General features: G+C 42.2%; 2 protein-coding genes, 1 non-coding gene and 1 pseudogene across 6 annotated transcripts; 3 read left to right on the plus strand and 1 right to left on the minus strand.

The window, feature by feature from the left end:
- The first annotated feature begins 6,726 nt into the window (after nucleotides 1–6,726).
- LOC145417413 (RNA-binding protein 1-like) lies at nucleotides 6,727–59,673 on the plus strand. 4 transcript variants are annotated; one of them, XM_080286096.1, is made up of 7 exons: nucleotides 6,779–6,944; nucleotides 12,663–12,863; nucleotides 36,862–36,969; nucleotides 38,498–38,584; nucleotides 55,124–55,147; nucleotides 55,714–55,784; nucleotides 59,306–59,673. In XM_080286096.1, exons 1-6 carry the CDS (start codon nucleotides 6,937–6,939, stop codon nucleotides 55,778–55,780), a joined length of 495 nt encoding a protein of 164 aa, XP_080142222.1. In that variant the 5' UTR covers nucleotides 6,779–6,936; the 3' UTR covers nucleotides 55,781–55,784; nucleotides 59,306–59,673. The 4 variants fall into 4 exon arrangements, with proteins under 4 accessions (XP_080142221.1, XP_080142222.1, XP_080142223.1 ...); XM_080286097.1 differs by lacking the exon at nucleotides 55,714–55,784; XM_080286095.1 differs by lacking the exons at nucleotides 38,498–38,584; nucleotides 55,124–55,147; nucleotides 55,714–55,784; nucleotides 59,306–59,673 and adding an exon at nucleotides 37,304–38,480 and having other exon boundaries at nucleotides 6,727–6,808; nucleotides 36,862–37,017.
- On the plus strand, nucleotides 20,923–21,041 carry LOC145417682 (5S ribosomal RNA). Its single transcript, XR_013900546.1, has one exon. It is a non-coding gene; the product is annotated as a 5S ribosomal RNA (ribosomal RNA).
- Nucleotides 59,674–62,271: 2,598 nt separating the features above from the next.
- On the minus strand, nucleotides 62,272–113,873 carry LOC145417473 (lanC-like protein 3). The gene is made up of 7 exons (XM_080286180.1): nucleotides 113,698–113,873; nucleotides 104,103–104,346; nucleotides 95,008–95,168; nucleotides 90,731–90,897; nucleotides 75,522–75,694; nucleotides 70,583–70,699; nucleotides 62,272–64,197 (listed from the first exon to the last, which is right to left on the minus strand). The coding sequence occupies exons 1-7, from the start codon at nucleotides 113,836–113,838 to the stop codon at nucleotides 63,953–63,955; spliced, it is 1,248 nt and encodes a 415-aa protein (XP_080142306.1). The 5' UTR covers nucleotides 113,839–113,873; the 3' UTR covers nucleotides 62,272–63,952.
- Nucleotides 109,864–109,979, plus strand: LOC145417653 (5S ribosomal RNA; annotated as a pseudogene).
- Nucleotides 113,874–144,179: the final 30,306 nt, after the last annotated feature.

Consider the following 144,179-nt stretch of genomic DNA (forward strand, 5'->3'; position numbering starts at 1 on the left):
CGGTGTACACCCACGTCCGCATGTTGCACTACATCCATCCACGGTGTACATCCACGTCCGCATCTTGCATTGCATCCACACACGGTGTACACCCACGTCCGCATGTTGCACTACATCCACCCACGGTGTACACCCACGTCCGCATGTTGCACTACATCCACCCACAGTGTACACCCACGTCCGCATGTTGCACTGCATCCAAACAAGGTGTACACCCACGTCCGCATGTTGCACTGCATCCACACACGGTGTAAACCCACGTCCGCATGTTGCACTACATCCATCCACGGTGTACACCCACGTCCGCATGTTGCACTACATCCACCCACGGTGTACACCCACGTCCGCATGTTGCACTGCATCCACACAAGGTGTACACCCACGTCAGCATGTTGCACTGCATCCACACACGGTGTACACCCACGTCCGCATGTTGCACTACATCCATCCACGGTGTACACCCACGTCCGCATGTTGCACTACATCCACACACGGTGTACACCCACGTCCGCATGTTGCACTGCATCCACACACGTGTACACCCACGTCCGCATGTTGCACTACACCCACGTCCGCGTGTTGCACTATACTGTATCCACCCAGGGTGTACACCCACGTCCCCATGTTGCACTACATCCACCCACGGTGTACACTTACGTATGAATGTTGCACTACATCCACCCACAGTGTACACTAATATATGCACGTTTCACTACATCCACCCACGGTGTACATTTACGTACGCACGTTCCACTACATCCACCCACGGTGTACACTTACGTACGCATATTGCACTACATCCACCCACAGTGTACACGTACGTACGCATGTTGCACTACATCCACCCACAGTGTACAGTTACGTACACATGTTGCACTACATCCGCCCACAGTGTACACATACGTACTCATGTTGCACTGTAAAACATGCCTGCATTTACTTCAATGACATCATCGGTGGCCAATCAGCTGCCGCGAATCAAACACACCCCACTTGCCCTATACATCTCAGCTGCACAAGTCAGTCAAATAGGGTATGGAATATGACGCTAGCCATGAGACGTGCCGTATAAAGAATGTATACCCATAGCACTGTCTTTATATGCGTATGAGCTATGTGAAACTTAAGTTAGTGTGGGAGACCTATAATGAATCTCGACACGGAGTTGACGGCACGATAGAGAGAGAGAGAGAGAGAGAGAGAGAGCATACATCGTGGTACTGTACGACTCTGAGGTCTAATGTGCTGAATAATTCGCTAAGTAAAAGGTGTTACTAATACTCCATGTCACAAGTGGCATTACATTCAGAGAAACAAGCGTATTCCCTGTGTTTGCACGAAGACATAGTGGAAAAGTCGAACCAATTTGAGACACGCATTAGATACGCTAGGATTTTCGTTGTTTCGTCAGTTGTAAGTTTTCTTCAGACCCAGAGGCATTATAAAGATTTGCGAGGGGAAATCGGACTTATGCATTCTGTCCGGGTTGTGATGTTCGAATTTAAAAATTCACGTTACGGTCCCGGTGCTGGAGAGGGACGCCTTCACGTGGTGTCACCGATATAACTCAGCGGCTCCACTGTTTTGTTATTCAAATTTATCTCAGCTGCTTCCTTTGCCGCCAGAAGGAGGATAGTGGACAACAGGATGGTAACTTAAGCCTACAGTTCACCAGGTTCACATTCAAATAAGCCTAGGGATGGAACTACAACAGCGACGACGACAATAGCAACGACAAAAACAACAACTACAACTACTGTTATTACTACTACTACTGTTACTACCACTACTGTTACTACTAATACTGCTACTACTACTACTATTACTACTGCCACCTCCACTACAACTACTACTACTACTGAAGGCCAAAATCACATAGCAAGGTCAGTTTAAGCAGTTTTTACCCGATTTTGATCAAACTTTATGAAAGGATTAGGGTTAAGGACAGAGATACGGTTTTTGAGAACAATCAGCCAGAGGTCAAGGTCATAAGGAAAGGTCAAAGTTCAAGATAACTGGATAAAGTCAACTCAGAGTTTTGGAAAGATCTGAATGTGACTACGTTATAGGTCAGGCATGAAAGAAGAACTACGAATGAGAGAAATTAGTCATAAGAGGAGGCCACAGGGGAGACTCATATACTGTATTCGACACTGATCATGCAGCCAGTTGGTGGGCGTGGGTGTTACATTCCCTGTGCTCCTTAGAAAACCATAGCCTACTCATAGTTCTGAGCTGAAACTGATCATTACTACTTTCCAGGCATAGTCTCCATTTTTCTGTTGTGTATGTGCCTTTGTTTTACATTTTCATTTTACTTCTCAATACAAAACTCTTCTGCCATAATTGGATGATGAGAGAAACAACTTCTGTGAGTTGTTCGTAGAGACATAGGACCTATAAGCTTGAGGCATCATACGATACTGGGTAAACAAAAACCACAATTTTATTACGTTGACTGGGCAAATCTTACGGTTAGTTAGTGAAAATATTACTCTCCATTCTCCGTGAATATCCCAAATTTGGACCTAAGTTCTAGAAAGTACTATATATTCATTAGTGTACATGTATAGTTACACATACAAATAGTTACTTTTCTTCATTCTAGCCTACATTTATCGGCAGCATTCATTATATGTTACACAATTTCTCAATACTGTGAATATTTCGCTGTATATTTATATCATAGCCTCATAGCTACCTCCTCACAATCTAGCCATAGTCGCTAACGAAGTCCAAATAATAATTTCATGGATTCTGGTCGCTAACAAAATACTACTCAAGCCAATGTAAGAGAAAACACTAGTGTGTACAAATGAACGACATGTATAAAATAACTAAATAACTAAAAGTAGAGAGAGAGAGAGAGAGAGGTGGTGTGGTGTTGGTGGGTGTTTTGGCCATCACTCACCGACCCCATCTGACCCACTAATAGACGGTGCAATGTCATCATCTTAATCTGCGGCAAATGCTGAGATTTGTGCTTCTATACTGCTCTGGTACTACTTTTTTCTCCTGCATGTAATATGTCTTATAAATTCCTTTACATTTTATGGCATATATATATATATATACTATTTGCCAAAGGGCGTGTGGGTACACTACTGAGCTCTGTAGTATGGAGGGTCTATCGCCGCCGCGAGCATTTGACTTTGGCCTCCATATTCAAACACCCGCACTCGTCGCTTAAAATACAAAAACATATATGGATTATGATTTTTTATTTCTGCCTAGTTCAACGAATTATATGAATTACATTTAGCCAAGGTATAAAACAACGCCAAAGGTTGCTGCAGTGCAGAACTTACCCTTTATGGCACTAAGGCAAGAAAGGTAATGGCAGAAATGCACTACACCCGATGCCCGCATCTTGTGAAATCAGCCGATGAATTTAGAAAATATAGTGCCATGGCCCACTGCTCAGCTTATGTAAGTGTTATGCAGCGTATTTTGAGTCCCGACTTCTCGGGTTCAGGAACGGTGCGACTTTGGGTTCTTTGTTCACGACCGGGTCAGTCAAAGGCAAGGAAGGAAAGTCTAAACACGACTGGTCAAAGACACACTTATATATTAACAATAACCAAATACACACACAACCCATGATCAAAACTATGTGACGCAAAATAACAAGATGATCTCAGACGACTAGTTCTTACACTAAATGTTTCCACATAGTTTCAGCGAGTCTGACCAATACACAGTACTCTACCTATTCTCATTACAGGGCAATTCCCACACAGTGATACACTTATGACCTACAGGTGTGCTCTGTCCTCAAGTATATGGCAAATACAATCACATGTATCTCAGTATACCCAAACGCGTGACATAGACGGCAGTATATTCAGGCCCTTATAAATATGTTCGCGTAACATGAACGGCCTCCTATGCCAGTTAAATGCATCCACGTGAATATATGCTACGTGCGCGTGACATAAGACGGGGGAATATGACACTTACTGTCTATTCGCGTGACATGGGCCGGAAGCGGGGGAGAGGGAATACTATGGCGGTACAGATGTCTTACGAGGGCTGATTACTGAAAGTATACCTTATATACCACCTTCGGCTTACATTGACATGGACAGGTCCGAGGGGGTGGGAGGGAGAGGGTCGCGAAACTGGTGCTACGGGGGGGAGGGGGAAACGAGTCTGCTGTGTATAACACTAGGGGGGAAAGTTCACACTTGGGGACAGCCCGGGGCCTGGCGCCACACACTCCGCGCTTGAGTTCGTCTGTGGTGAGTTCACTAGTTCCACGCGGGGGAAGGTAACAAAAAGTGGAGGGCCAGAGGGGAACACTGGGGAAGAGAGGGGGGGGCTGGTACACGGGGGGTCGTGTCTTACAGTTACTAGGGAACAAACAACCTCAGAGTCTTTTACTCAGGGGGTAGGTGGAGAGAGGCGCTCGGGTATGTCGGGCAGGAGGCCCTTACTCTGGGAGCCGGAGGTGGCATCTGGGCGTCGGGGGCGGGCCGTCCAGAGTGAAGTCCAGAGGTAGGTCGCCTGTGAGGTCGCCACGGGTCCTGCAGAAGTTAGTGGGTGGCCCTCTTTCTACAGAGGCCCTGGGCGAGGTAGAGTCCTCTGGGCTTGGGCCAAATAGGGCCAGGAGGCGCGCAGCACCATGCTGGCCCTTAGTCATAGTCGGGGTCCTGGGGTCGAACCTGGGGAGACCCGGGCCGAGGGTCGGCTGCAGAGAGGGAGGTGCCCTGGCTGGGCCGTGATCAGGAGGGGACTGCTGCTGCCTGCGCTGGGGGAGGTCAGGTGGCTGCAGCAGGCATCAGGGGTGTCCCTCTGTCTCCGGGGACCGCGGCCTCGCCTGTGGGAGGAGGTGGATTGCAGTCTCTTGCTCTGGTGGAGTCCGGCAGCACCTGAGGGTGGTGAAGGAGGGGTTGCAGCAACAGGACACATGACCTCGGGGACGTCTCGCCCGGACTGGTCTCTGGCGGGGTACCTATGGGGGAGCAGATCCCACCCTCTCGAGAAGAGAGGCGGAGAGAGGGATGCCACACTCTGCCACAGGAAGGGCGGGCTGAGCAACAGGCACTGACCTCAGGAGGAGCTCCAGGAGGCACAGAGGGGGAGCGACCAGAGGCTTGCTCCCCAGCTTGGTGGGCCTGATGAACCCTGCTGAAACTCCGGTCCAGGGCACAAGAGGGAGGCCCGAGGGGCACTCCTTTGGCCAGGCAGTCCCGTTGGGCACTGCCTGAGCTCCTACTCAGGACAGGGGCAGAGGAGGAACCTGAGGGGACTCCTCTGGGTGCAGCAGAACCTGGTGATGGCGGGAAGAAGAGGCCCGGTGGGTTCTCTTGGAGAAAGCCGCAGCTCCAGTGGAGTCTGCTCTTCTGCCGTCGGGACCGGGGCGCCTGTCCCGGGAATGACCAGAGGGTGAGGCCCGGTGGGCACTCCTGGTCTAAGCCGCAGCTCCGGTGGAGTCTGTCCTCTGTTCATCGTGGTTGGGGCAGCCTGGGGGGACGACCGGTGGCCCGTCCCGAATGGTAGCCCCAGTGGAGCCTCCCTCCTGGGGAGTCCCGGTGAAGGTGGTCCGTGGGACGTGCTGACGTGCCGGCTCCCGAAGTTGGTTGACAGAGTATGGAGAACCGGTGGTCACTCCATACACAGTAGACCTGGTGGGCGCTACTGTGCCGCTACTCCCCTGGGGTGTAGCAAGTCTAGAGGCTCCTCCTGAGTCCTCTCCTTTTAAGGAGGCCGATCCGGTGGATACGGCGTCCGAGGGCTTGCTTGGGACTGCTCGTACGTAAGTCCCACCCCGATTATGGCGAGTGTTTCCTCTGCTGGAGTGTAGTGTACATTCACTGTACATTGCCCGGTGGTCTGGCTGCGAGGAAGTGGGGCGTCGGGTCACGGGGGAGATATGTCGTTCCTGCCTGGACGGCTCGTCAGGTAAAACGGCCTCCCCGTCATCTCGTGGGGTTAGTGTCACCCCTCTGTACTCTCCTCCTGGGGTGGTGGTGTCAGGCTCACCCCGCCGCGCAGGCATTTCGGTTAGCAACAGCGAAACAAAAACAGCAAGCTAAAACGGGTGTTTCAATGTGGCGGCCAAAGTCACACTTTCGCTGTGGAGATAGCCTCTTCAAACTATTGAGCTCGATGAGCAAGACCCAGCATAAACACCTTATCTATTATATTTTCTTGTTATTTTCTGGGGTGGTAAATGAACGTTTCACGTTAAATACCTCCACCCCCCCTTTTTTAAAGCCATGTTCCTTCCGAATGTAATGGCGGTTACGCTAACGTATGTCCCGGTCGGCTTTTAGTACCTCGTAAATTTACATTTTAACCTTACTTGATCCAACTTAGCAATTTAGCCTAACCAAACCTAGCAATATAACCTAACATAACCTAACTTAACCAAGATTCAATAAAATTTTAGCAAATCTGCCAGTAGAAACGTCGGTGAGGTATAAGGAACATGAATGATTGATTGACATTTATTAGTAACAAGGGTGGAAAATCAACATAAAACCACATGAAAATAATTATAATAAAAAAAAGATAAGGAAAACCTTTGAGGAAAATAAGCTAAAATGGTAAGGTCTTTCTGCTGCTTAAAGTAAAACGTGTACATTTACCTGATACTGATACCCTGTTTCATGAATTACCAGTGTTTATTGGAAATATGATTCATTTGTGAAGTGGTTTAACGTTAAGAGAGGCCTCATTAAAAAATATATAAAAAAAGAAAACTATCAGCTCGATTCCGAAGTGCAAGGACGCCGGAAGCTCCAAACCGAGACTAGAGACTGCCGAACCCAACCCAGCGGTCGTCAGGGGGTGTCCTTGTGAGGTGAGGCTTGGCGGCATTTACACACATTACAGGTTAAGGTGCGCTTGAAAATAACCTTGTATGTCGGGAGGTGATGTGTAGATGATCAGGAATTTAAAGAGCACGTATCTTGAGGGACAGAGACGAAAATGATGCGGTAAGTGCGAATTATTATCGAGTGGAAAACTTTGGCGTGGTATGGTTATCAGCGTTGGCTATTACGTGTTGTTTTTAAAGGCGTTAGTTTGTTACTGTAGATTTTGTAAGATCTGATTTTCATAACCTTAGCTACGCTGTTTGATTATACGAGTGCTTTGTGTGTGGAAAGATGGCTTGCTTTTATTGATGTCCTTGTGTTTTAATTGATTATTTGTTTCAGAACGGGGCACTAGTCATAAGTTACTGATGAAGCCAGTCGTTAACATGCTTAGTAGGAGAGGCTGAATGGATTGATTTGTGCTATAGAGACATTACTAATAAAGGAACTCAGTTTTCATGAACAAAGATGTATGTTTACTTCAGGAATGAGAAATTCATAAAAATAATGCTTTAAGCTGCAGAAATACCCAATACTTTGCTAATTGACTTCTTTTTCTGATTGTTTTCAGTGTTTCATAATTCATTTAATGTTTCAGGAGAACTTTGCATCTTTTTAACCTACTTTTGCCAATTCATTTTTTTCTCAAATTACAGTGGATATTGGACATGAATATTTTGTTACTCTTAAGTGAGGGATTAAATTATTTCGGTGGATATTGCTTAGCAATTTGATTTATGGGTGCCAGAGAGCGATGCTGATATTTATTAAGTTTCAGCCCCAAAATTTTTTGGCAATCTTTATGGAGACATAGGACCAGCTTATTTTGCAGTTTTCAGGTTTTTCCTTGCCTTAGCCCCTTCATGGGATCCTTTAAGTATTTTCTGATTGCATTTTCAAGTTTTAGTGTTTTTTGTTTGTTTTAAAAGTGGTGAAAGGTGTTTTAGAACGTGGTGTTTGTTTACAGACGAATGCCATCTTGTAGTATATGGAGACAGATGGATACCATCTTAGAATACCCTGTAAAAAAATGAAATTGCTCTTATTAGTATCGTTTTATCCAAATCTAACCTAAATTTTGAAACAACCCAACCTTATTTGTCCTAACCTAATCTATCTATCTATTGCCAGACGCCTCAATCCTGTTTGGGGTGGCCACGAACAAATTGCCTCCAAGTCACCCTGTCCCCCGCCATTTCACTGCCCTGCTCCCAACTCACACCCCCCTCTCTCATATACCTCTCCATCTCATCCTAGGCCTCCCCCTCCCTCTTCCCCCCTCCACATCACCCACATACACTCTCTTCGTCAGTCTTTCACCCCCCATCCTCTCCACATGGCCAAACCACCTCAGTGTGTTCCTCATAACGCTTCCTATCACATCCACACCACAACGCTCCTTTATATCCTCATTCGTCAGCCTGTCTCTCCATGTGACTCCACAGGCCCCTCTTAAATAACTCATTTCCACTGCTCTCACTCTTGACTTGTGTCCTTCCAACAACGTCCAAGCTTCACTTCCGTATGTTAGAGTTGGTATCACAATACTGTCATGTAGTAACTTTTTCACTTCCATGCTCACCTCCCTGTTTCTTATCACTGCTTTCAAAGAACCAGCAACCTTTCTTCCCTGCTGTACCCTTTCAAGCACTTCCAAACCTCCATCCTTACTCATCACACTACCCAAGTACTTAAACGAACTCACATTTTCCAATTCCTCACCATCCAACCTCGCTGTACATTCACTGACTTCACCTCTCTCAAAGACCATCACTTTACTCTTCCCTACATTCACCTTTAGATTCCGTTTCTTACACACTCTCTTAAACTCATCCACCAAGCCTTGCAGCTCCGCTTTGTCTTCACTCAACAACACAGTATCATCTGCAAACAAGAGTACAGGGAGTTTCCAAACACTATCCTCTCTCACCAGGGCCACTCCAACATCCACTACCCTACCTTGTACCTCTTTTATTACCTCATCCATGTACAGATTGAACAACCATGGAGACATGACACGTCCCTGTTTCAACCCAACTTTCAAAGAGAAAAATTCACTTAGTTCACCATCCACACGCACTGCAGCCTTCGCACCATCGTACATACTCTTCACAGCATTCAACAACTTCCCGTCTACTCCATATATTCTTAACACTTTCCACAATCCTTGTCTATCCAACCTGTCGAATGCTTTCTCCAAATCCATGAAAGCTGCATACAACTTCTTTTCCTTCTCTAGAAACTTTTCCACTGAAGATCTAAGAATGAATATCTGATCTACACAACCTCTTCCCTTCCTAAAGCCTCCTTGTTCTTCTCCAACTAATTTCTCTGTTCTTTCTCTAACTCTGTCAATAAGTATCCTACCATACACGTTTCCTATTATGCTCTGGAGGCACAGTTTCACTCATCCATGCCTTCTTACATATCTCCAACAAGCACTTCATTCCATTCTCTCCACTACATTTAAGCATCTCTGCATACACCTCATCAACCCCAGCTTCTTTCCCATTTTTCAGCCGCTTCACGGCACTCTTCACCTGTGCGAGTGTCACGTCTCCTGGCACTGCATTCCTTCTCTGCACACCCCCAAAATCAATCATGTTTACAGCTGCTCTTCTCTCTCTATCCCCATTCATCAGGCTTTCAAAATATTCTTTCCATCTGGTCCTTACTCCATCTCCATGGGTTAATAATCTACCACCTGCATCCTTCACACCATCCCATTTCTTACCGCTTTTGCTTCAACATTTCCGCTCTCTCTCTCTCTCTCTCTCTCTCTCTATATATATACTGTATATCCTTTTTAAGTTGGCCTTGTGTCTCCCTAAAGATTACCTTTTTTTTTTATTGTGGTAGGTGGTGGTGACCATCATCCACTCACATGATGTAGTGCTGCCTACTACTTTCGCCTTTATCATTCTTTTTCTGTGTCTGCCTTCTTCTCTTTCTGTTTCTTCCATCTTTCCTATCATTTTTTATTATAAACAAGCAAATGATATTTACTCTTAGTTAACCCCAACACACCCGCTCTTTCATTACAGGTGTATTTCCCCAAATAGCTTGTTTTCAGACCTTCATATCTGGGAGGGTATAGCAGATAGGGAAACAAATTAAAGACCATATTACTCACCAACTCTTCTTGTGAATGAAAGCATCCCCAGGTCTGTAGATGGTCGTGTCGATGAGTAAGGACGTGAAGATGATGAGTAACTTTGGCTCTTGTATGTGCACATGACTCTGACTTTGGCTTTGCTGTCAACATGATAACTCCTCCACTACTAGAGAAACTAGACACAGTGGTGTCGAAGGAATGCCCTATGGCATTATCAATGAGGCCTTTCCTAGTATCCTTGGAAAGAGGCTTGGCAGGGGTGGATGAGGTAAGGAGTCAGCATGAAGCAGGAACGAATTTGGATGAGAAGTTCAGAAATTATTGTTCTACACCTTGCAAAGTCACAGAAAAGACAGAGATATGCCTGTGTGAGGTGGCGGTACAGTAGTCTCTCCCTGCCCTCTGGTGCCAAGATCAAATGGCGGCTGGTTCAGATAATAGTGGGAATACATTATTGGCTCCTTCCATCACCTGATGGTCCCTGTCCACCCATTTTGCCACGACATATGTCTACCTTGGAAATGAGCAGCCTGGCCCGGCCTGAGCTGACCATCACGCTTAGCAGAAGCTAATATCTTTACTCCTGTGTGAAGTAGAGTTAAAATTCTTTCTGCGTGTGATACATTCTTTCAGTGAATTTTGTTATCAACTAAAAACTCACCCATAAAGGCATAGGAACTCCTTGGAATCTCAAGTTTTCCAAGGGAGTGTTCGGTTCGATCAGTGCGTGCCTTCTTCATTGCTATCCTTATTTCTTTCTAGTAACTAGCTCAGTTACTCATTTAGGAGCTGCCTAGCATGGGGTAACTGGCCTGCTTCAGTTATCATCTCTTCATTTGTTCTTATGTTCAATTATGACATCAAACTAAAAAAGATTATCCATCGTAACACTTGTTTTCTGGCATGAGACTTTACTTACCGGTACTAAATGAATAATTGGCTACTCACCACTGGTTTGTAAATAACAAGTAAGTGTCATGCTGTGGCATTGTGAAAGATAAATAATAATGATGAAGGCTGGAGTGAGTCATCTTTTAACTAGTTGGCATATAAATTCACCTCCCAGCTGCCACCCTCATCACTGTCTGAATCTGATCACTTACAGTAATAGTCACATTTCAGCCACTCGTACTTTTCACCTATCATACATTATATTCTTTCATTTCAGGTCTTGTCACCAAGCATAATTCTTATCTAATGTTGGACAGGGAAATTAGTTCATTCTTCTTTCATTCCCCCTTAAAGCAGTCGTTATCAGCATACTCAGTTAACACAACGGGTACAGCACATTGTATAATAAATTGTCATAAAAGAATCCATTCACAGAATACACATGGCTGGTACTTACACTCCAGACTACAGTTCTTACTGGATCCTTTCATTTCACTTTTTGTAAATGTTACATTGTCTGTAGCTGAATAATGTGTGATATGCAACACTGCTCCTCACCTGTTATTTTGGTAGTGGTTAGAGTATTATTATTCTTTTCAGGCCATGTATAATTGGGTTATTTGGGGGTGATCTGTAGTTAGATCTCACCTGTATAAACATCTTTTCATCTATGGCACTTTCATTGGAAATCAGCAATAAAGGATGTGTAGTCCTCATAAGTAATGTGTGGATTTAGCGTTGGTGGCCACCATCACACTCTCTGCTTTGTATGTGTTGATACCCTGTTGCTTGTGTGGATGGTGATGCCACTATGCAGAATTTTCAAATGTAGGCAGTCAGCAGGTCAGGTCTTGGCATATCATTTACAATAGCTAATCTGTGGCAAAGTCCTGATCTTATTTTCAGATTCAGTCTGTCATGTAGCAAGTTCTTTCTGATTCTGTCATTTTTCGGGAATCCTTGCAATATAATGAGGCTAGCAAATGCTTAGCTTAATGTTAGGTAAAGTTGCTTCATGGTTGGTTATTGCTTCAAATGGTAGATTGTTTATACAAAACATGTATTTCCACCTTTAAAAATCTGTTTGAGTGTGATTCATGTGACTTTTAGCTGCATATCCACAAAAAATGACAAGCTTTGTTCAGTTATTCCCACCCCAAAACCCTGATTTCCCACTGGACCCCCATTGCAGCAAGGAATTGGGGAAGTGGCATATCTAAAACTGGTCACATCCACCAAAAATAAATCTTAAAATCACACAAAGTGCATAAAAAATTAAGGGGGGAAAAACATAGATTTATTGCAAAATAAGATATGGCCTGAAATGAGTAGTGTGGTTAGATGGAGACTGAGATGTGTCCTTGACCTCCACAAGGTTGTATTCTTAACCACTTGAGACCTAGCTGATGCAACCTACATCATTAATGATACAGCCATCATAGTCTTTTTCAGATTTTGAACGATGAAATTTTGACACGTGAACCATGGGAGTGTAACAAGTCGATTCCAAATTTTTAGAATGTTAATGTGATTCATCGTAAGAGGATCCATCTTAACTTGAGGGTTTACTGTAATACTGGTGCTGTACTTACTTTTTTGTGTATGAAATCTGTTTAATTGGATCATAATTTATAAATTATATTTTAAACTATTTTATATTATCAGGAAAACTTTAGACATTATTTAATGCAATTGAATCTATTTCAGTTGGTCTAATATTCCAATATTTTACTGTACTGTACTCCTAAGAAACCAGAGTGTTGGAAGTGAACTTAAGCTTTCACATACCATATACGATTCTTACCTCTTGTTTTTTTTTCTTTGTTTTTCAGAAGAACCAAGATGAGGACAGACTGTAAAGTGTACGTGGGGAACCTAGGCAATACTGATGCCAAGCATGAGCTAGAATCTGCTTTCTCTAAGTATGGTCCACTGGTCAATGTTTGGGTGGCCCGCAACCCCCCAGGCTTTGCGTTTGTTGAATTTGAAGATCCCAGGGATGCTGAGGACTCAGTCAGGGCATTGGATGGCACGTAAGTGTTGGTTGAATGTTCTACATGGTTGGCACTTTATTAGCCATATTGGATAGGTACTGGGTGAATTTCTCTCTCTGAATGTTGGATTGAAACAGGGATATGTTATGTCTCCATGGTTGTTCAGTGTGTATATAGATGAGGTTATAAATGAGATACAAGGTGGGGCTGTGGATGCTGGAGCGGTCCTAACGAGAGAGGAAACTTCCTGTTCTGTTGTTTGCAGACTGTACTCTGTTGTTAAGTGCAGACAAAGGGAAACTGCAGTGCAAGGGTTGGTGAATGAGTTTGGGAGAGTATGTATGAAATAGAATCTGAAGGTGAATGTAGGGAAGAGTAAAGTTATGGTCTTTGAGGGAAATGAAGTCACTGAATGCACAGTGTGGCTGGATGGTGAGGAAATGGAAAATGTGAGTGCATTTAACTCCTCCTCTGCCAGAGCTGTTCATGAACGTCCATGCCCTTAGCTGCAGGCAGTGCCAGATTCGTTCCTAAATGGCCTAGGATTTTAAAAATTGGCAAAAATCAAAATATTGAGAGAGGCTGGAAATATTTACCAGGCCTTCAGTTCTGAATGTGGCGCATCACAGGACACCTCATAATTTACCATATGTGTGCGAAAGAGACACCATACTTATGTGGTTAGTGTGGAAATAGACGCCAGTGTGTGTACAGTCGTGGCCATAAATAATCACCTATCCTCCTGTACCCCGTGCCTCAGGCTGGCTCCCTTACGCGCAGCAAGTCACACTGGATTAAGGGGCAGAGAGAGAAGGGAAGGTGGGTGGGGGGATGAGCGAGGGTGCTTAGGTGGAGTGAGGGAGGGGAGGGGAGGGTAGGTAGGGGAGGGAGAATAAAATGCGAAGTTGTGGCCACGTAATTTGTCTATTTTCTTTCATTCAGGGCATCATATAAAAGAGTTACTATTCGGTAGATAAAACTGCATTATACCTTGTATAGCGGCGTCAGATAACAAGCTTTAGATATTTGGTGATGTCAAGGACTGGCTCGTAAGAGATCAAATATTAGTGCAGAGCCATCGAGATTTTTGTCGGGCCAGATTGTCAGTGTGTGGATAAGGCGACCAGAGTCCCGCCTTTAGGCGGGACAGTCCCGCTTTTTTAATTGTGCATAAATTCCTGCTTTTTGTGCAAATTATGTAAACTGTCCTGCGTTTAGAAAATTACCATTACATTAGATATAACATGACCTTTTTGAAATTATGATGACTTAGTAAAATTATGCATAATCCAAATACCAAATTGTTAATATACTGTAAAATTTGTAATACTAACTGGTAACTTTCGTCGGCTAATTCACTGTACCGTACTGTATATTGGTCATTGGGGTTCGTATGTGACGTTAATGTTTGATTATCAGCCCCAGGATGAGGTGTTGCGTAGCAACCGTCGCTGTCACTCGCATGTCACTGTATCTCTCACTCTCTGTCTGTCTGTCTGTCTGTCTCTCTCTCTCTCTCTCTCTCTCTCTCTGTCTGTCTCTCTCTCTCTCTCTCTCTCTGTCTGTCTGTCTGTCTGTCTGTCTGTCTCTCTCTCTCTATATATATATGTACACACACACACACACACACACACACACACACGAGACAATGTCCCGCTTTTAGCTCCAGTGAATCTGGTCACCTTACGCATGGAAGCCAGAGACGGAGAGGACACGGGCCCATCTCCTCCATCACACCAAAGACGAATGGGAGCTGTTCAGACAAAACCAGCAATCCATCAACAACATTGTTTCCCTGGTGCTGCAGCGCCACTGGACTACTTACTAAGGCGGTCCTGGTTGCTTTGGCTTGACCAGTGTTGGTATACACTGACATACTGTAGATATATTTTGGTTGGGTAGGATTTTGTTTCATTTTCCCTCTAACAGATTATGAGAGATACCATTACTATATCCACCCATGAGCACAGACATCAAATTTATTTACCTTTTATGCACAATTATTTTAAATAGCCTTTTCATATAGAGATTCCATTAAATAATTATTGATGTGATGGTGACTGTATAGAGGGAGTGTATAACGAGAGGGTGATCATATTTACTGTGGACACAGCCATGTCAAAGGTTGCATATAATGTTTAGTTCCAAAAATTAAGTACATGTGAGGGTAGAGGATATTTCTTACACAAACATTACGGAAGTCAAAGCCATCCTGATTCCATTCTGTATCTGAAGTCAAAATACACGGATAAACACAAATATCTGGCTCAGTACAGACAAATTATGTGGCCATAACTTTGCAGCTCATTCTCTCTCCCCTACCTACCCTCCCTCCCCTCCCTCACTCCACCCCAGCACCATCGCTTATCCCCCTACCCACCTTCCCTTCTCTCTCTGGCCCCTCCCTCTCAGCCCCTCTTACTCCAGTGTAACTTGCCGCACATAAAGGAGCCAATCTGAGGCATATCATACAGGATGATAGGTGATTATTTATGGCCACGGCTGTACATAGTCATCACTGAAAGACAGTGTTTATATAAGTCTAATGTAGCAAAAAAAGACACCTAAATAGTGCAGTTTGTGCAAAATAGATGCCTCCTAAATTACCAGGGTTGCAAAAGAGATGCCATGCATATTTAATAGACACCAGTGTGTGAACATAGTCAAAATTCAGTGAGTGTTACTGTATAAATGTGCTTGAGTGCGATAATAGGCGCAAATATTGTGTCCCATACGATAGAAAAGTGCCTCTTAATCTTGTGTCCGCATGTCACTTGCAGCCCTCGCATATCACTTTTCCCGAGAACAGTTCCCACATGCACCTAGGATGTGTTGGGAGCATCACCAGGGCATTTGCTTCAGTATACCATGGCCAAACACCAAAGAAAACCACCTGGTCAACAATGGAGTGAAAGAAGTCTACAGGGTTTACTCGGGTATTTCACTCAACAGGCATGGTCACAATGCGGGCCTAAAATTAACCTTCCTTGCTTCTGTAAGTATCAATTTGGATTTTTTTAGGAGTTTTACATCAGACTTACCTGTAACCTGTCTAGGCTATAGACAAAAAATAAAAAATCTGTCGGCACTGGGGGAGGTGCCAAAGTCGCCTGCAGAAGGGGATTAAGTACTGTACTTAGGTAGGGTAATGAGTAAGGATGGAAATTTAGAGGATGGAGTACTTGAAAGGGTACAGCAGTACAGCAGGGAAGAAAGGTTGCTGGTTCTGTGAAAGCATTGTTAAGATATAGGGAAGTGAGCATGGAAATAAAAAAGTCTGCGTGACAGTATTGTGATACCAACTCACACATATGGAAGCAAAGCTTGGACTAAGGACTCAAGTCAAGAGTGAGAGCATTGGATATGAGTTACTTGAGAAGAGCATGTGGAGCTAAATGGAGAGACAGACTGACAATTGAGGAAATGAAGGAACGATGTGGTGTGGATGTAGATGTGATAGAAAGCATTAGGAGAAATACATTGAGGTGGTTTGGCTGTGTGGAGAGGATGGAGAACGATAGACTAATGAGGGGAGTGTGTGTGAGTGAGATGGAGGGGGGAAGGCCGAGAATGAGATTGATAGATGGAGTGGAGCACAAACTATTGATTTGTGATATGGTGCTTAAAGAACAAGTGATGAAAAAGAGGACTTATGTACCTAGGAGGAAAATATGGAAGCTGAAAAACCAAGTAGTAAGGGATGCCTTCTATAGCAAGTTGAGGAGAGTGGTGGCTGAACAGGGAGCTGTAGACAGAGGCATTAATGAACAGTACAGTGCCCTCAAGAATAATTTCTTGAGAGTTACTGATGTAACATGCGGCTGGACAAGAGGACCACCAAGACATAAAGTAACTTGGTGGTGGGATGAGGGTGTAGAAGCTACAATTAAGGAGAAAAGAAGGCTTTTCCGGGAATGGAAGAGGGGTGGTAGCAAAGAGGAATATTTGGCTGCTAAGCGTAGGGCTAGAAGAGAGGTATACAGGGCAAAGTCTGAGTCACAAAGACAATTACTTGATAACCTGAATCATGGGGAAAGGAAAAATATATTTAGGGTGGCAGGTCAGGTGAAGAGGGATAATCGGGATATCATAGGTGAGCAGTGTGTGAAGAATGATGAAGGAAGGGTAGTGGTGAACAGTGAGGATATTAACCCCTACACCGCGGGCTTGTTTACCAATGACTTGCGTGTGCCGCGGGGTTATTTGGGCTCCGACAGACTCTCAAAAAACATTTGCCAAAAATCAGTTATTAGTCCTAGAATAATAAAATTACATATGCTTATGGCACATACCTTCAGCTTTGTCCTGGAATGATTGTTGAGCCTTCGTCAGTTACCGTAGGACTTGTGGAGACCTCTGAAGTAGGGTAACGAAGTCTCCACTTTACACTTCCCGACAACCCGTAATATGATTACCACAGCCAGATACAAACACTATAAACACTATTCTACAATTTTCAAGTAGTTTGGGATCCATACTCAAAAAAAAAACACTGTGAAAGCAATGGAAATTATGAGCGCGTCTGATCGTCGCACTGGCACTAGTTCGCTCTTAGTAGTCTGTCATTTATTATTCATAAAACCCCTCACACTTTATATTTCTATTACTATATAACACTTATATATATCTACAGTCTTTATTCATAAGTTTCCTTCAGTAGTATTAGTTTATTGTCACTGTAGGGATTCAATTTCTTTCAGTAAAATACGTAGCATTCACTTTCTCGTCCTGTATACTGGCATTGGGAGTGAATGTCACTTTCATCTTCACTCTCATAACTCATAGCATTCAGACATGCTAGAGTGAAACTCACTTTCATTACTCCTAGGGTATATACTCGTATTCTTATAATACTACTCATTTACATTTCTATTTACGTTCTCTATTTTATTTACGTTATTTACATTTCTATTTTATTTACACTGTGTTGTGCACTGTCACTTGAAATAACTTATAAAACTGTTTTCCATTGTTCATGTATATTTACATTCATTACTTTCACTTGCTGTTTACACATTATTTACAATTCCACTTGCACTGTTTTACTCAATAGAAAGATCGTAGTCACTCTTTTATCAATTGTCAGCCCTTTACCTCTTTCCACACGAGGTTTAGTAGGGGGTAAAGGTCACAGGGCCATTTGCATGGGGGTGAAAAAAGGCCTTGAAGTCAGCAAGAAGAAACATACGTACTCTCACTTCGGAAGTTGAGAGTAACCTGATAACGGAGGGCTAGCGTGGAGGCCTGCTAAGGGGTTATTGAGGGGTACCAATATTACTTCTTGAAACAGCTAAGTCTAGCACTGATATGATTGGCAGGAAATCTAGACAATACATTATAAATTAGGTAGTTCCAGGTGAATGTAAATATCACTTAGGCTTCTCCCTTCCCTCCTTACATGTATATTTATTACGAAAATAGATTATAGGACATATTTCAAGAGGAAAAAAAACAGCGAAAATTAGCGAACGAGTGCACGTGAGGTGTTGTCAGGTGATAATTAGCCAATTCCAGGTGTTTGGCACTCTCACTTACCTTATTTCTTTCTTGTATATATTATTTGGTATAAGAATAGGACATAGGGCTTATTTCAATGGATGAAATAAGTGAAAAATTCCAGGGAAGATTTACTTAGCGTAGCACGGCCGGGCAGGCGAGAGGATAGGGTAATAGAGGGGGGGTAGGGAGGGGAGTCAAGAATGGGGAGAAATGGCTAAATTGTCAACAATGGATGGGAGTACAGATGAGATTAGGAGTGCTGACTAGTGTTGGACATTGGCAGTACTGATAGATGATACAAGCCCCCACTTGGAAGCCTTGTGAATTCAAAATAACACAGAATCACAAAAGCGACGCCCCGCGGTATGATCCCTTGCTCCCAAGTGTCACGAAAGTGACGCCCCGCGGTTAAGGGGTTAAAGATGCATGGAGAGAGCATTATAACCGGTTGTTGAATGAGGAGTTTGACTGGGACAGGGAAGGTTTGGAGCCAGCAGATCCAGTGTCTGGCCCTTGGCCTTTGATTGATACTGCTACTGTGAGTGAGGCAATAGGCAGGATGAGGGTGGGGAAGGCAGCAGGTGTGTCTGGATTGACTGCCGAAATGTTGAAAGCCTTAGGCGATATAGGGGTGAGTTTAGTCACTGACCTGATAAATAGGATTATTTATGAGTGTGTTGTCCCAGATGATTGGCTGATGAGTGTAATTGTAAATCTGTATACAGGGAAGGGTGATGCCCTGGAAAGAGGAAATTATAGAGGTATAAAGCTTTTAGATCAGATAATGAAGGTAATGGAGAGAGTTTTAGAAGGTATGATTAGAGAAAGAGTGAATATTGATGAGATGCAGTTTGGGTTTATGCCAGGTAGTGGGACCACTGATGCCATATTCATTGTTCGACAGCTTCAGGAAAAGTATATTGTTATGAGAAGGGATCTTTATTTTGTTTTTGTTGATTTGGAAAAGGCCTTTGACAGAGTCCCTAGAGAGGTGGTGAAGTGGGCAATGAGAAAGCTTGGCTTGGAGGAGTGGCTGGTTAGGGTGGTTATGGCCATGTATGTGGGTGCTCACACCCAGGTGAGAGTGAATGGAGATTTGGGTGATGAGTTTTCCATGAATGTTGGTGTGCATCAGGGTCAGTCTTGAGTCCCATGTTGTTTATCATGGTACTTGAAGCCCTTTCACGTGACTTTAGAAACGGACTCCCGTGGGAGTTGTTGTATGCTGATGATTTGGTGTTGATTGCAGAGAATGAAAGGGAGGCAGAGGAAAGGTTTAGGAAGTGGAGAGATGGTATGGGGCAAAAGGGTTTAAGGGTAAATGCAAATAAAACAAAAGTAATGATATCTAGGGTTGGTGGCAGTACTGTCAAAGACAAGGGAGAGTGGCCATGTGCAGTTTGCCACAAGGGCGTGGGAAGTAATTCCATCTTGTGCGGTGTGTGTGTGATAAATGGGTGCATAAGAGATGTAGTGGTATCAGAGGTAGACTGCGAGATAATGCTGATTTTTTGTGTACGGCGTGCCATGGTGAGCAGGTGGAGATTGTCAGGTGTGAAAGGATTGAACTTGCTGGTGAATCTCTTGAGTGTGTGGAAGAGTTTTGTTATTTGGGAGACATGTTGTGTGCTGGAGGTGGGGCTGGAGTGAGAAGTGGTTGGAAGAAGTTCAGGGAGCTCTTGCCTCTCCTGACATTGATAGGGCTCTCCCTACATGCTAAGGGGTCTTTGTATGCAGCATGTGTTAGGAGTGTAATGCTGTATGGCAGTGAGACCTGGGCAGTGAAGGAGGAAGATATTCGCCGGCTCAGACGTACAGAAATGACAATGATTAGGTGGAAGTGCAGTGCGTCCCTGCATCCAAGGCCTGGAGGGGCTGGGTTTACAATGGAAGAGTTGAGAGGTAGGATGGGACTGGTGTGTATTGGTGTTGTGATGAGGAGAGGTAGATTGAGGTGGTTTGGACATGTGGAGAGGATGGGGGATGATAATTGGGTGAGGAAGGTGAGAAGTGTTAATATTGGGGGTGAGGTTATGAGGGGTAGACCGAGAAAGACATGGGACGAGGTCATTAAGTGTGACCTTAGGGTTAAGGGACTGAACAGGGAGGCTGCAATGGATCGTGCAGTGTGGAGAGCTGCCATTAGGTGACCAAGGCCGACACATGCAAGCATGTTGGAGCCTTTAAAAACGAAACAAAATGAATGGAGAGGTATATGAGAGAGGGGTGTGTGAAATGGGGTGGAGGTCAGCAAAATGGTGGGGGACAGGGCAGCATGAGGCAATTTGTTTGTGACCACTCCTTACAGGATTAAGGTGTCTGTCAACAGATAGGTAGAGAGGATAATGGACTGCCTTGCAGTTTCTTACATGGATGATGAAAGCAGATCAACTTATATGAACAAATACCATTAGAAGTTGGTGTTAATATTCTAAGAACAGTACCAGTACTCCTTCACTATTTGTATTTTTGGCTTGTGGAATCAGGTTCTACAAAGTAATAATAATTATGACTGTCTAATTTGAAGAACGAGTAATAATTTTCCCCCCTCTGTTGTGCTCTGCTGTAGGTTGATGTAACCCATAAATATTGTATTTTCATTAATGGCCATACCACGTTGAGTACACCGCTTCCCGTCCGATCAGCGAAGTTAAGCAACGTTGGGTCTGGTTAGTACTTGGATGGGTAACCACCTGGGAACACCAGATGCTGTTGGCATAACGTTCTCCCTACGTGTCAAGTGGGGTTGGTGGAGGATTAGTGCCCCTCCCTGTAAAACAATTAACTCTAAGCCCTTGGCCACCCCGTTTGGGATACATGGCGTCTGGCAATGAATGAATGAAATCTTGTTAATTATTTAAGATAGAAAAATATATATATATATATGATATTGTGTAAAAAAAAGCTGCAGAGATGATAATGATTAGATAGATATGCAGTGCTGGTACATCCTTGAATGACAGGTTTGGGGAGGGAGGGGTAGGACTGGAAATGAAGGGTTGAGAGGAAGAATGGGACTTGAATGTAACTGTACTGTGATGAGAAGGGGTAGATTGAGATGTTTTGGGCATTTGCAGTTGCTGGAAGATGACAGCTGGGTGTGGGGGGGTGAGAGGTGTAAATGTTGAGAGTATGGTTTCTAGAGGCAGAATGAAAAGACTTGGGACAAGCTCATAGTGTGAGCTCAGTGATAAGGGACTGAACAGAGAGGCTGCTAAAGATTGAATAGCATGGAGAGCCGCCATTAAGCTACCAAAGCTGATTCATTCAAGCGTGTTGGAAACTATGTACTAAAAATCCTTCCTTAATTATGTGAGAGACTGCAGTATAAACGTTACTGCATTTTTTTAAAATTCAAATTTGCATAGTGCTGTAGAAATTTATGAATTTGGCTTCTGATATTTCACCAAATTCAGCTGTTTTTACTGAAACAAAGTACCAGTAATTAAAATATTTCCAGCATTGACTTCAATTTGCCAATTTATTGATTGTATACCTAAACCGGTTAAGTCAAATAATTGAAACCTACAAAAAAAAAAGTGGATTTCTATCTATCTATCTATGTATCTATAGCCCGATGCCCTAATCCCGCAAAGGGTGACCGCAGACAAAATGCCTCCAAGTCGCTCTGTCACCCACCATTTGACTACCCTCCCCCCAACTCACCCCCCCCTCCCTCATATACCTCTCAACTCCATCCCTCCACCTCATCCTCGGTCCACCTCTCCCTCTCCCTCCCTCCACCTCACCTACATACACCCTCTTAGTCAGTCTTTCATTCTCCATTCTCTTCACATATCCAAACCACCTCAGTGTATTTCTCCTAATCTTCTCAACCACATCCACATCCACCCCACAGCGTTCCTTCACTTCTTCATTCGTCAACCTGTCCCTCCACGTCACTCCACATGCTCCTCTCAAGTAACTCATTTCCACTGCTCTCACTCTTGACTTGTTCCCCTCTTGCAAGGTCAATGCCTCGCATCCACACGTCAGGGTAGGGATCACAATACTATCATGCAGTGACTTCTTAACTTCCATACTCACCTCCCTTCTTAACTTCCATACTCACCTCCCTATTTCTCATCACTGCTTTCAGTGTACCAACAACCTTCCTTCCCTGCTGTACCCTTTCACGCACTTCATCCCCCAAAGTTCCATCCTTACTCATCACACTACCCAAGTACTTGATTGCACTCACATTCTCCATATCCTCACCATCCAATCTCACTGCACACTCTGTGACTTCATTCCTCTCAAACACCATAACTTTACTTTTGTTTACATTAACTTTCAGATTCCTCCTCCTACACACTGTCCCAAATTCATTCAGCAACACCGGAAGCTTCCAAATCTCACCCTCATTCATTAGAGCCACCCCCACATCCACTGCCCTACCTTGCACCTCCTTTACAACCCCATCCATGTATATATTAAACAGCCATGGAGACATCACACAACCCTGTTTCAGTCCCACATTGCGATCAAAGAACTCACTCAGCTCACCATCCACTCGCACGGTAACCCTAGCTCCCTCGTACATACTCTTCACAGCACTCAACAATTTCCCCTCCACTCCATATATTCTTAATACCTTCCACATACCTTGCCTATCTATTCTGTCATAAGCTTTCTCCAAGTCCATGAAGGCAGCATACACTTTCCTTCCCTTCTCTAGATACTTCTCCACTAAACATCTTAGAACAAATATCTGATCTACACACCCTTTTCCCTTCCTAAATCCCCCTTGTTCTTCTCCAACTAGCTCCTCTGTCATATGCCGAACCTTATCAATGAGTATTCTACCATATATTTTACCAGTCACACTAAGTAGGCAAATACCCTTATGGTTACCACGTACTTCTCTCTCTCCTTTTCCTTTGTATAAAGTAACAATTATACCTGGTTTCCAGTCCTCTGGAACCCTTCCCTCTTCCCAAGCCAATCTACACAACTTCCATATCCACTCCACAACAATCTCACCCCCATACCTAAGCATTTCATCACACACTCCATCAATTCCTGGGGCCTTTCCCAACTTAATATTCTTCATCGCTTCCACTACTTCCGCCCTACTGATCTCTTCCTCCCTCCTCTCATCTCTTCTTCTCCCAGCCATTCCCCAACCACTTATACTCGCACTACTCTCACTCTCCACATTCAACAAATCTTCAAAGTGCTCCTTCCATCTCCTCAGTTTCTCTCTCTTCTCCACCAACAATCTATTATTCCTATCTTTTACTCCCCTACTATTTCCCCTTTCACACTGCCTTACTTTCTTTACCTCCTTCCAAAACAATTTCATACTCTACCTCCATTTCACACTCAGATTCCTCCCAAACTCCTCATCCACTTTCTTTTACTCTCCTTCACCAGTCTCTTAACCTCCCTTCTCCTGCTCACATATACCTCTCTCTTCTCTCTCTCATCTTCTCCCCTACCTCTACTCGCTAACCATTCACTATATGTCTTCTTCTTTTGTTCCACAGCTCGTTTCACCTCATCATTCCACCATGCTGTCTCTTGCACACCCTTGCATCTCCTCCTCACTCTACAAACTGCTCACATGCTGCACCTATCTCTTCCGTGAATATCTTACATACATCTTCCACCCCTTCCATCTGCTCTATCTCATACCTTCCCAGTCTTTCTTCCACTATGCTCTTATACTCTGTCATTTTCTCACTATCTTGCAATTTCTCCACTCTTCTCACAGGAGTTGCTTCCTCCTGTCTTCCCCTTCGTCTCCTCAACCACTTTCTTTGCAGCTCTACCTTGGCCATCACTAAGTGATGGTCCGAGACTCAATTCCCCCACCCTCTCCACACTCTTGCATCTAACACTTGTCTTCTCATTCGCTCATCCACACACACGTAGTCTATCATTGCCTTTCGTTCAACAAGTTCACCATCCATCCTCCTCATTACTCTCCATGTATACCGGTGGATCATCTTATGCTGAAAGTAGGTGTTTACTATTGCCAACCCCTTACAAGCACAGATGTCCACCAAAGCACTTCCATTCCCATCTACGTCAGCTGGCACACCCCACTGACCAACCACTCCATCCACTCGTACATTCCCAACTTTGCCATTCATGTCTCCAATCAACAGCATTCTCTCGGTGCTCTCAGACTTGTCCATACACGCTTCTACACTCGCCCAAAACTCATCTTTCACTCTTGCCACTTGATCCTCTGTCGGGGCATACACACATACAATCGTCCACGCTTGTATACCTACTTTCATTCTCACCCATACAATCCTTGCACCCACTGTTCCATACTCTCGTATATTCTCCTTCCACTTCTTGCTTATTATCAGACATACTCCCTCTCTTGCCCTCTCATTTTCATTGACTCCCGCACATATACCTAAACCATATTCCCATTCTCTCACCCTTTCACCTTGCCATTTAGGTTCAGTCAATCCACATATATCCTCTTTTGCATCCTCAAGCACCTGAAAAATCTCTCTCTCTTTCACTTCATCATTCACTCCTCGAACGTTCCATGTTCCCACCCTAAGAATGTCCTTCGTCTGTTCCTTAGTCATCAACGTTTGGTGCGTCCGGGTCCGAGGCGCTTTGTTCGCTTTTTTAGTTCGTTCTTTTTATGGGGTGGGGCACTAACCCACCACCAACCCTTTTAGTCGCCTCGTACGACAAGCAGGGATACTGGGGGAGTATTCTTGAAGCCCCCCTACCCCCAGGGGGGGTTAAGCATCGTACACTGAAGACAGCCACATCACTGTGGCGACAATTTATAGTTTATTCATGCCACCTCCCAAATGAATGTACGGTGAGTCGTCAATATATGAAAGAGATAGGGACCAAAAAAAAAAAAAACTCGTAATCTGAAATTTCGTATATTGGAATGATTTCCCCGTTGCAATATACATAGAAATGGGGGGAAGTGTCCCAGGACCCCCTCGGCCCCCCCACCTAAACTTTACCCCTCCTATTTTGAAGTAAGTAATACCCATAGAAGTAATTACTACCTGTAGATGTAGAGAACGAGGTGGCCATTTTCTTGTACATCAACTTTTTCTTGGTCACAGTCCCAATGGTGGAAGCTGCAAGGCCTAAAGCACGCTCAATCTCCGAGACTCCCTGCCCTTCCTCGTGGGGTCTTATAATTTCCAATTTCCTCTCCTGAGTTAGAGATGGTGCTGCTGCGTTTTTGCAGCGGGCTCCCCCAGTGCTGGAGATGATGCAGGGCGCTTGGGAGACATGTCTAAACAGTACAAAAAGATGTAGAGCTGTGAAAATATCCTCAGATATAGCAAAGCTGCGAGGAGGGATGTGTACTTGGTTCCAGGGCAGTTGACTGTGAAGTCAATTTGCCATCAAAACATGGACAATTCCCCGTCAAGACAATTCGCACCCAAGACGATTCCCCGTCATTCTATAAATATACTTAATATTAATTGATTAATACTATAATAACTAATTTCATGGGGAACTATCAAGGTCTATGTTCATTCAACAGTGTAGGCTTTGGATATTATTTATAATTCGCACTTGTAGTCAATAATTAACTTGCTTCTGCCTTGCTATGGTTGACTTTGAATTATAATCTGGTGTCTCCCATAGCTGTGCTCAGTAATTTTTATTGTAATTTTTGGATGCAATTGGTTGAGATTGATTGATTAGCTAAGAATGTAGGCGTAATATGAAGATTATTCGTATAATTTTAGTGTACAGTATGTCGATCATTCACTTGAGTTTTTTTTAGGCATTTATATAAATGCCTATGTCTCATATGTAGCCTTATGTTAAACGATGGTGAAACATCGTATGTCACCTGATTCACGTTTCAATATACATATATATATATATATATGTATATATATATATATATATATATATATATATATATATATATATATAAAATAAATATATATAATATATATATATTTATATATATATATATATATATATATATACACATATATATATAAAGCCTCCCTGTTCTTCTCCAACTAATTTCTCTGTTCTTTCTCTAACTCTGTCAATAAGTATCCTACCATACACTTTTCCTATTATACTAAGAAGACAAATGCCCCTATGGTTACCACACACTTCTTTTTCCCCTTTTCACCTCTCTCTTCCTTTCTACATATAACTCTCTCTATAATATATATATATATATATATATATATATATATATATATATATATATATATATATATTATAGAGAGAGTTATATGTAGAAAGGAAGAGAGAGGTGAAAAGATTAGTAAGAGAGAGTAAGAAGAGAGTGGATGAGGAATTTGGAAGAAATTTGAGTGTAAAGTGGAGGGACTGTAAGAAAATGTTCTGGAGAGAGGTGAAAAGAGTAAGACAGGGTGGAAGTGAAGTTAGCAGGGGAGTGAAAGATAAAAATGGTAGATTACTAGTGGAGAAGGGAGAAAAAGTGAGCAGTCTTTCATTTATGCAACAGGTCAGCTCTGGAACTGTCTCCCTCTGTCTGTATTTCCTGCTGCCTATGATCTCCAGTCTTTCAAACGTAGTGTGTCCAGGCATCTCAAAATGATCGGATCTTGAATTTGGCTCTCTATTGTATTTTGTTTTTCTCTTGGAGGGAACTGTTACTGCGGGCTCATGGCCTTTGGTTCCTTCTTCCTCGCATTTAAAAAAAAAAAAAAAAAAAAAAAAAAAAAAAAAAAAAAAAAAGATGGAGAGAACACTTTAAGGAATTGTTGAACGTAGAGGATGGAAGTAATGCGAGTATAAGTGGCTGGGGAATGGCTGGGAGAAGGAGGGAGATGAGAAGACAGGAAGAAATCGGTAGGATAGAAGTTGTGGAAGCAATGAAGAAAGTTAAATCGGGGAAAGCCCCAGGAATTGATGGAGTGTGTGGTGAAATGCTGAAGCATGGGGGAGAGATAGTAGTAGAATGGATGTGGAAGATGTGCAGATTGGCCTGGGAGGAAGGTAGAGTCCCGGAGGATTGGAAGTCAGGTATAATTATTCCCTTGTACAAAGGAAAAGGGGAAAAAGAAGTGTGTGGTAACCATAGGGGCATTTGTCTTCTTAGTATAATAGGAAAAGTGTATGGTAGGATACTTATTGATAGAGTTAGAGAAAGAACAGAGAAATTAGTTGGAGAAGAACAGGGAGGCTTTAGGAAGGGAAGAGGTTGTGTAGATCAGATATTCATTCTCAGATCTTTAGTGGAAAAGTTTCTAGAGAAGGGAAAGAAGTTGTATGCGGCATTCATGGATTTGGAGAAAGCATATGACAGGGTGGATAGACAAGGATTGTGGAAAGTGTTAAGAATATATGGAGTAGATGGAAAGTTGTTGAATGCTGTGAAGAGTATGTACGATGGTGCGAAGGCTGCAGTGCGTGTGGATGGTGAACTGAGTGAATTTTTCTCTTTGAAGGTTGGGTTGAAACAGGGATGTGTCATGTCTCCATGGTTGTTCAAGCTGTACATGGATGGGGTAATAAAAGAGGTACAAGGTAGGGTAGTGGATGTTGGAGTGGCCCTGGTGAGAGAGGATAGTGTTTGGAAACTCCCTGTACTGTTGTTTGCAGATGATACTGTGTTGTTGAGTGAAGACGAAGGAGAGCTGCAAGGCTTGGTGGATGAGTTTGGGAGAGTGTGTAAGAAACGGAATCTAAAGGTGAATGTAGGGAAGAGTAAAGTGATGGTCTTTGAGAGAGGTGAAGTCAGTGAATGTACAGCGAGGTTGGATGGTGAGGAATTGGAAAATGTGAGTACGTTTAAGTACTTGGGTAGTGTGATGAGTAAGGATGGAGGTTTGGAGGGTGAAGTGCTTTAAAGGGTACAGCAGGGAAGAAAGGTTGCTGGTTCCTTGAAAGCAGTGATAAGAAACAGGGATGTGAGCATGGAAGTGAAAAAGTTACTACATGACAGTATTGTGATACCAACTCTAACATACGGAAGTGAAGCTTGAACGTTGTTGGAAGGACACAAGTCAAGAGTGAGAGCAGTGGAAATGAGTTATTTAAGAGGAGCCTGTGGAGTCACATGGAGAGACAGGCTGACGAATGAGGATATAAAGGAGCGTTGTGGTGTTGATGTGGATGTGATAGGAAGCATTATGAGGAACACACTGAGGTGGTTTGGCCATGTGGAGAGGATGGAGGGTGATAGACTGACGAAGAGAGTGTATGTGAGTGAGGTGGAGGGGGAAAGAGGGAGGAGGAGGCCGAGGATGAGATGGAGGGATGGGGTGGAGAGGTATATGAGAGAGGGGGGTGTGAGCTGGGAGCAGGGGAGTGAAATGGCGGGGGACAGGGTGACTTGGAGGCGATTTGTTTGTGGCCACCCCAAACGGGATTGAGGCGTCTGGCAATAGATAGATAGATATATATTATATATATATATATATATATATATATATATATATATTATATATTATATATCTATATCTATATCTATCTATCTATCTATCTATCTATATATATATGTGTGTGTGTGTGTGTGTGGTAGGTGGGGGCACTCACCATCCACTCACTTGATGTAGTGCTGCTCTCGGGTGTCTGCCCTTTCCTCTCCACCCTTCTTTCCTTCCGTTCTCTTCTGTCTTTCTTTCCTTGTCCTTCTGCCTACAGGTGACTTGACACTCCCTCTTTTGTCTTTCTTTCCTTCATTCTTTCCACTTCCTTCAGCCTGTGGGTGACTACACTGAGTGAGAAGCCAAATGGTTTCCTGTGCACCAGGAAACAGGAAACCATTTACTGCGCTGGGTGGTAACCATATAACCAAATTTTGGCGCCTGGTGGTTTAGTGGGTAATTATTGCGCTCCAATCGGATTGAGCCGGTGAAGGTTTATATCCAAGGGGTGGTTGGGATTGATTGCTCATGTAATGCCACTCGGGGATGAGTGAGGCTGGTCACTCTCATCTTAAGTGTCGGGACCAACTGCCTAGCCCCGGGCTCCTACGCTCCTCATGGGGCAATGTAGGATTGGATGATGGATGGATATATATATATATATATATATATATATATATATATATATATGTTCTGTATATATATATATATATATATATATATATATATATATATATATATATATATATATATATATATATATATATATGTACTGTATATATATATATATATATATTTCCAGTAATACCAATTACACTCGACCCTCGATTTGGTGGACCCCTTTTTCATGGATTTCGGATTTCCCAGACACGGGCTGAGGCCGGACTATATTATCAAATGCCAGACAAATGCCCGTACAAGTCCGGGATTCTCAACAAAAGTCCGGCCATTATTCTCACATATAAAACTATAAGCAGTCTGCTGCACAACACAGCATAATTTTTGCAAGGTTTTGACTCGATAAAGGCCATTTGTAATACACACAAGAAATTATTTTCATTCATGAAACGCATCTTGGCCACCAACCTGCTTGACGTCACCAGCTCCTAACTCATGGCAATAACCCATTTGCCGCTTGCCTTCTCAAATGCCACTATAAATAGTTTATTGCATAACACAGTAAAGTTTAAGGGAGACTTGGACAATAAAATTCATAGGTAATAAAAAAAAATATTTTCTTACAAATGAAGTCAATGGGATCCATTCCTACTCACTTAGCTCACCCTACTCAGTGTGACTAAATACTGAATCGGTACTTTTCACTGGAAAATATTTTAATCTTTTTTGCCTCAGTGGCTCATACACACTGAATTATCTGAAATCTACTTTAAAAATTTTGCTTAAAGTAACTTAATTTAAAAATTAGGTTTCAGAGCTAAAATGCACAAATGGTAGCAGATATTTTCCCCCTTCAGATCGTCAGTGTTTACATCTCGGTCAGGTGATGAGTGGTTGGCCAGTGTTTGCAGATATTTCCCCTTCAGATCGTCAGCACACCTTGACAGACTTCTGTTTTGCATAAATATTTATTTTGAGTACAAAAAAAAATGTATCTGCATTGTAGATCGATATTTATCCAAACCAAAAGCCCGTCAGGGTGAGTTGTTAGGCTAGAGGCAAAATACTTCTGCTAACTTTAAGAAATTTTCACTCTGAATCCTGATTTTTTATTAATGATTAAATTAAGCACAAATTTTTTATTGAATTTCAAATAATTAAGTGTGCAGACCTATATGGTGATAAAGATTAAATTATTTTCCAATGAAAATTGCCGATTCGGTCCAAGACTGCATGTTTGTATCTTGTTCAGCTGATAAGTGGTTGGCTGACTTTGTGGTGCTCCATTCCTTGCTCATTTTCCTTTTTTTCCTCAGCTTTCTGATCTTTGTCTATCGTACCCTCCACATTCTCATCAACAACTGTCTAAACAACCATTCATAGGGTTGTAGCTAGCAAAATACAGCTATTGTGACAGTTATTATTATTTGTATTGCGTCAGGGTTATTATTTTATATACAGTAATCACTCCAATATCCGGATCAATAGAGCCATCGGTAGGTTCGGATATTGGTTTTGTCCGGATATTGGGCCCCAGCTTATGGACTTGTACTTACGGACCCTAACACAGAGAAACACCTATACAACTCCCTCCGGACATGCATAGCACCTATTTAACACCCAAATCACACCAATAAGGCACATAAATGACTGAAATAAATGCAATAGACACATAAAATGTGGGTTTAGAAGTATGTTCATACATTAATAAACATTCTGGTACTTATGGACTCTAACCGAACCTAACCTAACCGAACCTAACCGAACTCTGAAAAACCCATTCCTACTGCACATGCATGAGGTAAGTTTAGTATGGAAAGAAGTACAGTATGACACTTTCTGGTAAGTATAGTATGGGAAAAAATACAATATGAAACATTCTGGTAAATATAGTATGGAAAATAGTACAACATGAAACATTTTGGCTACTTACAGCAAGTCCCTGGCCACCTCGATGAATAACCGCCTCCTCTCGGACTCTGACAGTAAGAACGATTTCCTGAAGCACTTGCACTACACTCTTCCTGAAGTCTTGCACTGAACTTAGTCACTAACACACAGAAGTCCGTTCTTTTCACAGTGTTCACTTTAGTCCAAATAATGTTCCATTAAATTTAAGTGTTGCACATTAACTTTTCCCAAGTTTTTTAAGTTTCCAAAGCCAAAACAAAGAAGGTTAGTTACGTTAAATTTCTTTTCTACTTAGTCTTTTCTCCCAACTTGAAAACCTTAACACAACACACCGTTTTTTTCACTGCACAACACTCAAAATTCCCGTGTGGTCTAGTGGAGAAGTTCTTGCTGTTTATTCACTGTCAGAGCCCGAGAGTATCACTGGCAGGCGTCCAAGGGGTGCATCGGTGGGTAGTGGTGATGGCGTACCGACTACAGAAGACTCTGAAGACAGCCGCAAACTCACGTCGAGCGGTGACTCCACTGTAGCTGATGTGCTGGGCTGTGGCTCGGAGCATGAGGGCCTGTCTTGGGGAGGCAACGGAGTGGAACCAGGGCTTGGCACAGCGGGGGTCACGGGCCTGAAAAAACTGTCAATCGTTGACTGACGCAAGGACCGACGATTCTGGCGATTGATGATGCGCTGCCGGAAAGCACGCACTTCCTCCACGAGTCCCAAGGGCCCCATCTCCCTGTCGCAGTCCGGGTGTTCCAGGTAGTCTAGGACGAACTCTAGATGTTCCCGGAGTGCGCTCAGCTTGGGGATGGCTGGAGTAGTGTCCTGCTGGGCGGAGTCTGCATCATCATCGCCTTCGTCGTCGGAATCTTCAAGTTCGGGACTGACACCAGCAACCGAAGACGCGATCTCGATATCAGACAACGTCTGATACCCAGGATCGCCCTCGTCGTCGTCCAACCACTCACGAACATCGTCCACATCAACATCGTCGCCGTGCGTACGTAGCCGTGCATGGAAGTCATCCACGTCAAACCCTAGGAAATCGTACTCCACATCTGTTCCGAGAAGCAGACGAGACCAACCATTTTCAAGAGTTTTCACAGGGACTTCCTTCCATGCACTAGCCCAGTTGTACAGCGCAGACTTGATGTTGTAGCGGCGAAGGTTTTCCAAAGTCCGCTTGCCTCGAGTGTCACGTCCTTCCCTGCGCTCGTCCTCGTCCTCGAGAACCACCATCACCTCGTCCAGGAACTTCCGACGGTACAGGCGCTTTGTTGCCACGATCACTCCTTGGTCCATTGGTTGAATGAGAGCAGTCGTATTAGGTGGCAGAAACATGCACCTAATACGGCCATTCTCAGCAACCAAGTCCTTGTCGCACGGGTGGGCAGGTGCATTGTCGAGGAGAAGGAGAGCCTTTACCTGGTCGCGAGGAATTCCCAGTGTCTTCGTCTGGTAATGTATGACCTCCTTGACGAAGTGATGGTGAAACCAGTCTTTGAAAATCACAGCTGTGAACCATGCTTTCAAAGAATGGTACCATACGACAGGAAGGACATCCATCACCCCACGAAGGCACCGAGGCTGCTTTGCACGGCCAACAATAACGGGCTTAAGCCGGTGCATGCCGTTAGCATTGGCACAACACAAAGCAGATATCCGTTCCTTAGAAAGCTTGCGGCCAGGTACACGCTTCTCCGTCTCATCGGCGAGAGTGTTCGTTGGCACCGAGCGATAGAATAGGCCAGTTTCGTCAGCGTTATAGACTTGACCGAGAGTGAGGCCCTCCCTGTCGATCAAGCCTTTCACCTTGTGCCGAAACTCGTCCACTCCATCCTCGTTAGCGTCCAATGCTTCGCCATGTGCTTTACGGTTAGTAAGGCCATGTCGCAACTTGAACGCGAAGAGCCAACCCTCGGATGCCTTGAAGTCTAGGGCGTCGTGAAGCCTTGCAAACTTCTCAGCAGCAGCCTTCAGCTCCGTTCCACGTACCATCACACCAGCTGCACGTTGCTGTCGATACCAAATCAACGTGGAGCGGTCGATCTCTGCATACTTGGGAGTAAACATAACCTTCCTCTCCACGTTGCGTTTGCTTCTCGACGAGAAGTCAGCCGTGTACTGCATGAGCTTGTCTCGGGAACGCTTGATATCAAACAAAGTCGACCGGGCCAGGTTGAACTCGCGGAGAATGCGAGAGGAAGACCAACCCGCATCAACCTTCTCCAATATCTCCCGTTTCTTCTCCAGAGTCAACACCACTCTCTTCCTTTTCTCAGGAGGCGGGGCCATCATCACACACACTAAGAGTAGGGCAGAGAGCAGCAGGAGGCCTTGCAGCAAGTACGGCACCACCACAAAAGCGAGCACGTGGGCAGCCATTACGAAGAGCGCAGGTCCAGTCGCGGTGAGAGACAGGCGGGAAGTGGGGAGGATGCAGCGGCGCTCTATCGGACGTCGGAGGAATGACGAACCAAAACAATGCTCTCACGCGGCGCGCGCGGCAAGTTCAAATTACGGACGGCAAAAAATCGGTTTTTTTTCCAATTTTTTTGGATTTTCGGACCATTTTGGGAATGTTTGATCCCAGGACGATAAGGTTCGGTTAGTGGGGATGTTCGGTTATTGGGCGTCCGGATATTAGAGTGATTACTGTACTATGTTAGTTACCGGGTATGTTGGTATAGGTAGCCTACATTCCAGAGTGCTCTAGATTATCGAAATAATTGCCGGACAATATTGGAGAATTCGGACAGAGTATGGTAATGGTCCGGGGAATGGTATGTGGGGCCGGACTTTTGCCATTCCCGGACTGGTCTACCCCTGTTTTAGTCCGGCAGATCAATGGTCGAGTGTATCTGATGCCATAATTTACATTTATTATAAAAAGAATAAACCTCCATCACCTTTATAACTCATAGAAATAGAAAACTAATATACTTGCTAAATAAACTGATATGTAAATAAATAACGGGGAATCGACCTGACGGCAAATTGTCCAGAAACCGTGGACTCAGCTGAGAAGTGTGTGAAAAACTGTTTACCAGATAGGGGTTAGTTTGTTTCTTCACCACAAGTGAGTGCCCATTTTGAATTTTTTCTATTTCCTTTCGTATCGCTTTTCGTACCGTTGAGACAGACACTTTCGTATTGTGGAATTTGTCCTATATTCATCGCTTTCATAACATGGAAAATTCGTACTTCTGGTTTTCTTTTATCAAGGACTCACAGTATTCAGGATCCCCCCCTCCCCCCCCGCCATGGAGAGAGCCCTGTCATTACAAGTTTTATCCAGCATTAAGTGAAGTCAAATGGTGGTGGACTGAATAAGATATAATACCATAGGTCATGGGATTGAAGGTATTAAGCACTGTAAAATGGCAAATGGAAGGATCTTTGAAAACAGATTACATGCTGTCCGCCTGCAGCACAGTTGATTATGCCAGGCCAAGTTAATCTTCTGCTACAGTAGAAATAAGTGGGAAAAAACATGAAGCACAAAGTAAAGGTCTTAGGACAATAATTGGATGGAATAAGATGACAGATATAAATAACTTTCACTAGGAAACCTAGTCAAGATGCATATGAACAAGAGGCAGAGTTCATTGCGTTAGTTAAAGATACATCCCATTATGTGTAGTTATTTATTACATCACTCCCATTATAATGAAGCAAAATTTCTTTGATCAGTACAGAATGTTATGAAAACTGGTCCAAACACTAAATTACACAAAAATATGCACCTGTACTTGCAGACACATGGCAACCACAGCCATAAAAAATCTCCAGCCAGTAGCATGAAAGAGTCACTTCCAGTTTCCAAGAGAGATGTAAATTAAAATTGCTGAGGTACAGTATGGCCATCCTCCATACTGGTACTGTGCACGGATAATGCAGTATAAACTGAAAGATAATTAACAATCCAATTTGCCCCTCACTGTAGTAATGCTGTATCTTGCACCACGACATATTTCTTCACCTCACGCACCTCTTTCACACAAGACAGTCCTTCATGATTAACTATGCAAAGGATGATAAAGGTCAGTGTTATCACCCATTTGACGTGGCTGGATACGTGCAGAGTATAGTACCAGGTTTATGTTTGTGTGAGCCTGCACATACGCGAAAAGCAACTTTCTTGTTAGTTTTATTTTTAACCTCTTTAACCCAGTGTTTGGAAACTCCCTGTACTGTTGTTTGCAGATGATGGTGTATTGTTAAGTGAAGACAAAGGGGTAAATGAGTTTGGGAGTGTGTGTAAGAATGGAATCTAAAGGTGAATGTAGGGAGGAGTAAAGTTGTGGTCTTCGAGATAAAATGAAGCCACTGAATATGCAGTGAGGCAGGATGAGGAGGAAATGGAAATTGTGAGTGCATTTAAGTACTTGGGTAGTGTGATGAATAAGGATGGAAGTTTAGGGAGTGAAGTGCTCAAAAGGGTACAACAGGGAAGAAAGGTTGCCGGTTCTCTGATAGCAGTGATAAGGAACTGGGAAGTGAGTATGGAAGTAAAAAAGTCACTGTATGTCAGTATTGTGATACCAACTCTAATGTATGGAAGTGAAGCTTGGACCTTGTTGGAAGAACACAAGTCAAGAGTGAGAGCAGTGGAAATGAGTTATTTGAGAGGAGCATGTTTTATTTATTATTATTTTATAATTTATTTTTTTTTAATGTGTCCTACTCTGGGCGAAGGCTTCAGGGCCTATTTCCTGGGGGCAGTGGCCTATCCCAAGGCCCAGTAGTGCTCCTACACCTCCACATGTCGCCCCTTCGGCGCTTATACCCACCGTCGATGTTGACTATATGCTAGGGCTGTCTCATACAGGACTGGTAGAGTTACGTGGAGAGACAGACTGACAAAAGAGGAAGTGAAGGAAAGTTGTGGTGTGGATTTGGATGTGACAGGAAGTGCTAGGAGAAACACATTGAGGTGGTTTGGCCATGTGGTGAGGATGTAGAGTGAGAGACTAACAAGGAGAGGGTATGCGAGTGTGGTGGAGGGGGAGACCAAGGACGAGATGGAGGGATGGAGTGGAGAGGTATACAAAGGTGGGGGTGTGAGCTGGAAACAGGGCAGTGAAATGGTGTTGGACAGGACGACATGGAAGTGATTTGTTTGTGGCCACCCCTTATGGGATCGAGGCATCTGGCAGTAGATATATGGATTGGTAGATATTCTTGCTATTTCCCCCCCAAAATTATTCCATCCATCTATCCATCATTCAGTCCTAAGTTGCCCCACGAGGAGCGTAGGAGCCCGGGGCCAGGCAAGTTGGTCCCGACACTTAAGATGAATGTGACCAGCCCCATTCATCCCTGATTGGCATTACATGAGCAATAAACCCCAACCATTCCTTGGATATAAACCTACATGGGTTGAATCCAATTGGAGTGCCTCAGTTACCCACTAAACCACCAGCAATGTAATTTGGTTATATGGTTACCACCCAGCGTAGTAAATGGTTTCTTGGTGTACTGGAAACCATTTGGCTTGTCACTCAGTGTAGAGTCACCCATAGGCAGAAAGAAGAGAAAAGAATTCTTTTTTTTTTTTATACTGAAGGGCCATGGGCTTTATTTACCTCCTCATTACAAGAAATGTCCCCAAAGCTGTATAAAATCCATTATTAAGCAGGAATAAGTCAGTATAAAATTTAACAGGATTGAAAGGTAAGCATTTCCATACCTTCAACAGTCGACTGTGTGGCGTGCGTGTGAAGGTGGAGATGTCAACCGGCCGCTCTCGCCGTGACCGCTACAACTCGCCGCCCAGGAGAGGCATGGGAGCTGGACGCAGATCCAGGTATTATCATCCATCTTGTGACAAGTTTGGTTGGAGGGTCATGGAGAAGTAAGCGGTACTCAGAAAACTTTTGAGCTATGCTTACTGAAAGTTGTCATGCTCTAAATATTGAATTCAAGATTTAATTATGCTTATGCAAGCCATGATGCCTTTGTTTTCTGAGAAGTATTTTTTCTTCATTAATTTACTAACTTCTGGGATACCTAATTAGCAAACTTTTTTTTTATTTTTCATTCTTTTCAAGTTGAAAATACTACTGCTAAGTGATAACTTAAATTCAAGGAAAACTGTGTTATGACAATTCCTGTTAATTATAGTGTGTGACCCATTACAGGAATATCACGCCCAAATTTCTTCTTGTTCCACCACCACCATCTACTCCTCCTACTGTTGCTCCCACACCACCACCATCACCACCACCACTACTACCACCAGCACCACCAACACCACCTCCATCACCACCATTAGCAGTAGCAGCAGCAGCTAGCTGAGTGTGGCCAGAAGATTGCCTCTGCTCCAACCAGACTGACTGACTTGGTGGTGCAACGATTCCTGCCTCACCCACTCAAACTCCCTTTATCACAGAGGAGGGAGGCTGTCTCTCTCCTCACTGGCGCTAATACGTAACCTAGTGGGAGACTCAAAATATTCGGAGACTGCAATCCCCTTACTTGACCCCGGGGAGGTTGGGTAGCGAGGCAGTCCCGGCCTTGTGACCCCCCTCCCTCCCCTCTCTCCAGCTTCCTCCAACCTTCAGCCACTGCGCGCCCAGCCCCCACACGCTGCCCCCGTCCGCTGCCGACTCTAGGGTTCTCATCACCCCTACGACACACTTGCAATTCTCGCGTACTTTGCTTCATGGCTCACCACTTCTGCCACTCTTGGTGTTGGTCTATCATGTCAGTCCTCAGAAAGGGGTCTGATTGACTGTCAAGAAGAGATCATTAAGAATTTCCTAAAACTAGCAGTAACATTTTTTGGGTAATTGTCTGAAGCAAATACAGCTCAGAGTTGTAAAGGTTCTTTTCTAGGTGGTTTGTTGGAGAGTACTGAACAGCTGCAGACACTTCATCTGTCCATTCTCTTGAACAAACCAAGTGTTGTACTGTAGTACATCTGATCTAATACAATTCCTGACATAACTTAGCTGTTGAATTTCATGTGTTATAGCAGTGTTTCCAGTTCCATGAGCAAGGCCCCTTTTTTTAAAAGTAGGGAGTTCTAGATTTGCCTTCCTAAATACAGAGAGGTGGTTTTGGGATTTCAGTTACATTGTTATGGTGTCAAGTAATTTAGTAAAGGTTAAATACTTTGAGTACTGTACAGTGATATAAAGCTGTACATACAACCATTACATTTTAGCAAAACTGCTGCAAGCCTGTTGGAGCCTCTGTAAACAATATGAAATGATACATAATACATTTCACTTGTCCATACTGTGTTGTGGCTACCTCACCTTTAAAAAAGGGGGACCTGAGATGAGGTGGTCTGTGTTATTTCTGTGTGCTAGAGTTTGTATGTTTTTCAGGTCACGCTCTCCTCGTCGTTATGGTGGTGGCAGCCGTGCTCGCTCACGCTCCTACTCTCCCCGACGCTCACGTTCACGCTCTCCCAGGTACAGTACCCAGGAACTGAACTGTTTGCCTCGTTGATTTTGATACTCTAATATACAGGACAGTACAGTAATCCCTCAGTTATCCGGACATGTTCCGTATCCGAATGTTAGGATTTGGCTCTATTATGTCAGTATCTGAGCATAAAATTTCTGACATGGTCAGTTGGGCAGCCGGCCAGACTCTCTGGCCACTTGCATGTAATAGACCCTAATCCATCACCTGAGCAGAAATGGCCATTTGTCTCCTCATTGAACAGTCGTTGCCTGGCCAGCTGGCCAGCCTCTTGGGCTGTGCACAGGTTATAGACCCCAACCCACCAGCTGAGCAAAAATGGCCATCTGCTTCCCTACCGAATGGTCAAAGTCACCTGGCCAGCACATAGAGACATGACAATGCTGTCTTCAGTGGCTGGTACCGCATGTCCCCTCTCACTGCCCAGATCTAGCAGGTGAAGGAGGAGGAGTTTTCCTACATTTGTTAAACGATTACGTTAGCCACTAGACCACATGGGATTACTGTACATCATCTGCTGTACAGGCTGGCAGGATATGATGCTTGTCTGCTGTTCACTGGGTGATAAGTTCAGTACAATAATAGAAAAATACGGGTCATGGTAGATAGTATTTATTCTCAGTTTCATTCCATAAATGCTGGCATACCTCAGGGATCAGTTTTGGCACCAACCCTCTTTCTCATTCGTATAAATGACCTCCTATCTGTCACGCACAACCCAATACACTCTTAAGCTGATGACTCGACCCTTCATAGTTCTTTCACATTTAGTACCTCCTTTACACAATTTGATATTATAAATTCCCAAATAAACACAGCTATTTCTCTGAACCAGGACCTTTCTAAAATTAATCAGTGGGGACAAACAAATCTGGTCTCATTTAATGCTCAGAAAACTAAATACATTAATTTCTCCAACAGAAAGAATCCCTCAGACTCTCACATAATTTTAAATGATGTCAATATTCTCATATCCACTACAGTTAATATCCTAGGTGTTTACTCTAAACCTCAACCTAAGCTAGACAGCTTATGTTAAATCCCGTGCTAAAACTGCTTCCGAAAAATTGGGACTTATGTACAGAGTTCATGAGTTCTTCACTGACGAGCAGATGGCCACAATATATAAAAGTCATGTGCGTTCTAAGATCAAATACTGTTCACCACTGTGGAGTGGATGTGGAGCTTTTGCATTGAGGCAGTTGGACAAAATTCAAAATAAAGCCATTAAATTAATCAATAATCCTGCCATCACGCAAGACCTTGGTCCATTATCAGTACATAGAGATGTTGCTTCTTTAGCATTATTTTATAGATATTTTTACCGTAAGTGTTCAGACGAACTGGCTTCAATTGTTCCTCCCCTTCACATTTTCCCTCGAAATACTCGGGCAGCTGGGAGCGCCCATGAATTCACACTATCTCCCCCACAATGCAGAACCTCTGCTTATCAAAATTCATTTATCCCCAGAACTACTACTCTCTGGAATTCGCTTCCTGGGAGTTGTTTCCCGCAGATATTTGATCCACTTCAGTTCAAGTCCAGTTGTTATGGGTATTTTATGAATGGAGGATGCCTTTAGGCACATGGACTTTTTTCTTTTTCCCCTTTGTTTTTCCTTCCTACATTCATTATCTATTAAAAAAAAAAAAATCTTTTTACAACCTTTGTCTTCATTTAATTTTTTATGGATTTTCGTATTTTATGCTCTATTTTTTTAGTGTCTAGCATTATATCAGATAATCCCATGTGTGTTTTGATGTTAAATAACTGAAAGACTGAGGAACACTGCCAAAACTAGTAGTAATACTATACATATAGGTAGGGACTGAATGGTATGATATTGTTCCGTATCCAGACATTGTCTGTATCCAAATGTATGGATGGCTCTATTACGTTAGATAATTGAAGGATTACTGTACAAGGAGTACTCAGTGTAATGGTATTTTGTCTAGGATTTCTTGAAATATTATATGCTTGTCAAAAGGTAATGGTACTGTTGTGACTGATACACAGTCAAACCTACCCTAATGCAAGCTTCTCCAATGCAGAGCTCGTATACATGATTGTCTGTTTGCGACTGAGTTCACTCTCCGGTGCAGTAGATACGTTGTGAATGTTGTGTTCGTCAAGGATCATGTTTGAAAAAGCATGTGTCTGATGGGAAAATTGGAGTTATATTCCCAAGCCTTTTAGAAAGGGATGTTCAAGGTACAGAAAATAAAAATTTGAAGGCTAAGTATGTAACTAATGGCACATTTATTCTCAGAAATATATATCTCTGTTTGTGCACATAACTTAAACTTTTATTGTTGTTGATATTATCATTATTATTGATTGTAAATGTTAATAACTTGTAAGTAAAGAAACAAGTTTATTTTTTAGGTTTACTCAGAACATAATCATGTAGCAAGGCTACATGTGTTAACTTTCCCAAACAGCTGACTGCTATACAGTATTCTTGCTGAAATTATGATGAAAATCTTGTAGTATTACACTCCATCCAGGAAGTCAGTACAGCACTAGCAGTAACAGTTGATTATGGGTGGGATAGGGGGATGGGGCCTTGGATTGCCTGACCAGGGGTCATAGCCTAATTATTAACTCATACATTGAGATTGTTTTCAGTCAGATTAGTGTTAATGACAATGATAAAAACAGACAACAAAATTATCTATAAGAGTTAAATGTTACGGAACCTTGTTTATTCTCTAAATTTGTAATGATTCTTTATAAATAGCCTGCTTTCACAGTCTCCTCAAAACCTCTCTAGGTGCACTGTATGTATTGTACTTTACACTCGTTCGAGATGTCAAGTTGGATGTTAGTAAAGGAGGCTATTTAAATTATTTATTATTTTTTTTTTCCATTTGAACGGTAAGTTGCAACAAAAGGACATAATGCTAGAATTACTTAGAGACAGATTTAGCTAAAATAATAAAAAATTTTCATATAATTATGTGAAATTCATATTCAAGAGGATGAACTCGGATGGTTGGGAATGTTAATTCACTAGTTAAAAGGAATTTGAGAAAAAAAGGACCTAACTAAACAAATGAAAGTGGCTATCATCATTGTAAACAAGTGGCCCTACACCCTGCCATGAAATTGGCTGGGTGATTTTCTTATTTCCCTGCTCAGGTGATTCAGACTGTGGATAGGTAAAAAATAACTTTGGAGTGTATAAAATAATCACGAATGCCTCCACATATTTGCTTGTGTTGGAGGAGGTTTGTCAATTTTATAAACCCCAGGGTGATTTTATGCATATCAGCAATATGAATCACCCTTGCTGGGGGGGGGGGGGAATTCACCCAACTACAAGGCTGGATGTGACCAGCTGCAAGGGTGGATGTGACACTGTTGTGCAGTTATCTCTGTATCAGAGGGAATGATCCAGATGACCGTTTTTCTCATCATCCTCATAATTGGTGTAGTATTGACATTTCTAACCCTTTTTTTCTGTCCTTGTGAATATGAAATGCCCCATTATTCCAGCAAAATTTACTCCAAACTTCGAGCAATGTATCCCTGTATTCTGACTCTCGGCAGTTGAATAAAAAGCCCATCTCTTTGGTTACATGTCAGGGCATTTCACAAGAGTACAAGAAGCATGATTGGTTGTTTGCACTGAGATGTCTTGTCACCATAACAGCAAAGGTCATTGCCCCCTAACAGCAAGAATAAAAACAGAATAAGGATATTAAGCCTCAGGTAGTTGTGATAAGACTGGTGCTGCATTTATGAAGAATTGTAACAAATTTACAGGATGAACAACTCTCCTAACAGTTAAGCATTATTACTTTTTGTTCCACTTGATTATTAACAGTAATTTGTTTGTGAATTACCCTGTACTTCAGTTTAGGAGAGTTTAGAACGGCGGTCCCAGGTTGTGGTAAGTCAAGGCACCTCTGACTTTCATTTAGCTGTTAGTGCTGTTTACAGTTCTTGAAGGGGTTTAATGCACAGTATTTGTTGCAGTTTATCATCAGCAAGAATACTGTATAACACTCAGTTGTTTAACCTTCCTCAGGTAGAGGTCGGTCCGTGTTGCATAGAAGGTAGACGTGGGTCTCTTGGACCCACAAATATAAAAATTTGGGGAAAAGGTTTGTTTCGTTTATTCCGATACTGAAAGCAGAGTAGCATATTAATGTTTCTGCAATACAAACATGTAAAAAAAATGAACTGCTTTCTTTTTATATTTTTAACAAATTTTTGGAAAAAAAAAAAAATAAAAAAATAAAAAAAAAAATAAATGGCTGCTTGAGTGGTTCCATAGCATGGTATGGGATGGTGCGTCTTGGTGTGAAGAGGGGATGCCAGACTCTGCAATGTTATCTGCAGTGAGGGAGAACAAAAACCCCACACACCTCAGGTAGACATGGGTCTCACAGACCTATAACATATAAACCACCCTCATACTGGGGAAACAGAGTGAGAGCTTGAAGTAACTCCCTCACCCCTTGCATGGAGACACAAAGTTAGGAAGCTACTGAGAAGAACAGGGCTCCTGGGTATGTAGAAGTTCGTGAAGTAGGCAATGGGATGAGGGGTGGTGGGTCTCAGCCCCACCTCTGCCTGAGCAGGGTTAACCCCTCCGTTGCCGAAGGCCCGGAATTTTCCGTGCATGCCAGGCCGATACCGGGGCCATTTTTGATTTTTTTTTTTTTTTTTTTTTTTTTTTTTTTTTTTTTTTGCCATATTGAAGAGAAAATTCAGATGCACCTAACAGTGCAAATCCCAGCTTCCTAGACACATTTTATTGCTTGCAGTGGAGCGCGGAAGTTGCAGAAATATCGGCAACTGATATCCGCTGCCCAGGGGCATGCCGCAATGCATCTGGGCAGGTGTTATTATTATTATTATTATTATTTTTTTTTTTACCTCCCAAAACAATACGAATGGTGCTGAAATGTTGTGCATATATGAGATATGATGATATCGAATGATTTCAATACATAATCTGTTAGGAATGGCTGGAAAGAAAAATATTATGAATACTTTTGCACCTTTTTGATATAAAATATGTTTATGGTAGTTTCGAGTTATTTTTTACGTTATCGTTGTGCCCATGCTTGGAAAAGGGAGCGAAAGAGTTGAATTTTCGGTCCTAAATGAGAAAACTGCACATCCTCCACGGTTAGACTCTGCCACAGGAGAATAAAGTGGAGGGTCAGATCCCATTAGCAATGTGGAGGTTGAATCACAACTTTGAGCTCCCACACCACGAGCATGTCTAAAACTAGAATTGTAATGCAGTTTCAGAAATCTAATTACTGTATTACGAATACAGATACAAAGCAGAAATAAATAAGTTTACAGACGGGGTAAAGCATATTTTTTCCGTAATAACATGTTCATCTTTCTCTATCATTTTACGTTCATCTTTATCATTTTACCTTGTTATTTTCGCAGTATATATTGCTGTCTCGTAAACAGGGTGGTTGTATGTGTTTTGCAAGGGAGGAAAAAGATTGTGTTTTCTGTCTGGGTTGAGATAATGGGTGTAACTATGTGTTTTTAGCTATGGCCATGAGCGAAAAAATCGTACATCCACTCGTCATGACAGCAGGTGGTGAACTGACAGATGATATGTGAGAGGGTGAAGTCAAGGTCAGTCTCATGTCCCAGATTTTCGTTCACTTCCCGACGGTTTTCACAGTTTTCTACAAGTTGCATTGCATCAAATGATCCAAACCATTACAACAAACCTGAGCAAATAGGTAAAGATACCAAGACATAAATGTATTTTTCACTTATTATCATGTCTTTTTTGTATGTGCCAGTATTAATTCATAATCGTAAGCAGGTGGTTGTGTGTGATTTTCAAGAGAGGACAAAGATGATATGTTCTGCCTGGGTCGAGATAATGGGTGTAGTTGTGCTTGTTTAGGCATGGCTAGGAGCGAAAAAATCGAAAATCCACTCATCACAGCAGCAGACTTTGAACTGCTTGATGAGGTGTATGAGAGTGTAGTGTAGGTCAGTGTGAAGACGTTCAGAACGTTCGTTCACTTCCCAAAAAATTTTGCAGTTTTTTATACGCTGTGCTCAAACAACGCCTGCGGCCATTGATTGGCTAAACGTCATTCGACGCCGGCAGCCACGGAGGGGTTAACCCCTTAACCGCGGGGCGTCACTTTCATGACGCTTGGGAGCAAGGGATCATACCGCGGGGCGTCGCTTTTGTGATTCTGTGTTATTTTGAATTCACCCGGGCTTTCAAGTGGGGGCTTGTATCATCTATCAGTACTGACAATGTCCAACACTAGTCAGCACTCCTAATCTCATCTGTACTCCCATCCATTGTTGACAATTTAGCCATTTCTCCCCGTTCTTGACTCCCCTCCCTACCCCCCCTCCATTACCCTATCCTCTCGCCTGCCTGGCCATGCTACGCTAAGTAAATCTTCCCTGGAATTTTTCACTGATTTCATCCATTGAAATAAGCCCTATGTCGTATTCTTATACCAAATAATATATACAAGAAAGAAATCAGGTAAGTGAGAGTGCCATACACCTGGAATTGGCTAATTATCACCTGACAACACCTCACGTGCACTCGTTCGCTAATTTTCGCTGTTTTTTTCCCCTTGAAATATGCCGTATAATCTATTTTCGTAATAAATATACATGTAAGGAGGGAAGGGAGAAGCCTAAGTGATATTTACATTCACCTGGAACTACCTAATTTATAATGTATTGTCTAGATTTCCTGCCAATCATGTCAGTGCTACACAAAGCTGTTTCAAGATTTAACATTGGTAGCTCTGATTATATATCTCTTAAGTAGGCCTCTAATCTATTTTCGTAATAAATATACATGTAAGGAGGGAAGGGAGAAGCCTAAATGATATTTACATTCACCTGGAACTACCAAATTTATAATGTATTGTCTAGATTTCCTGCCAATCATATCATTGCTAGACTTAGCTGTTTCAAGAAGTAATATTGGTAACTCTGAATAACCCTTAAAGCAGGCCTCTAGGCTGGCTGGCCTGGCCCCTGCGTTATCAGTGTACTCTCATCTTCTGAAGTGAGAGGACGTATGTTTCATCTTGCTGACTTCAAGGCCTTTTTTCACCCCCGTGCAAATGGCTCTGTGACCTTTACCCCCTACTAAACCTCGTGTGGAAAGAGGTAAAGGGCTGACAATTGATAAAAGAGTGACTACGATCTTTCTATTGAGTAAAACAGTGCAAGTGGAATTGTAAATAATGTGTAAATAATGTGTAAACAGCAAGTGAAAGTAATGAATGTAAATATACGTGAACAATGGAAAATAGTTTTATAAGTTATTTCAAGTGACAGTGCACAACACAGTGTAAATAAAATAGAAATGTAAATAACGTAAATAAAATAGAGAACGTAAATAGAAATGTAAATGAGTAGTATTATAAGAATACGAGTATATACCCTAGGAGTAATGAAAGTGAAAGTTTCACTCTAGCATGTCTGAATGCTATGAGTTATGAGAGTGAAGATGAAAGTGACATTCACTCTCAATGCCAGTATACAGGACGAGAAAGTGAATGCTACGTATTTTACTGAAAGAAATTGAATCCCTACAGTGACAATAAACTAATACTACTGAAGGAAACTTATGGATAAAGACTGTAGATATATATAAGTGTTATATAGTAATAGAAATATAAAGTGTGAGGGGTTTTATGAATAATAAATGACAGACTACCATGAGCGAACTAGTGCCAGTGCGACGATCAGACGCGCTCGTAATTTCCATTGCTTTCACAGTGTTTTTTTTTTTTGAGTATGGATCCCAAACTACTTGAAAATTGTAGAATAGTGTTTATAGTGTTTGTATCTGGCTGTGGTAATCATATTACGGGTTGTCGGGAAGTGTAAAGTAGAGACTTCGTTACCCTACTTCAGAGGTCTCCACAAGTCCTACGGTAACCGACGAAGGCTCAACACTCATTCCAGGAGAAAGCTGAAGGTATGTGCCATAAGCATATGTAATTTTATTATTCTAGGACTAATAACTGATTTTTGGCAAATATTTTTTGAGAGTCTGTCGGAGCCCAAATAACCCCGCGGCACACGCAAGTCATTGGTAAACAAGCCCGCGGTGTAGGGGTTAAGGAAGTTAGGGTACTGGTAAATATTGTGTCGAATATTCAGTGGTGGGCAGCGCAAACTAAAAAGGATCTTGCACAAGTGCAATGCGCAATCCACAGTTCACTACCTAGCGCAAGCGCAAGTGCGCAATCTGACAAATATTTAGCCTGCGCAGTGTCGCAAAGCGCAAGTGCAAACCATGTGCATATATTTGTGGAAATTTCCCTAAAATATTGAGATATTTAAATAAATTAGCATACTTTTATTTATTATTATTCTATCTACAGTAATCCCTCCAATATCCGACGTAATAGAGCCATAGGCAGGTCCGGATAGTGGTCCTGTCCGGATATTGGGCCCCAGCTTATGGACTTGTACTTATAGACCCTAACTCAGAGAAACACCTATACAACTCCCTCTGGACATGCATAGCACCTATTTAAGACCCAAATCACACCAATAAGGCACATTAAAGACTGAAGTAAATGCAAAAGAAGCATAAAATGAGGGTTTTGAGGTAGGTTCATACAATATTCAACATTCTGGGTACTTACAAGTGCCTGGCTCCTGGACTGGTACTTATGGACCCTAACCTAGCCTAACTCAGAAAAACACCTTCCTACTGCATATGATAGCTCCTAACACCCTATTCACACCAATAAAGGACATTAAAGAGTGAAATGAGGTGTTTGAGGTAAGTATAGTATGGAAAAAAGTACAGTATGAAACATTCTGCCTACTTACAGCAAGTCCATGGCCATCTCGACGAGTAACCGCCTCCTCTCGGACTCTGACAGTAAGAAGCACTTGCAGTACAGTGTTCATGAAGTCTTGCACTTAACTTAGTCAGTCGCACTCAGGAGTCCGTTCTCTTCACAGTGCGTACTCTTGTCTAACTTATGCTCCATTGTAACTTACTAAGTGTTGCATTCTGCACTTTAACTTTTCCCACTCTTCTAACCATTTTCTAAAGCAAAAACAAACAAGTCTATTTACGTTAAATGCTGTTCCAAAATTGTATTCTCACTCACAACTGTAAATCCTTAACACAACACACTGTTTTTTTCACTGCACAACACTGTAAATTCCCGTGTGGTCTAGTGGAGAAGTTTTTGCTGTTTAATCACTGTCAGAGTCCGAGAGTATCACTGGCAGGTGACCTAGGGGTGCGTCGCTGTGTCGTGGTGATGGCGTACCCACTGCAGACGACTCTGAAGACAGATGCAAACTCAAGTCGAGCGGTGACTCCACCGTGGCTGATGTGCTGGGCTGTGGCTCGGAGCATGAGAGCCTGTCTTGGGGAGGCAACGGAGTGGAGCCAGGGCTGGGCACAGCAGGGTCATGGGCCTGAAAAAACTGTCAATTGTTGATTGACGCAAGGACCGACGATTGATGATGCGCTGCCTGAAAGCACGCACTTCCTCCACAAGTCCCAAAGGCCCCATCTCCCTGTTGCAGTCCGGGTGTTCCAGGTAGTCGAGAACGAACTCTAGGTGTTCCCGGAGTGTGCTCAGCTTGGGGATGGCTGGAGTAGTGTCATGCTGAGAGGAGTCCGCATCATCGTCACCATCCTTGTCGGAATCTTCAAGCTGGGTACTGACACCTGCAACTGAAGATGCGATCTCGATATCAGACAATGTCTGATACCCAGGATCACCCTGGTCGTCATCCAACCACTCACGCACATCGTCCACATCAACATCGTTACCATGCGTACGTAGCTGTGCATGGAAGTCAAAACCTAGAAAATCGTACTCCACATCCGTTCCGAGAAGCAGACGAGACCAACCATTTTCTAGAGTCTTGACAGGGACTTCCTTCCATGCATTGGCCCAGTTGTAGATTGCAGACTTGATGTTGTAGCGGCGAAGGTTTTGCAAAGTCCGCTGGCCTCGCGTGTCCCGTCCCTCCCTGCGCTCGTCCTCATCCTCGAGAGCAACCATCACCTCATCCAGGAATTTCCTTCAGTATAGGCGCTTTGTTACCACGATCACTCCTTGGTCCATTGGTTGGATGAGAGCAGTGGTATTAGGTGGCAGAAACATGCACCTAATCCGGCCATTCTCAGCCACCAAGTCCTTGTCGCACGGGTGGGCAAGTGCATTGTCGAGGAGAAGGAGGGCCTTTACCTGGTCGCGCGGGATTCCCAGTGTCTTCGTCTGGTAATTGATGACCTCCTTGACGAAGTGGTGGTGGAACCAGTCTTTGAAGATCTGGGCTGTAAACCATGCCTTCAAAGAATGGTACCAGACGACAGGAAGGACATCCATCACCCCACGAAGACACCGAGGCTGCTTTGCACGGCCAACAATAACGGTCTTAAGCCGAAGCATGCCGTTAGTATTGGCACAACACATAGCAGATATCCGTTGCTTGGAGAGCTTGCGGCCAGGTACACGCTTTGCCGTCTCCACGGCTAGAGTGTTCGTTGGCAAAGAGCGATAGAATAAACCAGTTTCATCAACATTGTAGACTTGACCGAGTGAGGCCCTCCCTGTCGATCAAGCCCTTCACCTTGTACCGAAACTCGTCAACTCCATCCTCATTAGCGTCCAAAGCTTCGCCATGAGCTTTACGGTTGGTAAGGCCATGTTGTAACTTGAACGCGAAGAGCCAACCCTTGGATGCTTTGGAGTCTAGGGCGTCGTGAAGCCTGGTGAACTCAGCAGCAACCTTCAGCTTCGTTCCACGTACCATCACACCAGCAGCACGTTGCTGTCGATACCAAATCAACGTGGAGCGGTCAGTTTCAGCAAACTTGGGAGTAAACATCACCTTCCTCTCCACGTTGCGTTTGCTTCTCGACGAGAAGTCAGCCGTGTACTGCATGAGTTTGTCTCGGGATCTCTTGATATTGAACAAAGTAGATCGGGCCAGGTTGAACTCGCGGAGGATGTAGGAAAAAGACCACCCCGCATCTACTTTCTCCAATATCTCCCATTTTTTCTCCAGAGTCAACAGCACTCTCTTCCTCTTCTCAGGCGGCGGGGCCATCATCACACACACTAATAAGAGACCCGAGAGCAGCAGGAGTGCATGCAGCAGGTAAGGAACCACCACAAAAGTGAGCACGTGGGCAGCCATGACGACGAGCGTGCACTCGTGACGAGAGACAGGCGGAAAGTGGGGAGGATGCAGCGGCGCTCTATCGGACGTCGGAGGAATGACGCGCCACAACAAAGCTGTCCCGCGCCGCGCACGCCAAGTTCAAATTACGGGTGGGACCCCCCCCCCCCCCGGGACGATTATGTCCGGTTAATGGGGGGGGGGGGGGGATGTTCGGATATTAGAGGGATTACTGCATATATCTATTGCCAGACGCCTAAATCACGTAAGGGGTGGCCACTGGCCACAAACAAGCAACAGATTGCTTCCACGTCGCCATGTCCCCCGCCATTTCACTGCCCTGCTCCCAGCTCCCACTCCTCTCTCTCTCATATACTTCTCCACTCTATCCCTCCATCTCATCCTTGGCCTCCCCCCTCCCTCTCCCCCCCTCCACCTCACTCACATACACTCTCCTCGTTAGTCTCTCTCCATCCTCTCCATATGACCAAACCACCTCAGTGTGTTTCTCCTAATGCTTCGTATCACATCCACATCCACACCACAACACTCCTTCACTTCCTCATTTGTCAGTCTCTCTCTCCATGTAACCCCACAGGCTCCTTTCAAATAACTCATTTCCACTGCTCTCACTCTTGACATCTGACCCTCCAACAAGCTCCAAGCTTCACTCCCATACGTTAGAGTTGGTATCACAATACTGTCACGTAGTCACTTTTTCACTTGTGGAAGCTCAAACAGAGGAGTGAGTGGGCTGCAAAGCGGAGGGGCAGGGAAACAAAGGCTGTGATGTTGCCAGTTTTACTTTTATCTGCATGTGTAATTCCTTACAGAAATCATAAAAACATTTTATTTAAATTAAATATCCACAGCCTAATAAATTATTAGGCTGTGGGTATTTGATATAAATAATGTTTTAATGATTTTTGTAAGGAATTGCATATGCTACTCTTAATAAATAATGTATTTTTAATTTATTATTATTTACTAATAATAATAATTTAAAAAATATTAAAATACATTATCTCTGTTGAAGCATTTTAAGAAATGCTACTACCCTCCCTCCCTCCCACCTCCCCCCAGCAGAACTCTCGTGTCCCAACCGAGCCTCCCCCATCCCTTGTCCAGACATACGGGAAGCTCCCAAGGTCACGTTTCCCTTGGATTGCGCAGTGCGCTATCCACAGGACAGGTGCGCAAGTGCAAATTTAGTTGTGCAAGCGCAACTCAAATTGCACTTGTGCACCTGCCTTTTCATGTGCGCATGCACAGTATTGCGCATGGTCTCATGCAGTGCGCAATACGCAAACGATATTCACTGGAGCGCAACGGTGCGCTTTGCGCAAGTGTTTGCGTACCTGCCCAGCACTGCGAATATATAGCTGTCAAAATTAAGTTTTTATGACCCATGGACCTCCCCCCCCCCCTCCATTCCACAGTACTTGCGAGCACAAGCCCAGATTTTTTGTTAGATACGTGATCCGTCCTCAACGTGCCACCTTTAGGAAGGTATCCACTGCTTTGGAGATGGATCAGCTGTATATTGTAGCCTATATTATCTTTGGTATTGTGTGAATGATATGGTTGGATGATGCTGTGCTAAGAGAATAACTGTAATGGATGTTGGCTGAAAGATATGTTAGGAAAGGAAGTTGTCCATTGGTAACTTGAGAGAGAGAGAGAGAGACTCATATGTACCTGTAAAAATATAGATGTTTTAATTTGCTAGTGTGTATGTATGGGAAATTAAGAGAAGTGTGAAGAAATATTATCACAAAAATTAAGTTTAGATGAAAGAGAATTGATGACATAGTGAATTGAGAGCATGGTCATAGATTATTTACGGAATGTAGTCACAAACCTATGGTTAGGAATGTGAGAGTTGGGAAGTGAGAGGAACAGAATGATGAAATGTGGAGGAAGAAAGTGCAGAGGTCAGATGGAGTTGCGGTTAAAGAATAGGGGAAAATCTGTGTAGAGGAATGTTCACAGGCTGGTAAATAGAAAGAAAAGAAAGGGGCAGAGGAAGGACTGGAGGGAAAAGTTATGCAGACTTCTTGGATAGTTTGAGCCTGTTGTAAAAAGGGGTGGATTTGATTAAGTATTAAATGTTTCGGTCAAACTTTTTTTTTATTTTTTATAATAATAAGCAGCAGTGGTTAGCTTGTTTGGGTTTGATGGTACACAGAAAGGAAGGAAGATAGTGCCTTAGAATGTGTCTGTAGCATAAGTGAAGAGGTCTGTGAAAATGTTGAGGAATGGGAAGCCAGCATGTATCGAGGTGTATGCTGAAATGAGAAAATGCAATGACGAGAACTGTTTCGTTTCCTTTTTAACTCCTATAGACCTATGCCTGCCAAACAACAGTTTTGGAAAATGTAGCATAAAGTCCTATGTTTGTTGATGGTACAGAGCCTACCAAAAGCTGGCAGTAGGTAGCACCGCCTCTTTTATAATGTATGTGGGACCAAGCCAATGGGAACTAGAGTATCAGGTGGGGTATGGTCGGATTGGCCTTCTGGGGGGGGGGGAGACCCCCATCTCTCTGCCTACATCTACCCCACTGGGCCCTCTCCTTATTATGGCCTCCCAACCACCCATATCCCCAGATACCCCCTGGATACCGTTGCTGGTGTGCGTAGCAAGCATACTTCCTCCCTTCGTCCACTCCTCCTCACCCGCAACACCTCCTTTCCTCCCTTCATCCACCACCACACTCCCTCCACCTTCATCCTTTCCCTTTGTTTCCAGGCTTGTGGGGTTTTCGTTTATTGTGCACCACCGTAAACTATATTTTCATTTAATGATCTTTATTTCACATTATTTTATGCCAACGAATATATATTGTTTACAGTTATGTGTGTATGGTAGCTAACCATTATCTGACAGATTCAGGGGTAGACTTTTTATTATATTTGACGGTCGTTAGTATGGTAACCATTGGACATGAGCGTGAGATTTACATATTCATGTAGGTAAATTCAAGCTCTTGAAAATTGTAAGAAAAAATTTACAATCGGAGAAAGTATAAAAATCGAACCCCAATTGCAGTTCTGGGGATAGATGCTCTGAGAAATCTGCAGTTCTTAGCGGTTAAAGGCTCCAACATGCTTGCATGAGTTGGCCTTGGTCACCTAATGGCAGCTTTCTATGCTGTTTGATCTCTGGCAGCGTAACTGTTCAGTCCCTTATCCCTGAGTTAATGCTTAGTGACTTTATCCCAGCTCTTGTTCGGTTTACCTCTTGCATCCCTACCCCTAACGTTAACACTTATCACTTTCTGCGCCAGTTACCATCCCCCATCCTCTCCAGATACCCAGATCATCTCAATCTACCTTTCCTCTTCACAACACCAATACACTCCAATCCCATCCTACCTCTCAACTCTTTCATTGTAAACCTAGCCCCCCAAGGCCTTGCACTCAGGGATGCACTGCATTGCGCATCCAGCTAAGCATTGTCATTTCTGTACATTGAGCCCGCAAATATCCTTCTCCTTTTCTGCCCAGGTCTCACTACCATACAGCATTACACTCATCGCATGCCGCATACAAAGATCTCTTAGCACGGAGGGAGAGCCCTCTCAACATCAGGAGAGGCAACAGCTCCCTGCGTTTCTACCAACCTTTCCTCACTCAAGCCACAGAGCTAGCTCCAACCCCAGGTCCAGCACATAACATGTCTTCCAAATAACAGAACTCTTCCACACGAGAGACTCACCAGCAACACCAATCTCCTCATGCTCTCCCCGACACACTGCACACATGAAATCAGCATTATCTTGCAGTCTACCTCTAATAACACTACCTCTCTGATGCACCCATTTATCTCAAACACTACAGAAGATGGAACTACTTCCCACATCCCTGTGGCATATCACATATGGCCACTCTCCCTCTGTCACCAGCCTTAGATACTATCACTTTTGTTTTATCTGCATTTACTCTTAAGCCCTTGTGCTCCATACCATCTCTCAGCTTCCCAGGTTATTCCTCTGCCTCCCTTTCATTCTCTGCAATCAGCACCAAATCATCGACATACAACACTTTCCACTGTAGTCCATTTCTGAAGTCACGTCAGGGGGCTTCAGGTACTATGGTGAACAGTAAGGGGCTCAAGACTGACCCCTGATGCACACCAACATTCATGGAAAACTTCACTCAAATCTCCATCCACCTGCACTTGCATGCAAGCACCCTCATACTTAACCGTAACCACCCTAACCAGCCACTGCTCGATCCCAAGCTTTCTCATCGCCCACTTCACCACCTATCTAGAGACTCTGTCAAAGGCCTTCTCCAAACCAACAAAAACAAAGTATGGTTCCCTTTCCTGTATATTTTTCCTGAAGCTGTCAAACAATGAATATGGTATCAGTGGTCCCTTTGCCTGGCATAAAGCAAAACTGTATCTCATCAATATTCATTCTTTCTCTGATCATTCCTTCTAGAACTCTCTCCATTACCTTCATTATCTAGTCCAAAACCTTCATGCCTCTATAAAAAGTGTACACAATTGTTTATGGAAATGTGGAATGGACAAGTCTGATATTACACTTGTAGAAAGATGAGCAGTGGGCGCAAAAAAATGTAATTAGTTTGCATTATGTTGATGGTAAGGTACTCTATACGAAAGAATATTGATAAGATTAGAGAAGGCACACGATATCAAAATGTCTGGCGTGGGATGAAGAGGGTAGAGTCGCGAGTAGTAGGAGGTTTGTGATGTATTTGCTGTGAGACGGATACTGTAGAGGGCATTTGAGGACTGAGAGATGGGATTTAGTTTATGAATGTAGCATATGGAAGAGTTTAGATGTCTGTGTGGTGTAGATTAAACTGGCAGAATAATGAAATGACTATGAATGTTGTGCATCTAAGGGAAGACATATGTTTAAGCAAGGTTCAGTATCTCATGGTGTCTGTGATGGGTGAGGGCAGTCACCGTCCACTCACATGACATACAATAGTGCTACCAGATGCTGTTGCTGACAAGCCAGATACTATCCTACTCTCAAGGAAATAATTTAATATGCAAGGTGATAATCTTTAACCAGTCCCAGGGGTAAGGATTAAAGAATATTGTCCCGTGATCCCTGCATGCGTAACTGGTGAAAAGGAAGAGGGTGAGGCAGATTAAGATTACCCCACCCTCGATTCTTCCCCAAGCATACCTCCAGAAGGTCTTGAATCAGAGTCCGGTGCCTCCCTACTTCACCCAGAGCACAGGGAAAACTAGCTTGTTCATATGGCTGTGTGGAGTGTGAAAGGTGTGAATGATGAATGTAAGAGTGAAAGTAGGTAATGTGTTCAGTGATGCAAGATATGATAGTCATGAATATGTAACTTACCATGGCCTGTTCTTTTTCTTCTTTCAGGCCTGCCCGTCGCGGCTCCCCAAGGTGAGTACATCGTACCAGTGTTGCTGGAACTTTAATTCATTGTGAAAACCCTCACATTCCTTTCATATGCCAGTACATTACTGTTGTAGATTTTATCTTCCCTTACATGTGCTGGTCTTAACTATTCAGAAACTGCCATTGTTCTTCATAATTATGTATTGTGGGTGTAGGTTGAAAATGTGAAAAAGTGTGCAAATGAGTATTTGTGAAAAATGGTATCATGCAGACAGGAGTGTTAGGCAGTAAAGCCTTGATTTTTTTTTTTTTTTTTTTTTTTTTTTTTTTTTTTTTTTTAAACGGAGAGCATGAAGGTGTAAACAAGCTTTTAATTTCCTATGGTCATATGATCAAAAGCCTATAATTGTTAGGTGTGATCATCTTGTGTCCCACATTATTGAGTTTAGTTAGTGATGATACAGAAAGATTAAATGTGTTCTGACTTCATCATATGCTTCATAAATTTAGTAACAAACTGGGAGCATGTCTGTACCTTGGTGCTCTCAGTTTTAATTGGCCCATAGAATATAAAGGTTACGAGCTTGTGACCTAAGTGCATGGAGTTGCAGGTATGACGACTACCGCCGCCACAGTGAGTCGCCCCCAGCCAAGAGACGTTCCCGCTCCAGGTCATAAACAGGTGAGGAGAGTATGACCTGGCTATTTGCCACACACCAGCCAGGTAATGAGGGAGGAAAAAATCATGAAAAGGGCCAGTAAGGGAAAGACCAGTAGAACAGAACATGTGAGACTCAGAACTTGAAAGGATTACACTTGCTGGATGCACTGCATCTTAATGTCTGGTATCTGTCTCTCCACAAATGGACTTATTTTACATTACCCTCAGTCTCATTAAAAGACCCCCCCCCCCTTCCATCTCTCACTCACTCCACACTATGCATTCTTTGAAAATATCCTTGACTTACTTATCCTATCAGTAGTCTCATGTTTCATTGCATTAGCCCTTGTTTGCACAGTGCTTTAATGGGATGAGACACTTGTATGAGACAAATTACATGATGTAAATTGCTATGACCATCCAGAAAACTTCTTGCTTCATAGAGTGAGGCATCAGAAGGGTTGTGTGTATACTGGATAACAGTTGTATTGTTATTTCAAAATATATTTCCACATGCATTGGGGATGAAAGAGGGTAAAGTTAAAGTCATATTATCGTGTTTACAACAACTTACTCAAAGTCAGGTGGCCACCTCTTGCAGGATTATGGTGTTTGGCTATAGTTAGACAGACCTGTCAGACATTACAGGTATCCTTACTTGTTCATTGTATCCTCGTGCTATGGGTTTTTCATTGCAGTTTTATCTTTGATCCAGAATATGCAGAGTATGCAGATAATGCTGTGATACTTGTTAATAGTTGGTGTAGTTTGGTAATGTCTGAGAGTCTTGCTTTAATAGTCAATACAGATGGTGCAGAGTGATGTTGAGAAGGGGACTCATAGTATGTGATGGTAAATGGAGAGACATTTTGATGAGAGAGAGTAATTGGGTGCAATGATTTGAGAAGTAAATGTCCAATGTTAGTAGGAAGTAATGTAGCACAGGGAAGGAGAGTGGTTGGTGCCAAGAGGACCTTTATACAAAACAGGTCTGACTGGTGGCTGCAAGAGGACTGCATGAAGGAATATTAGTGCACACATTAGCATGTAGGTATTAGACTTTGGTGCGGTTTGAAGATTGTAAGAGTAGGCACAATGGAAGCGGGGTTATTGAGGAATGTGTGCAGCGAGTGGAAAGGATAGGGAATAATATGATTTGTTAAGATTGTGGAGTGAGGTAATCTGTGAACACTAGAATTTAGGACAGTGTGGGTAAATGATGTGGTCATATGGAAAAGAATTGTAGGAAACAGGCAGATGAAAAGGATATACTGTAGGAGTGATTTTTGAAGATGGGAGGCATGATAGGCTAAGAAGATGAATACAGTAATCTCTCAATTATCCGTCATTGTAACATCCAGTGCTGAAACTGGATGCAATCGGTGGTCCAATGCATTTTTCCGTCGACAAGGCATAATCATCCGGCTAAGATGCAGGACTCAGTCGGCTTGCGGGAAGACCTCACAGTGCCTTGTGGGAGTGGCCTACCCGGCACGCCAAGCCTACTGTCACTCTCTCCTTCTTTCCTGTGGATGCCGTATAGTGAGGACACATCTGTGCGCCCTGCTCCTGTGACCCATGTGGTGGCTAAACCCTAGTGCTGTGACTTAGTCTGTGGCCATCCATGCTTTGCTCATTGCTGTATAGTGCTAACCTTGTGGCCCCTCAGTGCTTTGTGTCCTTGTGATCTGACTACTGTAAAGTGAGGACATACACCGGTATATGCGTTGTGATTCTGTGACTTAGTGGTATTCTACCCTCCATTGTTGCCAACACTTAGTGAGTACAGGATGATTACAATAATATTATGCACTGTACTGCTGTACTACATGTACTGTACCAATACTTCATCGTATTTTATGCTTCATTTTAATCTTTTACTCATGGGTAATACTGTAGGAAAGCTTTTAGGATTATAGTAGGTGGTGGTGACCACCCTTTCATTGTAACGCTGTCTTCTTCTTTAACCTTTATCATTATTTTCACTGTCTGCCCTCCTCTCTTCCTATTTCTCCCATCATTCCTGTCACTTTTTATTATTCTTGTTTCCTTGTCAGGTTGCGTTAAATTGAGTGGCAAGCCTAATGGGTTTCTGTAAGTGAAACCATTTTCATTGCTGAGTGGTAACTATATAACCAACTCATACGTTTTCTCTATGTATCAGCAAGTGGGTCAGCGGAGGGTTAGTGCCCATCCCCTTAAAACAACTAACTCATAGTGCCCATCCCCTTAAAACAACTAACTCAGAGTCAAACGGTCACCCCATACGGGATTGTGGTGTCTTGGTGTAGATAGATAGATAGATATGGTTTTTTGGGCAGATGGTCAAGACTGATGTGACACCACATTCGGCTTGACACCAAATGGATAACCAGTTGAGGGTACCTGTGCAATATCCAGGGTGGGTGTTGGCTGAATTATGCAGGATAATTGAGAGTTTACTGTAGGTACGATGATTGTGTATATGAGAAAGTGAGGTATGGCAGTTGATGAAGTTAGGGAATTGATGTGGGATGGAGTTTATTGGAAGAATTTTGTAGCAAGGAGTGTATGACAAGGGTTTAGCACCCCCATATTTATCTGGTGACTGGATATTTGTTGGATTGACTGCCTGCTAGGTAATGTTGTTCAACCTTGTTCTGTCTGATTGAGCAAGACCCGTTGACTGATGGTAAGCAACCACACCTGGCATTGTCCCAAAGGTTCTTTACATCGTTGATGTTATGTTGGTGTCTTAGTATGGTATGTGCCATGCAGTGCTTCATTTTTTATTTGATGGTGATGATGTGTGGGCCTATTCTACACTTGGGATGTCATGTGTGATTCTACCTAACCTAGATCCAAACTGCACACAAGTGTGGAAAGTTATGCCCCTTTGGTGGGTCAGGATTCCTGGGGCATAAGTGGTGACCATGTGTGACATTTTTCAGGCATGCTCTTAGTTAGGTATCCCCTTTGGGTTATTTCTTGTTCTCTGGACCCTGCTTCACCTCATCCTTAGATGGGAGGGGGGGGGGGGAATAGGATGATGATGATGATGATGGTTTATTATTATACGTTCAGTCTGTTGGAGCTGAAAATCCATAAGTAGTTTCAGAATATTAGTAGTTTCAGGAGTTGACATGTCAGAGGTAGACAACTGCCTTGGTGTGTCAGAACAACAGTCCTTCCCAGTTTTTTTTATATAACATTGTGCTGTAATCTGTTAGTTACTTCATTAAGTATGAGTATCGAGTGAAAGTTTTATCTAGCAAGCATTATTAAATTTCAAGTATAGCTCCTGGTGGTTTAGTGGGTAATTAAGGTGTTCCAGTCTGATTGAACCTGGGCAGGTTTATATCCAAGGAGTGGTTGGGGTTTATTGCTTACGAAATGCCACTCGGATGAGTGAGGCTGGTTGCTGTTATCTTAAATATCAGGATCAACCTGCCTAGCCCTGGGCTCCTATGCCCCTCATGGGGCAACACAGGATTGGATGATGAGTGAATGAATAAAAAAATAAACTGTTGCCAGGCTAACTAATTACTTTTGTTTCTTTCCAGCTATAAGGACCCAACATGCTGAGGATCAAGTCCCCCACCTGAACAAGCTTAGGATGGTAACATACCACAAGAGAAGACTCTCACATCAGCAGATTCCCAATTATAAAATCCTCAAAGTACTGTATTAGTAGCAATTGTCTAGTTTCAGCAGTGTACAACTGATGTCCTCTTTTTTTTTTCATTTAGCAATACATCATTATCCTTTCTAAAGTTGAGAAAATCTCCATATAATGTTGTATTGAATCTCCAGTCTGATGACAGTTTTTTTAGAACAATGTTTTCATAATTGTATTTGAATGGAAGTTTTACTTTTCTTTACCATAGTGTTTGTAATGAAAGATTACACATTAGTAAATTTCCATAATTAATGAAGTTTTTCTATCAACACCGTACTTTAGTAGAGGTATATGGGAAGTAAGCTTGAAATGGGTCTTTAGCAAGAAACACTGATCAAAAAGAAAAAAAAACACAGTATGGTATATGACTGGAATACAGTAAAAGTCCTGTAATCCAAATGGCAGGGGACTGAGGGTCTTTTGGTCTATTGGGAGGGACCTCTGAAAATGTTAGAAATATGTACACACGATCACTGATTTCTGCCCAGGGGTGCCCCCTTTCCTACCCCAGTATACCCAGGGACAAGGGGAGGGGGGGACAAAACAAGCTCCACCCACCTCTACCCCAGCTCCCAACCCTTCCCCATATCCCTACCCAACCCCCTCCCACCAGTCATTCTCAACTGGCAGTTACATCTCAAGCTGATTTCATGCTTTACACTCTTGGGCCCACTACTAATACAAACAGTGAACACTATACCCTATATGATTGACCTGTGCAGCTGAGATGTATCGGGCGAGTAGGGTATGTTTGAATTGTGGCAGCTGATTACCTGCCAATGATATAAATCTACACATCTTATTTTAACACATATATATTTATTTTTTTTTAACTGCCTTCAATACAAGCAGCCAGATTAAATATGGAATAATTTCTGAAGCCGAAGAGGTCAAAATTAGCTTTAAAAGTTTACTGTTATCAAAGAAAACTGAACCTAATTATAAAGTTTTATAGAATGATGAGTGATGTTTGAAGCAAATTATCCACCCATGGCATACACCCATGTTCGCATGTTGCACTACATCCACCCGCAGTGTACCTGTACGTCCACATGTTGCACTATAATATGCACTCCCAGTGTACACCTATGTCTGCATGTTGCACAACAATACATGAATGCATTTACTTCAATGACATCATCGGCGGCCAGTCAGCAGCCGCGAAACAAACACACCCTACTTGCCTCATACATCTCAAGTGCACAGGTCAATCAAATAGACTATAAGATATGTTAAAAGTATATAATACTATCAACATGCTGCAGCAAGAAATTAATGCATTGTGACGTTGACAGTAAAATAAAAATGTAAACAACGGCCACTTCAGGCCTCATGTGTTGGGTGCACTGCTTTGTGCGTGTGCACGCACACACACATGCACATTTACACACACATGGTGGACTGGCTACATATGCTGTGTCCTGGACAACATTTGTACAAAATTTAATATTCATAACTTCGTGTGTATGGTAGAAATCCAAAAATTAAGTTGCGGTCTTTCAAGATCCCACATGGCATTTTGGGGTAACCTTTTTTCACCTGGCATACAAAGGGTTAAAGATGGGTGTGGTATGTTGAAAAGTTTGATAGAATTGGTGGAGGAATGTGATAAAGTGATACATAAGTTGAGGGTAGGGAGTAAAGTACAGGTATGTATGGAGATCCACATGACTACAATTTGACATCTTTTTATACAGTGTATATTTGATGGACTGACTGTGGTAGGCATATAAACCATACCTATATTATGTGCAGTTGGTACGGTTGTGAGCCACGATTTTGGGGAGTTGAAATATGACTGGGCACACTGTTGGTTTTCCCACTTTTATACTTTCTCCTTCCTTGTTTAAGAAACCTCCTTCACCCAGACTTAAAAAAGGTCAGGATGTTGATGATGTACTGCAGCATATTAACTATGCTCACAGAGATGTACATCTCGTTATAATACATCTCTTGCAGCCTGCTTCCTGCTGGGAGCAAGGCAAGAGAGATGTTTTCCTCCTTCAACGATATACCAATCTCAACCTTACCCTCCAAGGGATTCTTTGGTACTCCTCTAATGCTCAGTTATTATAACTGGATCTGTCCATTCATCATTGTCACTTCCCACTCTTACTGTCCTCTCATCCATTTCAATATTCTCATAGCTTTTGCTATCTATACTACTCATACCTGCAGCTCTTAAATAATTTCTAGAGCTTATAGTTCTTTATCATCAATGACCCATAACTCATGCCCTTACTGAAAGCTTTTTCTGAATTCATGAACATAATGTACAGCTTCTTTGTTCATTGCAATCTAATTCTCACCTCAGCTCCTACAGTAATTGTGGACATCTGTTCTATGACATTTCTACTCTTAACCCTATCTTATCACTTGTGCTCTGGTATGTTCTGCATCCTCTCTAGGACCATTATCATACACCTTCCCTGGTGAATGGATATATCACCATTTCATTTATACCTTCCCTGGTGAAGATCTATCACCATGATGCTTGACACTATTAGGAACTTGTAATTACGTGTATTCATTTTTCTATTTCTGAATACTAATCACCACAACTATTAATGGGAAACTGGTTTAGGAAGGTGATGGTACAGTATTTGGAAACAAAATGGTCCTAGTAAAAATCCTCTTGCCTTAACTGCAAAGTTTACATGGTACTTAGAAAGAACATAAACAATGGTGATTAAATCTGTTTTGGAAGTAGGATTGCACTAGTAAAACTGGTTAGGAAGTTATAAAGTGCAGGAATATACCAGGGACTGTGGGTCACTAGTAAAGCCTTTTTTTCTTTCTTTCTTTTAATAAACATTACATCAATATAATGTGAAACATGCACACAAAATTATGTAGTAGGGACTGGGGTTTAATTTGATTCCATCTGTATTTTACAATGCAGAATGAAGTCTCTGGTCCTTCAGATATTTTCTCAAATGTTTACTGGTGGACAATTTGCTGTGGTTGGTTATGTACCAGTTGTGAAATTACAACAATGAACTCCTTCACTCAGGGCCTTTTTTTTATTTTTTTTATTATTTTCATCTAAAGATTTCATTTTAGATTCAAGAGACCTCTTAGTAAAGAGTTTTGATAGAGTCCACTGATGAAGACTAACCTCTACTTGCAGAGCTAATTCACAACTCCCAGGGTTGCATTTTACAAATCTGTGGGAAGGGGGAGGGAAGCCACCTTTTAGAGATCTGAACCAATGTGCACAAGATACACGACCATAATTTACACTGGTTTAAAGCACCAGATGGCATGGTGAGTCATTTGCCTCAAATTAAATCTGCAGCAGTTGGAGGTTATCTATCGATGTACCGTACTGCCAGCTGGGGTGTAGGCTGGCATCTATCGCTGAATGTTATGGATTGAGGCAGCCTAGCCCTGGACCCGTAAACCTCCCCCCCCGTTTTTTTTTTTATTTGCCAGAGAATATAAAAAGATAATTGAAGGAGATAGCACCTGTCACATGGCTTTTTTTAAACTGGCTAATACCAGAGTTTTATTTAGCTCTAGACCTCTCTCCAAACAATTCATTTCACTAGTCTGAATCTCACAGTAAGGTTAAACAGACCATCTTTTGTCTCGTGGATATTCCCTTGACTTGCGTATGTCAATGACAATCAGATAAAAGTTGGATATACTGTACTGGGTCTGTTTTTGACTTCCTGGTAGCAAATAATTTTTCTATCAGTTTTGTTACTCTCCTCTCATGAATTTGCATTTGGCATGGATTTTTGGGTACCTACTATGCAAAATTTAGAACACTGCACTTCACTGCTACTTTCAGAACAAATGTAAAATAAAAAAAGCAAGATTTTGCAAACTGAAAAGTTCAGTTTTCCTCAGTTAAGTCACAGAAGCACTTAGGAAAAGGGCAATTCTCTGCACTGACACTGCACATGATATGTTCAAATACTGCCATCCTTGTAAATTTCTTGAGAGGCTCCACAGTTTTTATTGCTGTACCGTACTAGCAACAAAGACTGAACGGAATTCAGACCAAGCCCATATTCTCTTCAAATCTGTCTGTCTTCCACCTTTGTGCTGCTGCATTTATTCTGTATATACCAGTATATTACAAATGGTGAGGGAACTGTTGGGAGAAAATGTCTAGTGGCATTACAACTTCCATCAGCTCAACTTACAGTTGTCAAAGCAATCTCATCCTCACTGCACTTAAATGAGGTGACAGGGTATTGAGGTTTGGTCTCATCCTTAAGAGTGCTGACAATTATCTATCCAAAAAAAAAAAAAAAAAAAAAAAAAAAAAAAAAAATAAAAACAAAGTACAGTCCATAAACAAGTACATTACTTGTAACATGAACTTACTGTACTGTACTGTCATGTCTTAATATTAAATGAGACACAGTAAAAAATGATGCAGAGGAAATGAATGAGAAAAACTCAAAAGCTTATGGTTTTGAGGAAATGACAATAAAATTAGCAGCACTTGAACATTCCTCAGATAAGCTGTGAGAGAAGGTACAATCCGTTATAAGATGATGAAGTATGGCAAAAAACATTAAAAAATGTTGAACAAAGGAAAAGCAGATTTTTCTGCATTCATCAGATCTGCAATAAAACATGCAGTCCCAGCCCATCCTTCAAACAGGCTGTAAGGTGAGTCAGGTGTACGAGCCTGTCTGAACTGTGGGGTGTGGAGGAAAGCAGAGAACTGGAGCGCACGATGGAGGTACTTAACATCCCCAGTAAGTCGATACAACGTAAGGAAAGCATAACCAGAACCAGCAACACCATGGCATATCCCTGAAAAATAGATATCATGTTTTGTTAATGTGCTTACTACCATTCTACAGCTACAGTATCTGAAGGTTCATGAAGGGTGATATCCACATCTGTATGTTTCTAGGAAAGGAATAATGATAATATAACTCATCATATCATCATCCATACCTCTTTTCCCACCTGAGAGAGAGAGAGAGAGAGGAATTTTTCAACTCCCCTCCCCCAGTTCCTGATCACTTGCTGTAGTGTGTGGGGGGGGGGTGGCTTTGGGGTTAGAGGGTGGGTTGTGACATCCTCTTGAAGTGTCCATATTTCCCTGTTGCTGGCCTGACTAATCAGTTCGTCTTTTTTTTTTTTTTTTTTTTTTTTTTTTTTTTTTTAAAAACCCTGTGAACAGTTAATGGTACCTTTTTTACAAATCCCACAGCAGTTCCTTCGCATGTCCTGTTCATGTTGGTTGAATTTGCATCCCTGTCACCTAGTCTAATCAATGTGGGCATGCTTTTGATACCTGGATCACCTGGCATTGATTTTAGCTCATCCACTGTCTCTACCTCAGCTCCAATGTCTCTCTCCCTTCCACCACTGGTGGTAGTGGTGGTGATCTTCCCCTTGCTTCATCACATGTAGGATCTTCTTTGATTACTACACTTGCACCATACTAACCTCTTGCTTCCCAATGTGTGTCCTCATCTCTTATCTATTGCCACCAGTTTCCTCATCTGTCTCCACTGTTCCTAAGCTTCCGCATCATTGCCCTGTTTCTACCACCCCTCACATCTCTGTTCCCTTTACAGCCTCAGTATCTTCAGCTTTCCATCCTTGTTGCTATACTATTGTTTTCTGTGACTTCAGCTTACTTGCTTGGACCAAATTTTTCAACGTGCCTCCCTCTGCCCCTAATGCAAATGATGACCTGAAATTTCATCTCCAGTTCCTATACCATGTTGGCCCAGACATCTTTTTCTGGTCCTGATTTGATAACTCGTGTAGTTACTGCCCAGAACAGAACTCATGCCTCTCACACGGCCAATCTTAATGATTCTCTTGGTGTTAATATCCCTGCTGAGAAGGATGTGCCCATGAACTCCAGCTGCAGTATTATTATTTTGATTTCATCTGATGTCAAATTTGGTGGTCATCCATTACCAGACTGAGATGCTGACATTAACAGTACTGAGTCATCTGATCTTTCTTCTGATGATTTAATTAATGTATATACCTGTACAGTATATAACAGTGTTCGCAGATCTGTTTCTGATCATCATTGTGTTAAGTTGACGTACATATAGGTAGTGGGAGGTGGTAGCAACCATCATCCACTCACTTGATGCAGTGCTGCCTGCCTACTTCTCCCTTCACCTTTATCATTCTGTCTCTGTGTCTGCCCTCTCTCTCCCTACTTTATGTTTCCCCCTTCAATTTTCATCTTTCTTGTTTCCACCTCAGGTAACACTGAGTGACATGTCTAATGGTTTCCTGCAACCCAGAAAACAATTTACATTGCTGGATGGTATCCATATAACCAAACCATGGGGTGAAGTGGAGCATATTATGGTGCCCCTGTTAACTGGGTGAAGCAAATGCGGCATCCACCCATGATTCAAACCTCCACACTTATTCCTGTGCCTGGTGAGGCGCTGTCAACCACAAGAGTACACTGGTTCACTGAATGGGATGGCCCTGCAGGGGCAGTTGTTTGCCTGTGATTGATGGGTCTGCCCAGCCAGACTGCAGTTCATCAACCACAACATCTTAGGTGCAGTAATACTGTATAATAAAACATAATGAACATACTGTACAGTATATAAATTAACTGTAAATAAAACTGTGATAAATGTATCAGTTTTTGCATAATCAAATACTGGACTATTTTTCCTATGCTTGGAATTTGTTGAGGCCCCTTATGGAAAGAAGAAAAGAAATTGCACATGACGTCAGCTGACAGTTAACTTTCCCTATAACTCCTAAAATATTCATGTTCAGGTAACCATGCTCACATTAAAAAGTATAAACTGAGTCAAGGACAGCAGCTCCCAGATGCCTGGGTGGGACATCTGACAGGTAACTCCTTGGCTACAGCACTCATGACTCTAAGTAACTCAGTGTTGTGGAGCTAAAAAAAAATAATAATAATAATAATAATTGAGAGTAAGCGATAGGATATTGGTAGTGAAAATTCTGTTGGGAAGAAAGATAGCTGCGATTATATCGGCATATGCTCCACATGCAGGATTGGATGAATCAGAGAAAGATAGATTTTGGGATGATTTAATACGTGTCATGGGTGGTATGCGGGATGATGAGATAGTGATTTTGGGAGGGGACTTAAATGGTCATGTAGGTGAAGCAACACAAGGTTATGAAATAGTGCATGGGGGATGTGCGTATGGTCTAAGGAATGCAGAAGGGGAAAGGATACTCGAGTTTGGGGAGGCAATGGACATGATTGTGTGCAACACATATTTTAGGAAAAGAGACAGTAGGTTAATTACGTATGAGTCTGGGGGAAATAGCAGTCAGATAGATTATTTTCTGGTTAGGAGGGCCGATAGGAGGTTAGTGAGGGATGTTAAAGTTATAGGAAGTGAGGAGTGTGTGCAGCAGCACAAACTATTGATTTGTGATATGGTGCTTAAAGAACAAGTGATGAAAAAGAGGACTTATGTACCTAGGAGGAAAATATGGAAGCTGAAACACCAAGTAGTAAGGGATGCCTTCTATAGCGAGTTGAGGAGAGTGGTGGCTGAACAGGGAGCTGTAGACAGAGGTGTTAATGAACAGTACAGAGCCCTCAAGAACAATTACTTGAGAGTTACTGATGTAACATGTGGCTGGACAAGAGGACCACCAAGACATAAAGTAACTTGGTGGTGGGATGAGGGTGTAGAAGCTGCAATTAAGGAGAAAAGAAGGCTTTTCCGGGAATGGAAGAAGGGTGGTAGCAAAGAGGAATATTTGGCTGCCAAGCGTAGGGCTAGAAGAGAGGTATACAGGGCAAAGTCTGAGTCACAGAGACAATTACTTGATAACCTAAATCATGGGGAAAGGAAAAATATATTTAGGGTGGCAGGTCAGGTGAAGAGGGATAATCGGGATATCATAGGTGAGCAGTGTGTGAAGAATGATGAAGGAAGGGTAGTGGTGAACAGTGAGGATATTAAAGATGCATGGAGAGAGCATTATAACCAGTTGTTGAATGAGGAGTTTGACTGGGACAGGGAAGGCTTGGAGCCAGCAGATCCAGTGTCTGGCCCTTGGCCTTTGATTGATACTGCTACTGTGAGTGAGGCAATAGGTAGGAAGAGGGTGGGGAAGGCAGCAGGTGTGTCTGGGTTGACTGCCGAAATGTTGAAGGCCTCAGGCGATATAGGGGTGAGTTTAGTCACTGACCTGATAAATAGGATTATTTATGAGTGTGTTGTCCCAGATGATTGGCTGAAGAGTGTAATTGTAAATGTGTATAAAGGGAAGGGTGATACCCTGGAAAGAGGAAATTATAGAGGTATAACGCTTTTAGATCAGATAATGAAGGTAATGGAGAAAGTTTTAGAAGGTATGATTAGAGAAAGAGTGAATATTGATGAGATGCAGTTTGGGTTTATGCCAGGTAGGGGGACCACCGATGCCATATTCATTGTTCGACAGCTTCAGGAAAAATATATTGGTAGGAGAAGGGATCTTTATTTTGTTTTTGTTGATTTGGAAAAGGCCTTTGACAGAGTCCCTAGAGAGGTGGTGAACTGGGCAATGAGAAAGCTTGGCTTGGAGGAGTGGCTGGTTAGGGTGGTTATGGCCATGTATGTGGGTGCTCACACCCAGGTGAGAGTGAATGGAGATTTGAGTGATGAGTTTTCCGTGAATGTTGGTATGCATCAGGGGTCAGTCTTGAGTCCCATGTTGTTTATCATGGTACTTGAAGCCCTTTCACGTGACTTTAGAAACGGACTCCCGTGGGAGTTGTTGTATACTGATGATTTGGTGTCGATTGCAGAGAATGAAAGGGAGGCGGAGGAAAGGTTTAGGAAGTGGAGAGATGGTATGGGGCAAAAGGGTTTAAGGGTAAACGAAGATAAAACAAAAGTGATGATATCTAGGGTTGGTGGCGGTACTGTCAAAGATGAGGGAGAGTGGCCATGTGCAGTTTGCCACAAGGGCGTGGGAAGTAATTTCATCTTGTGCGGTGTGTGTGATAAATGGGTGCATAAGAGATGTAGTGGTATCAGAGGTAGACTGCGAGATAATGCTGATTTTATGTGTACGGCATGCCGGGGTGAGCAGGTGGAGATTGTCAGACGTGAAAGGATTGAACTTGCTGGTGTATCTCTTGAGTGTGTGGAAGAGTTTTGTTATTTGGGAGACATGTTGTGTGCTGGAGGTGGGGCTGGAGCTAGCTCTGTGGCTAGGGTGAGAAGTGGTTGGAAGAAGTTCAGGGAGCTCTTGCCTCTCCTGACATTGAGAGGGCTCTCCCTATGTGCTAAGGGGTCTTTGTATGCAGCATGTGTTAGGAGTGTAATGCTGTATGGCAGTGAGACCAGGGCAGTGAAGGAGGAAGATATTCGCCGGCTAAGACGTACAGAAATGACAACGATTAGGTGGATGTGCAGTGCGTCCCTGCGTTCAAGGCCTGGAGGGGCTGGGTTTACAATGGAAGAGTTAAGAGGTAGGATGGGACTGGAGTGTATTGGTGTTGTGATGAGGAGAGGTAGATTGAGGTGGTTTGGACATGTGGAGAGGATGGGGGATGATAATTGGGTGAGGAAGGTGAGAAGTGTTAATACTGGGGGTGGGGTTATGAGGGGTAGACCGAGAAAGACATGGGATGAGGTCATTAAGTGTGACCTTAGGGTTAAGGGACTGAACAGGGAGGCTGCAATGGATCGTGCAGCGTGGAGAGCCGCCATTAGGTGACCAAGGTCGACACATTCAAGCATGTTGGAGCTTTTAAAAACAAAACGAATATAAAAAAAAAATAAAACACTTTGTTGGTCTGTCCTTCTAAAAGTCATATTGTAGTTAAGCAGTTAAGGTGCTTACACACCCTCCTAACAAGCAAAAATTGGGATTCTAGCTGAGTAAAGGCCTAGAATTTCATCCCTAAGGTCAGTGCTGGCATCTACAGATGGTAATCAATGATTGGGGAGTGCTGAGCACTCTGTGTTATTCTGTGTGTTTGCCCCTAAAACAGCAACCTCCTTTAACTTCTTCACTATGATTACATCTTTATAATTTACTTCTTTTGCCACCAGACAACTATATTCAGCTTAGGGCGGCCCTTTCAGGTGAAAGGATTATGGGGCCAAAAATTAAAGGATTATGGGGCCAAAAATTAAAGGATTATGGGGCCAAAAATTACTGTAAGAAACAAAAATATGCTGACAACTAGCGAAAGACAATTTCTCATTTGTGTGAGGTCTGTTCAGAAAGTATCTGACCTTAGGCTCTAAAAAAAAAAATAAATAAATAAAATATGTAGCTAACCTGCTGAACTAGGATACTAATCCTTCTCAAAGTAGGCCCCATCTGACATGACACACATAGCCCAGCATTCATTCCACTGCCTGAAACATTTTTCAAAGTCAGTTTTCTGTATCTCCTACAGGTGCTTCATCGCATTAGTTAAGACCTCTTCTCTTGGATAAATGATGCTCAAGACAAGCTGGAGTGTGCAAATCGCAATTCAGACTTTGTGATGACTATTATCATTGGAGATGAGACTTGGGTGTAAGTGTATGACCCAGAAACCAAAGCACAGTCATCCCAGTGGAAGCAAGCAGGTTGCCTCAGCCAAAAAAGGCACGACATGTCTACAGTAAGGTGAAGTGCATGTTGAAGTTTTTCTTCAACTACTGTGGTGTTGTGCATCACCAATACACACCAGAGGGTCAGACAGTCAAAAAACATTACTACAGTACTTTGATGTCAACCGTCGTCTTTGTGACGTAGTTCGGCAGAAGAAACCAGACCTTTGGAAAGTGGCGAGTTGGATGCTGCACCATAACAATGCCCCCACCCATTTTTCTCAACTGATTCAGGAATTTTTTGCCAAGAACAACATCCCGCAGGTTTGGCAGGCTCCCTACTCACAAGACATGGCTCCGTGCAACTTTTGGTTATTTCCCAAACTCAAAACTCCGCTGAAGGGTTCCTGATTTGAGACAAGAAGAGATCATGACGAATGTGATGAAGCACCTGTTGGAGATACTGAAAACCAACTTTGAAAAAATGTTTCAGGCAGTGGAAAGAATGCTGGGCTATGTGTGTAAAGTTAGATGGGGCCTATTTTGCAGGGGATTAGTGCCACAGCTCAACAGATCAGATTTTTTTTTTTTTTTAAGAGCCTGAGGCCAGATACTTTCTGAACAGACCTTGTAAATAAATAATTTTACAAAACTCTGATCCATACCTGGTCCTTTCTTCAAGAGTCCTTTTTGCCAAGTGATGTTGCCACACAGGATACAGGCATCCAGATATTTTTTGTCTTGGAATACCATGTATGCCTTCGCCATCAGGTACACAGTTCCTGCCAGATATTACAACTTCTGAGCAATGTATGCATTTGACATATTATACACCAAGCACTGCCATACTCCTATGTGCCTCTTTCCTATGTTGGTTGCTGGATATACCATACTGACCATCAGGTGACAGTAACAATGTTGATGATGATACCAATGATATGCACTATGCTGTTTACTACTGGACTAATACTGTAGTTCAAATAATGGCTTCAAAATATGATAGTGGCTATCTCACAAACTGTGTGAATATGTATCACATATCTTGAGATAAAAATTCTTAACAAAGAAAGCATTAGGCTATATAAATTTTAATATCAAAATGTAATTTAAGTTTAAATCCATATGTTACACGTACAGTACTCTGAAGTAGTTATTGAAATAATGAAAACCCTTAATTATTTGGCAATAGGTTAACTTATGTGTCTCTTATGAGATAATAGTGCATTATCAGGCTGGCAAAATATTGTTTTCAAACTACAAGAATAATTCAGCCACTTAACAGATATTTGGGTGTCTGCTCTTTCCTCTCTTCCATCCCTCCTCTTCTGTCTTTCTTTCCTTCATTCTTCTCTCTTCTTTCTGCCTATGGGTGACTTTACACTCCCTCTTCTGTCTTTCATTCCTTCATTCTTTCCTCTTCCTTCTGCCTATGGGTGACTCTACTCTGAGTGACAAGCCAAATGGTTTCCTGTACACCAGGAAACCATCTACTATGCTGGGTGGTAACCATATAACCAAATTGTGGCCCCTGGTGGTTTAGTGGATAATTAAGGCGCTTCAATCAGATTGAGACCATGTAGGTTTATATCCAAGGGGTATTTGGGATTTATTGCTCATGTAATGCCACTCACATATGAGTAAGGCTGGTCACTCTCATCTTAAATGTCAGGACCAACTGCCTAGCCCCGGGCTCCTACGCTCCCCATGGGGCAACGTAGGATTGGATGATGGATGGATGGAATTTACTTAAACGTTATAATTTAGTACTGCATGATCGCTTTTGCCGAGTGGAGGGTGATATATTAAACTGTCAATATCATTTTCTTGCCTAGTAAATATTAGATCTAGCACTGAAGGTACATCAAGTCCTCTTTTTCTGGTGGTTTCCCTCACAAGTTGCGTTAGGAAGAACTCTTGTACGAGATCCAGGAGCTTTTGGTCCCAACAGCTTTCTTGGCTAATTATATCTAGAGTATTCCAATTTATATTTGTATTGAAATCCCCAGTTAGTATAATTCTTTCTGATTTCTCTTCCATTTTATGTAGTAATGAACTTAAACTCTGAATTGTACTCTCTGCCAGGTCCTCATATTCATCTCTTTCCCATGTGTTTGATCTGGGTGGCATGTACAAATTGGCTACAATTATTTTACCTTCAGATGTGTTGATCTCTACTGCAATCAGTTCTACTTGTGATGGTATATCTAGTTTTATTTCACTGACTTTTAGATTTTTCTTAGTTAATATTATAATTCCTCCTCCTTTTTTTAAATTTCTGTCTCTTCTCCATATATTGTATTCCTCTAAGTTTAGTATGTCATTGGATATCCTTGGTGTTAATTTTGTTTCAGTTAGGCATATTATTTGTGGTTCATTATCTCTGACATAATCATTCATCTCTAGTAATTTAGATACCATTCCATCCACATTTAAGTACATCAACTTTATCATCTTGTTTATATACTTGTCATGACATGGTTCTACTACCTTCCTCCTTTTTATTCCATCCTGTTTGTGTACCACTTTCGTACATGCAATCCTATTACTTTGTAAAAAAATTTCTTCTTCTCCTCTTCTGGTCTTCCCTCATTTTTTGTTTTTGCTTCCTCCCTTTTCTCTTTCAGTAATTCCAGTTCCTCTTGTGTTAGGCATCTTTTTATCCATACATTTTTGAACTCCTCTTTTTCCATAAGAATCTTTGCATTTTTTAGTATCTCTTCCACAGTGTTTACACTCTGGAAAGTCACTTTTAGAGGTCTTGTCTTGCTTTTCTCATATTTCCCTAACCTTTTGTGTTCCTCTATGTCTTTACTACAGATTTCCTCTGATACTTCCTTCAGTAAGCTCATTACATTTGCCATCTCCTTTTTGTCTCTTGTGATCTTGTTTTTTAATTCTTCCTCTTCTATACCAGTGATTACTATAGATTTGTTTACATCTACTGAATCTCTGACTAACTTTGGATTGTTTTGGATTATTCATTTCACTTTCTTTTTAATGCTTTTTTCCTCCACCCTTGTTTCTAAGTCTTTCTTTACTTTCACCATTTCAGCATACGTGGTTTCGACATCATTTTTGTAGCTTTGCACAGCTTCATTCACCTGTGTTATCTTCTCCTCAATATCACTGCTCTGGTTTATAAGACTGCTTACTTGCCTAATTGTCTCTGTGTCATTTTTGAACTCTTCCATAACACTCTCGTGATTGACTACTGTACTTGCCATTTCACTCATTTTCTTCCTAACTGTACTCAATTCCACTGTTAGTTCACTGATGGTTGTGTCTTTCTTATTGGCCTCTCTTCCTAGTTTTTCTATGTCTTCCTTTTGCAAGTGCATCTGCTTCTTTATTTCATCAATTTCATTTTTGAAAGCCATTTCTAGTTTGTTTACACGTTCAACCAGTCTATTGTGAGTCTCCACTTCAACCAGTTCTTGGTAGAAATCATCATTTTGCTTTTTACCTTTATCCCTTTTCTTTTCCAAATTTGCTTTACTAAGGTATGTATCCATTTTGCAATACTAAAAGTTCAAAGTGTGTACTTACAATCCCCATGTTGTTGTAGTCTAAACAAACCTCAGATGACTCAGCATATTCTTTCGTTTTGTTTCTCTTTCCTGTTTGAACAAGTCTTGTTTAAACTTATTATTTTTTTTCCTTTTAATAATGAAAAATCATTTAGTCTAACCTAGTACAGAGCTTGACTCATCCAAAGATACTAATTTAGGTAATGCCACTAGTCGTGTTGGTTCGGTACGGAGCGCCGATGTCGCACGTCCGTCTCGGTTGAATCCCTCTACGTGTGTGTGTGTGTGTGTGTGTGTGCCCGCACGTGCGCGTGTGCATGAGTGTCCCACATATGGCAATATCTAGCCCACCAATATCTGATGCATTTTGCTCAGCTCTATTAAAATAATATCCAGCGAAATTTGGCAATATCTGGCTCAGAAATGGGAAGAAATCGATGGTACAGTAAACCTTTGAAATACCAAACCCTGTTTTAACGAATTTCGGTTTTAACAACCACCTTGGGTTGGCCGAACGTTGTGTTCAGTTAATGAATTTTGACTGGTAAAAAAATGGATGCATGGGAAACACTGACCAGCGTGGCATGACGAACGGTGCATAGATTTATCCAAGGCCTACTTGCAGTCTTTATCTGCAGTGCAATTACTTCCTGAAAGGTACGAATAAACACATACGTTAGTAAATAGAGTATTTATTGAGAAAACAAGCCATTTAGATCTAGCTGTATGTTACGGACTGCATGAGTGTACAGCTGAATGACCCTCTGTATCTGATAACCTTTGTTTGGTAAAAGCCAAGATGCCCGAGAAATTACCAAACACCATGGTGTTCGGTTTTAATGTTAAAGGTCTGATACCAATTAGTCCGTTATATCGAGGGTTTACTGTATGTACTATGCATTTTTCGGAAAGTGATGTGTATCATCCGGCTCAGACATGGGACCCACTTAGCACATGGGCAGAACCCACAACACGCCAGCCAATCACAATGCGTTGTGGGCGCAGCCCACCTGACACGCCAAGCCTATCGTCATGCGTCTCTCTTCCACAGACGCCACATAGTGAGGACGTATCTGTGTGTTGTGCATTTGTGACTCATGTGGTGGCTACCCCCTAGAACTGTGAATTAACTTGTGGCCCCCCCATGCTGGAGTAATCTTTGTGAAATCCATTCGCCACTGGACCACATGAGATTAAGTGCCCTGTACTGTATGGTGTACTACCCTCCATCGATGTCATCAACAGGTGAATACAATATGATTATGATTATATCATGTACTGTAATACTGTACTATATGTACTCTATCAATACTGTACTGAATTTTAATTTTAATCTTTTACTCATGGGTAATATTATAGGAAAGTTTTTAGAATAGAGGGCTGAGACGGATAGCTTAGGGTAGTGACACATATCCGGCTCAACGCCAAATGGATGGCCAACTGGGGATACTGATGCAATATCCGGCATCTTGCATTATCTGGAGGGGGGGATGACCACATTAAGCAAGATAACTGAAAGATTACTGTATTGCAGAATGTCCTTGTTACCTGTAACCTTTCTTGATGTTCTCTTTTTGCTAGTAAGTCCACACTAATCTACAGAAAAATTGCCTATTAAAGTTCCATGGCTACTTTTCAAGTTACCGTAATTTTTTAGTTTCCCCCAATTTACAGTACCAATTGGAAAAAACAAAAAAGAACAACCTATCCCTGACATAATGAGGACTACCTGTACGTAAATAACTGTGGGCCGTGAGAGACTTTCTAACGTGTCACCCTCAGTTATACATTTAGCATAATATACCGAAAATCTTTTGTATATTATTTATACTCTGGTAACATTGGCTAAGTTTCAAATAATAACACACAAGAGGACACTAAGCTGTAACACGCAAAATAAATCATTGAGGAAGAGGTCCATCAATGGCACAGAAGAGATTATGGAATTGTAATGAACAAAATAGCAAATATAAATAACAAAGGAAAAGTGTTACAAAATTACCAGAGCCACTTACAATGTGGCTCTATAATCAGAACATCTCATCTTCTACCTGACACCCATCACACACGAACCAACCTGGAGCACCATGGCACCAGTGTACCAACTCATCTTCTGGTGGTCGCTGCCCTCCTAGTTCATCCATAGCACAGGGGAAGTTACCAGATGGTGTCTGTAGTGAAAGCAGCACATCCACTGACCTCTGTACCAAATCTCTCACTTGGGCTCGTACTGACAGCCACTTGGGGAAGCTGAAAATAAAGGGCAGTCTATTTAACCACTTCAGTCCAATGATTTTTTTTCTTAAATCAAGTACTGATATTCTGCATGTGCTTCATTTACAGTATAGCTGAGTGTGTGTGTGTGTGTGTGTGTGTGTGTGTGTGTGTGTGTGTGTGTGTGTGTATGTGTGTACAGTAACCCCTCCAATATCCGGATCAATAGAGCCATAGGCAGGTCCGGATAGTGGTCCTGTCCGGATATTGGGCCCCAGCTTATGGACTAGTACTTACGGACCCTAACTCTGAAAAACACCTATACAACTCCCTCTGGACATGCATAGCACCTATTTAAGACCCAAATCACACCAATAAGGGACATAAAAGACTGAAATAAATGCAAAAGAACCATAAAATGAGGTTTTAGAGGTGAGTTTATACAATATTAAACATTCTGGGTACTTACAAGTCCCTTGGTCTTGGACTGGTTTGAACCGCCAGTTTGCAGTCCACAGTTAATCCTCTGCACTCTAAATTCTAATTTCTTAACACTGCACAACACTGTAAATTCCTGTGTGTTCTAGTGGCAAGGTATTGCAGTTTATTCACTGTTTATTCACAAAAAACAAGCACCTGTGGCTTGCACTGTTATGAGTATCTGCTCTCCATCGGAGTTAAGCTGTGACTGTTGATGTTGGTGGGGTAACAGAGTTGCCAGATCGCAACAGCCACATTACCAATCTCCTCAACTTTCATTGTCAAATATAACTTTTCATTACCAAATTCGTAAAGCTAGCATATATTCTTCACTAATTATATATACAAGTGGAAATACATGTAATCACTCTCCTTATAACTAACACCATGTTGATTATTTTCACACTATGTAGGGTAGCAGATTAATCAGAGAGAGCAAACAATCCACCATCTCCATCCTGTGTATCCTCATACATGTGAAAAATCCATTTGGTAATGCATTATTCTAATGCATTACCAAACGAATTTTTCATTACCAAATTGGCCCACACTTGGTAATGAAAAATACCAAATGGCAACCTGACAGGGGAGGGGGGAGGGGGAGGAAGGAAGGGGTGAAGGGACCATGGTGTAACAGCTGTTTGGCCCAGGCGGGAATTTCAAATTATGGGAGGGAAAAAAAGTCAGATTTTTTTCGAATTTTTTGCAGTTTTTGGCCCATTTTGGGAATATTGGATCCCAGGAGGATTATGTCCGGTTAGTGGGGATGTTCGGATATTGGGCGTTCGGATATTAGAGGGATTACTGTATTTACCTAATTGTAGTATACAGGAAATGAGCTACACTTGTGGGGTCCTGTCTCTGTTTCTCAGTGAGTCAAATTTTGCTTTAAACTTGTTTAAGCTTTTAGACTGGACGATCTCTTTGTCCAGGCTATTCCACAGGTCTATGCCTCTATAAGGAAAACTATATTTCTTGATATCCTTCAAGCATTCAGTTTCATTCCGTGTCCTCTTGTTACTCTCTTATCCCATGCAAACAAGTCTTCTCTGTCAATTTTATCAACTCCCATCATGGTCCTGAACACTGCAATCATGTCGGCACTCTCTCTCCTTTCCTCTAAGGAAGGCAAATCCAGCTTTTCCAGTCTCTCTCTGTATGACAGATCTGCCAGACTGGGGACCATCTTGGTTGCTGTTCACTGAATTCTCTCAATCTTGTTTATATCTTTCTTTTTTGTGTAGGGACCACACTACTGCTGCATATTCTAACCTGGGGCGGATCATGGCCACTATCAATTTTTTTATCATTTCCTCATCCATGTAATGAAATGCTACTCTTATGTTAGTTATGAGTTTATACGTCACTCTAACTGTCTTGTTAATACATTTTTCAGGTGACAAACTATCCTGGACCAGCACTCCCAAATCTTTCTCTTCTCTTGCTTTTGTGACTGGTTCAATACCCGTCAGGTAATTTAGTGATGGCCTCTTGGTACTTTTACCCCCTTCCAATATTTTACATTTCTTGGGTTTGAATTTCATTTCCCACATCCGGCTCCAATCATGTATCCTACCAAGATCCTCCTGCACCATTTTACAGTCCTCCTCAGCCTCTACCTTTCTTAAGATCTTTGCATCATCAGCAAACAGACTTGCATAACTGTTCACTCCATCTACCATATCATTTACGTAAATCACAAACATTACTAGCGCCAACACTGAGCCCTGTAGGACTCCACTTGTTAACTCCCTCCATCCAGACATCCTGTCCTTAATTACAGTCCTCATTTGTCTGTTTCTCAAAGAGTCTCTCATCCATTCCAGGTGAATTACCTTCAGTCCTCCTATATGCTCTAGTTTCCACATTAGTCTCTTATGAGGTACCCTGTTGAAGGCCTTCTCCAAATCTAAATACACACAATCCACCCAACCATCTCTCTCCTGTAGCACGTCAATCGCTCGAGTAAAAGCTCAACAAGTTGGAAACACATGACCTTTCACTTCTGAATCCAAACTGCCTTTCAGCCAAAATATTAATCTCATCCAGATATTTTATCCATCTATCTTTCAGGACTCTCTCGCACAATTTTTCGACCATGCTGGCTAGGGACACTGGTCCGTAATTCAGGGGTTTTTCCTTGTTTCTTCCCTTATAAATTGGTACCACATTTGCCCTCTTCCATTCTTGAGGCACTTTCCCCTCTTCCAGAGAACACACAATTAAACTGTGAATCTTATCTGCCAGATGTTCTCTGCAATCCTTCAGTACCCAATTAGAGATTCCATCTGGTCCTGGGGCTTTCCTTACATCTTGAGTTTCCAGTAATTTATACACTTTCTGTACTTCCACTTATATATCTTTTATTGCTACATTTCTAGTCACTCCCTACCTTTCCACAAACTCCTTTTCATAACTGAAAACTGATTGGAAACATTTGTTCATGATTTCAGCTTGCATTGCTGCATCTTTATAGACCTTTCTTCTACTTTCAGTTTGGTGATTCTTTCCTTTGCCACTGAAAAATCTATAAAACAGTTTGGGTTCATCCTTATATTTGTCTATTAGACCTTTTTTAAAGTTCCTTTCTTCCTCTCTACGTATTCTTGTATATTCATTTCTAGTTCTTTTATAATCTTCCTTTGTTCTGTTATTACCTCTCTTTCTCCAATTGTTCCAAGCCATGTCCCTCTCTTTTTTTGCTATCATACACCTTCTATTAAACCATTCCTTCTTCCTGATATCTTTCCCCCTTACTCTTGGCATATTTTTTTCCACTCCCAAATTGTAGAGGTCTAGAAAGATATCCCACTTCCTCTGTATCTCTCTTGTTTCTCTGAATTTTCTCCAATCCACATTTTTGAAAAATTTCCCCAATCCTGTAAAGTGTGTGTGTGTGTGTGTGTTCTTACCTAATTGTATCTTTACAGGAATGAGTCAAGCTTGTACTGTCTCGTGTCTTAAACCATATTTATCGTCCATATCCTTAAATCTGTGAATTGTTTTGGCACACACTATTTCATTCGGTAGTGCATTCCATTGATCAATTGCTCTGTTTGGGAAACCGAATTTCCTTACATCTTTATCACCTCTCTTCTTATGCAGTTTTTTGCAGTGTCCTCTTGCTGATGCTTCTCCATATGTTAAGTATTCATTTATGTCTATTTTCTCCTTCCCTGATATGCACTTATATAGCATCATCATGTCACCTCTTTTCCTTCTCTCCTGTAGTGTTGGTAGATTCAGTTTATTTAGTCTTTCTTCGTAGCTTAGGTCCCTTAAGCTTGGTATCCATCTTGTAGCGGCCCTTTGAACTTTCAATCTTGTCTATGTGCTTTTTGAGATGAGGACTCCAGACTACTGATGCATATTCCAGGGTTGGTCTAATGAATGATGTTATTATCCTTCTTAGCATGTCTTCATTTATGTATGTGAATGCTATTCTCATACCTGCAAGCAGTGTATACATGTTCCGTACCTTCTCGCTGACATGGTCAGCCGGAGATAGTCTGCTATTGATAATCACACCTAGGTCTTTCTCTCTTTCTGATGTGTATAGGGTTTTATTTCCTAACTTATAATCCCAATCAGGTCTTTTTCCACTTTTACCAAACTTGACTACATGACACTTGTCCACATTGAATTCCATTTGCCATGTACTACTCCATTCATGAAGTTTATTTAATTCTTCTTGTAGCTCTTTACAAGAGTCTGTGTTAATAATTCTCCTTTGTATTTTTGCATCATCTGCAAACATATTCAGACAGCTCTCATTTCCAGTGTTACTGTTTATATCATTTATATACACTAAAAACATGATTGGTGCCAACACTGAACCCTGTGGTACTCCACTAGTCACTTCTTTCCATGATGAGTAGTTTCCTCTTAGTACTGTTCTCATTTCTCTTTTTATGAGAAAGTCTTGCATCCAACAAAACAGTTTGCCTCGAATTCCTCCTTGATGGTACAGTTTCCATAAAAGTCTTTGGTGTGGTACTGTGTCAAAAGCTTTCTTCAAATCTAAAGAGATACTGTCCACCCAACCTTCCCTTTCCTGTATTGTGTTTGTTACTCTGTCATAGTAGCTCAACAGATTAGTAACACATGATTTTCCTTTTCTGAAACCAAACTGTCTTTCTGTTATCATACTGTGTTCTTCTAGATGATTTACCCAAGCTTTTCTTATAAGCTTTTCTAATACCTTGCTTACAACACTGGTAAGTGATACTAGTCGGTAGTTGAGTGGATTTTGTCTATTCCCTTTCTTGAATAAGGGGACAATATTTGCTTTTTTCCAAATATCAGGTAGTTTACCTTGACTCAAGGATTTCTTGAAAATTAAAAATAATGGTTTACTTAACTCCTTTGCACATTCTCGTAGTACCCAACATGCAATTTCATCAGGACCACTTGCTTTTCCTCTGTCTAATCTACTTAACTCCTCCTGTATTACTTTTTCTGCTATTTGTATATCTGGTAGTATGTGTGGACATGCATGCTCCACATAGTCCCTCTCAAAATTTTTTTCTTCTGTAAAAACTAATTGGAAATTCTTATTTAGTGCTTCACAAATATCTTTCTCTTGTGTATAAGTGATTCCCTCGTCCGTAATGGATTGTATTATATCTTTTACTTTGGTTTTGCTTCTGATATAGCTGTAAAACAGCTTTGGTTGATCACTACTTTTATTTATTATATCCTCCTCAAACTGTTTTTAGGCTTCCCTCCTTATTCTTGTATAATCGTTTCTTGCCTGTTTGTAATTATTATACGCCCTTTCACTATTGTGTCATCTGTATCTATTCCACAACAAATCTCTTCTTTCTTTTGATTTTTTACATTCTGTATTGAACCATTTCTGTATTTTCTTATCTGCTTCTTTGTGCTGTGGGATGTACTTCTGGACTCTTATTTCATAAAATTCACAAAAATTTTTATATACAGCATTTAAATCTTGTCCTCTAAGCTCATTTTCCCAATCAACTTCTAAGAAGTACTTCTATAGGTCTTGATAATTTCCCTTTTTATAGTTTAGGCTCTTTTTGTAACTATCATTGCTGTTTACTATGTCATATGCTATCCTGAAGTTATAATTTAGTACTGCATGATCACTTTTGCCGAGTGGAGGGTGATATATTAAACTGTCTGTATCATTTTCTTGCCTAGTAAATATTAGATCTAGCACTGAAGGTACATCAAGTCCTCTTTTTCTGGTGGTTTCCCTCACATGTTGCGTTAGGAAAAACTCTTGCTCGAGATCCAGGTCTGTCTGTGTGTGTGTGTGTGTGTGTGTGTGTGTGTGTGTGTGTGTGTGTGTGTGTGTGTGTTTATCTAGCTGCAGTATAAAGGATTTGAGCTAAGCTCATGTTGTCCTGCCTGACTGTCTCCATATCTTAAATTATTCAATTTGCTTTTACACACACAGATGTCTTTTGCTTGCACCACCACCTCTTCCAAACTGTTCCAAATGTCTATACTTTTATTTGGAAGACTTTTTTTTTTTTTTTTTTTCCAAGTCACTGAAGCATCTACAGTATTCTTCTTCAAATTATATTCATGTCCTTTTGTCCTTGCATTACCATCTACAAATGGGTGTTCTCTATTCACATTTTCCAGTATTCCAACATGAATGGTAAAGTTGGGATATGAATGGTAAAGTTGGGAATGTGAAGGTGGATGGAATAGTTGGTGAGTGGGGTGTGCCTGCTGAGATAGATGAGACTGGGAGTGCGTTAGTGGACATTTGTGCTGGGAGGAGGTTGGTGATAGCCAATACCCTCTTCAGGCATAAAATGATCCACAGGTATACATGGCGAGTGATGAGAAGGGTGGGTGGTGAACTGAATGAAAGGAAGGCAATGATTGATAATGTGTGTGTGGATGAAAGGATGCGAAGATGTGTAAAGGATGCAAGAGTGTATAGAGGTTGGGGGAGTGGACTTTCTGACCACTACTTGGTGGTGGCCAGAATTAGAATTCAAGCAAGATGGAGGAATAGAAGAAGGGAAAGACGAGAGGAAGGAGTAGTTGCAAGGAGAGTGAAAAGGTTACAAGAGGATGAGAAAAAGGCAGAGTATAAGAGAGAGGTGGGGGAACGATTGGGCAAATATGAATTGGAGCAGATGGGAGACGTGGAAGGTGTGTGTAGCATATTTACAGAAGAAATATGTGCAGCATGTGATGTGGTGTGTGGAAGGAAGAAAAGATGGAGGGGGGTGCAAGGAACAGCGTGGTGGACTGAAGAGGTGAAACAGGCTGTGGCACAAAAGAAGAAAACATAAAATGAATGGATGAGAAATAGGGGCATGGAAGAAGATGAGAGGCGGAAGAGAGAGTTATATGTAGAAAGAAAGAGAGAGGTGAAAAGATTAGTAAGAGAGAGTAAGAAGAGAGTGGATGAGGAATTTGGAAGGAATTTGAGTGTAAAGTGGAGGGACTGTAAGAAAATGTTCTGGAGAGAGGTGAAAAGAGTAAGACAGGGTGGAAGTGAAGTTAGCAGGGGAGTGAAAGATAAAAATGGTAGATTACTAGTGGAGAAGGGAGAAAAAGTGAGCAGATGGAGAGAACACTTTAAGGAATTGTTGAACGTAGAGGATGGAAGTAATGCGAGAGTAAGTGGCTGGGGAATGGCTGGGAGAAGGAGGGAGGTGAGAAGACAGGAAGAAATCAGTAGGATAGAAGTTGTGGAAGCAATGAAGAAAGTTAAATCGGGGAAAGCCCCAGGAATTGATGGAGTGTGTGGTGAAATGCTGAAGCATGGGGGAGAGATAGTAGTAGAATGGATGTGGAAGATGTGCAGATTGGCCTGGGAGGAAGGTAGAGTCCCTGAGGATTGGAAGTCAGGTATAATTATTCCCTTGTACATAGGAAAAGGGGAAAAAGAAGTGTGTGGTAATCACAGGGGCATTTGTCTTCTTAGTATAATAGGAAAAGTGTATGGTAGGATACTTATTGACAGAGTTAGAGAAGGAACAGAGAAATTAGTTGGAGAAGAACAGGGAGGCTTTAGGAAGGGAAGAGGTTGTGTAGATCAGATATTCATTCTTAGATCTTTAGTGGAAAAGTTTCTAGAGAAGGGAAGAAGTTGTATGCGGCTTTCATGGATTTGGAGAAAGCATATGACAGGGTGGATAGACAAGGATTGTGGAAAGTGTTAAGAATATATGGAGTAGATGGGAAGTTGTTGAATGCTGTGAAGAGTATGTACGATGGTGCGAAGGCTGCAGTGCGTGTGGATGGTGAACTAAGTGAATTTTTCTCTTTGAAAGTTGGTTTGAAACAGGGATGTGTCATGTCACCATGGTTGTTCAATCTGTACATGGATGGAGTAATAAAAGAGGTACAAGGTAGGGTAGTGGATGTTGGAGTGGCCCTGGTGAGAGAGGATAGTGTTTGGAAACTCCCTGTACTGTTGTTTGCAGATGATACTGTGTTGTTGAGTGAAGACAAAGGGGAGCTGCAAGGCTTGGTGGATGAGTTTGAGAGAGTGTGTAGGAAACGGAATCTAAAGGTGAATGTAGGGAAGAGTAAAGTGATGGTCTTTGAGAGAGGTGAAGTCAGTGAATGTACAGCGAGGTTGGATGGTGAGGAATTGGAAAATGTGAGTACGTTTAAGTACTTGGGTAGTGTGATGAGTAAGGATGGAGGTTTGGAGGGTGAAGTGCTTGAAAGGGTACAGCAGGGAAGAAAGGTTGCTGGTTCTTTGAAAGCAGTGATAAGAAACAGGGAAGTGAGCATGGAAGTGAAAAAGTTACTACATGACAGTATTGTGATACCAACTCTAACGTACGGAAGTGAAGCTTGAACGCTGTTGGAAGGACACAAGTCAAGAGTGAGAGCAGTGGAAATGAGTTATTTATGAGGAGGCTGTGGAGTCACATGGAGAGACAGGCTGACGAATGAGGATATAAAGGAGCATTGTGGTGTTGATGTGGATGTGATAGGAAGCGTTATGAGGAACACAATGAGGTGGTTTGGCCATGTGGAGAGGATGGAGGGTGAAAGACCAACGAAGAGAGTGTATGTAAGTGAGGTGGAGAGGGGAAGAGGGAGGGGGAGGCCGAGGATGAGATGGAGGGATGGGGTGGAGAGGTATATGAGAGAGGGGGGTGTGAGTTGGGAGCAGGGCAGTGAAATGGCGGGGGACAGGGCGACTTGGCGATTTGTTTGTGGCCACCCCAAACGGGATTGAGGCGTCTGGCAATAGATAGATAGATAGAAATCTCCTCTCTCTTCTCTCACTAAGCATTGGTAACCTCAGCTTCTTCAGTCTCACTTCATAAGACAATTCGCTCAAACTTGGCAGCATCCTAGCCATCATCCTCTGTACCTCTTCTAATTTTCTTACATGCTTCTTCAAATGTGGTGACCATATCACTGCTACATATTCTAATTTTGGTCTTATCCTGGACACAATTTTCTCTCTCAACATTCCCTCATCCAGATAGCTGAAAGCCACTCTCATATTGGCCACATATCTACATGCCCCTCCAATGATCTTATTTATATGTTTCTCGGCGGAGAGGTTATCCAGTATGGCCACTCTTAGATCTTTCTCTTCTTTTGCTTTGCTGATCCTCTCTCTTACCATTTTATATTCATAAATAGCCTTATTCCCATTTATAGGAACTGGCATTTTTTTTTAAATTAAACATCATTTTCCAAGTCTAGCTCCAAGTTTATAACTTATCCAAATCATTTTGCAACTCCTCACAACAGTCACCATTATGGATTCCCTTCATAAATTTTGCATCATGTGCAAAACATATTCATACAACTGCTTAAGCCTTCTGGCATATTATTTACACATATAAAAGAATATGGTACGAGCCAAAAGCGAACCTTATGGCACTCCACTATCACACTCCTCCACTGAGAATACTTGTCTCTTACAATTGTTCTCATTAATTTTGTCCATTTTAGCAAATTCCCATTCGCTCCTCCAATAGGTTTTAATTTCCATAGTAATCTTGTGCGGCATCCTATCAAAAGGGGTGGTGGAGTCGGAGTTGGAGCTGTGGAGTCATCTGTTTTTGGCTGGGATTGGAATCAGAGTTGGTATAATTCCCACAACTCCGACTCCAAGCTTTCTGATTCTGAAATAGTATCAACCATATCTTTTCAATATTTCATTCAGTTTATTTTACAACCATGTATTACCGTTTATTTGTTATTATGCAAGCATTATAGGAAGAAAATTTAAAATAATGACGTAAGAACTGCATCGATCAAAAATCATTAATATTATTCATTTACCTGCATTACGTCCATGTGTCATATTATTAGTACAGTATATACTGAAGTTGGAGTTGGAGTCGAAGTCGGACTTGTAAAATTTCTGGAGTCGGAGTAATAGTTGGAGTTAGAGTCGAAGTTGGACTTGTAAAATTTCTGGAGTCGGAGTAATAGTTGGAGTTGGGAAATAATATCACCAACTCCACAACCCTACTATTAAATGCCATCTTCAAATCCAGGCCGACACAATCTACCCAGCCATCTCTTTCCTGCATGATATCCACCACTTTGCTGTAAAAACTCAGCATGTTTGTGACACATAATGAGTCTTCACAGTATTCAAACTGTTTTGCTGTTATCACTTCATTTTCTTCTAGGAACTTAATCCATCTTTTTCTGATAATATTTTCACACAGTTCACAAACAACGCTGGTATGGGATACCAGTCTATAATAAAGTGGGTCTTCTCTATTGCCTCCTTTATAAACTGGCCCAACATCTGTTCTTTTCCAGTGAATTGGCAACTCTCCTGTGTTCAGTGAACATTAATAATATCATAAACTGGATGCGCCGGTTGATTTGGACATTCTTTTAATATCCATCCTGCAAAGCTATCTGCCCCACAGTCTTTTTCACATCTAATTCCCTTATCAATTGTAACATTTGATTTCTATCAACTACTATTTCAGCTAACTGCTAAGCCCTCCCTTCTTCACCTGATCCCATAAATTCAACTTCAATTACAAATACTGAGAGCAACCTATTGTTCATTATACCACTCATATCCTCATCCTTATCATATATGACTTCCCCATCTCTCAGTCTCATTAAGGTATCCCTTACTTTGATTTTGCCATTTTGTGCAAAAGAAATGGAAAGTAGAGTGACACAAGGAAGGAAAGTAGCTGGTGCTATGAAAGATTTGATAAGAAAGAGAGGCTTGAGTGTTGCAGCAGCACGAAGCTTAGATGAAGGAGTGTTAAAGCCAACTTTAACATACAGATGTGAGACTATGATGTGGCATGAAAATGAAAAGTCAGGAGTAAGAGCTGAGGAGATGGGACTGCTGAGGAATGTATGTGGAGTACGGAGAGTGGATAGGATACGGAAAAATGTGAAGCTATGGAACATGGTGAATGTTTTGGTGTATCCGATTGAGCCAGGATTCCGGGGGCCTGAATGATGAGTGAATGGAAGTGGGTTGGGCTGGGCAAATTTGGGCTGTCTGGACACTGCTACTCCTCACCCTGCCCTAGTTTGGGAAAGGAGGTCCGGATGATGATGAAAGATGCGGAATGAGGAAGTCTGTGGACACCAGAATTGAAGAGAGTGTACAGAGATGGTATGGCCATGTGGAGAGAAAGGATGACAACAGAGTGGTGAAAAAGTTATATCTGAGCAAATCTAAATGAGGGAGGAGGAGAGGTAGGCCAAGAAGAAGGTGGAGCGATATGGAGGAGGAGTGTCTGAGGAAGAGAGGTATGGAAATTGGTGATGCTAAGGGACTGACAAGAGATCGTGCGGCTGGATGAATTTTGTGTGGAAAGTGCATAACCAGGGATGTGGCACCCCTTTTAACGTGACAGTGTTCGGATTGGCTCTATCTGATAGGTATACAATATGTGATGCTACAGAATGTGGTGAATTTTTTTTGTGGCCTATCTGATGGACCCAGGATTTCGAATGCTTGAATGATGAGTGAATTGAGGCATGGCCCACTTAACTGGGCAAACTTTGGCTGTCTGGACGTTGCTACTCCTCACCCTGCCTTTGGGTGGGAAAGGATGTCTGGATGATGATGATGATGATGATGATGATGATGATGATGATGAATGATGATGATGATGACAAATTTGTAAAACAATTTTGGTTCCTTTTAAATTTTAGTAGTGGTAGGTGGGAGTGCTCACCATCCACTCACTTAATGTAGTGCTGCTTTGGGTGTCTGCCCTTTCCTCTCTTCCATCCTTCCTTTTCTGTCTTTCCTTCCTTCACTCTTTCCTCTCTTCCATCCTTCCTCTTCTGTCTTTCCTTCCTTCACTCTTTCCTCTTTCTTCTGCCTACAGGTGACTTTACACTCCCTTTTCTGTCTTTCTTTCCTTCATTCTTTCCTCTTCCTTCTGCCTATGGGCGGCTCTACACTGAGTGACTGGCCAAGTGGTTTCCTATACACCAGGAAACCATTTACTACACTGGGTGGTAACCACATAACCAAATTATGGTGCCTGGTGGTTGGTGGGTAATTAAGGCACTCTAGAAGAACTAAGCCTGTGTAAGTTTACATTGAGGGGGTGGTTGAGGTTTGTTGCTAGGGTGGTGCCACTCAGGGATGAGTGTGGCTGGTAACTCTCATCTTAAAAATCAGGACCAACTTGCCAAGCCCCGGGTTCCTACGCTCCTCATGAGGTTACACAGAATTGGACGATGGATGGATGGATTTAATTTTAGTCAATAAATCCTTCTCATATTTCATCTCCTCTTCTCTTCATACTTTTACATTTAAATATCTTGCCTCTGTGTATTTATTCTCTCTATGTCTTCTTTGTAATCTATTCCACACTATTTTTTTTTCCTGCACCTTCCTACATCTATAATTAAACTATTCTTTTTCCTTTCCATCTGGATTGCAAATTTTGGGACTTGTGTACTGATACCCTCTTCATATAAATATCTATCATAATTCCAAATTTCTCATGGATAGTTTCCATCATCATTATTTTGCTCTAATCAGCATTACCAAAATAATGTCGTAGGGAGTCAAAGCCTACCTTTCCATAGGGTCGTTGATCCTGTTTATGTGTTTCTTCTCTCACTCCTGTATCTTTCGTCAACACCTGCATTTCAATTACCAAATTTTCACTTTTTCCCAGGGGAGAGCATATCTTAAACACATCATTGTGATCTTTTGTAAATATTTTCGACAAGGTTGTGTGATGTTCCCATGGTTGTTCACTATATATATAGATGGGGTGATGAGAGAAGTAAAAATATGAGTAATGGAGAGAGGGATGGCACTGGTAATGAATGGTGATTGATGGAATATCTCAAATTTGCTGTATGCTGATAATGCAGTGCTACTTGCATATACCGGACAAGAGCTTGGTAGACTAGCGCAGAGTTTTGTAGATGTCAGTGAGTGTTGTGCCTTGAGAGTAAATGTAGAAATGAGTAAAGTGATGGTTACTGAGGGAGATGGTGACTCTCAGTGTGATATTACAGTGAATGGAGAGATTGAATGGAGAGAGACTGGAATTGGTGAGAGAGTTCAAAAACCTGGGTACAATGATACTAAAGAGAGGAAAATGTGCAACAGAAGTGGAACGCAGAGTGACACAAGGAAGGAAAGTAGTGGGTGCTATGAAAGCCTAGATGGAAAAAAAAAAAAAAAGGCTTGAGTGTTGCAGCTGCACGAGGCTTACATGAAAGAGTGTCGGTGCCAACTTTAACATACGGATGTGAGACTATGGTGTGGCACGAAAATGAAATGTCAAGAGTAAGAGCAGTGGAGATGGGACTGCTGAGGAATGTATGTGGAGTACAGAGAGTGGATAGGATACGGAATAACGTGATTTGTGAGAGATACGGAGTGAGGAAGTCTGTGGACACCAGAATCGAAGAGAATGTACTGAGATTGTTTGGTCATGTGGATAAAATGGATGACAACAGACTGGTAAAAAAGGTATATCTGTGCAAATCTGAAGAAGGGAGGAGGCGAGATAGGCCAAGAAGGTGGAGGGATATCGTGGATGAGTGTGTGAGGAAGAGAGGTATGGAAGTTGGTGAGGCTAAAGGACTGACAAGAGACCAAGCTGGCTGGATGAATTTTTCACAGGGAAGTGCATAACCAGGGATCTGTCACCCCTTTTAACATGACATTGTTCGGCTTGACTCTATCAGATAGGTATATGTCAAGCTACAGAATGTAGTGAAATTTTTTTGGCCTATTTGATGGAGCCATGATTCTGTGGGCTTCAATGATGAGTGAATGGAAGAGCAGCCCATTGAACTGGGCAAACATAGGCTGTCTTGAGGTTGCCACTCTTCACCTTGCCCTAGGGTGGGAAAGGAGGTCAAGATGATGAAGATGATGATGATTCTGTGATACGCTAAGCAATCTCTGGGTTACCATGCATCACTGGTGCTCTGCCTAGTGTGTGTCAACAAAACTGCGTGAAAACGTAAGCACAGAAACTATAGGATTTATTCTAATTGGTAATGAACCACATGTGAGTCAGGGACTGCTGCTGCCGGAGACTATTAATTCTGGCCGTGTCCATCCCTTCACCAAGTGAGCCGCCAACCATGATTGGATTGCCACACATTCACGCAGTTTAGACATACAGTAGTACATACTAACTTAAGCCATAGTGGAATCAAGGTTGGTATTACTGTAGTTTTTCATTGATTCACTACCAAACATGTAACACCATTTCGTATTTTCTATTAAAAAGTCTTTCATAGGTTTCTTGTTATTTTTCCTAGATTACAATAGCTACATTGTGGTAGGTGGTGGTGGCCATCATCCACACCTTGATGTTGTGCTGTCTACTTCTTCTTTCACCTTTATCAATCTTTTTCTGTGTCCGCCTTTCTCACTTCCTATTTCTCTCATCTTTCCTGTCATTTTTTATTACCTGTACTATTATTTCCTTTTCATGCAGCTTTACATTCCCGTATTCCAGGAAGCCATTTACAATGCTGGGTGGTAGCCATATAACCAACCCACACGTTCCCAACATGTCAATAAGTGGGTTGGCAAAGGTTAGTGTTCCTCCCCAAGAAACAAATAACTCAAGGACAAATGACTACCCCTTGTTGGATTATGGTGTTTGGCTATAGACAGACAGATAGATAGGTACTGGACACCACCCTTGTAAACCCAAATTTTCTCTTTTGCAACAATGCAGACGTACTAAACATATACATACTGTTATGGCAAGTATCAGAAATACACATATGCATGGTTAGGTTAACAGAAAAATATGAAAAGGGCACAATGAGGAAGGAACACATCCCATATACACACCCCAGATGGGCTTGAGGTAAGGGTTCTGAGGACAGGGGGTGGAGTATTGGTGGTCTCCAACACCTGGGACTGACTCCTTCAGTAGGGCCTCATCTCTAAGTACCGTACCTCAAAGCCATCAGAAACCACTGACTTTGTACCATCATTGTCAGCAGAAACCAGCTCAGGTGCAAAATAAAGTTTTTTTGCCCCAAAATGTGCAATAATGGCAGGAGTGCATATTTCCATCTAGGAGTGATAACAAAAACCACTATAACCAAGGGATCAATATGTAACACATATACAGTACTGTATAAACATTCAAACACAAAAAAATACCAATTGTTTCTCACCTGAGCAACATTAGCAATATACCAGCAAGCCCATGTGCAGCTCCTAGATATTCTGTTTTGTAATACTGGTACATCAAAGGGAAGGGGCTCTTGTGTTCAGAGGAATACTTTACACCAGACTCTATCATGACATCCAGTATAGCATTTACTTGGCCATCATCCAAGACCTGAAGTTAAAAAAATATCAGACAGTATTCTATTGTGATAAATCAAAACATTTTTACTGCTGTAAGAATTGAAATATCTTTTAATAATTGTAAATATGTAGTGATTTAATAAATCAGACACTTGGCTCTCAACATCTGCAGGGGTTATATTACAAACTTTGCCAGAAATGTTAAAAATCTGCAAATATTTGATGCCTATCAGTTCTCTGCAACTCCAGGCTCACCTCACTATGAACTTGGGGAACTGCAGGAAATTGGTGACTTTGATCGGTCACTCGCAAAGGTCTTTTGTTGAGCTTATGGTAAAAACGGTGTTGTGTATGTGTGGTGCATAAGGTCAGCAAATGAGATCTGGTGTGGGGACTGCATTGCTATCTATCTATCTATTGCCAGACGCCTCAATCCCGTTTGGGGTGGCCACAAACAAATCGCCTCCAAGTTGCCCTGTCCCCCGCCATTTAACTACCCTGCTCCCAACTCATACCCCCCCTCTCTCATATACCTCTCCACCCCATCCCTCCATCTCATCCTCGGCCTCCCCCTCCCTCTTCCCCCCTCCACCTCACTCACATACACTCTCTTCGTCAGTCTTTCACCCTCCATCCTCTCCACATGGCCAAACCACCTCAGTGTGTTCCTCATAACGCTTCCTATCACATCCACATCAACACCACAATGCTCCTTTATATCCGCATTCGTCAGCCTGTCTCTCCATGTGACTCCACAGGCTCCTCTTAAATAACTCATTTCCACTGCTCTCACTATTGACTTGTGTCCTTCCAACAACGTCCAAGCTTCACTTCCGTACGTTAGAGTTGGTATCACAATACTGTCATGTAGTAACTTTTTCACTTCCATGCTCACTTCCCTGTTTCTTATCACTGCTTTCAAAGAACCAGCAACCTTTCTTCCCTGCTGTACCCTTTCAAACACTTCACCCTCCAAACCTCCATCCTTACTCATCACACTACCCAAGTACTTAAACGTACTCACATTTTCCAATACCTCACCATCCAACCTCACTATACATTCACTGACTTCACCTCTCTCAAAGACCATCACTTTACTCTTCCCTATATTCACCTTTAGACTGCATTGCAATGTGGACAAAAAAACAATTGTTTGCGAGTTGTATTTGGAGTCAAGATTGTAGCAGGGAAAGGTGGTATCCACATCACAGTCTGGCTATGTGTACAGTACTCATGTCTCTCTGGACAGGAAAGTTTCCAAGAGGTGTATGTTTGGTGGTGGTTGCTGAAGAATGATGCTTGGTTGGAGGTTTTGGATGGCTGTGGTGGATATGAGTTATGCAGTGTTTGTGAATTGCAGCATTGTTATGGAGGGAGAAGTTGCTAAGATAGTCTGTGTAGTGTTGGGTAAGGAGCAACTGTTTGTTTCTTTGTGGCAGGGGTGATGTACATGAAGTTTTAACAGTGGGATGGGTCTTAACCTGAGGGAATGAGCTGTGTGCCTCTCATGTTCATATGATCTTTGTTTTAAAGTATCTTTGTTTCTGGATGCATGTGACTGATATTCGTGCTTTTGGTGCATCCTGTTCTTATTCTTATGGTTTTATTTTTGTTCTTCTGAGGCTTATTCATGTCTCCTGGTTAAGCTTGGGTTAGCATCTACTTAGTAAGCACTAACATACTTAATCACATATTAGTGACAAACAATATTTTTTTTAACATACTTAAGACTGTTGACGATGCATCAGAGGTGAAGGTGTCTCACTATAGGTATAGTCTGGGCTGAACTGACTGGTCTGAATATTTTCACTGTGATTTGCTTTCTCATATCATTATTTCTAGGTTTGCTACTGTGAATGTTGAGGACTGAAGGATGGCCGACTGAAAACCTTGACAAAACCTGACACCTTGAAACACCAAACTTACTCTTACATTCAATACAATGGGTTTAAGTTAATCTGATACCAGGTCTGGCTGCACTCTCATATCATTCAGAGGGGGTAAACCTACAAAAACAATGGTAAAAATCCACTGGGCTAAATGCACTAAGGGATGAATTAACTGAATACAAACACTGCCACTGCCAGCCTCATTAACACCATTATTTGATGCAGCTGCTTTCAGGCTGAAAAAATTTTGCAAACAAGCAATTATTATTACTGAAAGGCACAGTGATTCCAATTCCCTCATTTTGGGAACGTTTCTATTAATTTCTCCAGTTGTTAAGAACGTGGATCCACTACTAGCTGGCACACTGTCCTCTCTCTTTGGGCACAGGAGGTTAAATATAATAGGTAAGGAGGGGATAACTGTGCACCTGTTAGGACTAAATAATTACTAACAACTTCCCTAACAATGATTTTTGGTGCAACAAACCTATATATATCTACATTAATTTCATGAAACCCTTCCACACTGAGAGAGAGAGAGAGAGAGAGAGAGAGAGAGAGAGAGAGAGAGAGAGAGAGGGGAGGGGGGAAGCCAGGATTCCTGGGACTTGAACAGTGAGTGAATGTGTGTTTGCCCCATTTCACTCGATATATTGATAATTTCACTTGCGTTCTCTTTGTTTTCAGAACATTACCTTACCACATCCTCAGGCTAGAAGACTAGGACAGGATGATGATGATGATGATGAATTGCATACTTAACGGCAGATGACAGCATACACAGTCCACTCATAATGTACCGTAATGATACCTACTTGTAGATAACTCTCCAATTCCTGTAGTCCAGGAAACTATCTACAGTACAGTACTATGTTGAGTGGTATGGTAATCTTACTGTATAACCAAATAAGTTAATGCCCAGTGGTCTTGTGGTTATGGTGTTCCAACCAGATATGACCAATATTGATTTACATGCAAGTAGTGGTTGGGGTTTATTGTTCACCTAACAATGTCACTCATGGGCTGGCAAGTGGTCACTCTCACTTTAATGTCTGGACTATATATCCTAGCCCAAGACCCCTATACTCTTGACTGGACAATAAAGGACTGAATGAGACACAGAGAATACGCATATTTTCGGTTGCCCAAGTAGAGTACATTCTTGTAGTACACATATTTACAGTGCATGATACACCTAAAACTGTAAACAGCGAGGGAGGGGGGTAAAGAGTTTCTGTCTAACCTTGAGTACAAGGAATCTATATATAAAACACATTCTGACAGTTGAAGGTGGATAAATCTGGTGCTTTGGTCATGTACAGTTGCAAGTAGATGACTCGAGGCCACCTAGTCCACCAACATGGAGTTTCATCTGGTAACAGTGGTGGGTATGAACTTGACTGAGATTTAGTTGGCAAAGACAAGACTCTAATACTGCTACAAATTAAAAACACATTTCAAATTTCTTTATCCCTAGTTTCCAGCAAGTGTTGGAAAGTAATCAGCTGGTTTGGGCACCTGTTTTAGCTTCCAGTCCACAGAATCCATCAGCTGTACCATGGCCTACCTCAGTAAGGGGATTCTTTATGGGAATGCACAGTGTCATTTAATTAACTGATTGAGTTATGTCAACTGACATTCCTGAAGGGTTTAATCATATTAAAGTACACAATAAAAACTCATCCAGTGGGAAAGCCCGGTCTCGTCCACGGCCTTCCTAAGGGACTCGGGGCTATTCGGTCAGACTGCCTAGGGAACAACTACTACTACTCATCCTATCAGTGAAAAAAGCTACAAAGACTGGAAAAAACACATAGGCCTATTTACTAGTTTGGGAGTACGGTGTTTTATGTACAATATTAAGATTTTTACTTTTGCCTTAATAGTGAGTGTTTTTCTTGGATTCTTAGTACTTTCACTGCAAGGTGGAGCAACAGATGAGTGCTTATATATCATTGTCCTTTTCACTATTGTCAAAAATGTCCATTAAAAAAAAAAATAATCAAGGGATGTGCCACCTGCTGGAGTAATAACGCATGTAACATGATTTGTTGCACACATATTTTGCAGTATACAATGCCCCTTGCCACCAAATTACCATGTACTGCATTACTATGATGTACTGTGTTCCTTATCACTCTAAAACCTTCCATCCCTTACTCAATACATTACATACTCCTAGACTATGACAGATAACTGTATGTATACAATTTACAGTAGATGCAAACATGTAATGGTAGAGAGTTACTTACTTCGCATCCAGTCTCTGCTCGCAGCCACAAGAGACCAGCAAGGTACCCAGCTCTCCCTACCAGAAACTCATCTCCCCCACATGAGAGCCAGTTCAATGGAGTTACAGTGGCTGCCAGCTGACCATACTGTTTCAGGTAACTCTTGCATTCGTCCATTTTTCCTTCAATGAGAAACAAAATTATTGCCAACTATATTATCATCATAGTTCCATGACCTTTTCCATATTTTTACATAAATGACAAGATCTACCTTATGACAGTTCCATGCAGCATAATTTCAAGAACTCCCTAACAAAATCCTTCGCCATACAGTGTCTCCTTTGACACATCATCCTGTACATTCACAGTACTGACTTACATTCTTGTTTCACTAACATTCAGCATTCATACATTCTGTACCCCTCTTTAAGAGATACCCTTCCCCTAATCTCTTCACACCTGAACCACTTCAGCCTATCCCTAAGCCAGACCTTACCGAGTCTTTCTAGAACTAGCTTACAGTATCTATCAACTCTGCATTTGGCAACATATTCTTAAATGGCACATTACATTCACACCTGCTGTATTTCCATTTCTCTGCATTCATACCTCTATCCATTCTCCCTTTTTAGTATCTGTGTTTCTCAATTGTACACCACACTTCTTGGGCTGCATTCACATTAAATTCTTGCTGGCATGGGAAGCTGCAGGAGGGTCACTGTAACTCATATAATTTCTTGCCCAAACCCACCCACATCCAGTGAGGAAACTTGTATGGGTTACAATGATGCAAAACTCCCATCCAAACCAGTCCACACCAACAGGAATTTGGTGTGGATAAAATATGGCTTTGCACAAGGTCTATAGCTTGTACAGTGGAAAGGTCCACTAGACACTTAAAAAAAATAAAACAAAATAAAATAATAATAATAATAATAATCCAAACCACTTTTCCCACCTAAGGAGAGGGTGTGGTAGGGTCCAGAGGGCAAGAAAATGCTTGATACAAGGAGAAACTAACTAAAAGTGTGCCCAAAATAATATATAACAATCTGAAACTCTTATTCACTTACCATTCAAGCCCCTGAAATCCTGACTTCACCTCACAGGCATACACATCCACACTTACATGTTTGATAACACCTATCAGTAGGTCAACCCAACATCTACCACTTCATCAAGAACGAAGTGAGGTGCCAAACCCATGTCAAATAATCTTCTGTACGAAATTCTTCCAACGAGCTTGGTCCACCATTAGTTTCCTATCCTCATCTCTCTCCATACCCTGCTTTCTCATACATTTGTTTACCATATCTATCCACTTTTTTCCTGGACTGCCACACCTCCTCCTGCCTTCAAACTGATATATGCTATTAAGCAATGAATTCACATCTATTCTATCTATATGTTCCAACCATCTAAGCACACTCTCTTCGACTCTGGTTTCCACAGACTTCCTTACTCCTTACTCCACATCCTTCACCTTATTCCTTATCCTAGCCACCTTCTGCATTCCACGAATCTTTCTCATCAATCCAATTTCCACTGCTCTTACTCGTGACTTTTCTCCACCCCACAAACACCTCTCATCAACTGAATTTCGCTGCTCTTACTCACGAATTTTCATTTTCATGCCACACCAGTCTCACACCCATATGTTAATGTAGGCATTAAAACTCCATGCAAGCCTCTTTCAACCACCACATTTTGACCTCTGTTTCTTACTAACGCCTTCATAGCACCAGACAATTTCCTTCCCTGTGCCACTCTAGATTCTACTTCCTCTGCATATTTACCTCTCTTGTCTATCACTGCACCTGAGTACTTAAACTCTTTCACCAATTCAAGTTTCTCTATTCACTGTTAAATAACATCGGGAGTCACCATCTCTCTCAACAACCATTGTTTTATTTTTATCTACATTTACTTTCAAGGCACAATGATCATAAACATCCACAAAGCTATTCACCAATTTACCAAACTCATTTTCGCTATTTGCCGACAACACTGTATCATCTGCATAGACCCCTCACCATTCATTAACAATGCTCTCTCTCTCCAAGACTTGACTGGGGACATTAAACAACCTCATCTCACTCCAGCACCAAACTTAAACCACACACTTCTATGCCCATCTGCCCTTATGCAAGTTTCAAAAACTCTTGATGGCATTCAACAGTTTACTAACCACATCTGCTCCTTTTGGTCATTTCCTTGTCTATTCTCTTCACCTTAGTCTCCCCATCTCCTTAAGCCTGGGGCATATATTTTGTTTTAGTTTTAGGAATGGTTTCACTACTTTTTCTTCCAAGTTAGGCTAGGTCTTATGGATGGACCTAATCAAGGATCGTGGCTGCCAGCAGGGGCAGGCATTGTCAGACGAGAACCTAAGTTCTCTTAGGCAGAGTTGTAAGCTGAACTAAAGTTTAGAGGATGAAGCACATAAAGGGTATAGTGGGCAGCAGGTTCACTGAAAGCTGTGATACGGAATAAGAAGTGAGCATACAACAACATAGTGATCCCCTCCCTAACATATAGAAGTGAAGCCTGAACTCTCTTGGAAAAACAGAAGTCAATAGCAAGGTGAATGGAAATAAGATGCAGTATTTGACAGCATGTGAAGTTCTGTGGAGATGAAGAAAACAAATTGTGAATGAAGGAGTATTGTGGTGTTGAAGTGGATGTGCTGCACAGCATAAGTACGGCTCCCTGAGATGGTTTGGACCATGGGGAGAAAATGGAAAATGTGAAATTGACTGGGAGAGTGTATGTGAGTGCATTGGAGGAGGAGAGAGGGATGGGGAGACTGATGATGAGGGATGGGGTGGAGAGGTACAGTATATGAGAGGGGAGTATGTTAGGCTGGAGAGAGGGCAGCCTGATGGCATAGGACACAATGACACAGAGGCCTTTTGTTTGTGGACACTTCTTCTATGACTTAGGCATATGGTTACAGATAGACAGATAAATACTTCTTTCCCTTTAAAATGCCATTCTCATACACTTCTAGAATCAAGCTCTTCTGTTGACTACCAAGGCAAAACAAGGGGTGCCATGCTAAAGGGGAAACACTCATTTACCATATCCATCGATCCATTTGTTCCACCACACCTCCTCTCACCTTCAAACTTACTCACAAATACCATTTTCACCACTCTATTCATATCCACTCACTCCATAACCATACTATTAAGTACAATACAAAGCACTTGCCTATAACATCACATGTTGATCCCCACTAGGCATAACAATACAGAACCAAAGCCTATGGAAAAAAAGGAATTTGGTCCCAGCTCCTCTGTAACCCCTTATAACTCCCAAGGCTGTCCTAACCTCCCCAAACTGGTCTTTAAAATTACCAAATAGTCATATGGAAGTCTAATAACACACTGATAATGACATCTCTAAACACATCCATCGTATCACACTTCAGCTACACTTAAATGAACTAAATTCTGATGTTATGGTCTTCTAGAGAAATGAAACCACTGAATGGACAGTGAGGCTGGATGAGGAGGAAATAGAAAATGTGAGATCATTAAGTACTTGGGTAGTGTGATGAGAAAGGATGGAAGCTTAGAGGGTGAAGTGCTTGAAAGGGTACAACAGGGAGGAAAGGTTGCTGGTTCTTTGAAAACAGTGATACAGAAAAGGGAAGTGATCATGAAAGTAAAAATAACATTGCTACATGACAGTACTGTGATACCACCTCTCTTGTACTGGTATGGAAGTGAAGCTTGGACCTTGTAGAAGGACACAAGTTAAGAATGAGAGCAGCAGAAATGAGTTATTTGAGAGGAGCATGTGGAGTTACGCGGAGAGACAGAATGACACATGATGAAGTGAAGGAGCATTGTGGTGTGGATATGGATGTGATACAAAATGTTAGGAGAAATACATTGAGGTGGTTTGGCCATGTGGAGAGGGTGGAGAGTGAGAGACTAAAGAGGAGAGTGAGAGACTAAAGAGGAGAGTGTATGCGAGTGAGGTGGAGGGGGGAAGAGGGAGGGGGAGGCTGAGAGTGAGATGGAGGGATGGAGTGGAGAGGTATGAGAGAGGAAAGTGTGAGCTGGGAGCAAGGCAGTGAAATGGCATTGGACAGGGCGACATGGAGGCTACTTGTTTGTGGCCACCTCTTACAGGGTTGAGGTCTATCTATCTATCTATTGCCAGACGCCTCAATCCCGTTTGGGGTGGCCACAAACAAATCGCCTCCAAGTCGCCCTGTCCCCCGCCATTTCACTGCCCTGCTCCCAACTCACACCCCCCTCTCTCATATACCTCTCCACCCCATCCCTCCATCTCATCCTCGGCCTCCCCCTCCCTCTTCCCCCCTCCACCTCACTCACATACACTCTCCTCGTCAGTCTTTCACCCTCCATCCTCTCCACATGACCAAACCACTTCAGTGTGTTCCTCATAACGCTTCCTATCACATCCACATCCACACCACAACGCTCCTTTATATCCTCATTCGTCAGCCTGTCTCTCTATGTGACTCCAAGGGCTCCTCTTAACCCTTTAACCGCGGGGCGTCACTTTCATGACGCTTGGGAGCCAGGGATCATACCGCGGGGTGTCACTTTTGTGATTCTGTGTTATTTTGAATTCACCCGGGCTATCAAGTGGTGGCTTGTATCATCTATCAGTACTGCCAATGTCCAACACTAGTCAGCACTCCTAATCTCATCTGTACTCCCATCCATTGTTGACAATTTAGCCATTTCTCCCCGTTCTTGACTCCCCTCCCTACCCACCCTCCATTACCCTAACCTCTCGCCTGCCCGGCCGTGCTACGCTAAGTAAATCTTCCCTGGAATTTTTCACTGAATTCATCCATTGAAATAACCCCTATGCCCTATTCTTATACCAAATAATATATACAAGAAAGAAATAAGGTAGGTGAGAGTGCTATACACCTAGAATTGGCTAATTATCACCTGACAACACCTCACGTGCACTCGTTCGCTAATTTTCGCTGTTTATTTCCCCTTGAAATATGCTGTATAATCTATTTTCGTAATAAAAATATATATAAGAAAGGAAGGGAGAAGCCTAAGTGATAATTACATTCACCTGGAACTACCTAATTATTGCAGGCCACCACACTGTATTCTACGCTAAGTAAATCTTCCCTGGATTTTCCACTGATTTCATCCATTGAAATAAGCCCTATGCCCTATTCTTATACCAAATAATATATACAAAAAAGAAATAAGGTAAGTGATAGTGCCATACACCTGGAACTGGCTAATTATCACCTGACAACACCTCACGTGCACTCGTTCGCTAATTTTCGCTGTTTTTTTTCCCTTGAAATATGCCGTATGATCTATTTTCGTAATAAATATACATATAAAGAGGGAAGGGAGAAGCCAAAGTGATATTTACATTCACCTGGAACTACCTAATTTATAATGTATTGTCTAGATTTCCCGCCAATCACTTCACTGCTATATATTAGCTGCTGTCAAGAGGCTGACGTTGGCAGTAATGCATTTCCCTAGGTAGGCCACCCCAGCCCACCCTTATCAGTTCACTGTCATCTTCCAATGTGAAGGTACGTCTGTTTGCTCCTGCTAACTTCAGCCACTTTTCACCTCCATGCAAAGGGCCCTGTGACCTTTACCCCCTACTAAACCTCGTGTGGAAAGAGGTAAAGGGCTGACAATTGATAAAAGAATGACTACGATCTTTCTGTTGAGTAAAACAGTGCAAGTGGAAATGTAAATAATGTGTAAATAATGTGTAAACAGCAAGTGAAAGTAATGAATGTAAATATACGTAAACACTGGAAAATAGTTTTATAAGTTACTTCATGTGACAGTGCATAACACAGTGTAAATACAATAGAAATGTAAATAACATAAATAAAATAGAGAACGTAAACAGAAATGTAAATGAGTAGTATTATAAGAATACGAGTATATACCCTAGGAGTAATGAAAGTGAAAGTTTCACTCTAGCATGTATGAATACTATAAGTTATGAGAGTGAAGGTGAAAGTGACATTCACTCTCAATGCTAGTATACAGGACGAGAAAGTGAATGCTACATATTTTACTGAAAGAAACTGAATCCCTACAGTGACAATAAACTACTATTACTGAAGGAAACTTATGGATAAAGACTGTAGATATATATAAGTGTTATATAGTAACAGAAATATAAACTGTGAGTGATTTTGTGAATAACAGACAACACTAGTGGCGAACGATCGGAAGTGGGATGGTCATACGCCCTCGTAATTTTCATTGCTTTCACAGTGTTTTTTTTGGGGAGTATGGATTCCAAACTATTTGAGAATCATAGATTAGTGTTTCTAGTGATAATATCAGGCTGTGGTAATCATATTACGAGATGTCGGGAAGTGTAAAGTGAAGACTTCGTTACCCAACTTCAGAGGTCTCCAAAAGTCCTACGGTACTCGACGAAGGCTTAACAAACACCCAACGAGAAAGCTGAAGGTATGTGCCATAAGTATATGTGAATTTAATATTCTAGGACTAATAACTGATTTTTGGCAAATATTTTTAGAGAGTCTGTCGGAGCGCGAATATGCACGCGGGAGCCGCAAGTCAAAGCAAAACAACCCCGCAGTGTAAGGGTTAAATAACTCATTTCCACTGCTCTCACTCTTGACTTGTGTCCTTCCAACAACGTCCAAGCTTCACTTCCATACAGAGTTGGTATCACAATACTGTCATGTAGTAACTTTTTCACTTCCATGCTCACTTCCCTGTTTCTTATCACTGCTTTCAAAGAACCAGCAATCTTTCTTCCCTGTTGTACCCTTTCAAGCACTTCACCCTCCAAACCTCCATCCTTACTCATCACACTACCCAAGTACTTAAACGTACTCACATTTTCCAATTCCTCACCATCCAACCTCGCTGCACATTCACTGACTTCACCTCTCTCAAAGACCATCACTTTACTCTTCCCTACATTCACCTTTAGATTCAGTTTCTTACACACTCTCCCAAACTCATCCACCAAGCCTTGCAGCTCCCTTTTGTCTTCACTCAACAACACTGTATCATCTGCAAACAACAGTACAGGGAGTTTCCAAACACTATCCTCTCTCACCAGGGCCACTCCAACATCCACTACCCTACCTTGTACCTCTTTTATTACCCCATCCATGTACAGACTGAACAACCATGGAGACATGACACATCCCTGTTTCAACCCAACTTTCAAAGAGAAAAATTCACTTAGTTCACCATCCACACGCACTGCAGCCTTCGCACCATCATACATACTCTTCACAGTATTCATCAACTTCCCATCTACTCCATATATTCTTAACACTTTCCACAATCCTTGTCTATCCACCCTGTCATATGCTTTCTCCAAATCCATGAAAGCCGCATACAACTTCTTTCCCTTCTCTAGAAACTTTTCGACTAAAGATCTAAGAATGAATATCTGATCTACACAACCTCTTCCCTTCCTAAAGCCTCCCTGTTCTTCTCCAACTAATTTCTCTGTTCTTTCTCTAACTCTGTCAATAAGTATCCTACCATACACTTTTCCTAATATACTAAGAAGACAAATGCCCCTATGATTACCACATACTTCTTTTTCCCCTTTTCCTTTGTACAAGGGAATAATTATACCTGAGTTCCAATCCTCCAGGACTCTACCTTCCTCCCAGGCCAATCTGCACATCTTCCACATCCATTCTACTACTATCTCTCCCCCATGCTTCAGCATTTCACCACACACTCCATCAATTCCTGGGGCTTTCCCCAATTTAACTTTCTTCATTGCTTCCACAACGTCTATCCTACTGATTTCTTCCTGTCTTCTCACCTCCCTCCTTCTCCCAGCCATTCCCCAGCCACTTATACTCGCATTACTTCCATCCTCTATGTTCAACAATTCCTTAAAGTGTTCTCTCCATCTGCTCACTTTTTCTCCCTTCTCCACTAGTAATCTACCATTTTTATCTTTTACTCCCTGGCTAACTTCACTTCCACCCTGTCTTACTCTTTTCACCTCCTTCCAGAACATTTTCTTACAGTCCCTCCACTTTACACTCAAATTCCTTCCAAATTCCTCATCCACTCTCTTCTTACTCTCTCTTACTAATCTTTTCACCTCTCTCTTTCTTTTTACATATAACTCTCTCTTCCGCCTCTCAACTTCTTCCACGCCCCTATTTCTCATCCATTCATTGTATGCTGTCTTCTTTTGTGCCACAGCCTGTCTCACCTCTTCAGTTCACCATGCTGTTCCTTGCACCCCCCTCCATCTTCTCTTCCTTCCACACAACACATCACATGCTGCACATATTTCTTCTGTAAATATCCTACACACACCTTCCACATCTCCCATCTGCTCCAATTCATATTTGCCCAATCGTTCCTCCACTTCTCTCTTATACTCTGCCTTTTTCTCATCCTCTTGTAACCATTTCACTCTCCTTGCAACTACTCCTTCCTCTCGTCTTTCCCTTCTTCTATTCCTGCATCTTACTTGAATCCTAATTCTGGCCACCACCAAGTAGTGGTCAGAAAGTCCACTCCCCCAACTTCTATAAGCTCTTGCATCCATTACACATCTTCGCATCCTTTCATCCACACACACATAATCAATCATTGCTTTCCTTTCATTCAGTTCACCACCCACCCTTCTCATCACTCGCCATGTATACCTGTGGATAATTTTATGCCTGAAGAGGGTATTGGCTATCACCAACCCCCTCCCAGCACAAACGTCCACTAATGCACTCCCATTCTCATCTATCTCAGCAGGCACACCCCACTCACCAACTATTCCATCCACCTTCACATTCCCAACTTTACCATTCATATCACCGATCAAAAACACGCTCTCATTCCTTCCAAACTTTTCCATGCACACTTCTACATTTGTCCAGAACTCTTCTCTCACTCTTCTGGCACGATCTTGTGTTGGCGCATACACACACACAATCGCCCACATTTTGAACTCACCCACAGGGTTGAGGTGTCTGGCAATAAATAGATAGAACTCTACATGGTAGATGGGCTTAGTGTCCATGAAGGAGGAATGATTTCTGGAGAATGACTCCAGATGAACTGATACAGTTTAAGATGACTTTTAGAGCTGGAGAGGTTTGAACTCACCCAGTTCTTTGCTAAGCACAGCTGCCACAGCATACACTCCCCCGTTGCCCAAAATAAATGCTGCCACGTCCACTTTCCTGCCACCTTGCCTGGTCTGTTCAGCAAACTCCAGTGCTGGCTTGAGGTAATCAGTGGCTTGCTGCAGTAGCCAGGATCGCTCACTTCCAAATTCAGGTCTCTTGGCCAAGTATACAAACATGTAGACAGCCCCAGGTAGACCCACATACAGTCCCCCATCACAATTCTGGGGGTGTAGTGTACAGTACCATTAACAAGTATATAACCCCTTCAGAATGATGAAGTCTTTGATTAAAATATTCTGGGTATGGCGAGCTTAGGAGAGAACTCTCATACAGTACTGATAAGGTAAGTAATTTCTCCAGTAACCCCTTCATTACAGTAACATACTGTACGTTATGACTACCAGTACCACTGCATGACTACTCTGCTTACAAGAGATTTTTCGTAGAGAAGGGCTCAACCCCTGCCAGGATAATTCTTTGTAAGCCGGTTTACCTCCCCTGAGTCACTGTTTTATAACCACTGTAAACTGTGTATACCACATAGGCTATATATGAAGCTTGAAGCTTGACCCATGCAGACCTTCACTGGGCCTTTCATGAGGTCTGAAGATTGGCAAGGGTTAACAATCAACAGGATAATACAAGTGTCTACTATATAATAAATTCCTACAGAAAAGGGTTTGCCATCCATGAGCCAAAGCAATTATAAATACTATACTCAAGTTAATTATACTATAATCTACTCTAAGTCAATGGTGCACCATACAACAAATGAACACTGAATATCCACCATATCTGAGAAATCAAGACAGCTGCCTGCAAAAGTTCCATTCTTCTTCCTTCCCCTGCACAGCTCAGAACATTATATTAGTTTTACAAGTTAAAAGTAATTAGCTACCATACCATACTTAACTAACCAAATGGATTATATGTAACTTTACCCAGACAATTGGGAGGTTACAGTATGGGTTAGCTACTGAAGGCCAGGAGGAGGAATTGAACTTTTAAATAGGACTACACCTTAAATAGAAAAAGTATTGGGATCCTGAGGTAGGATAAGATATGAAATGCTTCATCTCTGGTTCAGTCAGTAATGCTGGCATGCCTATTTAATTCACAATTTATCTATTGCCAGATGCTGTAATCCCATAAGGGGTGCCCACAAACAAATCACCTCCATGTCGCCCTGTCCCCCGCCATTTCACTACCTTGCTCCCAGCTCACACACCTCCTCTCTCATACACCTCTCCACTCCATCCCTCCATCTCATCCTTGGCCTCCCCCTCCCTCTCCCCCCTCTCCACCTCACTCACATAGCTACACTCTCTTCGTCAGTCTCTCACTTTCCATCCTCTCCACATGGCCAAACCACCTCAGTGTGTTTCTTCTAACACTTCCTACCACATCCACATCCACACCACAATGCTCCTTCACATCCTCATTTGTCAGTCTATCTCTCCATATGACTCCACATGCTCTTCTCAAATAACTCATTTCCACTGCTCACACTCCTGTCCCTCCAAGAAGGTCCAAGTTTCACTTCCATACATTAGAGATGGTATCACAATAGTGTCATGTAGTAACTTTTTCACTTCCATGCTCACTTCCCTGTTTCTTATCACTGCTTTCAAGGAAACAGCAACCTTTCTTCCTTCTTGTTCCCTTTCATGCACTTCACCCTCTAAACTTCCATCCTTACTCATCATCCCAAGGTGCTTCCCCTAAACAGTATTCCTGAGATTTAGTCATGGTTCGGGTTGGGTTGAATTGGTAGGCTAATACCATAAATGGCGTTGATGTTTAAAAAACCATAAAACTGGTTTCCTATGGAATAATAATGTGAATTAATTACTGTAACTGGAAATGAGTTATTTAAGAGGAGCATGTGGAGTCACATGGAGAGACAGACTGACAAATAAGGAAGGAGTGTTGTCATGTGGATGTGATAGGATGTTAGGAGAAACACATTGAAGTGGTTTGGCCATGTTGAGAGGATGAAGAGCGAGAGACTGATGAGGAGAGTGTACCGTATGTGAGTGAGGTGGAAGGGGGGGAGGGAGAGGGAGGCCAAGGATGAGATGGCGGGATGGAGTGGAGAAGTACCGGTACTGTATATGACAGAGGGTGATGTACGCTGGAAGCCATTCCATTGCCAGACGCCATGTATCCCAAACGGGGTGGTCAAGGGCTTAGAGTTAACTGTTTTACAGGGAGGGGCACTAATCCTCCACCAACCCCACTTGACACGTAGGCAGGGCAGTGAAATGGCGGGGGACAGGGCGACATGGAGGTGATATGTTCATGGCCACCCCTTACAGGATTAATGCATCTGGCAATAGACAGACAGACAGAATTCATTGCACAGTTCAACATCAAGTTTCTTCTGCAAATCAAGAATAAGCAAGATAATGAGGGTCTTTAATGTGGTGTTAAGGCTCTGTAAACGCTACCCACAACCTTGGTTTTTCAGTGAAAATAGACAGAAACAAATGAATTTCAAGCCACTTTAGGCATTAACCAACCCAAACACCACTTAACCTAACCTACAGTAGATCCATGTCATTCGAGTTTAACTGAGACCAGTTTCCAATCTTACCTATGTCAATGGCATTGTCCATCACGATTAATTTTTGATCTGAAAACTCATGAAAGACTCACTTCCAGCCCTCTGACTGGCTGAATCAGAACCACAATGCACCCGCAAAAACAAAAGCATACTGTACCAACTATGACCATAATGAAACAGAAACAAAAACATATCGCTGTTAACGGACGAAACGTATGCAAACCACCAGCACAGGCACACATTACAGACCCCACAGTATCTTGCTTATATTTTATTTGTGGAGGAAATGTCATGGAAGAAACTTGCCTTCTAACTGTGCAAATTTATTTCACATTATTATTTTGGTGTCTGATTTTGTAAACATTATCCAAATGGACAGGGCATATTGCACTTCAGTTCAGTTCAGTTGGTATGCGAGAGTATTGCTTTTGCAACAGCACCCCCTGATGTGTTGTTCTTATTCTTTCCTGACCAGTTCATTGAAGTAGCTATATGCCATTTTGACAGCGATTCTTTTTTCTATCTTCTATTTTTTTCTTATTGTTGCTATTGTCTTTACTGCTTTCTTTTTAACCATATTCCTTTTTTGTTTTCTAATTTGTTTCTTTAATAATTTTTTCTCTTTTTTCCACCTATTATATAGGACTTTCTTCTTCTCTTCCAGATTTTCTTTCTGAAATAAATATGGGCCATTTACTTCTATCTCCCCTTCATGATACAGTTGTCATAGTTCTGCTGCTTTCATCTGTTCATTAATAATTTTTGGACATCTTAACATAAAATGTTTTAAGTCTTCATATTCATGTCCACATAACTTGCAGGTTACTTCATCAGTATGTCTTTCCATGTCATTTAATGGTAAGGTCCCACTTCTAGCCTTATACCAAATGCACGCTGATGGTCTACAATCGTATATCTGTTCTTCTATTTTCTTTTTCCATCTCTCATATATTTCTAAACTCGACTTACTATTAACTTCTCTCCATTTTTCTTCATCCCAATTCCTCATTTTCTCTTTAATTTCTTTTTACTCCATTCTACGCGACTCCACCTGTTTTATTTTTTAAATCGTTCACATATGCTTTTGTAACCCTCATCCACTCATTACTATTTATCTCTATCTATTGCCAGATGCCTCAATCCCATTCGAGGTGGCCACAAACAAATCGCCTCCACGTCGCCCTGTCCCCCACCATTTCACTGCCCTGCTTCCAACTCACACCCCCCTCTCTCATATACCTCACCACCCAATCCCTCCATCTCATCCTTGGCCTCCCCCTCCCTCTCCCCCCCTCCACCTCACTCACATACACTCTCTTCGTCAGTCTTTCACCCTCCATCCTCTCCACATGGCCAAACCACCTCAGTGTATTCCTCCTAACGCTTCCTATCACATCCACATCAACACCACAACGCTCCTTTATATCCTCATTTGTCAGCCTGTCTCTCCATGTGACTCCACAGGCTCCTCTTAAATAACTCATTTCCACTGCTCTCACTCCTGACTTGTGTCCTTCCAACAACGTCCAAGCTTCACTTCCATACGTTAGAGTTGGTATCACAATACTGTCAAGTAGTAACTTTTTCACTTCCATGCTCACTTCCCTGTTTCTTATCACTTCTTTCAAGGAACCAGCAACCTTTCTTCCCTGCAGTACCCTTTCAAGCACTTCACCCTCCAAACCTCCATCCTTACTCATCACACTACCCAAGTACAGTACTTAAATGTACTCACATTTTCCAATTCCTCACCATCCAACCTCGCTGTACATTCACTGACTTCACCCCTCTCAAAGACCGTCACTTTACTCTTCCCTACATTCACCTTTAGATTCCATTTCTTACACACTCTCCCAAACTCATCCACCAAGCCTTGCAGCTCCCTTTCGTTTTCACTCAACAATACAATATCATGTGCAAACAACAGTACAGGGAGTTTCCAAACACTACCCTCTCTCATCAGGGCCACTCCAACATCCACTACCCTACCTTGTACCTCCTTTATTACCCCATCCATGTACAGATTGAACAACCATGGAGACATGACACATCCCTGTTTCAACCCAACCTTCAAAGAGAAAAATTCACTCAGTTCACCATCCACACGCACTGCAGCCTTAGCACCATCATACATACTCTTCACAGCATTCAACAACTTCCCATCTACTCCATATATTCTTAGTACTTTCCACAATCCTTGTCTATCCACCCTGTCATGTGCTTCCTTCAAATCCATGAAAGCCGCATATAACTTCTTTCCCTTCTCTAGAAACTTTTCGACTAAAGATCTAAGAATGAATACCTAATCTACACAACCTCTTCCCTTCCTAAAGCCTCCCTGTTCTTCTCCAACTAATTCCTCTGTTATTTCCCTAACTCTGTCAATAAGTATCCTACCATACACTTTTTCTATTATACTAAGAATTTGTAAGGAATTTGAGTGTAAAGTGGAGGGACTGTAAGAAAATGTTCTGGAAGGAGGTGAAAAGAGTAAGACAGGGTGGAAGTGAAGTTAGCAGGGGAGTGAAAGATAAAAATGGTAGATTACTAGTGGAGAAGGGAGAAAAAGTGAGCAGATGGAGAGAACACTTTAAGGAATTGTTGAACGTGGAGGATGGAAGTAATGCGAGTATAAGTGGCTGGGGAATGGCTGGGAGAAGGAGGGAGGTGAGAAGACAGGAAGAAATCAGTAGGATAGAAGTTGTGGAAGCAATGAAGAAAGTTAAATCAGGGAAAGCCCCAGGAATTGATGGAGTGTGTGGTGAAATGCTGAAGCATGGGGGAGAGATAGTAGTAGAATGGATGTGGAAGATGTGCAGATTGGCCTGGGAGGAAGGTAGAGTCCCTGAGGATTGGAAGTCAGGTATAATTTTTCCCTTGTACAAAGGAAAAGGGGAAAAAAAGTGTGTGGTAATCATAGAGGCATTTGTCTTCTTAGTATAATAGGAAAAGTGTATGGTAGGATACTTACTGACAGAGTTAGAGAAAGAACAGAGGAATTAGTTGGAGAAGAACAGGGAGGCTTTAGGAAGGGATGAGGTTGTGTAGATCAGATATTCATTCTCAGATCTTTAGTGGAAAAGTTTCTAGAGAAGGGAAAGAAGTTGTATGCGGCTCTCATGGATTTGGAGAAAGCATATGACAGGGTGGATAGACTAGGATTGTGGAAAGTGTTAAGAATACCACGTTGAGTACACCCCTTCCCTTCCGATCAGCTAAGTTAAGCAACGTTGGGTCTGGTTAGTACTTGGATGGGTGACCGCCTGGGAACACCAGATGCTGTTGGCATCCCTACGTGTCAAGTGGGGTTGGTGGAGGATTAGTGCCCCTCCCTGTAAAACAATTAACTCTAAGCCCTTGACCACCCCGTTTGGGATACATGGCGTCTGGCAATGGATGGATGGATGGATGGTTAAGAATATATGGAGCAGATGGGAAGTTGTTGAATGCTCTGAAGAGTATGTACGTTGGTGCGAAGGCTGCAGTGTGTGTGGATGGTGAACTAAGTGAATTTTTCTCTTTGAAAGTTGGGTTGAAACAGGGATGTGTCATGTCTCCATGGTTGTTCAATCTGTACATGGATGGGGTAATAAAAGAGGTACAAGGTAGGGTAGTGGATGTTGGAGTGGCCCTGGTGAGAGAGGATAGTGTTTGGAAACTCCCTGTACTGTTGTTTGCAGATGATACTGTGTTGTTGAGTGAAGACGAAGGGGAGCTGCAAGGCTTGCTGGATGAGTTTGAGAGAGTGTGTAAGAAACGGAATCTAAAGGTGAATGTAGGGAAGAGTAAAGTGATGGTCTTTGAGAGAGGTGAAGTCAGTGAATGTACAGCGAGGTTGGATGGTGAGGAATTGGAAAATGTGAGTACGTTTAAGTACTTGGGTAGTGTGATGAGTAAGGATGGAGGTTTGGAGGGTGAAGTGTTTGAAAGGGTACAGCAGGGAAGAAAGGTTGCTGGTTCTTTGAAAGCAGTGATAAGAAACAGGGAAGTGAGCATGGAAGTGAAAAAGTTACTACATGACAGTATTGTGATACCAACTCTAACGTATGGAAGTGAAGCTTGGACGTTGTTGGAAGGACACAAGTCAAGAGTGAGAGCAGTGGAAATGAGTTATTTAAGAGGAGCCTGTGGAGTCACATGGAGAGACAGGCTGACGAATAAGGATATAAAGGAGCGTTGTGGTGTTGATGTGGATGTGATAGGAAGCGTTATGAGGAACACACTGAGGTGGTTTGGCCATGTGGAGAGGATAGAGGGTGAAAGACTGACGAAGAGAGTGTATGTGAGTGAGGCGGAGGGGGAAAGAGGGAGGGGGAGGCCGAGGATGAGATGGAGGGATGGGGTGGAGAGGTATATGAGAGAGGGGGATGTGAGTTGGGAGCAGGGGAGTGAAATGGCGGGGGACAGGGCGACTTGGAGGCGATTTGTTTGTGGCCACCCCAAATGGGATTGAGGCGTCTGGCAATAGATAGATAGATCGATAGACTAAGAAGACAAATGCCCCTATGACTACCACATACTTCTTTTTCCCTTTTTCCTTTGTACAAGGGAATAATTATACCTGACTTCCAATCCTCCAGAACTCTACCTTCCTCCCAGGCCAATCTGCACATCTTCCACATCCATTCTACGTACTACTATCTCTCCCCCATGCTTCAACATTTCACCACACATTCCATCAATTCCTGAGGCTTTCCCCAATTTAACTTTCTTCATTGCTTCCACAACTTCTGTCCTACTGATTTCTTCCTGTCTTCTCACCTCCCTCCTTCTCCCAGCCATTCCCCAGCCACTTATACTCGCATCACTTCCATCCTCTATGTTCAACAATTCCTTAAAGTGTTCTCTCCATTTGCTCACTTTTTCTCCCTTCTCCACTAGTAATCAACCATTTTTATCTTTCACTCCACTACTAGCCTCACTTCCACCCCTGTCTTGCTCTCTTCACCTCTTTCCAGAACATTTTCTGACAGTCCCTCCACTTTACACTCAAATTCCTTCTAAATTCCTCATCCACTCTCTTCTTACTCTCTCTTACTAATCGTTTTACCTCTCTCTTTCTACATATAACTCTCTCTTATTACTAACATCCTCATTTATTTCTCTTAAAATCTCTTTTAGTAATTCATTTTCACCATTTAAATTTTTCATATACTGTAACCTCCCATTTATTATTCTAGTCTTCATTTATTAAGCTATTTCTCCTCTCAATGTACACACTGGAGCTCCTTTTGTTGCTCCCAATATCTGTCTATATACTCCATTTTCTATTCTTTGAAATGTTTGTACCTCTGCCTCTGTCATATTTATTATACTGCTTCCATACAGTATTGCCAGTATTGCTATATTTTCCAGCAGGTCTTACCAATTATCATTTCCCTGATTTGGCCTGTAAAGACTGTCAGGGAAGATAGTCCCTTATCCTAAAAATAACAGACTTCCAACAAACACCAACATCAGATTTGACTTAATCACAAACTTCCAGCAAACACAAATATCAGAATTGACTTAAATCACCCTAAAATCCTGCTGGGGAGAAAAAAAAAAAACATCATGGCCAAACTTATTATGGTCAACTTGTAAAAATTTACCAAATTCCCCACAACGGTAAGCCTAACTTTCAATACCGTATTTGTTTCGTTTACAGAAGCTCTAACATGCTTACATGCGTCGGCCTTGGTCAAATAATGGCAGCTCTTCATGCTGCTCGATCTCTGGCAGCCTCCCTATTCTGTAACTAATCCCTGAGGTCACATTCTATCATCTCATCCCAGGTCTTTTTTGGTCTGCCGCTCACAACCCTATCCCCAGCGTTCATACTTCTCACTTTCTGCACCCAACTATCATTCCTCATCCTCTCCACACATCCAAACCATCCCAATCTGCCTCCCCTCATCACAACACCAATACACTCCAGTCCCATCCGTCCTCTTAATTTGAAGCCAAGCCAATTTTAATGACAACTTCGATATTCCTCTTCAAAATCCTGGCTAAAGATCAGCTTGAAGGCTCACAACCAAAACCTGAATCAGGGCTTGAATGGTTGTAAAGAAAATGTGAAAATATTACGCAAAGCACTTCCCAAACTCTGCTGTATATACACAAGGTTCAATCAATCAATCAATCATTTCCTGTGGCACCCCACAGGATGCATAGGGCCTTGATGAACTCTCTCCACCAATATTTGTCTCTTGCCATCTCCTTCAGGTCCCACCAACACTCCTCTCCTGCTTCTTTTTTCATTGTCCTCAACCATGTTTCCCTCGGCCTACCTCTACCTCTTCTTCCTCTAGCAGTCCACTCTGGCACATCCTGTATTAAACTACCTTCTTTTCTGTATATATGCCCCAGCCACTTCCAGCGAGACAGTCTCACATATTCATTAACTGGTTCCACTCTCGTAATATCCCTTACTCTTGCATTTGTAACTCTGTCTTGCCACTTTACCCCAAGAATCCTTCTCAGTATTTTATTCTCAAATCCTAATACTTTCTGATCTGTTGCAATTGTACTGTACCATGACTCATGCCCGTAAATTAAAATTGGTCTAACCACGGACTTGTAAATTTTCACTTTAGTATGTACCGAATGCATATGATTATTCCAAACAGATTTCAACATTCCAACAGCTCGCTAAGCCTGTCTAATCCTCTCCTCAATTTCATTGTTTAATGATCCATTAGATGATACAATCGTTCCCAGATATTTAAAGTTTTCTACACTCTTCACCACATTATTCCCAATTACACAATCGATTTGGTTCTCCACGTTCATATTAATAATTTCAGTCTTTCCACAATTTATTACCAATCCAACACAAGGTTACATGCATATTAAATGGCTTGTGAAAGAAGTTGGATGATATGTATGGTGAAAAATTTACCCTACACTGAAGGCATACATGATTTGACTAAGATGGTTCTGGTGAGGTATTAAACCCAAATACTGGGTGAATAAATAGCGAGAGACACTTGGATACACATATAATGATATAATAATGGCTTACGTGATGATTCTTCTGCCATTTATGGCAGATGGTCTGGGCTACCTCCAGTACTTTGGCCTTTAATTCACCTTTATTCGGGCTGACATTTCCACCCGGATAGTCTGCCAAGTTATTTACAAAATAACGTTTCGGATGAGCCATGATGGACCCCAGTTGGCCTGTTAATTACCAAACACGGTAATCACTAAACAATGGGAAGCCGAAGCCCCGCAAACTTCAGAAACACCGAAAACACGGTGAAATTACCTTTTTTTTATTATGATTTTTATAATTTAATGTTCTTAATGTCTTGTGACCTATTTTTTATTTTTCGAAGAGTCTTTAATTAAACAACATAAACAATAAACACTGTACTAATTTAAAATTGCTAATGTGCCAAGCTACAGTACGTCAGCCGATTAACCAGTATGACTTTACTCAGGTTTTGACAGTATATAAGTTTCTCTACAACAGAGTTGTATTAAGGAAATTTTCCGACACCCTTGCATGAAAACATTATCATTTTGTATAAACAATGCTATAGAGAAAGTATTGGGCTTACGTTCTGTCTCCAACGGAACGCTACCCAAGCGTTCATGTTTGATAATATTTTCTATACAATGCTTAAGATGAGACTGTGCAGTACATATTTTATAATCTGCTGATTGAAAAATTATATATAACTTACTTATTAGATATTCTTTTGGTATTAATTAGATTCTCACTTTTTTGGCCATTTAATATTGTGAAAATGGCTGACTCGGTAAGGATCGCAAAGTGCCCATTTCATTGTTCTCTTGACACTTGCATGCGTATTCTACTGCCTAGAATGCAATACAGAGTCGATGTGTGTATACAGATGCTTTCAGAGATAGAGTGTATGTTAGTAGTTAGAGAAGAGTCTAGCTATAAGAAGATGTTGAGAACTCCGGTCTGGAGGAGGAGGCTTTACCAACCTTTCTCATGACATTTGCACATTTATTGATTGTTTAAATTGAGCCTGTTACATTTGATGTTTATCCAGTTATGCAGCTTATAAGGGATGCCTGATAATAGTTCGGTATATATTCAAGTAATTTCCTTGTTTTCAATTTTTGCCTTGGATACAAACAAGTTTACTGTTTCACACCTAACGTTAACTCATTTTGAACATGAAACCCACCGTAGGTTTGTCCAGTGGGTTTTATGGACAGAATGTAGGAGAGCTTCCATTTATGGATGCTGGACAAACTGCAAGAGAGCTCCCCATAACAAAAGAAAATTTTATGATTGTTTTACAATGGGATTTTTTCAAAGTTACAGTAATATCCGATATAGGGCACTGTGAACTCCAAACACATTCTCACGCTGTTAAAAAGCCTATTTCTCTTTGTCATATACCTATACTGTTGTGTTGTAAATCACAGTGATGTCATACAATTAATGCGGTTAGAAAACATGCTTATAATGTACTGTGAATTGTTTTATTTATCATAGGGATATGAAATGTTCATTGAGGGCAACCCCACCATTTCATTGTTCCTGTAATATTACATTACTACATGTAGTGGAAGTGAGGTTCTTTATATATAGTTGGCTTAAACTGTATGTTAAACCTAGTGGGTATCTTGACTCATTCAGCCCCTGTTGTGCCTTAAATTTAATGTTGAGTGAATACTGTACTTTTATTCAACGTTTTGCCCACCCAAGTCACGCATGCATAGCACAGGACAGTACCCTATCTAAGTCTTTCACTAGAGATTTGTTCCAAACTTCTCCCTCATTCTACAATCACTTTACCTATCCCTCTACTACCGGCTATGCCGATTGTGATATAGAACTTGACTCCTTGTATGTGTAGCGAAGGCGGATGCCAAGGCTTGCTTTACCTTCAGTGTCCGTCCTTAGCGAGATTCACCAAACAGTGACGCATGAATGGTCATAGTTTTGGAAAAGTCTCCTAGACTGGATGAAATGTGATGATAAATATCAGTATTTAATCAACATTAAATGGTAAAATTATCATTTAAGACCCCGATCCCCCTTTAATTTTATTTTTCAGAAACCTACTGACTTTGGTGTTTTCTGTAGGATTTTGAGTGTCGATTTTATTGCAAATTATCCATTTTTGAGTTTTGCCCCTCCTTTCCCACTTCAGCCCCCCGAAACGGGCATTTTGCAATATAATTGGCAATAAAAATTGTACATAAATCACAAAAATAGGTTAAAAAGGGAATTATATATTTGTTTAACTTTTATTTTTTCATTAATCTAACCTTATATAAGGCTGTTCTGTATTAACTAAAGTAACTTTAATTTATTTTTTGTTCATTAAGCTAACCTAACCTAACCAATGAAACCTAACCTTGTATAAGGCCGTGCCGTATTAACTGAACTAACCTTAAGTCACTGGCTTTTGACTTGCCTGTGTAGCTTGTAGAGAGACTGCAGTGACGAAGTGGAGGAGTGTAGCAGTCTATGTTCCTTTAGGAATAAATATCTTGAGAAACACTGACGGAAGTATTCTGTCTTCATTCCTGGATGTTTCGTCCAGGAATTTACTAGAAGCATGGTTGTTTTCGAAAGAATTTACAATGATTTCGTAAAACTCATGCATAACTCGGACAGCTGCACTGGACGGTCACCATAGCTTGACTAAATTCAAATTCATTTGAAGGGCCTCCCTTTCCTGTTTAGGGAAAATAGGTTTGAAATGTTCGGCCTAAAACAAAGGAAATAGTAAGGAGGTTGCTCATTGGCTATAGTCCATGATTCATTCAAAATGACCATCCTTGACATCAGGTTGCTTATTGTCCGCCACTCAAGGCCGGTAAACTGCATTGGAAAGTAACATACGCATGCATTCATAACTCATCAGATCTGGCTGCGACAAGACCAGCTTCCGACCAAAATTTCAAAAAATCCATCTATCATTCTATAGCCCATCGCCCTAATCCCGCAAAGGGTGGCCGCAGACAAAACGCCTCCAAGTCGATCTGTCACCTACCATTTGACAGCCCTCCCCCCAGCTCACTCCCTCCTCCTTATTATACCTCTCAACTCCATTCCTCCGCCTCATCCTCGGTCTTCCCCTCCCTCTCCCTCCCTTCACTTCACCTACATACACCTTTTTAGTCAGTCTTTCATTCTCCATTCTCTCCACATGTCCAAACCACCTCAGTGTATTTCTCCTAATTTTCTCAACGACATCCACATCCACCCCACAACATTCCTTCACTTCTTCATTCGTCAACCTGTCCCTCCATGTCACTCTACATGCTCCTCTCAAGTAACTCATTTCCACTGCTCTCACTCTTGACTTGTTCCCCTCTAGCAAGGTCCATGCCTTGCTTCCATATGTCAGGGTAGGGATCACAATACTATCATGCAGTGATTTCTTAACTTCCATACTCACTTCCCAATTTCTCATCACTGCTTTCAGTGAACCAACAACCTTTCTTCCCTGCTGTATCCTCTCAACCACTTCATCCCCCAAAGTTCCATCCTTACTCATCACATTACCCATGTACTTGAATGCACTCACATTCTCCATATCCTCACCATCCAACCTCACTGTGCATTCTGTGACTGCATTCCTCTCAAACACCATAACTTTACTCTTGTTTACATTAGCTCTCAGATTCCTCTTCCTACACACTGGCCCAAATTCATTTACCATACCTTGCAACTCCTATTCATCTTCACTCAACTGTACTATATCATCAGCAAACAACAACACCAGAATCTTCCACATCTCACCCTCATTCATTAGAGCCACCCCCACATCCACTGCCCTACCTTGCACCTCCTTTACAACCCCATCCATGTATATATTAAACAGCCATGGAAACATTACACATCCCTGTATCAGTCCCACATTGAGATCAAAGAACTCACTCAGCTCACCATCCACTTGCACCGTAGCCCTAGCTTCTTCTTACATAAGGAACACTCAACAATTTCCCGTTCACTCCATATATTCTTAGTACCTTCCACATACCTTGCCTATCTGTTCTGTCATATGCTTTCTCCAAGTCCATGAAGGCAGCATACACTTTCTTTCCCGTCTCTAGATACTTCTCCACTAAACACCTTAGAACAAATATCTGATCTACACACCCTTTTCCATTCCTAAATCCCCCTTGTTCTTCTCCAACTAGCTCCTCTGTTATATGCCTAACCCTATCAATGAGTATTCAGCCATATATTTTTCCAGTCACACTAAGAAGGCAAATACCCCTGTGTTTACCATATACTTCTCTCTCCCCTTTTCCTTTCTGTATTGCCATTGTTACTGAGTTGCGGTGGTAATTGTTGGTACTCAGAGTTCTTGTCATTGAGAGAACTATCAATTGGCGAACAGAAAAATAATGAATTCATTTAGGGGTTGAAACGATAATAGAACCCATTAAATTTAAGCCAACATACAAACTGAATGAGTCAAGATAGCCACTAGGCATAATTTACAGTTTGAGCCAACTATATACTAAGAATCTCACTTCCGCTACATCAGGGGTCGGCAACCTTTTCAGTGCGAGGGCCAGAGAAAGCTTCTAGGAGTAGCCTGCGGTCCAGAGTGCCAAAGAGAACCCAAAAGTGACAGTGTACAAAAATTTTATAGAAAAGCAGGCAAACCAGTGACTAGATTACAAGAAATTTATTGAAATACATGCAAATCAGTGACCGCAGAAAACAGTTTGTGACAGTATACAAAAATTTTGTAGAAAAGCAAGCAAACCAGTGACTAGATTACTAGAAATTTATTGAAAAACATGCAAATCAGTGACTGCAGAAAACAGTTTTATCAAGAGACATGCAAATTAGTGGGATGGTTGGTGCTGTTTGCCATGGAGAAGTGATTCAGTGTCTGGATCGATTGATGAGGTAGACAAGAGCAGAATGTCATTGAGGTGGCGGTCACGTAGCTGGGAGCGAATGCGAGACTTTGTATATTTCATTTTTGAAAAGAGTTGCTCACAACAGTAAGTGCTGCCAAACATAGCAACGATGCGTTTAACATGCTCAATGTAATTTGGAAATTTGTCAGATGGGAGGACGAGGTCACGGAAGGACAGTGGAGAAATGGTACGGTACTTTGCCTTCAGTTCGTCATTACACTGAAGCTCCACCAACTCCATCTGCAGGGCGATTTTCCGTGGTGCTTCTGTGGTAAAGATCTCAGTCATGCAAATTTGTCCCCCGCTACCTGCCCCGATCACGTCGCAAGGCGCCGACTTACTCATTTAGTTGGCTAGGCTGTTGCGGGCTGGATTGTTATATAAATATTAAGCAGGGTGACGGGCCATGAGTTCGGACTCTGCGGGCCGGATCTGGCCTGCGGGCCAGAGGTTGCCGACCCTTGTACTACATGTAGTAGAAATGTAATATTACAGGACCAGTGAAATGGTGTGGTTGCCCTCAATGAACATTACATTTCTGCATATGATAAACAAAACATTTCACACTGCATTATAATTACCAGTATGTTATCTAATTGTATTATTTATATAAACAGCAAGGGAGTGTGTAAAACCATAGTCTGCAATGCCCTCTATCGTGTTGGAGCCTTTCACAATTACCACATTGTATAAGTAATCTGTGACAATCCAGAGTCTGCAGAAATAATGTGTTACACTAAGAACACCAAGTTAGGATTGTTGACATTGGCATTGGCATCCTACAGAGGGCAATGGGTCAATTCTGACACACATTCGTCCCCAAATTGGACCAGTTAGGTTAGTTTAAAGGTTAATTCTTTACCAAACTGGCTCAGCGACTCCAACTACTGCAGTACCCGGTACCGTATTGCAATTACTGAAGGCAAAAGTTGCAGTACGGTACGCATCCTTAACCCCTTAACTGCGGGGCGTCACTTTCGTGACGCTTGGGAGCAAGGGATCATACCGGGGGGCGTCACTTTTGTGATTCTGTGTTATTTTGAATTCGCCCGGGCTTTCAAGTGGTGGCTTGTATCATCTATCAGTACTTCCAATGTCCAACACTAGTCAGCACTCCTAATTTCATCTGTACTCCCATCCATTGTTGACAATTTAGCCATTTCTCCCTGTTCTTGACTCCCCTCCCTACCTCCCCTCCATTACCCTCTCCTCTCGCCTGCCTGGGCGTGCTACGCTAAGTAAATCTTCCCTGGAATTTTCCACTCATTTCATCCATTGAATTAAGCCCTATGTCCTATTCGTATACCAAATAATAGATACAAAAAAGAAATAAGGTAAGTGATAGTGCCATACACCTGGAATTGGCTAATTATCACCTGACAACACCACGTGCACTCGTTCGCTAATTTTCGTTGTTTATTTCCCCTTGAAATATGCTGTATAATCTATTCTCGTAATAAAAATATGTATAAGAAAGGAAGGGAGAAGCCTAAGTGATATTTACATTCACCTGGAACTACCTAATTTATTATGTATTGTCTAGATTTCCTGCCAATCATTTCATAGCGTATATATTAGCAGCTGTCACCACGCTGACATTGGCAGCATTGCACTCCCCCTAGGCCACCACACAGTATTCAGTTTACTGTCGTCTTTCAAGGTGAAACCACGTCGGATTCGTGCCTGTCCAATTCCGTCCCTTTTTAGCCCCATGCAAAGGGCCCTGTGACCTCTACCCCCTACTAAACCTCATGTGGAAAGGGGTAAAGGGCTAAGTGACTGCTGTGGAACGTCAACTGGCTACTTTGTCAATGAAAATGATAGACAGTGATTACGATCTTTTTGGTGAGTAAAACAGTGCAAGTGGAAATGTAAATAATGTGTAAACAGCATGTGAAAGCAATGAATGTAAATATAACTGAACAGTGGAAAATAGTTTTATAAGTTACTGCAAATGACAGTGCATAACACAGTGTAATTAAAATGGAAATGTAAATAATGTAAATAAAATAGAGAATGTAAATAGAAATGTAAATGAGTAGTAATATAAGAATACAGGTATATATACTAGGAGTAATGAAGTGAAAGTTTCACTCTAGCATGTATGAATACTATGAGTTATGAAAGTGGAAGTGAAAGTGACAGATTCACTCTCAACGCTAGTATACAGGATGAGAAAGTGAATGCTACGTATTTTACTGAAAGAGAAATTGAGTGCCTACAGTGACAATAAACTACTATTACTGAAGGAAACTTATGGATAAAGACTGTAGATATATATGTTATATAGTAATAGAAATATAAACTGTGAGTGTTTTTATGAATAATAAATGACAGAACACCAGCGGCGAACGATCGCAAGTGGGAAGGTCATGTGCACTTGTAATTTTCATTGCTTTCACATTTTTTTTTTCTTTTTTTTTTTTTTTTAGTATGGATTCCAAACTATTTGAGAATCATAGAGTAGTGTTTGTAGTGATAATATCAGGCTGTGGTAATCATATTACTGGTTGTCGGGTAGTGTAAAGTGGAGACTTCGTTACCCAACTTCAGAGGTCTCCACAAGTCCTACGGTACTTGATGAAGGCTCAACAAACATCCCAGGAGAAAGCTGAAGGTATGTGCTATTTGCATATGTAATTTTAATATTCTAGGACTAATAACTAATTTTTGGCAAATATTTTTAGAGAGTCTGTAGGAGTGCGAATATGCTCGCGAGACATGCAAGTCAAGCAAAAACAACCACGCGGTTTAGAGGTTAAAGAAATATTCCTGAGAAATAGATGTGGGTGCTGTTATTGTCCTTTAATAATCTGTACAGATTCATAATCTTTGCTTTCTCTCCAGAAGTTAATTAGTGAGATATATATATATATATATATATATATATATATATATATCTTCATTTATATTTTGTTTATATATATATATATATATATATATATATATATATATATATATATATATAATATACGGTGCATATATACAGTATACACTATGCACACACACACACACACACACACACACACACACACACACACACACACACACACACACACACACACACACACACACACACACACACACGAGGTGCTACCCTAAAGTACTTTGAATGCTGTAGGAAAATAAGTTACCTTACCTCCTAGTTCTCACTGTTGCCTTCGAAATAGTCCCCTTGGGCATGTTTACAGTGGTCGCAGCATTTTTTTCCACAAGTCCATGCATCCCTGGAAGGCTTCAGGCATGATGGCCTTGAGCATCTCCTGCAATTCTGTCTAGATCTCCTCAGTCGAGTCAAATCGACGCCCTTTCAGTCATAATTTCAACTTGGTAAACAGGAAAAAGTTGCAGAGGGCAAAGGCAGGTGAATAGTTAGGTTGGGGAATGACTACCATGTTAGTGGAAGCCAGGAACTGCCAGACAACAGTTGATGTGTGGGCAGGGATGTTGTCATGATGCAGGACCCAGTCCTTATTCTTCCATTGTTCTGGATGTTTGCGGCGGATGTTTTCCCTCAGACGCTGCAAAACTTCACAGTAAAACTTTTCACTGACAGATTGACTGGGTGGGATGAATTCCCTGTGAACAATCCCTTGGATATTGAAGAAAACGATCAACATTGACTTGACGTTGCTGCAAACTTGACGCACTCTTTTCGGTCTCGGTGAATTGGAAGACTTCCGTTGCGATGACTGCTGCTTTGTCTCCCTGTCATAACCATAAACTCATGATTCATCACCAGTTATGATCTTGGAGGTGAGGGTGGCATCATCTCTGACCTGATTCTTGAGCTTCCTGTAAACCGCAATGCTATATGCCTCTGCTCATCACTCAGCAGTCTCGGCACAAATTTTGCAGCAATGCGTCTCATGCCCAAAACATCCAACAAAGTGCGTTGCACGCTCCCGTACAACAGTTCAACGATATCATAAATATCGTGGATAGTTCATCTGCAATCTGCAAGGATAGCCTGACAAACATTTCCAATGTTTTCTGGTGTTGTTGCCGTTGACAGTTGTCTAGAGCGGTCATCATCTTCAATGGGTGTTCGTCCTTCCTTGAACTGCTTGTTCTAGAAAAATGTTCTGCTTTGGGTCATGGCATTGTCACCAAAGGCTTGCTGAAGCAACCAGTGAGTTTCTGCAGCCATCTGATTGATCTTGAAGCAGAACATGATGCAGGTTCTTTGTTCCATGAGGTCTGCCACTGCAAAACCGGCAAACCACCTACACACTACATTACAGTAGTAACCGTAGCTCAACAACATGTCCGCTCACAGACATGGCTGGGGTCACATTGACACACAAGGGGTGCTGCTGACTCCTCATAGTGGCAAAAGGCAAAACTGCAAGCAGTTGGCTCTCTCTGTTCAAATTACTGGAACTTTTGGGTGGCACCTCATATGTATATGTGTAATATATCATCATCATCATCATCATCAGCTGTTTGAGTATCCACTGCAGGACCGGCCTGTCCCGACCGAAGTCAGGACGATACAGCCAATGTATCTTTACCAAGTGGCTTAGGCTGTCTGGTAGAGATTGTATGTAGGGTGAGAAGTACTTGTAAGTGTAATTGTAGTGTTGGAGTGGCTTTGGATGTGTGTGTAGTCTGTGAACCAAATGTAATTGGCCCACGCAAGCCGACTGGGTGCAAGCATACTTTACAGTAAGCGACACTGGTTCAACCACAGCACCCCTTGTGTCCGCCAATGCAGTACGTGACCGGGTGAACACTCCCAAAGTTTACTACCCTGGTGGGGCGCGAACCCTGGTCCACCCGTGTACGAAACGCACACTCTACCACTGTACCACAGAGGTTCCGTAATATATATATATATATATATATATATATATATAATCACTCTAATATCCGGACGCCCAATAACCGAACATCCCCACTACCCGGACCTTATCGTCCTGGGATCCAACATTCCCAAAATGGTCCGAAAACCCAAAAAAATAAAAAGAAATAAACAATTTTTTCCCGTCCGTAATTTGAACTTGCCGCGTGCGCCGTGGGAGAGCATTGTTTTGGTGCGTCATTCCTCCGACGTCTGATAGAGCGCCGCTGCATCCTCCCCACTTCCCACCTGTCTCTCACCGCGACTGGACCTACGCTGTTCGCAATGGCTGCCCACGTGCTCGCTTTTGTGGTGGTGCTGTACCTGCTGCAGGGCCTCCTGCTGCTCTCGGGCCTCCTCTTAGTGTGTGTGATGATGGCCCCGCCACCTGAGAAAAGGAAGAGAGTGGTGTTGACTCTGGAAAAGAAGAGGGAGATATTGGAGAAAGTTGATGCGGGTTGGTCTTCTTCCCGCATTCTCTGCGAGTACAACCTGGCCCGGTCGACTTTGTTCGATATCAAACGTTCCCGAGACAAACTCATGCAGTACACGGCTGACATCTCATCGCGAAGCAAACGCACCGTGGAAAGGAAGGTTATGTTTACCCCCAAGTTTGCAGAAATCAACCGATCCACGTTGATTTGGTACCGACAGCAACGTGCAGCTGGTGTGATGGTACGTGGAACGGAGCTGAAGGCTGCTGCTGAGAAGTTCGCAAGGCTTCACGACGCCCTAGACTTCAAGGCATCCGAGGGTTGGCTCTTCGCGTTCAAGTTGCGACATGGCTTTACTAACCGTAAAGCACATGGCGAAGCATTGGATGCTAACGAGGATGGAGTTGACGAGTTTCGGCACAAGGTGAAAGGCTTGATCGACAAAGAGGGCCTCACTCTCGGTCAAGTCTACAACGTTGACGAAACTGGTTTATTCTATCGCTCTTTCCCAACGAACACTTTAGCTGAGGAGATGGAGAAGTGTGTACCTGGCCGCAAGCTGTCCAAGCAACGGATATCTGCTTTGTGTTGTGGCAATGCTAATGGCATGCACTGGCTTAAGCCCATTATTGTTGGCCGTGCAAAGCAGCCTCGGTGTCTTCGTTGGGTGATGGATGTCCTTCCTGTCATTTGGTACCATTCTTTGAAGGCATGGTTCACTGCCCAGATCTTCAAAGACTGGTTCCACTGCCATTTCATCAAGGAGGTCATCCATTACCAGACGGAGAAACTGGGAATCCCACGCGACCAGGTAAAGGCCCTCCTCCTCGACAATGCACCTGCTCACCCGTGCGACAAGGACTTGGTGGCTGAGAAAGGGCGCATTAGGTGCATGTTTCTGCCACCTAATATGACAGCTCTCATCCAACCAATGGACCAAGGAGTGATCGTGGCAACGAAGAGGCTGTACCGACGGAAGTTCCTGGATGAGGTGATGGTTGTTCTCGAGGATGAGGACGAGCGCAGGGAGGGACGGGACACGCGAGGCCAGCGGACTTTGGAAAACCTTCACCGCTACATCAAGTCTGCCATTTACAACTGGGCCAGTGCATGGAAAGAAGTCCCTGTCAAGACTCAAGAAAATGGTTGGTCTCGTCTGCTTCTCGGAATGGATGTGGAGCACAATTTCTTAGGTTTTGACGTGGATGACTTTCATGCATGTCTACGTGCGCATGCGGACGATGTTGATGTGGACGATATTCGTGAGTGGTTGGATGACGATGAGGGCGATCCTGGGTATCAGACCATGTCTGATATCGAGATCGTATCTTCAGTTGCAGGTGTCAGTACCCAGCTTGAAGATTCTGACGAGGACGGCAACGATGATGCAGACTCCTCTCAGTGTGACACTACTCCAGCCATCCCCAAGCTGAGAACACTCTGGGAACACGCAGAGTTCGTTCTCGACTACCTGGAACACCTGGGCTGCGACAGGGAGATGGGGCCTTTGGGACTTGTGGAGGAAGTGCGCGCTTTCAGGCAGTGCATCATTAATCGCCAAAATCGTCGTTCCTTGCGTCAATCAACCACTGACAGCTTTTTCAGACCTGTGACCTTCGCTGTGCACAGCCCTGGCTCCACTCCATTGCCTCCCCAAGACAGGCCCTCATCCTCCAAGCCACAGCCCAGCACATCAGGCATGGTGGAGTCACCACTTGACGTGAGTTTGCGCCTGTCTTCAGAGTCGTCTGCAGTGGGTACTCCATCACCATGACCCAGCGACGCACCCCTAGGCCACCTGCATCAGCTACTCTCAGACTTTGACAGTGATTAAACGGCAAGAACTTCTCCACTAGGCCACACAGGAATTTATGGTGTTGTGCAGTGAAAAAAAAGAGTGCATAGTGTTAAGAAATTAGAGTTCTGAGTGCAAAGACTAAAGTGCAGAGTGCAACTTTGATTTTATTGACTTTCAATGGAGTGCAAATTAACTAGAGTGTGTTATGTGTAGAAAATGGATTTATGAGTGCAAAGACTTTAAGTGCAGAGTGCAACACTTATTTCATGAAGGTACAATGGAACGCAAGTAAGACTAGAGTGCGCAGTATTAAGAGAATGGAATTCTGAGTGCAAATGACTAAGTTCAGTGCAAGACTTCATGTACAGTGTACTGCAGGTGCTTCATATACTCCTTTTTACTGTCAGAGTCTGAGAGGAGGCGGGTTATTCATTGAGATGGCCAGGGACTTGTTGTAAGTACCAAGAATGTTTCATATTGTACTGTATTTTCCATACTTACCTCTAAAACCTCATTGACTCTTTTATGTCCCCTATTGGTGTGAACAGGGTCTTAGGTGCTATGCATGTGCAATAGGGAGGTGTTTTTCTGAGTTAGGCTAGGTTAGGGTCCATAGCTACCAGTCCAGGAGCCAGGAACTTGTTGTAAGTACCCAGAATGTTTAATATTGTATAAACTCACCTCTAAAACCTCATTCTCTGGTTCTTTTGCATTTATTTCAGTCTTTTATGTCCCTTATTGGTGTGATTTCGGTCTTAAAAAGTCCTATGCATGTCCAGAGGGAGTTGTCTAGGAGTTTTTCTGAGTTAGGGTCCATAAGTACAAGTCCAGGAGGCTGGGGCCCACTATCTGGATGGGACCACTTTCCGTACATCCCTGTGGCTCTATGACATCAGATAGTGGAGGGATTACTGTGTACTGTACAGTATATATATATATATATATATATATATATATATATACAGTACCCTCACATCCAACGTGGTAATATTGTCATGCACAGGTCCCATGTTGGACCAAAAACGTATTGGACAAACAACAGTGCTTATGGGGAAAAATGAATTATGTCAGCAACCCTAGGAAAAGTCACCCTAAATACCTACCATATAACTTAACATATATTGGTACTACTGTAATTTTAATAAATGGTGCTGTACTATGAATGATAACTAACCTTTTAGGATAGTGTTGGTGGGGTTGCTGGGAATGGAAGGTGGTTTCCGAGGCGGTAGGTAGTCTTACTGGGTCCCCGGAGGATGGCTGCTGGCGTCACTAGTGGGTAATGGCTGCTGCTCCTCCTCAACCTCCCTCATAAATCCTGCAAAATCACACTCAGAATCACTATCCTCATCCACATCCATGGAAGGTCCTGCTTCTGCCTGTCCTAGCACTCCGTAAGCATTCACTGCTGCCAGGATCTTGTCTTGGTTTTTTATTATGGTCTTCACGCTGGCTTCATTCACGTCGTAGGCCTTGGCGATGTCCACTTTCCTCTCCCTTTTCTTCTTCCTCTCGATGATTTCTAGCTTGGTGGCCTGAGGGAGGTGCTGCCGCTTCTTGGGGTTCTCAGAAGGCTTCCTAGGCATCATGAGCAGGGTAAAATGCAGTAGCAAGGGCAGAAAATGCAGCGAGAAAAAGCACCTTCCAATGCGAATTATGCGACTGAGTGGCACTGTGGTGGGAGAAATTTAAACAAAACATCACATGAGAGCAGAAGCATTTTTGATTGGGCGACATCACAATCATGTCACGATAGCTGGTGGGGGAGGCAACTTGATCTGAAGTTTTGATTGGCTGTCAGCATCACAGGAATATCCAATATGACCGTGTTGGACCGGGGGTGATCATGCTAGAGGCGAACTCTGCGGATTTCGCCCACTTCTCGGAGCTCCGTGCGTGTTATGCTAATGCACCCATGTTACAGTAATTAAATTGTATTAAATCGTACTAATTTTTTGCTCTCTGTGCTGGATGCGAATAGTGCTGGACAGACGCTTGTTGGACGCGAGGGTACTGTATATATATATATATATATATATATATATATATATATATATATATATTTATATATATTTACATGCAGTATACAGTATATACTGTATGTATATATATACACTCGACCCTCGATATGACGGACCCCCATTTCCGGGATTTAAGATTTCCCAGACATGGGCTGAGGCTGGACAATATTATCAAATGCCAGACAAATGCCTGTACAAGTCCAGGATTCTCAATAAAAGTCCGGCCATTATTCGGTAGAGAGGCGGCCTGCAGTCCTGATGGACCGAGGTTCGAATCCTGGCTTGGGCAGGGAACAGTTTGAATTTCATAAAAAGCAGTCTTTCCTGGTCTACCAGATGACTCGCCGACATGTCGTAAAAATATCCCCGCTAATACCAATACACCAGTCCTGTATGAGACAGTCCTAGCATGAATTCCATATGGACGATGGGTGTTAGCGCCGAAGTGGTGACAAGTGGAGGTGTAGGAAGACTACTGGGCCTTGGGATTGGCTACTGCCCCCGAGATATAGGCCCTGAAGCCTTTGCCCAGAGTCGGACACATTGAAAAAATAATAATAAAAAAAATAAGGAGTCTGCTGCACAACACAGTATAATGTTTGCAAGGTTTTGACTCGATAAAGGCCATTTGTAACACACAAGAAATTATTTTCATTCATGAAACGCATCTTGGCCACCAACCTGCTTGACGCCACCAGCTCCTAACTCGTGGCAATATCCCATTTGCCTCTTACCTTCCTCAGATGCCACTATAAATAGTTTATTGCATAACACAGTAAAGTTTAAGGGAGGCTTGGACACAATAAAATTCATAGGTAATTAAAAAAAAATATTTTCTTATGGACAGTCAATAGGATCCATTCCTACTCAGCTCATCCTACTCGGTGGGACTAAATACCGAATCGGCATTGTTCACTGGAATATATTTTAATTTTTTTCGCCACAGTGGCTCATACACACGTAATTATCAGAAATCACCTAAAAAATTGTACTTAAAATAACTTAATTTAAAAATTAGGTTTCAGAGCTAAAATGCATGAATGGTAGCAGATATTTCCCCTTCAGATCATCAGTATTTACATCTCGGTCAGCTGATGAGTGGTTGGCCAATGTTTGCAGATATTTCCCCCCTTCAGATCGTCAGCACACCTTGACAGACTTCTATTTTGCATAAACATTTTGAGTACCAAAAAAATGTATCTGCATTTTAAATCGATATTTATCCAAAACAAAAATCCGTCAAGGTGAGTTGTTAGGCTAGAGGCAAAACACTTATGCTAACTTTAAGAAATTTTCTCTCTGAATCCTCATTTTCTATTTATAATTAAGCACAAATTTTTGACAGTTTCAAATAATTAAGTGTGCAAACCTGTACGATGATAAAGATTAAAATATTTTCCAATTAAAATTGCTGATTCGGTCCAAGATTGCTTGTTTGTATCTCGGTTAGGTGATTAATGGTTGGCTGACTTTGTGGTGCTCCATTCTTTGCTCAGTTTCCTCTTTTTCCTCAGCTTTCTGATCTTCTATCATACCCTCCACATTCTCATCAACAACTGTCTAAACAGCCATTCATAGGGTTGTAGCTAGCAAAATACAGCTATTGTGTCAGTTATTATTATTGGTATTGCATCAGTGTTATTATTTTATGTACTGTGTATGTTGATTATGTTGGTATAGGTAGCCTACATTCCAGAATGCTCTAGATTATCGGAGTAATTGCTGGACAGTACAGTATTTGAGAATTTGGACAAAGTATGGTAATATAGGCCAGGGAATGGTATGTGGGGCTGGACTTTTTTACCATTCCCAGACCGGTCTACCCCCCTTTGTCTGGCAAATTGAGGGTCAAGTGTATATACTGTATATATATATATATATAAGTAGAACCTCTCTCATTCGGACTATATGGGGGGAAGGGTTGTCCGAATTAGCAGATTGTCCGGACCATCAGGGTAATCTCCAGTTCATACCAAAAACTATCTACATATGGTATGTTTGTTAATTATTAATATATGTGGCATATGTTAATATGCATGTACGATAGTTTTGTGTTGCATAATTTACAGGTAAGGCCATGACAAGAAACTAGCCTACATTTTAAATTGTAGTAAGTGACTAAGACCCGTGTAGGCAAAAAAATTAATTAATTAATTAACTGTAATATTTGGAATAAAAATAAAACTTATGTAGGCAAAAAATACATTGTCATCATTGGCATATTGATAACATCCATATGGGCAAGAAGCTAATGTTTGATGTACAAGTAAAGCACATTTAAGTACAAAAAATAACCTGCAGTAATCACTAAACACTGCAGAATATTTTGACCCACTTTTGTGTAAGGAAACTCCTCCTTTTAACACCTTTATTCATTGCAGAAGCTACACTTGCATTAAGGGGCATGGTAAGGAGGATTAACTTTTGAAATACAGCGTAAAAATATAAATGCTTGGTGAACTAGTTGATGGAATGAATGCTAGCGTGTGTTTACACAGGCGCCCATGTTGCGACCTAGCATGATCCGAGACTAAATGAATGACGATCGCTTTCCGCGCCGATACTGAAAATGACTTTAGAATTACTTTCAACATATTTTTGGAGCTTATTATTTTTAAATTTTGTCTGAATTAACAGAAATCCGGATTAAAGGGGTCCGGACCAAATAAGTTCTACTGTATATACAGTGTATATATATATATATATATATATATATATATATATATATATATATATACAGTAATCACTCCAATATCCGGATCAATAGAGCCATCGGTAGGTTCGGATATTGGTTTTGTCCGGATATTGGGCCCCAGCTTATGGACTTGTACTTACGGACCCTAACACAGAGAAACACCTATACAACTCCCTCCGGACATGCATAGCACCTATTTAACACCCAAATCACACCAATAAGGCACATAAATGACTGAAATAAATGCAATAGACACATAAAATGTGGGTTTAGAAGTATGTTCATACATTAATAAACATTCTGGTACTTATGGACTCTAACCGAACCTAACCTAACCGAACCTAACCGAACTCTGAAAAACACATTCCTACTGCACATGCATGAGGTAAGTTTAGTATGGAAAGAAGTACAGTATGACACTTTCTGGTAAGTATAGTATGGGAAAAAATACAATATGAAACATTCTGGTAAATATAGTATGGAAAATAGTACAACATGAAACATTTTGGCTACTTACAGCAAGTCCCTGGCCACCTCGATGAATAACCGCCTCCTCTCGGACTCTGACAGTAAGAACGATTTCCTGAAGCACTTGCACTACACTCTTCCTGAAGTCTTGCACTGAACTTAGTCACTAACACACAGAAGTCCGTTCTTTTCACAGTGTTCACTTTAGTCCAAATAATGTTCCATTAAATTTAAGTGTTGCACATTAACTTTTCCCAAGTTTTTTTAAGTTTCCAAAGCCAAAACAAAGAAGGTTAGTTACGTTAAATTTCTTTTCTACTTAGTCTTTTCTCCCAACTTGAAAACCTTAACACAACACACCGTTTTTTCACTGCACAACACTCAAAATTCCCGTGTGGTCTAGTGGAGAAGTTCTTGCTGTTTATTCACTGTCAGAGCCCGAGAGTATCACTGGCAGGCGTCCAAGGGGTGCATCGGTGGGTAGTGGTGATGGCGTACCGACTACAGAAGACTCTGAAGACAGCCGCAAACTCACGTCGAGCGGTGACTCCACTGTAGCTGATGTGCTGGGCTGTGGCTCGGAGCATGAGGGCCTGTCTTGGGGAGGCAACGGAGTGGAACCAGGGCTTGGCACAGCGGGGGTCACGGGCCTGAAAAAACTGTCAATCGTTGACTGACGCAAGGACCGACGATTCTGGCGATTGATGATGCGCTGCCGGAAAGCACGCACTTCCTCCACGAGTCCCAAGGGCCCCATCTCCCTGTCGCAGTCCGGGTGTTCCAGGTAGTCTAGGACGAACTCTAGATGTTCCCGGAGTGCGCTCAGCTTGGGGATGGCTGGAGTAGTGTCCTGCTGGGCGGAGTCTGCATCATCATCGCCTTCGTCGTCGGAATCTTCAAGTTCGGGACTGACACCAGCAACCGAAGACGCGATCTCGATATCAGACAACGTCTGATACCCAGGATCGCCCTCGTCGTCGTCCAACCACTCACGAACATCGTCCACATCAACATCGTCGCCGTGCGTACGTAGCCGTGCATGGAAGTCATCCACGTCAAACCCTAGGAAATCGTACTCCACATCTGTTCCGAGAAGCAGACGAGACCAACCATTTTCAAGAGTTTTCACAGGGACTTCCTTCCATGCACTAGCCCAGTTGTACAGCGCAGACTTGATGTTGTAGCGGCGAAGGTTTTCCAAAGTCCGCTTGCCTCGAGTGTCACGTCCTTCCCTGCGCTCGTCCTCGTCCTCGAGAACCACCATCACCTCGTCCAGGAACTTCCGACGGTACAGGCGCTTTGTTGCCACGATCACTCCTTGGTCCATTGGTTGAATGAGAGCAGTCGTATTAGGTGGCAGAAACATGCACCTAATACGGCCATTCTCAGCAACCAAGTCCTTGTCGCACGGGTGGGCAGGTGCATTGTCGAGGAGAAGGAGAGCCTTTACCTGGTCGCGAGGAATTCCCAGTGTCTTCGTCTGGTAATGTATGACCTCCTTGACGAAGTGATGGTGAAACCAGTCTTTGAAAATCACAGCTGTGAACCATGCTTTCAAAGAATGGTACCATACGACAGGAAGGACATCCATCACCCCACGAAGGCACCGAGGCTGCTTTGCACGGCCAACAATAACGGGCTTAAGCCGGTGCATGCCGTTAGCATTGGCACAACACAAAGCAGATATCCGTTCCTTAGAAAGCTTGCGGCCAGGTACACGCTTCTCCGTCTCATCGGCGAGAGTGTTCGTTGGCACCGAGCGATAGAATAGGCCAGTTTCGTCAGCGTTATAGACTTGACCGAGAGTGAGGCCCTCCCTGTCGATCAAGCCTTTCACCTTGTGCCGAAACTCGTCCACTCCATCCTCGTTAGCGTCCAATGCTTCGCCATGTGCTTTACGGTTAGTAAGGCCATGTCGCAACTTGAACGCGAAGAGCCAACCCTCGGATGCCTTGAAGTCTAGGGCGTCGTGAAGCCTTGCAAACTTCTCAGCAGCAGCCTTCAGCTCCGTTCCACGTACCATCACACCAGCTGCACGTTGCTGTCGATACCAAATCAACGTGGAGCGGTCGATCTCTGCATACTTGGGAGTAAACATAACCTTCCTCTCCACGTTGCGTTTGCTTCTCGACGAGAAGTCAGCCGTGTACTGCATGAGCTTGTCTCGGGAACGCTTGATATCAAACAAAGTCGACCGGGCCAGGTTGAACTCGCGGAGAATGCGAGAGGAAGACCAACCCGCATCAACCTTCTCCAATATCTCCCGTTTCTTCTCCAGAGTCAACACCACTCTCTTCCTTTTCTCAGGAGGCGGGGCCATCATCACACACACTAAGAGTAGGGCAGAGAGCAGCAGGAGGCCTTGCAGCAAGTACGGCACCACCACAAAAGCGAGCACGTGGGCAGCCATTACGAAGAGCGCAGGTCCAGTCGCGGTGAGAGACAGGCGGGAAGTGGGGAGGATGCAGCGGCGCTCTATCGGACGTCGGAGGAATGACGAACCAAAACAATGCTCTCACGCGGCGCGCGCGGCAAGTTCAAATTACGGACGGCAAAAAATCGGTTTTTTTTCCAATTTTTTTGGATTTTCGGACCATTTTGGGAATGTTTGATCCCAGGACGATAAGGTTCGGTTAGTGGGGATATTCGGTTATTGGGCGTCCGGATATTAGAGTGATTACTGTATATAGTAATCTCTCATTATACGATGGGGTTCCGTTCCTGAAAACCCCATCTAAAGCGATCCATCGTATAGCAAGCCCATTATAACATGGAGTCAATGGGGATACGCTCCCAGACCTGCCTAAACTCTCACATACACACACCTTAGCACTCACATACATGAAATATCCTTATGTTTAAACATTTAAAGTAACACATTAATAGTGAATAAAGAGAATAAAAATATGAAAACAACCGTATACAGTAGTTCTTACCTTTACTGAAGCAAGCATGGTTGATGTGGTTCCTAGACAATTCGCCATGAAGTCGACAATTTGCCGTCATGAAATGGACAATTCCCCGTCATTCTATAAATATACAGTACTTATTATTGATTAACTGATACTTTAATAACTAGTTTTCAGGGGGATCTATCAAAGTCTATTTTCATTCAATAGCGTAGGCTTTGGATATCATTTGTAAGTCGCACTTTTAGACAATATTTAACTTGTTTCTACTGTACCTTGCTGTAGTTGACTTTGAATTATATTCTAGCATCACCAATAGCTGTCTTCATTAATGTCCATTGGTACTGTCGTCCTGGGTATATTTTAAAACGACTGAAGAGGTACAAGTACAGTATTAAAAAACTAGTGTACCTGCTAAATAAACTGATATGAAAATAAATTACGAAGAATCATCCTGATGACGAAAACTCCCGACGGCGAATTGTCTTGTTGTGATGTTGAATTGACTTGATGGCGAATTGTCCCGAAACGTTTATATAGACGTAATATGAATAGTGTTCGTATAATTCAAAAGTACAGTATGTCGATCGTTCACTTAAGGTCATTAGGCATTTATATAAATGCCAATGTCTCGTATGTATCCATATGTTAAGATGAAGGAACGATCGTAAATCAGCTGATTCACGTTTCAATATATTTTTATTTTTTCATTTCATACCCATGATTTGATGCCATATTTTACATTTACTATATAAACAATAAACCACCATCACTTTTATAACTTACATAATTCAAAAACTAGTGTACTTACTAAATAAACTGATACGTAAATAAATGACGGGGAATCGTCCTGATGGTGAATTGTCCCGTTTCGGCCTCACAGTCACAGCCCTCGCTGATCACTGTCAGAACTGCCTGGCTGGGCAGGGCTGGCTAATGAGGCTGGACCGGTGGACTAGTGTGTGTGTGGTCCAGCACCGACAGTGTGAGGATGTTTGTGTTGCGTTCGCACATTCGCTGTTCACTGAGCCGCGGATGATCCATCGTCGTAGCAAATTGTTCCCATTGTATAGTGGGCATAGGGTGCTAAAATTTTGACATTGTATAAGCGAAATATCGTATAAAGAGGCATCGTATAATGAGGGATTACTGTATATATATATATATATATATATATATATATATATATATATATAATCTATCTATCTATCTATTGCCAGACGCCTCAATCCCGTTTGGGGTGGCCACAAACAAATCGCCTCCAAGTCGCCCTGTCCCCCGCCATTTCACTGCCCTGCTCCCAACTCACACCCCCCTCTCTCATATACCTCTCCACCCCATCCCTCCATCTCATCCTCGGCCTCCCCCTCTCTCTTCCCCCCTCCACCTCACTCACATACACTCTCTTCGTCAGTCTTTCACCCTCCATCCTCTCCACATGGCCAAACCACCTCAGTGTGTTCCTCATAACGCTTCCTATCACATCCACATCCACACCACAACGCTCCTTTATATCCTCATTCGTCAGCCAGTCTCTCCACGTGACTCCACAGGCTCCTCTTAAATAACTCATTTCCACTGCTCTCACTCTTGACTTGTGTCCTTCCAACAATGTCCAAGCTTCACTTCCGTACGTTAGAGTTGGTATCACAATAGTGTCATGTAGTAACTTTTTCACTTCCATGCTCACTTCCCTGTTTCTTATCACTGCTTTCAAGGAACCAGCAACCTTTCTTCCCTGCTGTACCCTTTCAAGCACTTCACCCTCCAAACCTCCATCCTTACTCATCACACTACCCAAATACTTAAACGTACTCACATTTTCCAATTCCTTACCATCCAACCTCGCTGTACATTCACTAACTTCACCTTTCTCAAAGACCATCACTTTACACTTCCCTACATTCACCTTTAGGTTCCGTTTCTTACACACTCTCTCAAACTCATCCAGCAAGCCTTGCAGCTCCCCTTCGTCTTCACTCAACAACACAGTATCATCTGCAAACAACAGTACAGGGAGTTTCCAAACACTATCCTCTCTCACCAGGGCCACTCCAACATCCACTACCCTACCTTGTACCTCTTTTATTACCCCATCCATGTACAGATTGAACAACCATGAAGACATGACACATCCCTGTTTCAAGCCAACTTTCAAAGAGAAAAATTCACTTAGTTCACCATCCACATGCACTGCAGCCTTCGCACCATCGTACATACTCTTCACAGCATTCAACAACTTCCCATCTACTCCATATATTCTTAACACTTTCCACAATCCTTGTCTATCCACCCTGTCATATGCTTTCTCCAGATCCATGAAAGCTGCATACAACTTCTTTCCCTTCTCTAGAAACTTTTCCACTAAAGATCTAAGAATGAATATCTGATCTACACAACTCTTCCCTTCCTAAAGCCTCCCTGTTCTTCTCCAACTAATTTCTCTGTTCTTTCTCTAACTCTGTCTATAAGTATCCTACCATACACTTTTCCTATTATACTAAGAAGACAAATGCCCCTATGATTACCACACACTTCTTTTTCCCCTTTTCCTTTGTACAAGGGAATAATTATACCTGACTTCCAATCCTCCGGGACTCTACCTTCCTCCCAGGCCAATCTGCACATCTTCCACATCCATTCTACTACTATCTCTCCCCATGCTTCAGCATTTCACCACACACTCCATCAATTCCTGGGGCTTTCCCCGATTTAACTTTCTTCATTGCTTCCACAACTTCTATCCTACTGATTTCTTCCTGTCTTCTCACCTCCCTCCTTCTCCCAGCCATTCCCCAGCCACTTATACTCTAATTACTTCCATCCTCTACGTTCAACAATTCCTTAAAGTGTTCTCTCCATCTGCTCACTTTTTCTCCCTTCTCCACTAGTAATCTACCATTTTTATCTTTCACTCCCCTGATAACTTCACTTCCACCCTGTCTTACTCTTTTCACTTCTCTCCAGAACATTTTCTTACAGTCCCTCCACTTTACACTCAAATTCCTTCCAAATTCCTCATCCACTCTCTTCTTACTCTCTCTTACTAATCTTTTCACCTCTCTCTTTCTTTCCACATATAACTCTCTCTTCCGCCTCTGAACTTCTTCCACGCCCCTATTTCTCATCCATTCATTGTATGCTTTCTTCTTTTGTGCCACAGTCTGTTTCATCTCTTCAGTCCACCACGCTGTTCCTAGCACCCCCCTCCGTCTTCTCTTCCTTCCACACATATATATATATATATATATATATATATATATATATGTATTTTCTATATGTCTATCTATATACTGTATATATATTTTTATATATATATATTTATATATACATATACGGGGGCGCTCACCATCCACTCACTCGATGTAGTGCTGCTTTGGGTGTCTGCCCTTTCATCTCTTCCTTCCTTCCTCTTTTGTCTTTCATTCTTTCCTTTTCTGCCTACGGGTGACTTTACACTCCCTGCTCTTTCTTTCTTTCCTTCACTCTTTCCCTTTCCTTCTGCCTATGGGTGACTCTACACCGAGTGACAAACCAAATGGTTTTCTGTACACCAGGAAACATTAACTATGCTGGGTGGTAACCATATAATCAGATTATGGCGCCTGGTGGTTGAGTGGGTAATAAAGGCTCTCCAGTCGAATTGAGCCTGCATAGGTTTATATCCAAGGGATGGTTGGTGTTTATTGCTCATGTTATGCCACTCAGGGATGAGTGAGGCTGGTCACTCGCATCTTAAATGTCAGGACCAGCTTTCCTGGCCCCGGGCTCCTGCCCTTCTCATGGGGCAGCATGGGTTTGGATGGTGGATGTATGGATGGATGGATGGATATATGTAAATACAGTACTGTATATACACCATATATATATATGTATGAGTACCATACTGTATATATGTATTTTACAGGCAACCTGTGATATCAGTCATATCGTGAATAAAGGTTACTTTAGTTTAGGCTTATTTAGATTAGGTTAATTTAGGCTAAATAGAGAAGGGAACCGTAACTTGCAGCATGTCACTCTGTTCATACAACAGTGGTATATGGATGGGATTCATTTTTTGAAGCATCATTTTTACAGCAGTGATAGTAGTGAGGTACATTAACCCTCTTCTCAAAATGGTAAGGCTTTGAAGATTGGGAAACTGGTGGGTTAAAAAGTAAATACCGGTAGGTTTGGTTGTGTTTTAATAATCTATGAAAACTGGAAATCTGAGCCAAATATTAACCAAACTTTGATTATCAGAAGCAGTCAGAGAGAGCCACATGCTTTGGTCCTTACTGTGGAATAATTATAAAACATGTTAAATGGTTTCATTTGTATCTTTAATTTGGGCTTGAAAATCTGATCTATATTCTAAGATTTTGAGGTTTTCTTCATACTGTTCATCCCTCTCATAATGTTTCTGCAACAGAAGTGTTGCTTGGAAAAGATGGTTTACAGTCCTTAGTGAAATACTGTAAATACCGTACATCAGTAGCACACATCAGGATTGACAAAAATCCAATAGGGGCTTGGATGGCTATAATATTGTTGTTTAAAGTCAAAGATAAGGTCAGTTTTACTTTTATCTGTTTTGATTAAATTATAATTCTGAATAAATCTGTCATCATATCCAGTTACTTTTAGTTCATATGCTTTTCAGTTGTCATTTTGTATGTTGAATAATTTCATGATTAAAAAAAAAAAAAAAAAGATAAGCGATGCAGCAACAGTGAAAGTACTGCAGACAGTTCGGGACCGAGAAAACACAGCCAACTCAATAAGCTTTGATGTGACTCAGAGGATGGGCCGGCCAAAGATGTATAGCTGCTGGACACATTTGTTTTATCTGCAGTGTTTTTAGACAAGAACTGGTCTTTTGGGCTTGATACCTGACCAATAATTCTGAATTTTGGTGCTTTGGTGCCACATGATGTTGTGTAATGCCATTGTTAAATTCGTCAAAATATAATTGCTAGTGTTTGTGCTAGAATTGATTTTTTTTTATTACCTACACAGATCAAAAGCCCTCGGGAGCAGGGGGGTGGTTGCTTTCTCAGGCAGAGGAACTCCTTGAGAGTGAAATGGCTGGGAAGCATGCCGGCACGTGAATGGCTACAGCATAGCTGGGTCTTTCGGGTGTGGGCAGTTAGGCAAGTTAGCTGCCTACTGCGACTGCAACACAATGGCGAGGTGTTCAGGAAGTTAGCCAAAGAAACCTTGATGGACTCTGAAAGAACAATAATGGCCCCCAGTCCCGTGCAGCCCTTAAATGGGCAGGGGGTGCTAAGAATCTCACGGTTGCCTCAATTACAATCTAATTCCTTTGTCAATGCAAAAAATACAATTAAAATTGGTAACTGGAATGTGAGAACGCTAAATCATGACGGTAAAATCGATGAGTTAGTGAAGGTTTTTCAAAATTACGGACTTGATATTTGTGCTCTGACAGAAACTAGATTAACTGGAGTCGATAAGTTGGATTTGGAGGATGGTATACGTTTATTGATATCTGGTCGACAGGACGGAATGCATTATCAGGGAGTAGGATTGTTGCTGGGTTGTAAGGCAAATAAGGCTTTATGTGAGTGGGATCCTATAGATGAGCGATTGTTATACGCACGGTTTAAATCAAATCATGGCAACATCAGTCTGTTTGTGTGTTATGCACCTACTAATGATGCACTCGATGAAAGGAAAGACACATTTTATGAAAAGTTGCAAGAAGGAGTAGGAAGGGTACCTAGACATGATGTTTTGATCTGCGTTGGAGACTTTAATGCAGTAATGGGCTGTTCAAATGAGGGATTTGAGGCATGTATGGGTAAGATGGGAGTTGGTAGTAGGATGAGTGAAAACGGAGTGAGGTTTGGAAGCTTCTGTCTAGCAAATGACTTAGTCATCGGGGGCACACTCTTTCAGCATTGCAATATACACAAGACAACTTGGGTGTCGCCGTGTGGAAAATATAAAAATCAGATTGATCACATCGCTATCAGTAGGAGGCATAGAAGTTCTCTGCTAGATGTTCATGTTAAACGGGGAGCGGATATTGGTAGTGACCATCAACTCAGCATTGCAAAAATAAGGTTTAAACTTAAAAATCAGAAGAAGGAAAAATCTGGTGTTGGTAGATACGATATTGTTAAGCTTAGAAGGGAAGGAGAAGAAAAGGAGGAATTCAGATTAGAATGCAGAAATAGGTTTTTGGTGTTGGAAACGTTGGAAGAGGGGAGAGAAGTGTAGATGAGATGTGGGAGGATGTGAACAAAGTTTTGCATGAGACTGCTGAATGTACGATTGGAAGGAGACATAGATTCAGGAGAAAGAAATGGATATCAGAGGAAACGTGGGATATGATAAAAAAGAGAGGTGAGGCTAAATTGAGGAGTGAGATGCAATGCGTTGATGAACGAGAGATTGAATTAGCAAGAGCTGCGTACTGGAGTTTGAATTCAGAAGTAAGAAGGTTATCTAGGAGAGATAAAAGAAGATGTGTGGATGAAAAGGTTGCAGAGACTGAAATCTTAATAAACAAAAATGATGGACAGAGTCAAAGAATAGCATATGAATCGATTAGAGAACTGAGTGGTAATGCAGGTAAACGCAAGGAAATACCAGTTAGAGACAGGGAAGGAAATTTATTGACCAAAGATGGAGATGTTAAAAATAGATGGAAAGAGCATTTTGAGACAGTTCTTAATAGACCAGTACCACCAGAAGAGGATATACCGTCTGCTCAGGAAGATTTAAATACAGAAACAGGAGAGTTGAGGCTTGCAGAAGTGGAGAAAGCAGTAAAACAGTTAAAGAATAATAAGGCACCAGGGGAGGATGGTTTATTTCCGGAAATGTTTAAAGTGGAGGGGGATAGATTAATAATGATCTTGACCAAGCTATTCAATAAGATATGAGTGACGGGGTTACTACCATCAGTTTGGAAGAATGGTGTAATTGTTAAAGTTCCGAAGAAGGGAGACCTGAGTGAATGTGGTAATTGGAGGGGAATCTCTTTGTCACCGATAGCTTTGAAAGTTTTCAGTAGAGTGTTGTTAAATAGGTTGGAGCCGGTGGTTGAGGGTATTCTGAGGGATGAACAGGCTGGTTTTAGAAAGGGACGTGGTTGCAATGATCAGATCTTTATAGTTAGGCATTTGATGCAGCAAGTTAATGAAATGAGAGTACCGTTAAGTCTTTGTTTTGTTGATTTTGAAAAGGCTTTTGATAGTGTTTCGAGAGAGACTATGGGGAAGATCATGAGACATTATGGAATACCAGAGGAGTTTGTGAGGGTCATTATGAACATGCATGAGGACACATTTTGTAAAGTGATGGTTGATGGTTGTCTGAGTGATTCGTTTGAAGTCAAGTCCGGAGTAATTCAAGGTGGTGTTCTATCGCCTTTACTATTTATATTGGTCATTGATTACATTATGAAACGCGTTGGAACAGAAACCGGTGCAGGTATACTTTGGGGAGAGAACAGGAAACTTTTGGATTTAGATTATGCAGATGATATAGTTTTGATTTGTGATGGGCCAGAAGAGATGCAGAGAGTGTTGGACTGTTTGGTGAGTGAAGGTCGCAAGGTGGGTTTGGTTATTAATTGTGGAAAAACTGAAATAATCAATATGAATATGGAAAATGCGCAGGAATGTGTAATTGGAGGTATGGTTGTAAAGCAAGTTGATAGGTTTAAATATTTAGGTACTTATTTAGCCAAGGATGGTTCTTTGAACTTTGAATTCGAGGAAAGGTTAAAGAAGGCTAATCAGGCAATGGGAATGCTTAAAAATATTTGGAATAATAACAATTTTTCTGTGCATACAAAAATCAAACTTTATAAGGTAATGGTTAGGAGTATCTTAATTTATGGACACGAGTCTTGGTACAGCACAGTGACTATGGAAAATAAATTCTTGGTGTTTGAAAATAAAGCACTTAGAAGAATATTAGGAGTTAAGTGGTGGGAAAGGATACCAAATAGTAGAATTAGAGAAATAACGGGAGTGCAGCCGATCGATGAATATGTTAGATTCTCACGATGGAAGTGGCTAGGACATGTGTATAGGAGACAGGGAATAGTACGAGGTACACCAGGGTGGGTGGCACTTGGTAGGAGAGGTAGAGGAAGGCCAAAAGAGACGTGGGTGAGGACAATGAGACGGGAAGCTGGAGATGAGTGTTGGGGAGATCTTGAAGAGTTAGCACAAGATAGGATGTGGTGGTGTGAGTTCATCGAGGCCCTATGCATCCCCGAGGGTGCCACAGGAAATGATTGATTGATTGATTGATTTTTTTTTTAAATACATACAATGTGAACACTTACATTGCCTTATTTTATCACAAAGTTATTTTCTGCCTACCTGGAACATGCCTGTAAAAGTAAACCTCTGAGTACTTTGTGATGACTGGTTTTCTTCATAATGCAAATACAAGTGTTTAGCAAACCATTTTCTTAAAATTTTCATTTTTATAAAGGTTTCAACATGCCACCTTGGTCACCTAATGGTGGTTCCTCTTGCTGCTTGATTTGCAGCAGTTGCATTATTTCATATTGAGAATAAATAAAAGGTGGAGACAGTCCACAATCCTGCCATTACAGCCCTGAGCCCAGACAAGGGAAACGGGGACAGCCCCACCCCTATCCTGTCCTACAGCCACACTAATGGAGCCTGCCTCACACTTGCTGACATATCTGGTTCTAGGTAGTGCAAGCAGAGCTTTCTAGCTCCTCTGTGTGGTTTGTTTAGTGCATGTAGTGTGGTGTAGTGTAGTGTACAGTGGACAATTAGAGAAACTTGTTGAGGAGAGTATGCTGGTCAACTCTCCATGTTTGTGACACTCTGAAAGAGGTCAGGAAAGGGAGATGGTCAGGAACTAGACCAGAGGGTTGGTGAAGGGGGAGTATCAGCCCTCCCTGTCACTAGTTTGCTATCCTCCTGCAATTTTGGGGAAAAAAATGTGTATAGTCTTGCATCTTTTTAATTAACCAAGGCTCAGAAGAATCAGTGTTGTCAAAAGAAACTAGCTTTTCTACTCTTTCCAGTGGTTCACATGCATTTCACGTCAGATAATAACTTTCCAAGTAATTAAGCTACAAAGTTCTGAAATCAGATTTCTGAGAAACATGTATTTAAAGTTTTTCAATTCATTTTTGCCATGTAGCTGTTGGTAAGGTATGTTAAAGTACCAAGCTATGTATATGTTGTAGCCTCGTAGACTTTTTACATATTGAGGATAGAAGACACCCAGTCCTCTCCCCTGTGTGAGATAGTAGCCACTCTGAGGCTGAGCAGTCATTTGGCATCACCTCATTCATTGACACTTACGGAAATTTATGGGTAGGATGGGCAAATTAATGATAGTTGTGTGAATATAACAGTCAAACATTGGTAGTTTACAGTGCCATAAAATCATGTACCGGTATATGATACGGAAGAGATTGTGTAAATCAGATATTCATTCTTAGATCTTCAGTGGAAAAGTTTCTAGAAAAGGGAGCGAAGTTATATGCAGCTTTCGTGGATTTGGAGAAAGCATAATGACAGATTGGATAGATAAGAATTGTGGAAAGTGGGCCCAAGAAGAATATATGGAGTAGATGGGAAGTTGTTGAATGCTGTGATGAGTATGTATGAGGGTGCAAAGGTTGCAGTGCATTTGGATAGTAAACTAAGTGTATTTTTTTATTTGAAGGTTGGATTGAAACAGGGATGTGTCTTCATGGTTGTTCAGTCTGTATATGGATGGGGTTATAAATGAGATAAAAGGTAGGGCAGTGGATGTTGGAGTGGCCCTAATAAGAGAGGGCAGTGTTTGGAAACTCCCTGTACTGTTGTTTGCAGATGATACTGTGTTGTTACCTGAAGACAAAGGGGAGCTTCAAGGCTTGGTTGATGAGTTTGGGAGAGTGTGTAAGAAACGGAATCTAAAGGTGAATGTAGGGAAGAGTAAAGTTATGGTCTTCGAGAGATGTGAAGCCAGTGAATGTACGGTGAGGCTGGATGAGGAGGAAATGGAAAATGTGAGTGCATTTGAGTATTTGGGTAGTGTGATGAGTAAGGATGGAAGTTTAGAGGGTGAAGTGCTGGAAAGGATACAATAAGGAAGAAAGGTTGCTGGTTCCGTGAAAGCTGTGATAAGAAACAGGGAAGTGAGTATGGAAGTGAAAAAGTTACTACATGACAGTATTGTGATACCAACTTTGATGTATGGAAGTGACGCTTGGACCTTGTTGGAGGGACAGAAGTCAAGAGTGAGAGCAGTGGTAATGAGTTATTTGAGAGGAGCCTTTGGAGTCACATGGAGAGACAGACTGACAAATAAGAATGTGAAGGAGCATTGTGGTGTGGATGTGGATGTGATAGGAAGCATTAGGAGAACACATTGAGGTGGTTTGGCCATGTGGAGAGGATGGAGAGTGAGAGACTGTTGAGGAGAGTACAGTATATGTGAGTGAGGTGGAGGGGGGGA

Source organism: Coenobita brevimanus, chromosome 110, assembly GCF_032717465.1.
Source record: "Coenobita brevimanus isolate Jiangsu-jjx chromosome 110, ASM3271746v2, whole genome shotgun sequence".
In the NCBI taxonomy this organism is placed as follows: Eukaryota; Metazoa; Arthropoda; class Malacostraca; order Decapoda; family Coenobitidae; genus Coenobita; species Coenobita brevimanus.

Bases quoted from the DNA above. Each gene is read 5' to 3' on its own strand.
- LOC145417413 (XM_080286094.1), top strand. The intron at 12,864-36,861 runs GTAAGTGTTGGT...TACCTTCAACAG, and splicing joins GTCAGGGCATTGGATGGCAC to TCGACTGTGTGGCGTGCGTG. The intron at 37,018-37,303 runs GTAAGCGGTACT...GACCCATTACAG, and splicing joins GGTTGGAGGGTCATGGAGAA to GAATATCACGCCCAAATTTC.
- LOC145417473 (XM_080286180.1), bottom strand. From the start codon at position 113,838: ATGGCTCATCCGAAACGTTATTTTGTAAATAACTTGGCAGACTATCCG. The intron at 95,169-104,102 runs GTGAGTTCAAAC...TTCTCATTGAAG, and splicing joins TGTGCTTAGCAAAGAACTGG to GAAAAATGGACGAATGCAAG. The intron at 90,898-95,007 runs GTAAGTAACTCT...TTTTAACTTCAG, and splicing joins GAGCAGAGACTGGATGCGAA to GTCTTGGATGATGGCCAAGT.